General features: G+C 43.1%; 2 protein-coding genes and 1 non-coding gene across 7 annotated transcripts; 1 reads left to right on the top strand and 2 right to left on the bottom strand.

Moving 5' to 3' along the window:
- Positions 1 to 2,773: 2,773 nt before the first annotated feature.
- TBATA (thymus, brain and testes associated) lies at positions 2,774 to 15,018 on the bottom strand. Of its 2 annotated transcripts, XM_061163016.1 has the most exons (10): positions 14,972 to 15,018; positions 13,432 to 13,667; positions 11,088 to 11,243; positions 10,192 to 10,271; positions 9,250 to 9,258; positions 8,648 to 8,821; positions 6,643 to 6,724; positions 5,693 to 5,837; positions 3,884 to 3,936; positions 2,774 to 2,853 (listed from the first exon to the last, which is right to left on the bottom strand). In XM_061163016.1, exons 1-10 carry the CDS (start codon positions 15,016 to 15,018, stop codon positions 2,774 to 2,776), a joined length of 1,062 nt encoding a protein of 353 aa, XP_061018999.1. The 2 variants fall into 2 exon arrangements, with proteins under 2 accessions (XP_061018999.1, XP_061018998.1); XM_061163015.1 differs by lacking the exon at positions 9,250 to 9,258 and having other exon boundaries at positions 10,186 to 10,271.
- Positions 15,019 to 36,073: 21,055 nt separating this feature from the next.
- TRNAF-GAA (transfer RNA phenylalanine (anticodon GAA)) lies at positions 36,074 to 36,146 on the bottom strand. Its single transcript has one exon. It is a non-coding gene; the product is annotated as a tRNA-Phe (tRNA).
- Positions 36,147 to 37,689: 1,543 nt separating this feature from the next.
- Positions 37,690 to 94,421, top strand: SGPL1 (sphingosine-1-phosphate lyase 1). 4 transcript variants are annotated; one of them, XM_061161734.1, is made up of 15 exons: positions 37,690 to 37,750; positions 38,653 to 38,714; positions 61,559 to 61,724; positions 68,336 to 68,403; positions 71,728 to 71,875; positions 74,247 to 74,323; positions 75,743 to 75,871; positions 82,709 to 82,797; positions 84,325 to 84,430; positions 86,046 to 86,144; positions 86,790 to 86,939; positions 87,988 to 88,226; positions 89,242 to 89,388; positions 90,298 to 90,418; positions 90,924 to 94,421. In XM_061161734.1, the coding sequence occupies exons 2-15, from the start codon at positions 38,688 to 38,690 to the stop codon at positions 91,062 to 91,064; spliced, it is 1,707 nt and encodes a 568-aa protein (XP_061017717.1). In that variant the 5' UTR covers positions 37,690 to 37,750; positions 38,653 to 38,687; the 3' UTR covers positions 91,065 to 94,421. The 4 variants fall into 4 exon arrangements, with proteins under 4 accessions (XP_061017717.1, XP_061017716.1, XP_061017718.1 ...); XM_061161733.1 differs by having other exon boundaries at positions 37,701 to 37,849; XM_061161735.1 differs by lacking the exon at positions 37,690 to 37,750 and adding an exon at positions 38,229 to 38,324.
- Positions 94,422 to 144,179: the final 49,758 nt, after the last annotated feature.

The following is a 144,179-nucleotide window of genomic DNA, read 5'->3' on the forward strand; positions in this document are numbered from 1 at the left end:
CTCTGATTGCTGTGGCCAAAACTTCCAACACTATGTTGAATAGTAGTGGTGAGAGTGGACACCCTTGTCTTGTTCCTGATTTCAGGGGAAATGCTTTCAATTTTTCACCATTGAGGGTGATGCTTGCTGTGGGTTTGTCATATATAGCTTTTATTATGTTGAGGTATGTTCCTTCTATTCCTGCTTTTTGGAGAGTTTTAATCATAAATGAGTGTTGAATTTTGTCAAAGGCTTTCTCTGCATCTATTGAGATAATCATATGGTTTTTATCTTTCAATTTGTTAATGTGGTGTATTACATTGATTGATTTGCGGATATTAAAGAATCCTTGCATTCCTGGGATAAAGCCCACTTGGTCATGGTGTATGATTTTTTTAATATGTTGTTGGATTCTGTTTGCTAGAATTTTGTTAAGGATTTTTGCATCTATGTTCATCAGTGATATTGGCCTGTAGTTTTCTTTTTTTGTGGCATCTTTGTCTGGTTTTGGAATTAGGGTGATGGTGGCCTCATAGAATGAGTTTGGAAGCTTACCTTCATCTGCAATTTTCTGGAAGAGTTTGAGTAAGATAGGTGTTAGCTCTTCTCTTTAAATACAGTAACAGTGGGTGCAAAGCCAGGCAGTAACACAAGCATTCTGCAGGGAGTTGCGAAAGCAAACACAAGATGGAGAAAGCAAAATAAACAGATTCGAAGGATGGGCTAAGAAACTTAATTTTTTCTTTAGAGGCTATACCTTGAGATATTTTAAAATAGCAAGTGTCTCCATTATATAGTTGTGTATTTAAAAATTACACATGTATTTTCAATTATATATATTTTTTAATTTGGCTGCACCAGGTCTTAGTTGTGGCATGAGGGGTCTTTGATCTTCCTTGTGGCATGTGAACTCTTAGTTGCAGCATGCAGGATCTAGTTCCCTGACCAGGGATTGGACCCAGGACCCCCACATTGGGAGTGAGGAATCTTAGCCACTGGACCACCTGGGAAGTCCCCTAAGAAACTTAAAAGGGGAGGTACCCCTTTTAAGAGAATAAGAAAATTATGATACTCCCCCTGCAGGGACAGATGTATGATTCTACTAATACTAATACGGTGTATCTAGAGTAGTCAGACTCAGAGACAGAAAGGAGAGTGCCAGGTCTTGGGAAAAAGGGGGAAGTGGGGAGTTATTAATGGGTTTCAAAATTTCAGCCTTGCAAGATGTAAAGAGTTCTGGTGATGGCTGATAGTGATAGTTGCATGTGGTGTGAATATAATTAAAAACACTGAACTGTACACTTCAAAATGGTTTAAATGGTTCATTTTATGTTATGTATATTTTATATGAAAAAAAATTGGAAAATTTTTGTGGGCTTTCTGGGGGCAAACTGGTGGCAGGGTTGAGGACAGAGCAGGAGGAAGTCAGCGAGATGGCATAGTTTTTGGTTTTGTCTGTATGTTTTGTTTTTGGCTGTGCCACTTGGCATATGGGATCTTAGTTCCCCGACAAGGGATCGAACCTGTGCCCTCTGCAGTGGAAACATGGAGTTCTAACCACTGGACTGCCAGGGAGGTCCCAGGGCATAGTTGTTATAGATGAGGCTGCCACCAGGGAAACATCCCTAGTAGCCAAGGACCTTTTAAAAACAGGACAGTTTTATACTGACCATGAAGCTTTTTGCTGGATTCACAGCAAATCCCCACCCAGTCCCTGTTCTTGATTGAAGCCTGCTGAGCAAAAGTTTTGTGTGAAAGGGGTTCCCTGAATTGACATTGGAAGAATGGCAGTGGTGCTGGAAGTGTAGAATGGAGCCACAACCTGTGGACGGAACCAAGTCAGTAGAAGCAGGAGCTCAGAGCCATAGTGACCATGACATTGTAAATACTCAATGCCCATCCCCCCAGCCACAACCAAGAAGTCTGCAGAAATCTCAAGGAAGACATTGGCTTCCCAGAGAGTCAGGGCCATCTTCTCTATATCTTAAAGGATAGAGATACCCCAGCTGCATCTGGGTCATATTTATGTAATTTCCCTTTCCTTTTTGATTTTGTCAACCACCATGGTGCTAACTCTATGCTTGTCCTGAATGTAAGCCCAACTTTTGGTGCGGGTTACTGTTCACAGGCAGCAGAGTCCAGCAGATAGAAGCACGATTCTAGAAGCAGATGTGTTGTGTTTGGATCCTGGGTTCTCACTTTATTATGTGGCCTTGGGCAAGCTGATTCACCTTTCTGACAGTCACTCAGGTTATTCATCTAGAAAATGAGAGTGATTCTCTACCTCCTAGGGTTTTGGGTGAGCATCAGATACAGTACCACATATAAAGTACGTACAATGATACAGAGTGTTCATCAGTAGCTAGTACTTTAGTCCTGCCCCAATGTCTGGTAGGAATTCAGTCGTTGCTATGGATGAGTCTTCTAAAGTGGCCTGTGAGTTCCCCACCTCTTTGCCAATCTGCCCAGAGCCCTGTGAGTCCTGGCCCAGGGGTGAGCACAGCCCTGTCCACCCCTTGACCTTTGATTCTCTGGAAGCAAACAGAAGCAGGGAAGCCCCACACAGGGAGGCTCTCTCCAAGGGAGTCGGGATGGTTTGGTTCATCTCATCCCCTTTCCTGGAGCAAACTACATAAGCACAGACCGCCTGCTGATGGGAGAGTGGAACTGTCCTCTTAAGGGGAAGACAGTAGTTTAATGGGCTCCATGTGGTAGGAAAACCAGTACTGCTGTTGAGAACTTAGGGACGGAGTCTTCGAACTCAGGGGCTTTTCTTGAGGGAGGCGCAAACTCCTCAGCTCTCTGCCTTTGCTGCCTTCTCTTCTGGGTTCTGGCTGGAGTGCACGCGAAGAACTTGAGCTTTTCCAATGTTCTCTGGGATGGGGAGGGGGGACACAGCAGGCAGGAGAGTGTGAGGGAGCTGCCCAGGAGAGCTGGGGAGACCCCCTGCTCCCCTCTTCAGGCCCCAGTGCCCAGGTCAGGCTTCTGCTCAGGCTCCCTGGTCACCTGGGAGGGACTGACTGCCTTCCCCCAGCCTCACCTCCACCCTCTTCTACGTCTGGGTGTCACTACTACATCCAGGTCACAGATGTCTGCACAGTACCTACTCTGTCAGACACCGCCCTGGCACACAGGACCCCTTACAGTCCGGGGCGGAGAGCAGTGTACGTCAAGAATGCCTGTCTTCGCTCCCTGCAAGCTTCCTCCCTTCACTCTCCTGCCCTGGTCTAAGGCACCCCTTTCCTCCCTTGTCCCCCTCATCCCCGCTGGACCTCCACAGTCCATTCTCCACACGGCTGCCTGAGAGGCATGCCCCAATAACCCTCCTGTGGACCCCGGCCCCTGCATGAGACCACACACCTGACCTTCCCTGGGGGCTGGCCCTGCCCACCTGTCTCACTTCTTACCACTGTTCCCAGCCCACTAGGGTCCAGCCACCCTGGCCTGCCTGCCTGCTCTTTCACCCTCACACCTGGCAGTGGAAGCCTTGTCACAGGCTTTCCCTGGACCCACAGAGGGTTGGATCCTTTCTGCCTCTTGACTCAAGGGATCTTCTCCATGCCCCCGCCACCCCCCACTCACAGGCCTTCTGACTCTCCTATTGCCCTGTTATTTCCCGTATGGCACCGTCTCCCTCAGGTGTCTTTGTGGTCTGCACGTCTCTCCCTAGGATGTAAGCTCTAAGGCAGTGGAACCCATCTCTGAATTCTCCCCCAGTGATCTCCAGAGGCTAGCACCTGGGTACTAACTAAGGATCTGCTGAGTGGATGGATGGATGGATGGATAAAATGAGCAGCGCCTTTGGGCAGGGGCCCATCTCTAGAGGGGTCCTTGAATCCCCCAAGGGATCTAGCCGTGGTGGGCTTCAGTGAGCCCCCCAGTGCCCTGCTGTGGGGACTCTTACCTGGTTGTTCGCTTTTTGATAGAGGTGGTGTCTTCATCTTCTTCGGGGATTGGCTAAAACCAACACAAGGAGAGCTAGGAAGGTCAGGCTGGAGCCAGATAGCCAGCTGAGTGACAGGGCAGGCGGGGAGGTGGGGAAGGTGGCCCTGGGAAAGGCAGAAGAGCCAGCAGGCATCTGTCCAGGGACGGCCCCACCCTGAGCAGGACCCCCAACAACTGTGGCACCGTCGCTCACTGTGGCCACAAGGAACCCAGGCCCTTCTCTAGGGAGATGCGAGAAAGGCCACTGCACTGGCCCTCCCTTGGCCTGCTGCTTTCCTGTAGGTGGGAACCCTAGCGAGCCCTAGTGAATTACTGACGAGCATGGATAACGCTCCTTTCCTGTATAGGCTCTGCACTTCAGCAAGCCTTTTGATGCACCCGATGTAGTGTTTCTTCTCTATGACTTTAGGAGAGGGGGTTTTTGAAAGAGTGAAACTGAGGCTCACAGATGGGAGGTGGCTTGCCCAAGATCACTGTGAAGTTGCCTTACCACTGGTCTCAAGGTAAACAAGAAATCCAAGTTTGGGGCCAGAGCAAGCACCTATACCCTCAACACATTCAAGCCAGCACTGCATCCCACCTCTTTCTTCCCAGTCTGCCCAGTCTCCAGCCACTCCCAAATTTCACATTCCCTATCGCTTCGAATTCCTGGCTTTCCCAGCCCTTCTTACTCCTGACTTGCCCTACTCTTGCATTTGCTTGTTCAAGATACACATCTCCAAAAAAAAAAAAAGATACACATCTCCATGTTCACCCCGACTCTACTATGTGGCAATCTCTGGGCATCTGCCTCTCCAACCAGCTCCTCGGTGACTCTGAGTGCTGTTGGGCTGGGAAGTTGGATAAGCCTGAGTCTGCATGCATGCTAAGTCGCGTCAGTCTTGTCTGACTCTTTGTGACCCCATGGACTATGGCCTGCCATGCTCGTCTGTCCATGGAATTCTCCAGGCAAGACTACTGGAGTGGGTTGCCATTTCCTTCTCCAGGGGATCTTCCCAACGTAGGGATCGAACCCTTGTTTCTTATGTCTCCTGCATTGGCAGGTGCGTTCTTTACCACTAGCGCCACCTGAGAAGCCCATGGCTGAATATGAGTCCCAGCTTTTCTGCTGCCCACCTGGGTGACTTTGGGCTGTCATTCAACTGTCCTGAGCCTCAGTCTTTTCATCTGTAAAATGGGAAGCCATACTGCCTCCATGGGAGGCTGCATGGGCTAGAAATATGTTAAACCTCCAGCCAGGTCAGGTACACACAGTGGACACAGGATCGCTGGTCCCATGGCTGACACTCAGGCCCTGCTGCCCTGCTGTGTGTAGCCTCCCCTCATCTTCCCCTTGCCCAGTTTGTCATTAATCCTTTTTTCAGCCATCTGGAGGACTTAGTACCAGCACAAAGTTACTTCTGCCTGTCTTATGTTACCCTTTCTTCTCTGCTTGTGTCTTCCCAAGGCCCAGGAGCTCCTGGAGAGCTTGATGTGTGTGGCTTATCCAGCTCTGTTTTGCTACAAGTGACACAGGTCACTGCCCCCTCTCCCCATATCCTCCACAGCAGGCCTCTGGAGTCTGGACTGCCAGAGAAAGCCTCTGAGCCATCAGGTGGCACCAGGGGTCCCAGGGAGAGCAGGGCCTCTTCCTCTAGTGCAGGCACAGGCAGCCCAGGCTCTGGCCTCCTTCCCCGGGCCTCCTCAGGCCACACCTGGGAAGACAGGTGGCTGAATATGAGGGAGCAGTTCCGGGAACAGAGGGGCAGGTGAGGGGTATGACACCCACCTGTAGGGTAGCTGAGGCCTCTCTTGAAGTGAGTCTTGAACTTCCAGGAGCTGGTTCAGGAGTTTTTCTTCTGGGATGGACACTGGGGGTTGGGGAAGGAGCTGAGCCACCGCGGTCTGCAGGAGCCCTAGTGCCATGTCTTTCTCTGTAAGCACAGCCAAGGTTGGGGGGAGGATGCTCAGGGGCAAGACCTCGGCCCCCAGCCTGCTGCTGGATGGGGTGGGCAGGAGCAGGGCCTCCAGCTCTTCTGCCCCACAGGAGTCCATGGGGAGGGCCATGCATCTCTCTGGCCCCTATGTGTGCAGCATGCCTCAGCCTTCCACACCTTTACACACCTGCTCACGTGTACCTTATTCTTGGTTTACCTGCCATCACACCCCCTGGCCCTCTGGAAAGCCTGCTGGGTACCCGCCTTCCTCCCCTTCCTCCTCCCCTTCCTCCTCCCCTCTGGTCCAATCAGCTCTCTGGCTCTCGTTCTTCACTCCTCTACTTAGATACACTCTCCACTCACCATCCCAGTGTGTATGTGTACGTCTATTCACATGTACACATGTGTGTGCTCCTATATGTGTGTATTTGCATGAATGTGTATGTCCATTCATGTGTACACATACGTGTGTGCATTTGCATCTCTGTGCATGTGCGTTTCCCACAGTGGTGGATTAAGGTCTGTCTGTCTCCCTCCCAGGGGGTGAATCCTATGGTCAGAATGGAGGAGGGTTCGCTCTAAGGAGCAGTGTCGTGGAAACCCTGTGGAGGAATGCGGAGGAGAGGGCAGTGATGTTGTCTAGCTGGAAAAGGTTAGTTAGTGGCTCCAAAAAGGAGGAGCAGCCCCCGTGTAAGGCCATGGGACGGGAGACAAGTGACATCTGAGTCCTGCAGAACCAGAGGACACGGCCGTCAGCAGCCTCCACTCAGATGAGGACCTGGGCCCAGGACGGTGTCCTCACCCTTGGCGGGCGCGTAGAGTAGCCAGAACTGGATAGAATTCAAGGAGTCTGTCTGCAGAATTTGCGAAAGCAGTTCCAGGATCTGTGGGCAGGAGGACAGGCCTGGGTCAGTGTGGCCGAACAGCATGTTCTAGCTGGCAGCACAGCCCCTCCCCATAAAGTGTTCTCTCCCCACATCCTTGGCTAGACTGACCCCCACAATGGTCCCTGCCTATCCTCTGCATGGACTTTACACTTTGTAGAAAGCTTTCTCTGCCAACAGCCCTGGAGGCAGGTTCTTCACCCCCTTCCTGGACAGACGAGGGATCTGAGGAGGACACCTGGCAGAGATGCTGTGGCAGAACGAAGCCTCTGAGTCAGTTTCTCGGACCCCCCATCCCTGAGCCCTGTGTGGTTGTATCCCAAGGTCCCTCACTGGGAAGGCGAGGTCAGAGCTGGCCGTCAGCTCCTCAGAGACGCACCGAGTCCAGATTGCCTGGGTCCTTGGTGTGGGAATTTCAGGGACCTCACGGGCCTCCCCTCCCTGAAGCACCCGAGCTCAGAGTCTGGAGATGTTAGCAAAGAAGTGGGCTGGTCCCTGTGGATGGCTTCAGGGCTGTAGCCAGCTAGTTCTGTGCACCACTTAGTTGGCAGTCCCTTCCCGCCCAGGGCTGGGCTGTCTTCGCTCCCAGGGGCCTCCTCAGCCCACTCAACCCCCCACATCTTTGCTACTTCAGGGCCCTTCCCCCACTGCGTCCTCCAGTAAAGGGTCCGCGGCAGGAGATCCAGGCCTGTCTGAGGAGGGCTACGGGGGCTCCCTAGGCTGGGCTGCTGCTGGCGGTGGCGGCGGCCACGTAGAGCCGGGGCCTGCAGTGGGTGGTGGAGCTCCTGGAGTCCTAGGAAAGTGGGGTCCCCTCAGTGTTTGGCGGCCAGTCTCCCCAGGTCTGCCACATCTGTGGCAGAGTGGAAACTGGGCCAGGCCTTGCCCCAGGCGTCCGCCTGCTAGGCTGCCCACTCTCTCCCCCAGGGAACCCGCCTGCTGAGGCGACCCCCACCCCCCATTGGCCTGGGGCTCTCCTCCGTTCTCCGCATCCAACTTACCTGCCCTGTGCCCCCTCCCCACAGGACCCGAGAACCTACTTCCAGGCAAGGTGAGGCCGCCCTATGGTGGAGAAAGCACTGTGTTTGAGCCCCTGCTAGGCCGCTCCTTCTCTAGGGACCTGGGCCATGGGCCATCACCCGGCAGGGCCTCAGCCTCCTCATCTGTGGGGTGGGAATCCCTGCCCTGTCTGCTCTGTCTGTTCCCTGAGCTGTCGTAAGGCTCCAAGGGGGCCGCGTGCTGTAAAGCGCTGGTCACCGGCAGGTGTCAAGATGCCGCCGCAGTCTGGCCCCTCCTGGAGAACACGTGCACCTCTGGACAGAGACTCGCACTGCCTTGCCCGGTGGCATGAGTCCTGCATGCCTCGCAGGCCCTAACGGGAAACTCGAACACAGAGGAGGGGTCTTTATGCTTCGCTGCAGCACAGACCAGACCCCTCCAGAGTGTGGGGACCTGGCTGGGACCAGCCTTGCAGGCTGCGGGGGCAACCCACTGGGTGTGGTGAGGAGGCACCGGGCAGGGCCTTCACCTCCATGCTTCTCATTCCACCGCTGTGGCTCCCTTCCTTAACTCATCAAGTACCACCGCGGGGCCAGACCTTGTGGTAATGCATCTGTTCTTCCAGTTTGACTAAATGATAGAACTAAGGTCCCTAGAACGGAAAGGACTTAAAGATGGAAAGGCTCACACAGAAATCTAGAGGCAGCTGGGGATTGGAATCCAGGCTCTTGACTCCCAGAGCTGGGGTTTTTGAGTCTTAGGGTCTCAGGGACAAGACCTTCTCCCTGGGGGAAGCAATACTTGAAAGCACTTTGCAAGGGTCCTAGTTGGATCCCCATGAGCCTGGGTGCAGGTTCCACCAAGTTCTCTGCCCTCAGATGAGGGCCTCCATAGGGTCCACAGCCCCCAGCCTTCCCAGAACCTCACCAGCAGCTCCTGATCCTGTAGGAGGAAGGTCTGGTCTCCTCCATCTCTGCTTGCAGGCTGGTTTCGGCCCTGGTGGGAGTGGCGGCGGGCCATGGCCCGGGTAGAAGCAGGGATGAGCCTGCCAGTCTCTGCTGAGTACTTTGCCCCCTGTTCCCGCTGAGGCTCCTCCTTCTGCTAGGGAAAAATGTGGCCAGAGACACCAGGCAGAGAGGGAGAAAGAAGAAAAAGCAGAGGGGGAAAAGGTGAAAAGAAGAGGAGGCGGCCAGGGACCCAGGATGTCAACCAGGCCGGCCTCAACCTGTCTTAGACCCCCACTCACCAGTGCGGGCAGCCCTTCCTTTATAGCCATTGCTCTTCCTCCTGGAATATTACTGAAGGTTGGCTGCCCCCACCCCCATGGTCCTCGGTCCTGCCTGAGTAGGCCCTCCTTCAGGTCCCTCCCCTCAGCCCATCAGAGATTTAAAAATAGTATCCTGTACCAAGACCCCCACTACCTTCCTTAATTCTTAGCTCATCTGCCCCCAAACCTGTCCCCCACAGCTCAGCATCCTTTCTTTGCCCTGGAACACCTTCCTGAGCCAGGTGGGCACGAGGCCTGGGACCTCCTGCCCCTGGAACTCCAGTTAAGACTGGTAGTATCCTTCTCCCCATTTTATTTATTTTTAATATTTATTTATTTGGCTGTGCTCGGTCTCAGTTCTGGCATGGGGAATCTTTTAGTTGTGGCTTGCGAACTCTTTAACTGGGATCTTCCTGGACCAGGGATCGAACCCATGTCTCCTGCACTGGCAGGTGAATTTTTAACCACTGGACCACCCATTTTAAAGATAAGAAAACTGAGGCCCAGAGAGCTTAGCTGACTTACCCTGAGTGTTACAGCGAGTTAGCTGTGGAACGAGAATGAGAACTCTGCTGCCCAAGACAAGGGTAGGACCAGTCTCAGCCAACAGGGGCCAGGCCTGTCCTAGGACCAGTTCCAACTACCTTCATGCTGCCTCCTACTTGTCTTTACTAGTTTATCAGCAAATAGCACTCAGGCTACTCCCAACCTCTCTGAAATCCTTCAGTGATTCTCCACCCCTTTGTCAGGTAAAACACGAAACTAAGTTCAGAAAAGAGAAGCAAGCTGATCTTGCCCACATCCAAAGTCGGCCCCCCTCCGACAACTATCTCACTGCTGCCCACTTATCTCCTGTACTTTTAAATCCTCTGTTTTCTAAGACGATGTCCTGGATTTTCTAGCTTGCGAATGAACATCTGTGCCAGATGCCTCCACCAGGAACGCCTCCCCCTGTCCTCTTCTAAACTATGAACCCTTCATGGATTTCTCCACCAGGGACGTTGTGTCCTCTGAACCCTCACTGTGACCCTGTCTCTTGGGTTATATTCAAGGACCCCTCCCCTCTGCCAACAGCAGTGCCTCCCGCCCTCCTGAGAAGGTTTGCTCTGTGCTGGTGTGGTTGGAACCAGGTGGGAGCGATTTAGTTACAAAGGAGTGGGCCCATTTCATTTCTTCTTGGACAGCTCCTTTGTTCTGCACCCACCTCCTCGCTCTTCAGCTCACTCTCCTTGGTGAAGATGGCCACCCGGGAAGCCAGGTCCTTCAACTCCTTCTTCCAGGCCTCTGGGAGGAGGGGGCAAGATCTGGCCAACTGATCCCCAGGGTCTCCCCGTGCACCCTCCCGTTGTGCTGAGTGTGGAAAGGGGATAGGTGGAAGAGCCTCCTCTCCTCCCTGCCCTCCCACCCAGCATCTTAAAGGGAAGGGCATTTTCACAGGGCAGGTGGTGCCCTTGTGGGAAGGAGCTGGAATCACACTATTGGTGGATGGGTGGGTGTGCTTGCTGCTGACATTTGTGTCCCAGCCTGTGTGTTAACTGGGAAATGCTGGAGAATGTTTGGCTATGTGTACCAAGATGTTTGTGATTTAGACTAGCTTTGCCTCTTTTAGGAAAATGAAGCCAGGGCACAGATTCGGTCGATAGGCTGTGCCAGTTGCTACAACGCTGAGCGGCTCCAGGCCAGGTTGGTAAAGGGCACTGCAGGAAGTCTTCTGGGCCCCTCTGCCCCTTCTCCAGGATCCTCCCTGCTCTTCAGGGAAAGAGAGAGGCTTGGCCCAAGTGGAGGCCTCTGAAATGCTGCCCCAGCACTCTCTGTGGCTAACTCTCCTGACTGGCTGGTGCCTGAGCACACAGGTTACAAAATTCAATATTTCCAATACTGTTCCTGGCTAGAGCTGGAAGTCACATGTCTGTTGCCCAGATCTGTTTGTCCTCTGCTTGTTCTGACTCCTCAGACACTTCAGATCCAAGCAGGGGTGCATTCCTGAGTACTGAGGACCCCCACCCAAGAGCCATGGCCTTTTCCTTCTCAGGCACCTGCCCAAGCCAGGCAGCCCTTGGGGACAGGTATAGCCCCAAGGTAGAGGGCCCCAGTACCCACCAGAATAAAGTCGGGGGTCCCGATTGGACTGCGGGTCTCCAACAGGCACTGAGATGGTGGGCATCCTGATCAGGTAGCCGGGTAAGAGTGTGGCTTGAGGGGAGGTGGCCAAAGAGAGCTCGTCCCTGACGACACAGACAGGCTTCCTGGTGAGATCTGTTAAGGGTTGGAGGCAGTGGGAAAGGGGACCTGGTTGGACCCCAAGAACTCCAAGAAAATGGGAGAAGGCTGGTGGGCAGGGAAGCACTCAGCCCTACTTCTTCCAGTAAACACAACCCCAGAGGTGGCTAGGGCTGGGAGGGCCTCTCAACCGCCCTGACCTTACCCCTGGGGACACTGGCAGCGAAAGGATGGGCTCAGGGTCACATAGTGAGACTGCCCGAGAGGAGGTGAGAACCCGGGCTACCTGGGACCCTCATCTGGGGGTCCTGCTGGTTTTCTGTGACAGGGTAACGAAGTGCAGGTGTGAGCGCACAGACTGTGTGGAGCACACAGAGGCAGGAGCTTCAAGAAGAGGAGTGGGAGCAGGGCATTAAGCCACAGTCTGTGGCGAGAAGGGCCTGGGCTCAAACCACAGGGGCCAAGACCTTCTGGATAAAACTTCATGTAATCGGTCAGCCTTGCAGGTCTGAGTGCATGGCAGCCTGGGGGTGGTGAGAGACAGTTTACATGTGAGGAACCTCCAGGCTAAGGTCTCTGTGGGACTACAGCATCATTGGCTTCCTGGGAGGCACTAGTAGTAAAGAATCCGCCTGCCGATGCAGGAGACGAAAGGGATGTGGGTTTGATCCCTGGGGTCAGGAAGATCCCCTGGAGGAGGGCATGGCACTCCAGTATTGCCTGGAGAGTCCCTTGGACAGAAGCTCCTGGTCGGCTACAGTCCATGGGGTCGCAAAGTGACTGAAGTGACTTAGCATGTATGCAATGGCATCGTTAGATGGTTAAGCTTTGGGGAGCAGCACGGTTAGGACTTAACTGCAGTGTCTCACTCTCTCCTCCCAGAACACTTTCTTTTGGTGCCAGGACCCCTCTCTCTCCCAGGTCCTCCTAGCGCACCAGTCACTGTTCTGCTGCTTCCTCTTCATCTCCCCAACCCCTTAACCTTGAGGTCCCCAGATTCATGCCAGGTTCTCCTCCCTGGCCTCTCCAGGGTCCTGTGATGACCCCCATCCAGCACACCTCTTCAAACACCACTCCCATTTGAGTAGCTCTCACATTTGCATCTCTGCCTGAAACTGACGCAACTGCCTACTTGGCACCTCCCCTCAGGCTTCCCCACCCCATCTCCCCTTGGACTTCTAAGAGGTATCTCACGTGCTGCATTTCCCAGCCTCTCAGACCAAACCCCGAACCTTCCCATCCTCCACTGGCCCTGTCTATAGGCTCCTCTATCTTAGTCAGCGCAAACCCAATTTTCCAGTTTCTCAGACCAAACACCTGGGAGTCAGCTTGACTCTTCTCTCCGTCTCATACTCCATTTTTATTCCATCAGCCAAGTCTGTTGGCCTCTCCTTCTGTATCTCTCTAGAGCAGGGCCACTAACTCCTCCACTGCTATCTCTCTGGTCTAAGCCACTGTCCATTCAGAAGCCAGCAGAGCCCTTCTCTTACTTCTTTGCTCTCAACTCTCTGATGGTTGCCGTCTGACTCAGTGAGATGGCTTAAGGATGACCACGGTGAGCTCCAAGGCCCACCCAATGTGGGCCCCAATGCCTCTAATGCGTCTCACTTCTCCTCCTTCTTCTTCTCCTGCTTCAGCCACAGCCATGTCCTCACTATTCTCCAACAGTTGGCTCTTGCCTGGGGGCCATTGTCCCGGCTCTTCTGTCTGCCTGGGACATCTTCCCCCTGAGATCCACATGGGTCATGCCCTGTCTTCCTTTAGTCTTTGCTCGAGTATCATGCTGTTGGTCAGGCCTTGGCTCTGTATATGGCCTTGGCACTTTCGATCTCTGACACCTTATCTGTTTCCTATTCTTCCCCACTAAAGGTCAGCTCTGTGAGACCAGGGACTGTCTGTCTTGCTTGGTCATAATGCCAGGACCTAAAACGTGCCTGACTCATAGTTCACACTCATTAGATCTTTGATGAACAAATAGCTGAGTGGATGAAATGGCCTGAGTCAGAGAAGAGAGCACAGCTCTGGAGCAGAATATTCATCCCTTTCTCTGATTTGTAAGGTGGGGGAATCGGCAGTGATGTAAATCCTGCAGGGCTCTGCAGTCTGCCCTTGGAATCCCCACCCTGCCCCAGGTGGGTCTTGGCTTGGCCAAGAGTGGCTGGATCCTCCCTTTCTAGCGGCCCCCCGACCCCCACCGTCAGGCCCTGGTCTACCCCAGCCCTACCTTGGATGTGGGTCACGTGCTGGGGCTGGGGGTGGTGCCTGGAGAAGAAGGAGTGGTGGCTGAGGCGACCGAAGCGGTAGGCACTGGGGGTTTGGGGCTTGGATGTCCTCACTGCCTCTCGGATCAGCTCGAAATCCACAACCCCTGGGACCATCAGTTCTTTCTGTGGCCCGCTGTCCCCGTGGCTCCTTGGCTGGCACTCCGACTTCTTTTCCAGTTTCGGCTCAGCCTTTGGGCTAAAGGAGAGGACAGGGAGAAGCAAATGGAGCCCAAGGCAGCGGTTCCCACCTGAGCTTATGGGAGTCCATTCCTGAGATACTCTGAAAACTGCTTAACAGATTCCACCACCACCCCCATGGCGCTAGAGCCGGGCCTCCCCCAGGGTCCTTTCGCAGCCATGCCATCCGGCCCTGAGGAACTTTCTGTCTTCCTATGATGCCTGAGTAGAGAGTCAGGATCCATCTGAGAGAACTCAGATGGAATCTCCCAGCACCCCAGTTTTCTCTCAGAGACCATTTCCGAAGCCAGAAGGAGAAGCCATAGACCCACCTCCTCATCCAGATACCTGCATTGGAGCAAAGGTACATTATGTACACCTCGAGGGCCAGGGGGCTGACCCTAGCATGGGCCTCTCCCCAAGCCGAACAGTTGGCGGCCCAGGAGAAGCCAGCTATAGGCTGTCACCCGACCCCCCCCCCGCCACTTGCCCTCACGGGCAGTTTTGGCCCAGACTCAGCATCCAGGAGCTGATGCCAAAGCTAGACTAGGCCAGCCAGTCCTCTTCCTGTGGGGGGCCCCCCTGGGAGCTGCAGAACTGTTGGGCTGGCTATCTGGGCTGCGTCGCTGTGGAGAAGCTTCAAGCTCTTGCTTCGCTTCGCTTCGCTTCACTGGAGACAAGCGTCTCAGGTTCTCCGTCCTCCACCTGCACCCCTTCCCTCTCCTGAGGATGCTGCGCCTCTCCCCAGAGGAATAGGTGGAGTCGGTCCAGCAAGGATCCAGGGGTGGGCTGCTCTCCTCCAGGGACCTGATTGGGACCACCTGCCTGCTCGCGGTCTGCTTCCCCTTCTGGCGGCCCTGGCTGAAGGGAGGCCCTCTGGAGGTGTGTAGATGGACTCTGGATATGCTAAGCAAGGCATTTTGCCTTGGCGCCCTCTGAGGATTTCGCTGACCAGGCCCCTGAGTTTCCTGTTCCATCCTCAATTTGCTTCTAGGGGATCTGGGACTTAAAGAAATAAAGTAAACCTTCCCTGAATGTCACTGTTAGTTGATTTCCCCTGCCCCCAACTAACAGTGGAAGTCACCCCCTGAAACCCCTGAAATGTTTATGCTTCTGCCCCAAGCCACCACACCCTCTCCCGACCCAGGAGGGGCCCTGCCTGTGATGTGTTAACTCATGCCTGAGAACCCACTGCGCACCTGACTGATAGCAGAGAGAAGGCGACCTCCACTTGGACCCTCGGTCTGTTGAGTTCTTTTGTATTCTACCCTCCCCAGCTCCCTCCACCTCCTCCCTCAGCAGGGAAGGCATTGGGGACCTTACCTTGGCAGTGAATGCTCTGCCAATTGGGCCCTCACTTCTGTAGCCATTGGGGGGCCTCTAACAGAGTAAAGACTGGTGCTGTTAATACGAGTGTTGAAGATGCATAACAGGAACAGACACTTTAGGGGAAAAATTGGCAATATCTTTTAAAATTGAACATTTGCATGCCACGTCCCAGTATAACCCAGCGATTGCATGTGTGTGCTTGCTAAGTCACTTCATTCGTGTCTGACTCTTTGCGACCCATGGACCATAGGCTACCAGGCTTTTCTGTCCGTGGGATTCTCCAGGTAAGAATAGTGGAGTGGGTTGCCATGCCCTCTTCCAGGGGATCTGCCCAACCCAGGGACTGAACCAGAATCTCATGTCTCCTGCATTGGGAGACAGGTTCTTTACCACTAGTGTCACCTGGGAAGCCCTAAAATTGAATATTGGCATGCATATCCCAGCATAACCCAACAATTACTGTTCCAGAAATATACCCCAGAGGAACTCTTGCAGATGTGTAAGAATATTCAAACCAACATTGTTCAAATTAGCAAAAACCTGTTGACAGTTTACATGTCCAATGCAGAAGAGTGGATAAATATGCCATGGTCCATTCAGACAATTGAACACTGTATTGCAGTGAAAATGAATGAACCACAGCTACATGCTACAACATAGATGAATCTTACAAATGTAATGAATAGTCAGGGAAAGCAAATTGCAGAAGACCATATAGCCTGAGATCCTGTTTAAAAATAAAATTCAAAAGCAAACAGAATTATCATAAAGGTAATAAAACAAAAGCAATGAAACTCTGCAAAATTCATGTAGTGGCTATTTCTGAGGACAGATAAAGAGCAGGGGGAGGAGAGGAGCACATAGGATGTCTTGGTGGTGGTATTCTAGTTCTTGGTTTGAGAGGTGCTTTTATTAGCATTCATCATGTTACTAAATAAGCTAGATGACATGAATGAAAGATCAATGTCAAAGCCAAATTGACACTTCAAGGTGATTATGAATCTATAAGTGGAGTGCTGGGGTTGCAGGTGCCGAGGATGGGTTGAGCAATCAGTACATTCTGAAAATTAACCCTCTGAGTCATAGAATCTGCAGAGATTCCCCCAGGGCCAGGCTCCCATCAGGTTAGGGTGGAGGGGAGCAGACAGCACTGCCTGAGATTGGGGAAGGGGAGAGACTTTGAGATCAAGGAGCCAGGCATCCTGACTCAATCTCCTAATCTTTCCCTAAAGACAAAACCAGGTGGTAGGGCATCCTTTGAAGGTAGATTGGACATCCTTGATGAAGAGGCTAGGCTCTGGAGCAGTGGTTCCCAACCTTTTTGTTACCAGTGACTGGTTTCGTGGAACACAATTTTTCCACAGATCGGGGAGTCAGGGGGAATGGTTTCAGGATGAGTCAAGCACATTACATTTATTGCGCACTTTATTTCTTTTATTACATCAGCTCCACCTCACATCATCAGGGATTAGATCCCAGAGATGGGGGACCCTTGCTCTAGAGCACTTCGATGCTGCAGGGCTGAGAACAGGGCATTGACAAGCCCCATACCCACCTGCCTACAGGAAAAGGAATCAATACAATAGAGACTTTTAAAAATACTTTTGACTGTGACCATGGTAAGAAACTCATTTTTATATCGTAACCCAATTCACACACACACACACACACACACACACGTGTGCATGTACTTATGTGTGTACGTGAAACTGAAGCAGTTCTTGTCCTTGTTGTATATGACACATACTGATAGTTTCATCCTACTTTTTGTCTTCATTTAGTCATTATCAAATTCAAACTATTACATTGATTTTATAAGCTACTGTGGGTTATATCACACAGCTGCTGGGAAGAGGTCAACAGGGCCTCTAGTGGGCCCGGCCTGCCTTTGCCAGAGTGGGCCAGGCCGGGCCCCATTGCATCTGTCCTTGACCTTCCTTCCCTCTCCCCCAGGTCCCCAGTTGGCCAGGCACAAGGGCCCTGAAGGCTGATACCAATTTAGAAACAGAACTTCTATTTCCCCTTCTGTGCCCCACCCCAGGCTGACCCCTGAACTCACCAAGGAAAGTGGCCGCTATCCTATGCGGGTGAGTAGCCCTTGCTGCCCAGGCAGGAAAGAGCCAAAGGTCATGACAGCGGGAAGCCTTGTCAGTTCTGTGGGTAAGCCTGTCGCTTTGTGACTGCATCAGCCAGTGGTTGCTAGGTTACCCCTGCCCTACAACTCCAGAACCACTCCCTAGCACCCCTCTCCTCACCCCCAGCCAGCTCCTCTTACCCTTCCTGGAGGGGCAGAAGGGCTCACCGAGCACCCCCTGCTTGCCTGCCCTCCAGGCTCCTTCTCTCTCTCCCATTCAGCACTTTCAATGGGGCCCAAGGGAGAAAATGAGAATCAGGGGCTGGTTGCAGCCAGTGTGCAGCAGGCAGAGAGAGAAAAACTGGCAAAAAGATTTGGTTGGGCTGGGTGCCAGCTCTGTCGGCAATGACCGGGCTGTCTGCCACTGTGGAGGAGTCTGTCCTCCTGCGCCCTATTTCTAGGGGTTGATTCTCAGAGAGCTGTCTCTTAGATGGAGAGGAGGTGGCCGCCAACTGGATCCAAAGTCTTCCTGCGGCCCTACTCCAGGCAGGAGAGCTGGGTGGAAGGGCCCTGGGCTGTCAGTGGCAGGGGTCTCAATGGGATTCTGACCTGCCCTAGGTGTGCTGCCAGAGGTGTGGGACAGTGGCAAGAATACTTGGTTCTAATTCCAGCTCTACTTCCTAGCTATGTGGCCTCAGATAATTTACCTGATGTCTCTGAGCCTCAGTTCTCATGTCTCTGAAATGGGAGATAATCCTCGCGCTCATTCTCATGGGATTTTTGAGATTGCCTAATGTAAAGCCTTTGACTGTGTGGATCCCAACAAACTGGAAAATTCTTAAAGAGATGGGAATACCAGACCACCTGACCTGCCTCCTGAGATATCTGTGTGAAGTTCAAGAAGCAACAGTTAGAACTGGACATGAAACAACAGACTGGTCCCAAACTGGGAAAGGGGTACATCAAGGCTGTATATTGTCACCTTGCTTATTTAACTTATATGCAGAGTACATCATGAGAAATGCTGGACTGGATGAAGCACAAGATAGAATCAAGATTGCCAGGAGAAATATCAATAACTCAGATATGCAGATGACACCACCCTTATGGCAGAAAGCAAAGAATAACTAAAGAGCCTCTTGATGAAAGTGAAAGAGGAGAGTGAAAGTGTTGGCTTAAAACTCAACATTCAGAAAACTAAGATCATGGCATCTGGTCCCATCACTTCATGGCAAATAGATGGGGAAACAGTGGAAACAGTGACAGACTTTATTTTTCTGGGCTCCAAAATCATTGCAGATGGTGACTGCAGCCATGAAATTAAAAGACACTTGCTCCTTGGAAGAGAAGTTATGACCAACCTAGACAGCATATTAAAAAGCAGAGACATTGCCTTCCCGACAAAGGTCCGTCTAGTCAAAGCTATGGTTTTCCCAGTAGTCATGTATGGATGTGAGAGTTGGACTATAAAGAAAGCTTAGCGCTGAAGAATTGATGCTTTTGAACGGTGGTGTTGGAGAAGACTCTTGAGAGTCCCTTGGACTGCAAGGAGATCCAGCCAGTCCATCCTAAAGGAAATCAGTCCTGAGTATTCATTGGAAGGACTGATGCTGAAGCTGAAACTCCAATACTTTGGTCACCTGATGTGAAGAACCAACCCATTTGAAAAGCCCCTGATGCTGGGAAAGATTGAAGGCAGGAGGAGAAGGGGATGACAGAGAATGAGATCGTTGAATGGTATCACCGACTCAATGGACATAAGCTCCGGAAGTTGGTGATGGACAGGGAAGCCTGGAGTGCTGCAGTCCATGGAGTCGCAGATTTGGACACAACTGAGCGACAGAACTGACCTGAATGTAATGCACATGGAAGTGTTTAGAGTAGTCCCTGGCACCAGATGTGATCTCCTACATTATTACCCTCTTGGAGCCTGTAAAATGGGGTGTCCTCACCTAATTCTCAGGTCATTCTGAAGGACAAATGAGCTGATAGAAGCGAAGCACCTCATCAGATGCCTGGCGCACAAGAGATGCTCACAAATGGTAATAATACTAATCACTACTGTTATTGGTATATATATATATTTTAATTGATCTATTACTGGTATCTTGATGGAGGGGGATTGGATGGGTCCTGAGCCTGAGAACTACTGTGGCTAGTTTACTTTTTTTCTTTGAGACTCAGCTGAAAAAGGGGCTCAGGATAATCGTTTGTCCACAGGACTGAGGTGAGATCAGAGGCCGTGAGGGGTGTAAACAGGCTCTGTAAATGGAAGAGTCTGCAGACGGCACTTGGTGCTGTCCAAGGAGTGAGGCTGCTGGCCCTCAAAATGGATGGGTGTGGGCCTGTTGGAGGGTCTTTCTTCTCAGCCTCCCTGGCTTCTTATCAGTGGCCCGAGGCTTCTAGACTCTGTGTCCTCTGCTGGGGAGAAGAGCAGGAAAGGGGAAAGCTAGTGGCAAACACAAGTCCTTCAAAAGTTCTGCCCATCCCCTCTGGGGGGTGGTGACTCAAGCCACTGCAGTGACCCATTTTGGGGTGGCCTCTGAACTTGACCTTGCCTCTAGGGCTTTTAGGCTCTGGCTTCTCCTGGGCTTGTCTCTGCAAGAATGAGGTGACTCCTTTGAAACCATTCTGAAAGCCCCCTCTTGCATGCTTCTGGGAATCCTGGTGGCTACAAGGATAAATGAAACTGTATTTGAAAGAAGAGAGGGCTTCTTCCCTCCTGCCAGCCCCTCCATGCTGTTTTCAGCTCACCTGGGGGATTTCCCACAATGTGGCCTGACTCAGTCAAGAATAAAACCCACTCATCCTCCCGTTGCACTTCTTCCCCCTACCACTGTGCTGTTTAAAACTGGACCCCAGGTCTCCGTGCAGATTGCAGCTTTGGGACTGAAGGGGTACCTTATAGATGTCCTCGACACTGTTCTGTAAGATTTATGAGAGAATTCAGGGGAAACCCTTCTGCCTGCTCTTTGTGTCCAGTCACTCGGCCATGCCCCGACTCTTTGCGACCCCATGGATTGTAGCCCACAGGATCATCTGTCCATGGGATTTCCCAGGCAAGAATACTGGAGTGGGTTGCCATTTCCTTCTCCAGGGGATCTTTCTAATCCAGGGATCAAGGCTGTGTCTCCTGCATTGGCAGGTGGATTCTTTACTACTGAGCCACCTCTTTATTGAGCGTCAAAAAGAGGAGGGAGATTCTTGTCTGCCTGGAAATGGTTTGAAGTGCAATCATTCTGCCTCAGTCATAAGAGAAGCAATATAAAATTTTATGGAATACCTCTTATGTGGCAGGCATTGAGCTAATCCTTGTAAGCATACTATCTCATTTAACTCTACAAATGAGGAAGTTGATGGTCAGAGAAATCCTTTCATACATAAAAGAAAAGTATATTCTCCCCTCATGGCTTACTCTTCTGTCTCCAAATGCAGTCTTTTGATGGAGAGAAGTTCCTAACTTTAATTTAACCAGATTGGCTAATTTTGTCCTTAGTGATGAATGGTGTTTTCATCCTGTTTAAGAGATCTTTGCCTCTCCAAAGTTATGAAGGTATTTTTTTTTTCCATATTATTTTTGGAAAGTTTCCTATTGTACCTTTCACATTTAGATCTATGTTTAATCTGGAATTGGTTTTTGTGTATTGTGTAAGTTAGAGGTTAAGAGCCATATTGTTTCCCCTACAAATACCTCTTTGTAGGTATTTGTAGCACCATTTCCCCCCCTATTATTTGGCCACACTGCGGCATGCAGGATCTTAGTTCCCTGGCCAGCAAGGAAGCATGGTGCCCTAACCACTGGACCTCCGGGGAAGTCCCTGATCAGCACTGGTTTAAAAAACACTGTCCTTGACTTGCTTCTCTGTGGTATCATCTTTGTCAAAATTCAATTGTCCAAATATGTGTGGGTCTATATCTGGATTCTTCCTTTTGAATGCTTTATGAATCTACCATTCCACCAATACTGTGTGTTTAGTTGCTCAGTCGTGTCTGACTCTTTGCAACCTCATGGACTGTGGCCTGTCAGACTCCTCTGTCCATGGGGATTCTCCAGGCAATAATACTGGAGTGGGTCGCCATGCCCTCCTCCAGGGGATCTTCCCAAACCAGGGATCGAACCCAGGTCTCCCGCATGGCAGGTGGATTCTTTACTGTCTGAGACACCAGGGACACTCTCTTAATAACTGCAGTTTTAAGTACATCTTGACATCTAGCGATGTGGAACTTCAAGGAAAACTCTATTTTTCTCCTCCACTGTCAGTATTTCTGAAACTGGATGTATAGGGGTTTCTCCACACCATACCTTTCTCCATGTCAGCAGGCACCAACCGGGTGTCCTACAGCTCTAACTTAATTCTGATGCTCTCTGCTGGGGGTGGCATTGGACTCCACATGTTAAGGGCTCATTCTTTCAAGGCTGCCCCTCTTCAGACTCTGAAACTGAGTCCCACTAAAACCCAGTTCCCTTACTAAGTCAATGATTGATCTCTCTATCCAAAACTTAATTCCCTTTCTTGTCCCCTCTGACCTCAGTCCTGTGCCAACTGAATCCTCACCAACCAGAGTCAGACGACTAAAATTGCTGTTGTTGATAACATTGTTAATGTCCTAAGGTTGCTACCGTAGATATGTCATTAAGGTCTAAGTCATGCTGTTTCTCCAGGGCAAAGTGAGCTAACAGGCCTCGAGCCATGGACAACCTGGCCAAAGAATCCTAAACTAGAGACCTTCTGAATCCCAAAACTATAGTCACAGAAGTGTCACCTGATGATGATTAATCCCAGCCTCTCTGTTCTTCCCTTCAAAACACCCCTCACTCAGAGACCAAATGGAGAGGACTTGAGACTTGTCTCCTGCTTCCTTGCTGGGTGTGTGGCCATAAAACCCTTGCTTTGCTGCAAACACCCACTGTCAGAATTTGGCTTTCTGTGACCTCAGACACATGAGTCCATGCTTGTAACAACATCAGGCACAGGTCCAGGTTGTTATCTGTATTTCTGACTGGCCAGCATTAAATTGGGGTTCCCATGATCCCCTCCTTGGGTTTGAAAGGTTGCTAGAATGGCTGACAAAGCTCAGGTAAATATTTACCTATGTTTACCAATGTATAGTAAAGGGTATTATAAAGGATACAGATGAATAGTCAGATGAAGAGGTACATAGGACAAGGTCCTGTGTGTAGGAGCGTCTATCCGTGTGGAACTGGGAGTGCCACTCCCAACATGTGGACATCTCAATCCAGAAGCTCTTCAAACCCCCAGAACCTCTTCATCCTTTTGGGTTTTTATGGAGATTTCAGCTGGGGCTTCCTGAGTGGCTCAGATGGTAAAGAATCTGCCTGCAAAGAATTCCATTTTGATTTACCTATGGTGTTTTTCACCACCTTTTGGTGGTTGCTCTAGGCATTGCATTATATATACAAAACTTACCACAGTCTACTGGTATCATTGTTTTACCAGTTCAAGTGAAGGTTTTAAGTATAGACACCTTACTTCCTTTTATGTAATTTAGTCTCCCCTTTTATAATACAACTGTCTTAAATAATTTCCTCTATATACATTTAGAATCATATCAAGCAATGTTATATATAATTTTTGCTTCAACTGTCAAACATGTATTTAGAAAACTCATGAGAAGGAAAGCCTATTTACACATATTTTTTTACTTACTGTTTTCTTTCTTACTTCCTGATGTTCCATGGTTTCTTCTCTTATTGTTTCTTTTCTGTTTTGAGAACTTTATTCTCTTAGGGCATGACTGTTTGGTGACAAATCATCTTAGTTTTCCTCATCTGGAGAATGTTTTGATTTCCCCCTTCATTCCTATAGGATATTTTTGCTTAGATATAGGATTCTGGGTTTTCATTTCTTTTTTATATCATCTGAAAAATACTGTACCACTACATTCTGATCACCATGATTTGTGAGGATTCTTTCTTTTCCTTTACAGGTGAGGTGTTGTTTTCCTCTGGCTGCTTTTAAGATTTTTTTGTTGTTGTTCTTTAGTTTTCAGAAGGTTAATAATAATGTGTCTGCATGTGGATTTTTTTGGCTTTATTCTGTTTGATTTGTTTAGCTTCCTGAATCTCTAGGTTTGTCTTGCCAAATTTTGAAAGTTTTCAGCCATTATTTCTTTGAGTTCTTTTTCAGCTCTTCACTCTTGTTCTGGGACTTTGATAGAACAAATATTAGAGCCTTTGTTATAGTCCCAGAGGTCCCTACAGCTGTGTTCACTTTCACTTTTTGGGGGGGTCTAGTTTTTGTTTTCCAGACTGGGTAATTTCTATTGTTCTATCTTCCAGTTCACTGATTCTTTCTTCTTTCACTTCTATTATGATTTTGAGCCCATCCACTGAGATTTTAGTTCAATTATTATATTTTTCAGTTCTACAATTTTCCTTTGGTTCTTTATGTCTCCTACTTCTTTGCTAAGGCTTTCTATTTTTTTTCCCCCACTTATTTCAAGTGTATTCTTTATTGCTCATTGAAACATTTAAAAAATCACATCTGCTATAAAATCTTCATATTTATACATTGCATAATTCTAATACCTTTATGATTTTGCTGTTGGCATCTATTGCATTTTTCAAGGAATTTTTCTAAAGCATCTACCTTTTCAAGTTTATAGCATCAGCTCTGCCTTTGGATTATCTCTAGGAACTTCTCAGTGCTTCCCTGGTGGCCCAGACAGTAAAAAACCTGCCTCCATTGCAGGAAACCCAGGTTTGATCCCTGGGTCAGGAAGGTCCCCTGTAGAAGGGAATGGCTACCACTCCAGTATTCTTGCCTGGAGAATTCCATGAACAGAGAAGCCTGATGGGCTACAAGTCCATGGGGTCGCAAAAAGTCAGAAGTGACGAACACTTTTACTTTTTTTTTTTTTTACACTTTTACTTTTTTAGCTTTCACATGTCTTTGTACTTTCTCTAGGAACTACAGTTGATATAGTGATATCTTTTTCATTTCTGATATTGCACTGAATTTGCTCATTCTCTCTCTCTCATTCCTTGATCAGTCCTGCCAGGGTTATTATTCTTAGAAGTCTCCCCCACCCCCACCAAAAATTTTAGGTCTTGGGGTTCTCTTATTTTCTTTCTTTCACTTTCTTTGAGTTTAGTTCAGTTTTTGTAATCTATTAACATGGATACTTAAGTCATTTGCTTTCAATTTCCTTCTTTTCAAATATATTGTACATTTAAGGTCACAATAGCTGCATTCCACAAAATTTTCCAGTTTATAGGAGATGATGTTACCTTGCAAAGTGAAAGTGTTAGTTGCTCTGTCTTGTCTGAGTCTTTGTGACCCAATGCCCTGGGGCCTGCCTGACTCCTCTGTCCATGGAATTTCCCAGGCAATAATCCTGGAGTGGGTAGCCATTCCCTTCTCCAGGGGATCTCCACGACCCAGGGATCAAACCTGGGTCTCCTACATTGCAGTCAGATTCTTTACCATCTGAGCCAAAAAGTTTAGTTTTAATTTGCAGTTCTTTAATCAGTGGAGTTGAGCATCTTTTCATATGCTTAAGTGATATTTGTATATATTTCCTGCGATCTCAATTCATGTCCTTTGTCCAGTTTTCTGTGGGTTTGTTAGTCCTTATATGGATATATGTTAGATTATTTATTTGTAATATGAGTAATTAAAAAAATTTTTTCCCTAGCTCATTAATCTTCTGTTAACTCTATGTTGTGAATTTAGATTCCTCTCCTCCTAAACTGGTATTCTGCTGACGGCTTACTCACCTGCTTTTGGGATTCAGAAACCCCCTTCGCTTTGTTGGGCTTTCATTCATCCCCATGAAAAGTCCTCAGAACAGAGGCTCTGGAGATACTCAGACCTGCCATTCTCTAGCTGTGCAGTCTTAGATAAGTTTTGACACCTCTAGGCCTCAATTTCCTCATCTGTAAAATAAAGATAATAATTCTGCCAACTTATAGGGCTGTTTGATGCATAAGTGAGATAATGCATATAATCACCCAGCACAGTGCCTTGCCCCTCATGAAGGCTTAATGCATGTTATTTTTTTCTTACTATTTGAAGTCAAGCAAACATTTCATGAATGACTGCTGTGTCATCCTGGTGCTATTTCCCATCAGTGCACAGGAGAAAATCCTGTGATGACGCGCCCTTTATCTCACCTGTCCTGTCTTTTCTGCTTCATACATGGGATTCTGGGTTGTGGCCAGTATCACTAGGTGCTTTGATGAGACTTAACTGCTCTGAAAATTGAGTCTCTACCAGGCTCTTGGGTTTACCTACCATGGCATTACCTATCTTCTATTGTCCCAAAGTCTGTGTGACTAGCTCTTTGATGATATTTTAGAGAAGAAAGGAGGAAAGAAAGAGGCATGACTAATGACCCCACATGGCTCAGCCACCCCACCTGTCTCCCCTATGATGGTCAGTTACCTGGTAACCTGTCATCTGAGCAGGGCTCATGGCTCAGGAGTTGGCAGCTACAGACTGGTCTAAGTCAGCATTCAGGAAGTTTGACTTAGAAGAACAGACATCAGAGAAGAGAGAATAAGTCTGAGCTCTCCAGAAAGATCTAAGTTCATGGAATCCAACAAGTTTCCTATCTCTTTTCAACTTAAATATCATTCTCTGCTTCCACCCCAAGATCTCCCCTCAAACTTTCTTTGAATACCCAATAATTCTTATAATTTCACATCTCTTTACTGTAAGCCTGTCAGTTCCAAGAGATTAGAGGATACCTCTATCTTGTTCGTCACCAAGCATATTGCCTTGCTCTGCATGATGGGTAGTTACGTGGGTCTGTTTGTGTTGTACTAATTCATCAAACACTTGGTACAATGCCTCATGCCCAATAAATATTCACTGAATGCATGAATAGATGAAGCAGAGTCTAAGGTAGTTGTTCTGGCCATTCACCGGTTACATATCTGAATCCTCACCTCTATAGAATTCCTACCCACTATATGCTAATATTTGTCAACAAAACAGCTCTAGTGACAGGGAGCTTTCTGCTGCCCAGGGTTGCCTGTTCCTTTTCTGTGTGATCCTGTTGGCTAGAAAGTTCTTCTTAATATTGTACTTAAATATATCTCCTTGAAGCTTCCAGTCAATATTCTTGATTTATTCATAAGAATAAATCAAGTCTAGGTCCTCTGTGTGATGACAACTCTGTACGCATTTGAACTTAGTTCTCATGCCCACCTCTTCTTCTCCAGGCTAGTCACAAAATCACTGATTAGACACATATTTGTTGAGTACCTGCAACATGGAATACACTAGAGAACACAAAGATGGAAAGAAATAATATCTTCAAGAGGTTACTGGTCTTCAATGTGGGGCATTGATGTGGGGCATCAATAAAAATGAAGATCAAATGTAATAAGGACAGCAGAGACTCCAAGTTCATCTGTGAGTTTTGGGGAAGGCTCTACAGAGGAGTGGGCTGTAGAAGGTGCTCTCACTGGACATGGGAGAAGCAGATGTTCCAAGAAGTGAGAGTATATGCAGAAGTCTGGAGATATAGGAGCCCATGGCATGTTATGGGAACTCTAAGTAATTCCACATGGCTAGGGAAACCAGAAATCCCAGATGGCACAGACAGTCCAATATTTTTCTGCTCTCCCAGAAAACTTACTAATATGTCCTCAGCCTCAGAAGTGTCCCAAATTGGATGATTAATTACATGGTTGCTCTAACTATGCCGGGGGCATAAAGTCTGAGAGGTGGGTAGAGACGTGGGAGCTGAAGGTAGAGAGACAGCAGGGGCTGATCCCCAGGGGCCTTGTGGGCCAAGTTCAAGAAGAACATTCAGTTAACTGGGCCTTGTATGGTACCTTCCCTCAGAGGTCATCCTCTCCAGGTATATAATTTAATTCACAGACAGATCAGTACATCTACTGATAGATGTTTATTGCTGTGGATTACCATCTTTTTCATGAATTTTTTTGATGTGGACTGCTTTTAAAGTCTTTATTGAATTTGTTATAATATTGCTTCTGTTTTATGTTTCTTGGATTTTTGGCCATGTGGCATGTGGGATTGTCGTTCCCCAACCAGGGATTGAAACTGCATCCCCTACACTGGAAGGCCAAGTCTTAACCACTGACCCGCCAGGGAAGCCCCCTATGGATTACAATTTATGGGAGACTTATCAGGTAAGCATTTTCCAAATAGTCTGGGTATGGCCCAGGCAACCTCTGCTGACCCTTGTTCATGCATTTTCTGTAATGGATTCTCTGACACTTAGCCTCAGTTTTGACTTGTTGTGGTTGTGAGGTTGTGTCCAGAGACCGCACTGGGCAATGCCCTCTGGACCTCTTGCTCTCAACTAGAGACTTTGTAAGACTTCCCCGGGGGGATGTAGCGAGTGTCAGAAGCAGGCCTATAGCTATAAACAACTTGCTTTAAAGGACCAAAATGATTTGTATATTATAGGGATTTATAAGAATGTTTGAACGAAACAAGTTTTTAATTGGGTCTAAGATGATGCAATAATGAGGGATTGTTTCATTAGCTGTGGGCAGTCAGTGGAATGGTGTATACATTTGGAATGCTTGACTTATGTGAGAAGCGGATAGTCAGAGTGGGTATTTGAGATATGTCTGAATGAGTGGTTTCTACTGCAGTGACCCTTGTAACATCTGTCCCTAAGTGGCAGGTGATGGTTGGCACCTCAAAACTGAGTGTTGCAGTCCCCTCAAGCAGATCCACAAGGACTAGCTTCGGGTTGCTTGTGCCCACCAGGAGGCCAGTCGGCAGTGGACCCCAGGGTTTCTGGAGACTTCGGAACCCCTGTCACTGCTCTGACACTGGGACGCTCAGAGGGGATGTAAGGCAAGTAGGAATGGCTGTGTCATCCTGCCCTCCCCATGCGTCCGTTTTCAACCTACTGAAGCATGGGAGTCTAGGTGTATGAATTTGCTAGGACTGCTGTAACAAAGGATGATAAACAGCAGACATTTGTTGTCTTACTGTCCTGAAGACTAGAAACCTGAGATCCAAGTGTTGGCAGGACTGGTTCCTTCTGAGGGCAGTAGTAACAAAGAATGGGCCCCAAGCCTCTGCACTGGGCGGGCAGTTTTCTGGCAGTCCTTGGTGTTCTTTACCTTGTAAAAGCATTGTCCCCATCTCTACCTTTGTCTCTGTGTGGTGTTCTCTCTGTGTGCATGTCTGTGTCCACACTTCTCCTTTTTGTAAGTACACCAGTTATATTGGATGAGAGTTTCATCTTCCTCTAGTATGACCTCATCTTAACTAACTACATGTGCGGTGACCCCTTTTCCAAAGACTGTTCCATTCTGTGGTGCTGACAGTGAGGACTCCAACATATGAATTACTGGGGGGCACAATTCAGCGTACCACACGAGGGTAGATAGAAATAGCTGCAGCGTGAATGTAGCTACTCTATTTGTTACTGCTGAAACCCACTCTGTTTTGTGGGACATGATCAGATCAGAAAGAATCCTGTGGTTAAGGGGGAGGTACCCATCCTGGTCTGACAGGTTAAAGGTATAGCCCTCTAGACATGGGTTAGTTTGTCCTGAGCTATGAAATGACTTGTCCCCTGGGGCTGCTGGCCTGAGATCACACATGGCAGGCTGCTGGTCAGGGCACAGTGTGGACTGAAGTTCTGGGAAGTTCTTTTTAGTCTGTTTATCTCACTTTCCAAGAGTCCTAAGCTCGTGCCCTTGTTCTATCTTAGAACCAACTGTCTTTACTCTTTGCTGAGATAAATGCAAAAGCCTGGTGCCTAGTCTGCCATTTGGATCTTCTTCCAGCCAAGTGATCACTTGATGATCACTCTGCAACTACAAATTTCTCTTCTCTATCTTGGGAGAGAAAGATGGAATTAACAAAGAGACGTGATTCAGCAAGTGACATTATGGTCACAAGATAGATTTTGCAAATGACAACAGGAACACAATATGGTCCTACAATATTTTTGTGCTTTCTCTCGAGAAAATATGCTGGCTTGCTGTTTCCTATTGCTAGGTAAAGCAAAAGAGCCTTCGCAAGTTGCATTCACCTCGTATTCTACTTAAAACGGCAGCATCCATGACCACCTTCTCGTCCCCTACACTTTCTGTTTCCCATACTTGGCTTTACTTCTTTTTTCCATAGCCCTTGGCACCTTCTAACTTGCCATATAGTTAGTTACTCTGTTTGTCTCCTTCCACAAGAATGCAAGCTGCCTGTTGGCACAGATCTTTGTTTTGCTTAGTGATTCATCCCCCACTCAGGATATTGCAACATAACATTTAAATAGTTGAATGGATGAATGAATGAGCCTGAGGTCTGCTTCCCGAAGTAGTCACTCTCCCATTTACCTGCTTGGGACCCTGAAGGCATGTGTATTTGTATACCTGCCCTACACATCTGCCCCTACTGACCTGTACAGCCTCTCCCTCCCCTCCCCCTTACTCTGGCCACACTCGCTGGCCCTCCTACACTGGCCACTAGGCCTTGGCATGCACAGTTCCCTCAGCCAGAACACTCTTCTTGCATCACTCAGCCTGGTTAACTCCTGCTCATCCCGCCCTCTCAGCTCATGCTATCCTTGATCCCTCTGCCTGCGTCCATTCCCCTAAGCAAAGAACATGGAGAACTGCCCTTAGTTTAAGAACAAACACAGGGAAATTTCTTTGACCTTGTAAGACATAAAATGTTTTTCATCTGCTTGCAGAGATGGATGCCCTCTACTCCCACTCTGACCCTGGGCCCTGGATGCAGGTACTGCCCAGCTGTCCCAAGCCTACTCCTCTGAGTGAGTCAGCCCTGGAAACTGGTTCTACAGGGCCAGGCAAGGAGTAACCATGGGTCACTAATTACCCGCCTAGTCCTCTGTTTGCACAGGACTTGTATTACTCTTCATCACATCCCATCTGTGTCAACACTGAGAGGAGAGGGGGAGGGCGCCGGCATCCAGGCCACACCAGGCATCCCCAGCACAGGACCAGGGCAGACACCCTCTGCCTCCAAATACCTATGTGATCAGGGGTCCCTCCTGGGAACTGGAGCACAGAGAGGTGGAGTGGAATCTGGAAAGTGTAACCCACGTGGGGCAGAGAGAGTTCTAGACTGACAGAGTTGGAGAGCAGTGTCCCCTGTCTATACAATTTTGAGGTCAGGACATTGAGACCCAGAGAGGGTAAATGCTGCATCCAAAGCGACACCGTGTGTGAGTCTCAAAGCCATCGTGAGAACCTGTTTCATTACATTTTGTGGGCATGGGCTTCTGGAGCTGGAAGGTCAGGAATTCCAGGTTCGATTTCCACTAGCTATGAGACCAAGGCATAGACACTGATGAGAATGAATAGAATCCAGCAACTTTTATCTGGTGCTGGTTTAGTCGCTAAGTTGTGTCTGACTCTTACAACCCCACGGACTGTAGCCCGCCAGACTCCTCTGCCCATGGGATTTTCCAGGCAAGAATACTGGAGTGCATTGCCATTTCCTTCTCCAGGGGATCTTCCTGACCCAGGGATCAAACCCAGGTCTCCTGGATTGCAGGTGGATTCTTTATCTACTGAGCCACCAGGGAAGGGTGTTCAAAATATAGATGTTTGGATCCTATCCCTCATTCACCAGGGAATATAGGGAAGTCCTAACATGGGGATTCGGAAAAATTCCTTGGCAGTTCTGATGTGTAATGCTAGATGGCAAGGATGGGCTGGATGATGCTTGAGTCCCTTTAACTTGACAGACATTCAGCTGTAGATATGAAGATGAGGCTTGTCTTAGCATGCATTCCTGTCATCAGTCCTCAGTGCCCCCTCAGGGGGCACCTCAAAACTTTAAAAATTTCTGGTTGTCACAATGATTGGGGCAGTTTCTCTGGCATCGGTGACGGTGATGAATGTTAGGTGTCTTGTAATATGGACATTGCAAAGGTAGCCCCTCACAATGAAGAGGTGTCCTGAGCCCTACTCATTTTGTTTTTTTAACATAACATACAGCCAGCGCAATCATATAGGGGAAAAGCTGTGGTTCACAGTCACATGAGCCAAGAGCTCGATTTTACTTTCATACAAGAAAAAGTGGATTTCTTTAAAAACAAGGTTTTATTATACACTCTTCCTGGTAAACATCTACCATGCTGAATGTTGCACGTAGGTTATCCTTCATTTTGCTTGGAACTTTATCAACTCTTAATCTGTCATTTTGGAAAATCACATCACCCATGGCATTGCTGTTCACAGAGCGATAGAGTCACAGAGACAAGACCTCTGTTCTGCTTTTGTAGTTTTCCTGCTCTCAAAAGCTGTGTGTACTAATGTAAAGAACCTCATTTAGCCCTTATTTCAAAACAGCAAATATAAAGGGAAAAGTGACAAGAATATTCAATTAAATAGCACCTTCTCTTCAATGAATACTTATCCATTGTAAGTTCAGGCATCTGCTAACTTCATGGACAATTTTTTAAATGATGTCTTTCACTTTTAAAGTTAGGACACTATATTGCTATATAGGTGGGTACACACCCCTGTTTATGACATATATTTTGTAACCCCCATAAAAAGGGTGTTGGGGCTCGTTGGTTTGGGACTTACTGATCTAGAGACAACAGACAACAAAACCCGCAGGAATACTGTAGCTCTTGAGCAAGCCTGGGAAAGGCCTGCTGCTGCTGCTGCTACATCACTTCAGTTGTGTCCGACTCTGTGTGATCCCATAGACGGCAGCCCACCAGGCTCCGCCGTCCCTGGGATTCTCCAGGCAAGAACACTGGAGTGGGTTGCCATTTCCTTCTCCAATGTGTGAAAGTGAAAAGTGAAAGTGAAGTCGCTCAGTCGTGTCTGACTCTTAGCGACCCCATGGACTGCAGCCCTCCAGGCTCCTCCATCCGTGGGATTTTCCAGGCAAGAGTACTGGAGTGGGGTGCCATTGCCTTCTCTGAGGGCAAAAGGTCTAGGGTGCACCTAATGGGGCAAGTGGCACGTTGGTTGGAAAGACTAATCAACTGTCGTGATCAGGTCCTGATGGGGACTGAGCCAGACCAAGAGCAATGAGGTGAGAGGGCAAGGTTTGGTTTAGCCAGTCCCAGAGCCCAGACTGGCAGGTTATCTGAACTCCATCATGCACGTGCGGGAGGTTAGACTAATAGCTCTTGAATGCCTTCTGTGGGTTTGGCCCTACATTGGCTATACATATCCACCTGCCACCACAGTCCCAGGATGGATGCTATCAACCTTTGTTTTTCAACTGAGGAAGCCCAGGCTCAGTTAAACCCACTTGCCTGAGGCCACACAGTGATTTCTGGGTAGAGGCTTAGCCTGCCTTCAAAGCTGTTCTGTCATTGCAGGCCCAGGTGGTTTCCTTTTGCCCAAGGAAGTTGGTATTTATTTGGGTTTCGATAAGCAGTCACTCTCTGGTTTTGATGCTTTGCTAGGAGTGATTGTGCAGCCTGGACAGCAACAGGCGCTTCCTCAGGAAAGGTGGACTTTCTTGGGAAATCACTTGTTTCTCAAGATCAGACTTGGCCACTCTGACTTTTGGCTGAATTGGCGCCTGGGACGCGTAGCTTAGTGATCCACTTCTCCTTAGTCTCCATCCCACTGTGGCAACGTCTGGACACGTGCTTCCTGCCCAGGTGCTCCCACGTCGGGCCGGCTCTCAGCGCCCTTTTCCCAGTGTCCGGTCCGCTCATGATCGTTTCACAGCCTGCTGCCATTGAGCGGCCTACAGCCCCTCCTTGGGCAGGGCGTTTTCGGCTCCATGAGCAGATGTCCTGCGGTGCGGGGCTTTCTTGTGGGCTGTTCCTTCTCAAGAGTTCAGAAGCTGCAGCTTCCATGAGATTTGCTGGCAGTTCTGTCCTAGCCTAAACTCCCACAGAAAATCCCCGGTTGGGAGGACTGGGGCTGAGGGGAGGGGTGTCAGGGACAGGAGTGGAAGCATGATAGCATGTTCCTGCTTTTCAGAGTGGAGTGTGCTCATATCCGAAGGGAGGAGTGTCACCAACTTGGCCATGACCAGCTGCCATTTTAAGCAGAAACAGATTTGCTGGTATGAATTATTTTAAAAGAAGCCACGTGGGGGAAAAAAAAATCCCAGACCATCTTACTCCATACTCTCCTCCTACCATCCCCAACCCTCTGTCATCAGCAGTTATTTCAGCCCCTCTCTGTTCCCCCCACCCTCCCAGCCACCCTGCCTCTCCACCCCCTCCTCTCCCTCTCCCCCCACCACCCCAGGCCTTTCTAATCCCTCCCAGTCTTCTGTTATTCTGAAAGGCTCCATGATGGCACCAAAGGCCAACTTGGGGAGCATTAGTTCTCCTCTTTACCTCTATCCATTTTTTTTTTTTTTTTTGATCAGTCTCCTTAAACCATCCCAAACAAATGCACAGTCTTAACTGAAAAACACCGTGCTTTCTCTGCGGGCAAGGTGTTGAGAGAAGTGCTTCTCAAGTTTCACTGTGCATGTCATCATGTCCGGGGATCTTGGTAAAATGTAGATTGCAATTCAGTAGGTCTGGAGCCGGGTTCCAGGAACCTGCATTTCTAATCAGCTCCCTTGGGATGCCAGGGCTGTTCGCTGGGAGACCTCATTGCCAGTACGGGAGCCCCAGCACCCCACCTCTGCCCCTCCACCAGCCAGCTGAGCCCCTCATTTGTAGAACTTCTGAAGCCTCTAGCATGGGAGTGTCTAGGGGGTGGGGGAGGGAGGAGAGGGCATGTGGTCCCTTCCTTAACCACCACTCTTACTTTTGCACATCCTTCCTCTCTCTGAACTGTAATTCTGTCTTTTATTTATGTCCCCTTTACTCTCTGCTCTCTTCCTTTCTCCCCAGGGCCCACCAATATAGCTAGAACACGTGAACCTGATAGTCAGTGGGGACTTTGTTCTGTTTTGGTACATTGTGATTCTCCTGTAAAGGCTGAAGTTTTCTTTCTTAATCCTCACACATCTTTTATCTCTGGTCATTTTCTACTTGATGCTTCTCTTGCAACCCCTGATCATATGCTGCATCAGAGGGGGTGTGGGAAACAGGAATAGTGGGGCCTGAAACCTCACCCCCTGTCTGTCCCCTACAACAGGGCCCCTGGGCTCTGCCAGGAATTGCCAGGAGGCATATTCCTTTCTTGGCCTTGGTTTCTTCATGCATGTATTATGAGGCTGAACTGCAAATAGTTGAAGGGCCTCTAGCTCTCACATTCTTTGATTCAAATTCATTAACAAACATTTTTTAGGTACTTCCTACAAAATCTGAAGTCTTTCCTTCCCATTTGAACTCTACTCCATTCTCCTGCGTGTCTTTGGGATGACCATTTACCTTCTTTGGGCTTTAGTGTCCTTGTTTACAGGCTTCCCAGGTGGCTCAGTGGGTAAAGAATCTGCCTGCAGTGCAGGAGATGCAGTAGACACGGGTTCGATCCCTGGGTCTGGAAGATCCCATGGAGGAGGGCATGGCAACCGACTCTAGTATTCTTGCCTGGAGAATTCCATGGACAGAGAAACCTGGCGGGCTACAGTCCATAGGGCTGCAAAGAGTCTGATACAGCTGAAGCAACTGAGCACACACACATGTCCTTATTTACAAGTTGAAAGATGATGACAGTCAGCCCATCTGGGCAAGTTAGGACATAAATAGAGCTTTGGATGTAAAGGTGCCTAGCATAGTTCTATCTCAGTCAGCTTAGGCTGCTATAGCAGAGTACCACAGGCTGAATGACTTAAACAAGAGACATTGATTTATCACAGTTCTACAGGCTGGGAAGTCCAAGGTCAAGGTGCAGGCAACTTCAGTTTTTGGTGAGATCTTCTTCCTGGCTTGCAAATGTCTACCATTTCACTGTGTGCCTGCATGACTACTTTGTGCAGCGAGAAAGGGAGAGAGAGAAAGGGAGACAGAGAGGGGACGTGCTCTGTCTGGTCTTGTCGTCGTCTTCTTGTAAAGACTTGAATCCTATTATGGGGCTCCACCCTCACTACCTCACCTAAAGCTAACTGTTTCCCAGAGGCCCTGCCATTAGAGCTCAACATATTAATTTTGGGGGAGATCTTTCAGTCCATAACAATAAAGACTAGACAATATGGTTGAACTGATTCACTTGGGAAGAACGAACAGGCCGCCTGCTGTGCCTGTGACCAGTGAAGCTTACCACACTGGTGTAGGGGGAATCAGACATGGACCTTGCTCTTCAGTCAGCTGGCGCAGACATTCTAGATCAAAGGATGAGAGGTGACAGCTAAGAAGCAGGCCAGGGAAAGACGATCCTAGGATCTGAAGAAGAAATAAAGCAGAAGAGTAGGGGCTGAGGGCTAGGGAGGACATAACCTGGAATCCCCAAAGTGAAAATGAAAGTCTCTCAGTCATGTCTGACTCTTTGTGACCCCATGGACTGTATCAGTTCAGTTCAGTTCAGTCACTCAGTTGTGTCCAACTCTTTGCAACCCCAAGAACCGCAGCATGCCAGGCCTCCCTGTCCATCACCAACTGCCAGAGTCTACCCAAACCCATGTCCGTTGAGTCGGTGATGCCATCCAACCATCTCATCCTCTGTCGTCCCCTTCTCCTCCTGCCTTCAATCTTTCCCAGCCTCAGGGTCTTCTCAAATGAGTCAGCTCTTTGCATCGGGTGGAGTTTCTGCTTCAACATCAGTCCTTCCAATGAACACCCAGGACTGATCTCCTTTAGGATGGACTGGTTGGATCTCCTTGCAGTCCAAGGGACTCTCAAGAGTCTTCTCCAACACCACAGTTCAAGAGCACCAATTCAAAAAAAAAAAAGAGCACCAATTCTTTGGTGCTCAGCTTTCTTTATAGTCCAACTCTCACATCCATACATGACAACTGGAAAAACCATAGCCTTGACTAGATGGACCTTTGTTGACAAAGTAATGTCTCTGCTTTTTAATATGCTATCTAGGTTAGTCATAACTTAATTCTCCAGGCCAGAATACTAGAGTGGGTATCCTTTCCCTTCTCCATGGGATCTTCCCAACCCAGGGATTGAACCCAGGTCTCCCACATTGCAGGCGGATTCTTCACTAGCTGAGCCACAAGGGAAGCCCAAGAATACTGGAGTGGGTAGCTTCTCCAGGAGATCTTCCTGACCCAGGAATTGAACTGGGGTCTCCTGCATTTCAGGCAGATACTTTACCAACTGAGCTATCAGGGAAGCCCTAAAGTTACTCTTAGAGGTATTTTATTTATTTGTTTTTGGCTGCTCTGGGTCTTCACTGTTGCACAGGCTTTCTCTAGTTGTGGCAAGCAGAGTCTACTCTTTAGTTTCTGTGCACAGGCTTCTCATTTCGACGTCTTCTCTTGTTGTGAAGCGCAAGCTCTAGGTGTGCGTGGGCTTCAGTAGTTCTGGTGCGCAGGCTTAGTTGCTCCATGCCATGTGAGATCTCCCCAGACCAGGACAGCAAAGGTCACCCGTCATTTCTAAAAGCACTTGTATTGGCAGGTGGATTCCCAGCCACTGGACCACCAGGAAAGTCCCCCAAATTACTCTTGATGATTAGGCATTGACAGGAAGTCCCAGAACATTTTCTGACCCTTCAACACTGAGAGTTAATGTCTACTGGGGAACAGCAGCAAAAGGGCTAAGGGTATGGCATTATTAGTGCCTGATTCAGGAGCTCTGGATAGTAGAGATGTCAGGGACTTCTGATGGGTGGAGGTGAGGCTGGGGAAGCCCAGAGAGAACTTATTTTACTCTTTAAGAATTTTGACCATTCTAGCTGGGAAACTGGGAAGTGCAAAAGGGGCTGTGCAGAGAAGGGCAGGTGTGATAACAAGGAATTCCATTCTTAAAAACACTAGATGAGGGTAACGACAGAAGTAATGACCCCCCTCCCCAATTAGTGTCGTGACAACATTTTGCAAGAGGATGGAATTCGGTATCCTCCTTAAGTGTCATTTTTTATTAAGATGTCAAGATTCCACATAGGTGTCATTTAAATAATTTGTTGAAAAAATACTGTATGCAGATCACTGATCAGTTACAAGTGACTACCCTGTCTTCTGCTTCTGCCGAATTAGTGTCGTGACAGCACAGACAAGTCATGAAACTGACTTCAGAGTTAGTGCTTTTAGAAATGACGGGTGACCTTTGCTATCCCAGTGAGTACTTTCACCACCATTGCTAATGAAAATAAAGTAGTATTGGTAGAATGTTTGCCCAACACCTATAGTCACTGTTCTCCCTTTTTGTGGGTAGAGGGAAGGATGGGGATGACATTTCCAATAAGGGGCCTTTTCCTGTCGCTTTTCTTCACGCATTGTTGACCTCAATAGGAATCTCCAGAAAAGAGACAAGGAGTAAATCTCTGAGTCACTCATTGAAATCCCAGAAGCCTCTCTAGAGACACATCTTGAATCTACGTTCTGGATCAGTTTGTACAGTGCTCTGCAGGCTGACTCTCTCAGGGGCTTCAAGTCACCAAAAGTGACCAGTAAGTTGGCTTTAAACAGGAGACTGACGAAGCTGGGTACCTTATGGGGAGGGCTGGTTCCACCTTCCCAGGAGGGCTTTGGTGCCGCCCCCGCCAGGCCAGTAGGAGGCGCGCGCGCCCCCTGGGGCTTGGAGGGGACGCGGGCCCGGCGCCCGAGTCCCCGCGTGCGCGTGATCGGCGGCGGGGCCGCGCACGCCAGAGCTGGGGAACGGGGCGGGGGGCAACGCGGGGCCATTTCCGGGCGGGGCGGGGAGGGGCGGGGCCGCCGGCGGCCGGATCTTTAATCTCGGCGGCGGCCGGCGAGTCGGTCTCACTGTGAAGAGAGGCAAGGCCGGCTAGAGAGTGTCGGGAGGGAAGGAGCGCGGGAGCTGGCTCCCGGCTGAGAAGATTTACTGGGCCCCCGCTGACCCGAGGAAGAAGAGGGGTCCGCGCTGGGGAGGAGGGCTTTGGTTTGGGTTTGGAGAGAGTCGGGACTGAATGGGAGGCGGGTCCTTGGCCGGGGCGGAGGAGGCGTGTCGGGACGGCGGGGGGTCCTGATGCGGAGGGGGTGCGGACAGCTGGAAGGGCCGGGCCGGACCGAGGGGCCAGCACCTCGGGGCGGGCTTGGGTTCGGGCTGAGGGGAGGGGCGTAGGCCACCCGAGGTCTTGAGTTGAATGCCAGGTTCGCGCGTGGGTGGGGGAGGCGCCAGGGCCGAGACGGAGCGGGATATGAAACTCTACTCGCGGGCGCGGTAGGAGTGGTCTCGCGGCGGGAAGGTTTGCCGATCCTTCCCCGGCGAGGAAAGGGTTGTGTGGAGGGAGGGATGAAGTCTAGAACGAGGCCAGCTTGTTTCTGAAGAGCGGCCAGTGGAGGCTGGACCCTGGGGCTGGGCTGCCTGGAGCGGCCGCTGGTCCGCCGGGTTAGTTTGAAGTGGGCGGGGCTCCGGGCCTCGAGGCCTCGGTCCGCTGCGGGCTGGGCGTTTCCTTCGTATCTACCTGGGAGGGAATTGCTTTTGTAGAGGGGCTGGCTCTGGTGGCGTTTGGTCAGCAGCGGGAGGGAAGCAGAGTGCCAGCAGGATTCTTAATTCGCTGGGTTGGGGTGCTGGGCTGTAGTGTGAAAGCGCGGAGTGAAAGCTGAGCTCTCCAAGGAGGGAAAAGAACCATTTCTCTGCAGCTCTGGCGAATATAGGCGGGCCAACGGGACAGTTTGTATCGTTAGAAGTAAACAAACCTGGTTCCCTTTTGCAGAGAGGAGACACTGAAAGGACGTCTGGGAGAGGAAAATGCCCAGTACAGACCTAATGTCGTTGGTGAGTCCTTTTCCAAATATCTTTCTTGTTGTAAGGCACTTGTCCAGTATGTTTTATTTTTAGTCCAAAGGATGAGTGTGTAGATTTCATCTCTGATGCTTGCCTTTGGTAGCTGAGAATTTCTGCCTCCTTTTATTTTGGATTTAATGATTAGATGGGTGTAAGTGACTGAAATAAATGTATGAATATATATATTTAATGAATATGAAGAATATTTTGCAAAAATCTTGCAGTTGATTTTAATCTCTCCCTTCGTATACTACCAGAACCGTTTAAAAACTTCAATGAAATTTTGTCTGGATCTGCCATATATTAGTTTATAAGTGTTAGTTTCCCAGACTAGAGTTATTCCCTGGAAGGCAGATATCTTGTCTTATTTGTTTAGAGGTGATAAACACCTGTCATGGTGCTCTGTATATAATAAGTTGCTAATTGCGGAATTGAGCTAGTTTGAATTTACTTTCTTCTGTTGTGGTGAGATGTTTGGCCTGTTTTGGTAGAGGCTGTTTTTTTCCCTCTCCTCTTGAGATCTTTCTGGGCTGGTTTTTTTTTTTTTTTCCCAGTGAGCAGGGAAAATAGAATTGCCAAATGAGTGTTTACCAAAATGACGTTTTATTCTTGGGACATTTGTGGATTCCATAGAAGTTTTTTATTGACTTTTATTTTTTTCATAGAGGGTGTTAGTGAGAGAATTGTGAGGAACCCATGATTTTCAAATAGCAGTGTGTTTAGTTTTTAATAAGTTACGTCTTTGAATCTGATGTCTCTTTGTACAAAGAGACATTGATTTGAAAACATTTCCTTTCCCTCTCTTGATGTCACTATCCCAGAGGGTTGATAGCTGTCACTGGGAAGTTGGCAAAAACTAGTAGTGAGGTTTTTTTTTTTTTAATATCCATGGCTGATGTCCTGTAGTGTCAAAATCTCTAAGGTCTGCAGGAGATGTTGAAAGATAACCAAGTTGTGGGGAGCAAGGATGACTCTGGAGACATAGACAAGTACTTGGTTTATCCAAGATTCAGATGAAGGGTTCTCCTTAAATAGGTTTTTGTGGGTTTTTTTTTTTGCCTCAAATTTTATACATTGTTAGTAGATAATAACTTTTGTTTTGTAATATTAAACTCTTATTACAAGAGCAGTTATGTTAGAAGAATTGGAAGCTGTTAATAAAAGGAAGCAGTCCCCAATAATTCTGCTATTCAGAAATAGCCACTGTTAGCACCTTGCAGAATGATCTGCAATAATTGGCAATTTCTTTCTCTTTTATAAATCAGTATGTATATGTAAATTAAGATTCCTATATGTTAGTAGGATATAACTCCATGCCCAGAGATGTGTGTATTACTTCCTGGGCCTGTAGGCTCCCTTTAGCAGTCCGAGCAGTGAGTGCTTTTATTTAGAATATTAACTTTGGAATCAGTTTTGTTTTGAAGTATTTCTCTGGCTATCGCTACTGCTTTTCATTTCCTCGTTTGAAAATCTAGATCTTTATGGGTGTTGCTTTGCTCATTGGTGTAAGGAATTAGATCATATGGATAACAGCTGGCCCTTGAGAATCATCACTCCCTGAAGACACTGTACATGTTGCTTGAGGTGCTCTTGATGGGAGAATTGTCCTTCTTTCTTTGACTGTACTGTGCTAAATTTTAAAGAACCAGTGACCAGGGCTGGGTTTTCAATGAGGATGCTATAAATGTTTGGTCGAGATCTGAATTCAAGGTGTTTCTCTGTAGTTGCTTTGTATTGTGTGATGCATTACACATGTTCTTGGCCCTCTAACTGGAAAGAAAGGACTCTAGTTAATAGAAGATAACCTCAGCATAGGGCAGCATATGGTAGAATTTCAGAATTAGAAACAACCTTGCAAGTTGTATGATGCAACTTCTTACTTTTATTGTACATGCATCCTTTTTAGAGTATCTCTGCTAAATGAATATCTAGTCATCCATCTTTTCTCCTGGGGGAATCAGACAGGCATAAGCTAAGATACAGTAAGAGATGGATTCAGGAGTAATAATGTAAGTCTGATAGCTAACATTTATTAAGCACATATTATGCATTAGGTGCAGAAATAGATATTCTACATACTCATTTAATTTTCCTAAAATTCCTTGAAAAATATGCTGGCATTCTTCTTTTATAGATGAAAAACTAGACTTAGCATATCATAGCAATGAAGTGGTGGAGCTTTATTTTAACCACAGTTGGTCTGTCTTAAAAACCCTCTTTCTTCAGCCATTAAAAAGAATTCATTTGAATCAGTTCTAATGAGATGGATGAAACTGGAGCCTATTATACAGAGTGAAGTAAGCCAGAAAGAAAAACACCAATATAGTATACTAACACATATATATGGAATTTAAAAAGATGGCAATGATAACCCTATATGCAAAACAGAAAAAGAGACACAGATGTACAGAACAGACTTTTAGACTCTGTGGGAGAAGGCGAGGGTGGGATGTTCTGAGAGAACAGCATTGAAACAAGTATACTATCAAGGGTGAAACAGATCACCAGCCCAGGTTGGATGCATGAGACAAGTGCTCAGGGCTGGTGCACTGGGAAGACCCAGAGGGATGGGATGGAGAGGGAGGCAGGAGGGGGGATCGGGATGGGGAACACATGTAAATCCATGGCTGATTCATGTCAGTGTATGGCAAAAACCACTACAATATTGTAAAGTAATTAGCCTCCAACTAATGAAAATAAATGGAAAAAAAAAAAAACCCTCTTTCTTGTCTACTTTGTGAAGCTACCTCTAAGTTGTCTTCATGGAAAGGCACAGAAGTTACTGAACTTTGTGGCTGTTGAGAGCAGGTTTGTGTGGAGGAGGAGTGAAATAGTTTTGCCCTTTAAGGGGGCACTTTGGAAGAGTGGGGGACGGTGCTTTTGGCTTCTGATCTAGTCTTGTCTGAACATACATGTTTTATTATACAGATCTTCATGTTTGTTTTCTCTTACATTGCAGTTGGGGCATTATCTTGAAATTTTTAAAAGTTATGTCTCTAGATATAATGTTATATTCTTTGAATTTCATTTCATAATAAAGGGCATTATGAAATATAGAAAAGGGCATTGGGTCTGATACGGTTGAAAACTACTGTGTGGAGGGCGGTAAAACTCGAAGGTGAACTGGAATCCATGTGTAACAAACCTAGGATTCCAGATGAAAACTCCTGGGCTGTCAGCCCTCATTGGTTTCCTGCCCTTGATTTTGTCCTCATTTGATTAAGGTGATATGCCTGCCTTTTTTCCATTTGCTCATTTATGCCATGGACTGTAATACTTTCCACTTATGTCTCAGAGAGAATAAAATGAATGAGTGGATTCATTCATCTGAGAATTGCAGTGCTTTCAGAGGGAATTCAAGTCTGGAAATCTTTTAGCAATCTCTCTCCACTTTAGCAACCATTCTTTTTATCCATATTTTCCTCCTTCCTAGTGCTCAGGGGCTAGATCACTTTGAGATTTGCAAAATACTCCGAGATTTTAAGAAAAAAATACTTTGTAAAGCTAAGTCTACCTTTTAGACCTGTCTAAAGGGGTGGTGCAGTGTTACTGTATGAACTGTGGTAGGCTGGGTGGGGTTTGAGTGATAGGTGTTTATCTAGGGTTGAGGTTCTCAACCAGGAGCAGTTTTTGCTCCCTTCCCCGCCATGACCCATGGACATTTGGCAATGTCTAGAGACATTTTTAAGGGCTTCCCTGCTGGCTCAGCGGTTAAGTATCCACCTGCAATGCAGGAGTTGCAGGTTCAACCCTTGGGTCAGAAATATCTCCTGGAGTAGGAAATGGCAACCTGTTCAGTATTCTTGCCTAAAGAATCCCATGGACAGAGGGGCCTGGAGGGCTACAGGCCATAGGGTTGCAGAGAGCCGGACACGACTAAGGTGAGTGAGCATAAGCACAGTGATAGTTGGGTTATTTTGCCCATGTGTCAAGCTCTACTACTTTGGAATATACATTGGAGAGCTTAATTTTCTGAAGCATGGTAAAATTTCTAAGAAATGCTGTCTTTTACTACATTTCTGCAACACTGTTTTCTTGATTTGGAAGCAGTAAACCTGTCTCAGTTTTGTTTTTCAGGTTCAAAAATCAAATCTTACCAGATCTTAGAGCTTTATCTTTGACCCTTGAATCCTTTTCAGGGATGCTTTCTTAATGACTCTCTAATGGAGTTTAAGCAATAAACTGAAAGATGGACATTAAAAGCTCATTTCTGTTATTTGAGTCTGATGTCTTATTTGTAGGCTTGTCTAGACGAGAGGGAGGACAGGCAGGACACTAGAAATTTTGTTGACAGTTTGAGTGGCCATTATAGGATGAGCACTGGTTTTGGTGTTGTTCTAATTTTGTAAATAAAGCAAAATATAATAACAAGTATGATAATTTCTCCAGTTTTTGGTGTGAAGGATGAGCCATTGTAGGATGAGCACTGGTTTTGGCGTTGTTCTAATTTTGTAAATAAAGGAAAATATAGTAACAAGTATGATAATTTCTCCAGGTTTTGGTGTGAAGGAAAGGGAAGTTATAAATAGATAATCCCTAAATCTTTGGCTTGACTTTGCAGTCTGTGTGTCAGGAATTTTTAGTAATATATAGCTTCCTAATTAGGTTTTGCACAATCTAGTGTTACATGCAGTTTGTTCACATTGGTGGCAGAAATGGGAATCAGCTTGGGATTGAGACCTTTCCATAGGGAACTGATTTGCAGTGAATCAGTCCACATGTGGAAACACACAGAAAGCAGTTACTGAGGAAAAACCATGTTAAGGGGTAAGGGGAGAGAAAGGAGCCATTCAATGGGGGGAAGATGGAACAGTGCAGGCTGAAAATAATTTGTTGGGTCTGTCAGTTATCTCCTGGTGCCCTCCAACAGTGTGAGTGCCCAGAGTTAGGGAACACCCAGCGGGGTTGGTGTTAAGAGCCATTAGCTGTCTTAGGCCTGAAAGGGCAAGAGAGGGACTTGAAAGAGAGAGTAAGCTGTGGGAATGCAGCCGTTTCCGACCAGTGGCCTAGCAGGAGGGGATCCAGGAAAATAAACACCTCAGATGTTCTGCTGGAGGTTTTCATCATCAAACCCAACTGGCACCCAGAGGACATGGGGACCTGGGTGATTGAATTGAGAGAATAGCCCCATGAGGCACGTAACATAGTTGGCAAAGGTTGGGTAGAGGATCAGGATACCCAGTATGCGGAAATCAAGGTCAAGTTAGTTTTTGTTTTTTTTCCCCTTAATTTATTTTTGTCTGTGCTGGGTCTTCGTTGCTCTAGTTGGGGCAGCCAGGGGCTGCTCTCTGGTTGTGGTGCTCAAGCCTCTCATTGCAGTGGCTTCTCTTGTCGTGGAGCATGGGCTCTAGGGCATGTGGTATGCAGGCTTAGTTGCTCCGGGCATGTGGGATCTTCCTGGATCAGGGGTCAAACCCGTGTCTCCTGCATTGGCAAGTGGATTCTCTACCACTGAGCCACCAGGGAAACCCTCAGGTTAGTTTTGAAAGGTACAGTGAGAAGACAGTGTTTGAGCAGAGTCTTGAGGAACGCAGGTCAGGGAACATTATAGAAAAGAAATGTTCTTCTTTATAACAGAAGCATAGATTCAGAAGCATAGTTTGTTTTCATAGTAGCCTTAGAATCTTAATTGCCAGAGGGCCTTTAGAAGTCCTTCATTGCCACTTACCTTGCCATGTGGGAAGCCCTTCTAGGATGCCTGGCCAGGAGAAGGTGCAGAAGACTTTCTCAGGGAGTCCTTTCCATTGTCAGACAGCTTTAATTGTTAGAAAGTTTTTTATTTGTCCAAATCACAGAATGTATCAGGGTTAGGTTTGGCTGAATATAAGAGAAAAATCTAAAGTATCAGAGATTTTTAAATAGAAGTAAATTTTTCTAGAGTAAGAGAAATTCCAAGTAGACAGTTGATGACTATAACCATCATTCCTAATTCTTTGAGGAAGTTCCACTGATCAGAATGCCTCCCTTTTGGGTCAGAACAGCTGCTTTGAGCTTGAGCTGTCAGGTTCGCGTTTCATTTGGCAGGAAGAGGAAAGGGAAGGAGAAGAGCTTGCCTGCATTCTTAATTTATTATACAAACAAACTTGTATAAAGCCTGTGAAAGTATTAGCCACTCAGTTGTGTTCTACTCTTTTGCGACCCTGTGGACTGTAGCTCTCTAGGCTCCTCTTTCCATAGGATTCTCCTGGCAAGAATACTGGAGTGGGTTGCCATCTCTTCCTCCAGGGGAGTCTTCTTGATCCAGGGATCAAACCTGGATCCTCCTGCATTGCAGGCAGATTCTTTACCGTCTGAGCGACCAGGGAAGCCCCAATAAAGCACTTATCCTCATTTTAAGGAATAATAATAAAGGAAACAATCATGTATCTACCACCTGGGTTAAGAAATAGAATATTTACCCCCAACCCCATGTTCCCCAACCTGGTAACATCTCCTTCCCTTTCTTCTAGGGATACTACTCTACTATCCTGATTTTGGAGAATAGTTATTCCCTTGCTGTTTAAGAAAAAAAATTGTGTTACCACCTATCTGTGCATCCCTAATTTTAGTTTTACTTTTAACTTGCTACAAATGGATTTATGTGTATTTTTTTAACCATTAAAAAAAATTGAAGTATAGTTAATTTACAATATTGTGTGTGTTTCTGGTGTATAGCAAAGTGATTCAGTTACATATATATACATTTTTATAGAGAGAGAGATTGGAGAAGGAAATGCCAACCTACTCCAGTGTTCTTGCCTGGAGAATCCCAGGGATGGGGGAGCCTGGTGGGCTGCCATCTGTGGGGTTGCACAGAGTCGGACACAACTGAAGTGACTTAGCAGCAGCAGCATATATACACAGAGATATGCACATCCATTTATATTTCAGATTCTTGTCAATTATCGGCTATTACAAGATATTGAATTTATTTCCTTGTGCTACACAGTAGGTCTTGGTTATTTATTTTATACACAGTATTGTGTATATGTTAATCCCAAACTTCTAATTTATCCTTCCTGTCCCCAGTGTCCCCTTTGGTACCCATTAGTTTGTTTTCTATGTCTGTGCGTCTTATTTCTGTTTTGTAAATAAGTTCATTTGAATCATTTTTTAGATTCCACTTACAAGTGATGTCAGATGATATTTGTCTTTGTCTTACTTCATTTAATATGATAATCTCTAGGTCCCTCCATGATGCTGCAAATGGCATTATTGCATTCTTTTTTTATGGCCGAGTAGTATTCCATTATATGTATGTACCACATTTTCTTTAGTCATTCATCTGTTCATGGATGTTTAGGTTGCTTCCATGTTTTGGCTGTTGTAAATAGTGCTGTGATGAACACTGAGGCGAATGTATCTTTTTGAATTAGAATTTTTCTCCAGATGTATGTCCAGGAGTGTGATTGCAGGATCACCTGGTAACTGTATTTTTAGTTTTTAAGACATTTCCCTAGTATTCTCTGTAGTGGATGCACCAATTTACATTCCCACCAACAGTGTACAAGGGTTCTCTTTTCTCTACACTCTCTCCAGCATTTATTATTTGTAGACTTTTTAATGTTAATCTTTCTGACTGGTAGATGCCTCATTGTAATTTTGATTTGCGTTTTTCTAATAATTAGAAATAATGAGCATCTTTTTGTGTGCTTGTTGGCCATCTGTTTATGGTTGATTGATTTTTATTGTTGTATAGCATTTCATTATAGTATAATCAATATATGATTACCACAATTTATCATACCACTGCAGATAAATATTTGGACTGTTTCCAATCTGGGACTTTTTTTGAAGATTACTGTTACGAACATTCTTGTATATGTGTTTTTTGGAAAAATGTCTGTTTAGATCTTCAGCCCATTTTTTGATTGAGTGGTTTGGGTTTTTTTGATATTTAAGCTGCATGAGCTGTTTGTGTATTTTGGAAACTAATCCCTTGTTGAGTAGCGTCATTTACAAATATTTTCTTCCAGTCCATAGGTTATCTTTTTGTTTTGTTTATGGTTTCTTTTGCTGTGCAAAAGCTTTTAAGTTTAATTAGGCCCCATTTGTTTGTTTTTGTATCTGTTTTTCTAGGGGACAGGTCCAAAAAAATAATGCTGCATTTTATGTCAAAGAGTGTTCTGCCTGTGTTTTCCTCTAAGAGTTTTATAGTATCTGGTCTTACATTTAGGTTTTTAATCCATTTAGAGTTTATTTTTGTGTGTGATGTTAGGGAGTTTCCTAATTTCATTCTTTTGCATGTTGCTGTCCTGTTTTCCCAGCACTGCTTACTGAAGAGACTGTCTTTTCTTCATCGTGTGTTCTTCCCTCCTTTGTCGTAGATTATTTGGCCATAAGTGTGTGGGTTTATTTCTGGGCTTTCTGTTATGTTCCATTGATCTGTATGTCTCTTTTTGTGCCAGCACCAAACTGTTTTGATTATTACTGTAGCTTTATAGTATAATCTGAAGTCAGGGAGTGTGATTCTCCCAGTTTATTCTTCTTTCTCAAGAATGTTTTGGCTATTCGGGGTCTTTTATGTTTCCATACAAGCTAAAATTTTTTTGTCCTAGTTCTGTGAAAAGTACCACTGATAATTTGATAAGGGATTGCATTGAATGATTTATATGTATTTTTGATGGTCTTCCTATATTACTTAGTATTTGTGAGATTCATCCATGTTCTTGCATGTAGGTCATAGTTTAGTTCATTCATTTTCATTGTTGTATAGCATTTCATTATAGCATAATCAATGCATGACTATCACAATTTATTTACCGTACCACTGAAGATAGATATTTGGACTGTTTCCAATTTGGGAGTTTTTTGAAGATTACTGTTACAAACATTCTTGTATATGACAGATGATCACAAGTGTTAAAGAGTTTTTCTGGGATTTATTCCTATTAGTGAAATTGGTGTATTCTGAAGAGTGTATATCCTTAACTTTCCTAGATAATGCCAAACTTTGCCAAAGAGGTTGATAACAGTTTATAACTCCTATCAACATTATATGCAAGTTCTTGTTTCTACAGAGCTTGACAAACTTGATATTTAAAAGGCTTTTAATTTATTTACCAATCCAGTAGGGTTGAAATCTAATTGCTTTCCTTGCACATTTCCCTGATTACTAATGATATTGTGTCCTTTAAATGTTTATTGACTATTTGGATTTCCTGTTTTGTGGATGCCTCTTTGGATCTTACGCCTTATTATTTATCTGTTTCCTCTTGTAGTTCTGTTAGATTTTGTTGTACATAATTTGATGTTTTCTTGCTAGGTACATATAGATTTAAAATTGTTACATCTTACCTAGTGAGCTACGATTTTTATCTAACAATGCTTTTTGACTTAATATAACATAGCCACACAAGCTTTTTGTTATGAAGTAGGCAAACTATACATTTTTGGTGGATGAATGACTACCTATTGTAGAGGCAGAACCTTCAGAGCACTCTGCCCAGTCTGTTCTCCTGGCACAATGTAATTTATGTGTCCTGTTATCCTATGAAGTAAACAAAGCACTTAAAAAACAAAAGGCAATAGAGTTTTCTTTTTGGGAGGTACAACTTGTATACAGTAAAGGGCCCCAGTCTTAATTACACGGGCATGTGGATGCACATCCTCACTGCCCAGATCAAGATGTGAGACATGTCGAGCATCCCAGCAAGCGCCTCATTTCCCTCCCACCTGATGCCTGCCGAAGGTGGTCACTCTTCTCACGATAGGTGGTTTTGAAGATTTTTCAACTTTGTGTAAATGGAAACATATGTTATCTTTCATGAATGTCTTTTTCCCTCCAGTGTTGATTGTATCTGTGAATTTCATCCATGGTCCTATGTAGCAAGATTTTTAAAAATTATTACTGTGCAGTTTTACAGTGTATGAAATACCACAAGTTATTCATCCTATAATTGATAAACATTTATGTCTCTATTTTTTTGACTTGTTATCAATGACATTGAGCATTTTTGAACATGTCCTTTAGTAACCATAAACACAGTTTGTTGGATATGGTTGTTGGGTCATGAGGTATACTGCCAAACAGGTTTCTAAAGTGGTTGTACCAGTTGCTGCTACTCTGTTTTCCCAATATGTAACTTCTGGATTTAGCTTTGGGCAAAAAGTCTTCACTTTTTGTTACCCGCATACTAGACAGTGGAGAGAGCTTTGAGAACTTTCCTGAAGTAATGCAGGTACTTTTAAAATGTGATTACACCCTTTCTTTTCTTTGCATTCTTGTCTACTCTATAAATATTAATAAACATTTGATGGGAAAAACAAGCAAACTTGGTCTTTTTTGAATATTAAAAGTTTAGATTTGTAAAACACCATTTGTAGCAGTTAATTCCAAGGCTAAAATCATAATCCTTTGGAACTCTTTGGAACCGAAGTAGGAGTTGTGGAGTATTTGCACTTCATGCTTGGTAGTGAGAAGACCTCTCTCTTTGGAGACTTTTACCACAAGGCATTTGAATTCAGCCCTTTGAATTGCATTTTGGCTGATGAGTCTAAAAAGGAATGCATTGATCCTATCTTGAGTTCTTGTCTTAATGGTGCTGAGTCTTTGAGAGAGCTGAGGCAAATTGATATGTGTTTCAAATTTTAATGGGACGGAATTGAGGACAAATATGAGAATGCGTTTGTGGTCCTGCTCATGGTTGAGTTGTATCACAGCCAGGATGAAAGAAAGCCTAGGATTACATTACCCAGCCCTTCTTTTTGATAAGGTTGCAGATGTTTTCCCATGTATCATGATTGCAGCAGTCAACAGCGTCTGTCTGGATGACTGAAATCAGGTTTATGATATGTAAACGTAATTATTAATAGGTAACTGGTTTAATCTGGTTTTCTTAGAATGGAAGGGGACATTTGCAACCTTCTGATTGAATTCAATTGATGAAGGCAATAAGATGACTTAACATCTGTCCTGCAAAACCGAGGAGCAGCTTACTATTTACCTGCATTTATTAGCATCATCTGTAAGAAAATACAGCATAGGCATGGGAATCAAACTACGTAAAGCCTCTCAAAGCTTTGCCTCTGTGGCTTTGCTTGGAACCTTGCAAGGGTCACTTTTCCTTGCTGCTTATGAAAAGGAAAGGAAAATGTTTATCACCAGAGAATTCATTCATCAGATGCTTAGTTAAGTGTGTATTATTGGAAGGTGTTTGCTCATTACCTTACTGCATTTAAGATTCACAGCAACCCTTGAATTATTATTTTTCTTGTGAATTTTTTTGTTGAATTATAACAATGGCATCCGTTTTTGCAGATGAGGAAAATCCAGTTGCATAGAGGTTCAGTAACTACCAAAGGTCACACAGCTTCTACGTTAGAGCCAAGATTAGAGTAGAAACCTTTGAACACTATCCAGACTTTCTAGGATACAACAGTGGCCTGTGAAACACTATTAACACAACTCTCAGAGTCCACAGGAGTCGTGATGAGTTATAAGTTCAGGACAGTACTCAGAGGTCGGTGTCCTTTTCAGATATCCTGGATAGTGGCTGGAGTATGTGTTCATAAAAAACACACAAAAGATGTTTTTTAAAAGTTTCATCGTTTTAGCAGTTAGTAATTCTGTTTATGAACTCTCAAAATGATACCTTTAAACAGTAGTGACCCTTTTTGTCTAGTTTATACATAATTACTCTACAAATTTCTTCGTTTTTAGACGCTTACGGATGCTTTCATTTGGAGCCCAAAGCTTTAATCTCTGTTTTTGAAATTGCAAAGCTTCTGCTATCTTTGGTCACGTGGAAACTTTTTTTCAGAAGCACTTTTTTTTTTGAAGTCTGTGAATACAAACAATTTAGGTGGTTGGTCTTAGCTGAGAGAGCATTTGGTGAACATAAATGGAATTGCTGAGTCATAATGCTTTTTTTTCTTTTAAAGTATACAATCCAGTGGTTTTTAGTGTATTTACAGAGTTTGTGAAACCATCACCACAATTTTAGAACATTTTTAGAAGAAACCCCTTACTCTTTAGTAGTAACGCTCTCCCAGTCTCCTAGACTTGGACAAACACCAGACTACGTTTTGTTGATAGATCTTGTTCAGAACGTTTCTTATAAATGGAATCATATACTATGTGGTGTTTTATAATTAGCTTTTTTCACTTAGCATGATGTTTTCAAGATTGATCCATGTTGTGGCTTGGATCAGAAAGTCATTCCTTTTTATTTATAGGTGTGAGACTTTTCCTGAAGAATTTTAAGTAATGGATATTCAGTGTTTCTCTTTTGTTCTCACCTACAGGGAACATGGGAGTCTTGGGTTTGCTTTATACAACAGGATAGTTTGTCGTATTAGAGGAGTTATTAACCTGAGGAATATGACCCCAGTGACTGGCCTTTAGGATGCCCTGAACCCTTTGTAATTATCTGCGAGATTTTATATTCCTAAGCATTTTTTGATGGGGGAACATAGGGGACTGAGAACATTTAGGTTTTGTTAAAAGATAATTTCCCCCCGGAGGTAATGTTGTGAAACTCATACAGGTATGAAATGAATACACACTTTATTTTACTTACAGTGTTCAAAAGAGAAGTCCAACGAACCAATACATTTGTAGATCAGGAGTATTAAAATGAATATGCAAATGGAGTCAAAACAGTTTCTTCCATAATGGAGAGGGACATCATTGAACCTTTACTGGTCATGCAGATGTAGATTAAGATCAGTCTGCATTGCTGTCAGCTTGTACATGTCCGACTCTTTGTAACCCTATGGCCTGTTAGCCCACCAGGCTCCTCTGTCCTTGGGATTCTTCAGGCAAGGATACTAGAGTGTGTTGCCATGACCTCCTCCAAGGAATCTTCCTGACTCAGGGATCACACCTGCATCTCTTTACCACTGAGCCACCTGCCAAGCCCAAACCTGTAAAACAACTTACATATAATCAGAATCCAATAACCCAGAGGGGTGTCCTTGACAGTATATACTTTTCCATTGGAAGCACACATTTTCTCCTACACTATCCAAAAAGTCTGAAAGTATTGACTTTTTGAAAGTAAAGTCTGAAAGTAATGAATACTTCCAAGTATTCATTTTAAATTTAGAGTCTTCAGTTTTAAAAAGTAGCTCCTTCATGACTCGATTTTGAAAGCAGACATTCTAAAAGTGTTTGTATCAGTTGAGGATCAGTCAGAGACCCAGGGATAGGTCTCTAGTTTATTTTTTTGAACAGGGTTACTTGTTAGAAAGTTCCAGAGAAGTAGCCCTTGCGGTTTACTTAGGTTACACTTTTGGGCATGTATTCAGTATTTCTCATCTCTAATAGCTGCGTGACTGTTACTGAAGGGAGGGGATTTCTGTAACTAGTTATAATTTGGAAAGTCTAGCTATCTTAACTCTGACAAAGGTAAATGGATAATCCTATTAGTAAAAGAAGAATGGGAAGGGAGAAACCTAGATGACTTACTTCTTCCCCGGTTTCTCAGGGAAGTCAAGAATTCTCATTTTTGTGTGAAGAATGCGGGATTATTCCCACTTGACTTTGCTTATTATCCAAGGGGTCCTTTCCAGTATTACAAGGATGATGAACTTCTTTTGTACTTTGATAGGTAACTTCGTGTACATGTGCACAGTAAGTCATTTAGCTACTGACTGTGAGAGACTCTGGGAGTTCATTGCAGATTTGGTAACGTTATGTGCTCAAATTTGCAGAGTGCAATTTCCCCCCACATCTGCCCTATTTCCCTCAGCCTGAGGTTGTGTTTACCAAGAAAACACAGGTGGCTCAGTGGTAAGAATCTGCTTGCAAATACAGAAGACATGGGAGATGCCAGTTCAATTCCTGGGTCAGGAAGATCCTCTGGAGTAGGAAATGACAACCTGCTCCGGTATTCTTGCCTGGAAAATCCCATGGACAGAGGAGCCTGGAGGACTACAGTCCATGGGGTTGAGAAGAGTTAGACATGCCTAAGTGACTGAGCGTGCATGTATCCCTCAGTCTGTTCCTTTTGCTTGTTGGACTTAGTTTTGTGTATTTCAGTATTCTCTGCTAGGTTGAAGCTCCCCATAATGTCTTTTTTGATATATTTCAGAAGAGCGGTGCTCAGAGTTGACAGTTGACAGAATCAGCATCTGTCTTCACCGGATGCCTGCTCTTGACCACAAGTAAATGAATAAAAAGTTTTCAACGGCCGTTTGGTAGTCTTTGGGGCTGCCAGCTTTTAGGAGCTTGAATTTTCTGTGAATACACTCTTAACAACTGTGTTACATTGCATGGCTGTCTCCTCTCTGAGGCCAAGATTGTGTCCCAGTGATGGTTGAGGTGCTTTGCCCAAATAACTCAGTGTAAAGTGTAGAGCAGTCAGTCTTGTCAGGCCTGTGAACTAGGACTAAGAATGTCTCTCTGACTGTCCAGGCCTGACTGGAAGGGAAAATATGGACAGTTAAGCGTTTTGAGATGAACTTCTCAGATACTGGATCATTTGCCTTACATAGCGGAATTTTGGGGGAAGTATATGGTTTGCTCTTTACCTCCTAAGAAATGACGACTCATTCCCTTCAAACATTTCTGTATCACACAGTCACGCCTGGTTGGTTGGAATGGCCGTTTGGTTTATTGCTCAATTTCTTTAATGACTCAAGGGAGTTTTCCCTTTGGGCTTGTGATCTGTTTTTGCTGATAAACTTTAATGCCTTTTGAGGCTCTAAAGACAATAGTGTTTTTCTTACCTGTTTACTTTGTACTTTGAAGTTCTGCAGAATGTAATCTGAAGGAGAATCAGATTCTATTAACTTTTTTTCTCCTATTTTTAGAGTAGAAGTAAAGTAATAATAAGCTCTTAACTCTTTGGCTTTCTTCTCTATTTTAATTTCACGGCCTTACTGCAGTCTCTGTCATTAGAGTATGATTTGTTTTTGAGACGTTAAGACAGTGGGTGGACTGGGTAAAACAGGTTTTTCTTTTCCTCAACAGCCCATTCCTGCTTTAAAGCTCGGACCTCTTCTGGCTCTTGTGGAAAAACTATTGAGTGTTGAGTTGTGTGCTTTTATTAGAGGATTTTGATTATTAGTATCTAATAATTAGATTAGATCATTAGTATCTCACCAAAGAATAAATATTAGCCATGAGCAGTGAATTGATGTGGCTGGGCCCCAGCTTTAACACTTCCAGTTCAGCTTGGTGGATGTCTTTTACGCCCATCTGGTAATATGTTCTGGAGAAGGAAATGGCAACCCACTCCAGTATTCTTGCCTGGAGAACCCCATGGACAGAGGAGCCTGGTGGGCTACAGTCCGTGGGGTTGCCAAGAGTCGGACACAACTGAGCGACTCAGCACAGTAATATGTTAACTCAATTGCTGAGTATTTCTTTTATCAAAGTAGGGGATGGGGAGAGAAGGGACCATGTTATGGTGTAGAGAAAGGGTTCCTAACCAAGTGAGGATGTCACCATCACCTGGGGGACATTTTCCAAAATATATATTTCTGGGCTCCACTCTGTATGTACAGTCCTCTAGGACGGATTGTTCTGAGAAAAGCTCCTTGGATAATTTTGGTGCCTTCTGCTGGTTAGAAGTAATAATAACAATCCTTTCCCCGTAATGGAAAGGATTGTTGTTATTAAGGAAAGAAGCGTCATCCCTTGCGGGTCTGGAAATACCTTCTTTGAGTGATAGTCGTTTTTAGAATGCTTCTTCTGGTCTAAGTTGTTATTTAAGAAATTTAATGGGGAAAAAATATCACTGCATATTTGGGAAGTTAATTAAGTGCAGTACTGTTTCTCAAAGAAGTTTTTGCTGGGGGAGAGGGGGAAAGAAGATGTGGATGGTGCCATTATACAAAGTTTGCTTAGACAGTCATGTTCTCTTGAAGGGATTCAAGGACTGAAAATGGTTAATATCACTGGGGAGATCTGTAGGTCAGTGCTGATAGGAAAGTAATTTGTGATGGAAGAATTCTGAGTCTCCTGGACTTAGATGGACTCTGTCACATCATAGTCTTGGCCTCGTGAAAATGTTAAGAAAATAAACCCTAAGTATAAAAAGCATTGAGATTGTGTTGAGTGGAACCTTAGTGTTAATTCCTGTGCTGTTACACAACTACATTCTAAATTTAAGGAAGCCAGGAGGGAAATCACTCTAAGACACTGGTTTTAAACCTGAAGGTCATGATCCATTTAGAGGGATGCAGAATCAATTCAGTGCCAAGCCTTTAAAAAGAAGGAAGAAATAGAAAAGAAATGTAAGTCTGTCACTAGTACCTAAAGTATTTTGGAAATTTTTGTTTTGTTCTTATATCTTCTGTTGCTATATATGCTAGTTTGTGTTGTAAAATACATTTCTGTGGAACTGCATTGGGAAAGTTTGAAACTCATTCCAAAAAGTAACAGGCCCCAAAGTTACTAGATTTGTAGACCGCTACTATCGTGTTCACGAAAGTGTCTTGCTCCCTTGAAATGACATGGGAGGTGAAAGAGTTCAGTATTAGAATGCTACCAAGCTCCCAGACACTTCAGCAGTTGCCTTTTGTTTAATAATGATTAGGATTATTGAATAAACCTTTAGATTGGAAATGGGATAAAGAAAAAGAGGAAGTCTGGTTGCTCTATCATTATTTGACAGCTTCTTTTTTTTTTTTTTTTAATTTGATAATTTAATCCATTCCCATTTAAAGTAATTTTTTATTGGTAAGGACTTACTATTGCCATTTTGTTATTTGTGCTTTTTTTTTGTGGATCGATTGTTTCTTATTTCTTGTCCTGCGGTCTCTCTTCCTGTGTGTTTTAGTATCCTTTGTTTCAGTATGATTTAAATTCTTTTTTTTGTTTGTTTGTTTTTTTTTTTTTTCTTTTTTTTATTATTATTATTATTTTTTTTTCCAGTGGGTTTTGTCATACATTGATATGAATCAGCCATGGATTTACATGTATTCCCAATCCCGATCCCCCCTCCCACCTCCCTCTCCACCCGATTCCTCTGGGTCTTCCCAGTGCACCAGGCCGGAGCACTTGTCTCGTGCATCCCACCTGGGCTGGTGATCTGTTTCACCATAGATAGTATACATGCTGTTCTTTTGAAATATCCCACCCTCACATTCTCCCACAAAGTTCAAAAGTCTGTTCTGTATTTCTGTGTCTCTTTTTCTGTTCTGCATATAGGGTTATCGTTATCACCTTTCTAAATTCCATATACATGTATCAGTATGCTGTAATGTTCTTTATCTTTCTGGCTTACTTCACTCTGTATAATGGGCTCCAGCTTCATCCATCTCATTAGGACTGGTTCAAATGAATTCTTTTTAATGGCTGAGTAATATTCCATGGTGTATATGTACCACAGCTTCCTTATCCATTCATCTGCTGATGGGCATCTAGGTTGCTTCCAAGTCCTGGCTATTATAAACAGTGCTGCGATGAACATTGGGGTGCACGTGTCTCTTTCAGATCTGGTTTCCTCAGTGTGTATGCCCAGAAGTGGGATTGCTGGGTCATATGGCAGTTCTATTTGCAGTTTTTTAAGGAATCTCCACACTGTTTTCCATAGCGGCTGTACTAGTTTGCATTCCCACCAACAGTGTAAGAGGGTTCCCTTTTCTCCACACCCTCTCCAGCATTTATTGCTTGTAGACTTTTGGATAGCAGCCATCCTGACTGGCGTGTAATGGTACCTCATTGTGGTTTTGATTTGCATTTCTCTAATAATGAGTGATGTTGAGCATCTTTTCATGTGTTTGTTAGCCATCTGTATGTCTTCTTTGGAGAAATGTCTGTTTAGTTCTTTGGCCCATTTTTTGATTGGGTCATTTATTTTTCTGGAATTGAGCTGCAGGAGTTGCTTGTATATTTTTGAGGTTAATCCTTTGTCTGTTTCTTCATTTGCTATTATTTTCTCCCAATCTGAGGGCTGTCTTTTCACCTTACTTATAGTTTCCTTTGTAGTGCAAAAGCTTTTAAGTTTCATTAGGTCCCATTTGTTTAGTTTTGCTTTTATTTCCAATATTCTGGGAGGTGGGTCATAGAGGATCTTGCTGTGATTTATGTCGGAGAGTGTTTTGCCTATGTTCTCCTCTAGGAGTTTTATAGTTTCTGGTCTTAGATTTAGATCTTTAATCCATTTTGAGTTTATTTTTGTGTATGGTGTTAGAAAGTGTTCTAGTTTCATTCTTTTACAAGTGGTTGACCAGTTTTCCCAGCACCACTTGTTAAAGAGGTTGTCTTTTTTCCATTGTATATCCTTGCCTCCTTTGTCTATTTGACAGCTTCTTAAAGTGCTTAATGTTTGAATCTTCACACTAAAGTTGATCTTTTTTCCTTTAATATTATACTTTTAAAAGATTTATGGTATCCTTTAGTATCATTTTATATACACTCATTGGGCAAAGTGTTTTGGTTTTTTCATCTACAAGAATACATTTCCAGTTTTCTAACAAAGTGTGAAGGAGAGAATGCTTTTTTGGTGAAAGTTTCACCAGTACCAAGAAGATCCTTGCTTAATAGATCACACCCACACTCACCCACAGACGCATACACATAGACGCTATTTAGTGAATATTCTGTGTCCCTTCTAGATAAAGAAATAGAGTCACAGACAGGTGAAATAATTTTCCTGGAGTTGTACAATAAGCTAGTGGCCTTCGTAGATGATCATTCATAGCTCTTGTATTTCCAGAGACGCAGTGTAGAGATTAAGCTCTACAGAAGCCTCTGTAGTTGTGTGTTTCCATATATCCAAGGTGTATTCTACCCAGAGCATAAATTGTGGAAAGAAAATCCTTGGAGTGGCACTGGATTGTGATGTGTTTAGTCCTCCTCTGCCTGTGACGCTAAGGATGAAGAATTGAAAGAGGACTGGTTTCCTAGCCTCTGCTGTAACTCAAGCCCATCCGGATGAGCTTAGGTACCCCGTTTCACTTCAGAGCATCTATAAAATGAAAACATGGGTTTGGTCTCTAAAGTTCTCTTCAGCGTTTAGATTGCGTACTTCCCCAGGGCTGGTTTATTGCATCAGAATCCAGCCTGGGGTTGGTGCTGTTCGCAAGGTTCCGAGGAACTGCCTCCTCCTTTTTTCCAAGGAGATGGCAAACATTACCCCCACAGAGCCCTTTCAGGCAGCGAGCTGTCAGTGTTGTGATGGGCTTCTTCATTGAGGACTGAGCCTAGGTTGTTTGTGGTGACCTAAAAGGACCTTGGAGTGAGGCCAGGAGGTGTAATTTCTGTGAGCAACTAGTTACCTATTCAGAAAACTTGCTAGGACCCGTCCAAGTGCAGTAGCATTCTATCATTGGAATAAGAGAATATAGAAATACATCTCCTTAAGAGGTGTTTCTCTGTGCTTAAGGAGATGTAGTCAGAGACTTCAAATTCATGGATTCCCATTATCTTCTCAGAGCAATTACAAAGAAAATATACTTCTGCTGATTATAGTTTTGTAAATGTTAGCAAGGAATGCCTTTGTATTTTAATAGGCTTTTAACGATGGAATTATTAATAGTCTGCATTTGTTGATCCTTTGCTCTTTCCCTAATACTAGTTATGTTACTTTTTTGTTCAGTCAGTGCTGTGATAACATCCACAGTTACCGTCTGACATTGGTAAACTCTTATTTTATGGGTGAACTAGGAACTAGAATCACCAGAGGAAAAAGTGATCTGAAAAGCTGGAATGATGGTTCTCCTGTCGTCCCATTCATACACACTATTTAACCATTTGGCTTTATCACAGCTCTAACACCAGAAGATGCTCTGTAATAATCGAAACTGTGACATACCTTCGATGATGGTAGACTCCTCTGATCTTTCTCAGGTCTCAGCCAGCACCGCCACTGCTGTGTGGGGTTGATTGTTGATAGCAACAGTGGGCTCTAGGGAATGGCTACCAGGAACTGTGGGGAGGGGGCTGCAGATAAGCTGTGTTTCTATGGATAGCCCTCTGGGGACCCAGGACTTGCCCAGTGCTAATTACTGTATACCATAGCCTAATTGCTAAGGGCATAAATGTTTTCAGCAAACATTAGTTGAACTGCGCATCTTCCTTCTAAGCTTTCATGCTACTGCTATAACATCGCATGTAGATTGCCAACAGGAATGTAAGCCAGCAGCATTGTCTTTTTCTCACAATCTCCTCCACCATCTTCAGCTCCCCTCCCTCTTGTCTACCACAGTTAATGCTGTCACTGCTTACCCAGTCTCTCAAACATGAATTTGAGAAGCTGGAATTATCTCTGTACTTCCTGTGTCTAATAAGTCACCTAACCCTGTTTGTTCTGCCTCTAAAATTATTTTTCAAATTGTGCTGTTTTTTTGACCCCGATATATAGCTCTTAAGGTCAAACCCAGTTTATTTCTGTTTTGGACTATTTCAGCAGTCCTCTTAACTAAAATTTTTTGTCTCTAATCTCTGTCCTGTTTCTATTCCTTTCCCATGAAGTTATCTTAAAAAAAATCGCTCTCTTGATTAGTAACCCATGCATTTTGTTTTGTTTTTATTTGTTCTTCAGTTTGTTTTTTCCTTAAACTCTACACCGTGTTCTGGAAAATTTTCATTGTGGTTCATTTAAATCTGTCTTCTTTTTAATGCTGCTAAGAATGGGTATATAAAATGTATATATTATAATTTATTTAACCATTTCTCTATCAGTAGATGTTTATGTTTATTTATATTTTTTCTTTTGCTGTCACAAAGTGTATGTTCTTGAAAATGCACATAGATACAAACTGGTAGATACCAAAAATTGGAATTACTGAGTCAAAATGAATGTACATTTAAAATGTTAATAGATACTGACAAATCACTTACAAAAATACCTGTCAATTTATACTTCCAGTCTCTGTGCTTTTTTTTTTTAAAGACCAATTTAAATCTGGACCTAGTGTACTTCTCCTAGCCTCGGTTCTCTTGTAACTTGATGTGCTCCCTCATTCACTTGGTCTCTGTCAGCCACTATCCAAGCCTTTGTTCAGTACAGACTGTCTGCCGGGCACCATGCTATGTGTTGAGGATGAATTCTGGAGAAGACGGAATACAGTCTCTGCCCTCATCTTGTGTGTGCTGTTACTGCACAGAGCTTTCTGCCATTCCCAGACTCCTTTATGCATTTGCAGCTGTTATTCTCTCTTCTGGGTATGAGTTGTGTTTTGTTTTTTTTTTTTCCTGCCTAAAGACTTTTCTTTGGTCATTCTCTAGATTTTATCCTCTGTCTTGTCTTCCTCATCTCCCCACAGGTAGAGGTAGGTAGGCCTTTTTTAGTGATCTCTCTCAGCATCCTTTTTATAGTGTTATCCTGAATAGTTCTGATTACTCACTTATATATGTGTGTGCCCATGTGTGTCTGCGTGTGTACGTATGGGCCTCTCTCATTAGATTGTAAGCTCAGTAAGGGCAAGAACTTACACCATTTACCTTGATGTTCCCCCAGCTTAATGCCTTAAACACTGGAGAACCTTCATAAATGTTGAGAAAGGGAATGAATGGGAAACTAAAGATGAACTTATTTTGTCTGGGGCACTCGGGGGGCTTGTGAATGTGACTGGGATCTGGTCAGTCTTCCGGGACCCAACCGTGCAGGGAGATGAGGGTCTCGAGGCGACTGCGCTGCACATTGTCATAAGCTCTGTGTTGAGGCACAACTGAATGCTTGACAAGAGATTTGCTGTCATGAGTTGGGTATTATGGTGACTTTTCAGAGGAGAGGGTTTTTTCCTTGCTTGTGCTAGCTATTTTGAGTGATTCACATCGTAAGATACAGTTCCTTGCCTTAAGAGTTTTTGTCAAATGGGGCCTTAGAGCAGAGATGGATGGACTATGGTCCATGGGCCAAACCTTGCCTGCTGCCTGTTTTTGTATAGCCTTTGAGCTAAGAATGATGCTTTAATTTTGCAATTGTTTTTATAAAAAGACTATTTTGTGATTGTGAAATTACATGAAATTCAAGTTTTAGCATCTGGAATTAAATTTTGTTGGAACACGGCTCCCTTCAAGTCTTCATCCTCTGTTTTGTGGCTGCGTTTGCTGCGGCCGCAGAGCTGAATAGTTGTGACACAGACTGTTTGGCCCGTAGTACCTAAAATATTTACCCTGTGGCCTTTTACAGAAATAGTCTGCTGCCTTTTGGGTTGTGTTGTTGTTCAGTTGCCCAGTCGTGTCTGACTCTTTGTGACGCCATGGACTGCAGCATGTCAGGCCTTCCTGTCCTTCACCATCTCCCGGAGTTTGCCCAGGTTCATGTTCATTTCATCAGTGATGCCATCCAGCCGTCTCATCCTCTGATGTCCTCTTCTCTTTCTGCCCTCAATCTTTCCCAGCATCGGGGACTTTTCCAATAAGTTGTCTGTTTGCCTTTTGGGTTAAAGATTGGGAAAGATTCAGATAAAGAAGAGAAGAAGAAAAAGACATATTGAGAGGATTAGTTTGAGTTAAGATAATGGGATGGGTACTTCCCTGGTGGTCCAGTGGTTAAGAATCCACCTTCCTATGCAGGGAATGTGGATTCGATCCCTGGTCAGGGAACTAAGATACCACATGCCGTGGGGCAATTAAGACCATGTGCCACAACTGGAGAAAGCCTGTGCCACTGCAGCGACCCGGTGCAGCCAACAAAGAAGATAGTAGGACAGTAAATCCTGCAGTCTTCTAGAAGTTTTAGAGCTGAAATGATGACCCAGCTTAACCTTTTATTTTACAGACAGAGGATCAAAAACTTTGTCAAAGTCCACATGTCTGTTAAGGGGCAGTGTCCGCTGCAGTTCCTGGAGCAGAAGCTTTGCGGACTTCAGAGGATGATAAGATTACTGCTGGGGTAGGGCCACATCATGAATGGCCTTGCCCTTGAAAAAATAAGGGCTGAAGAACAAACTAAGAACAGACTTCCTTTCCCTCTCTGAAAGTAATATATATATTTTTTCTTTTGTGTTTCTAGAAGGCCTTTGAGCCCTACTTCGAGATTTTGGAAGTATATTCCACAAAGGCCAAGAATTACGTGAACGGGCACTGCACCCAGTACGAGCCCTGGCAGCTGATTGCATGGAGTGTCGCGTGGACTCTGCTGATAGTCTGGGTGTATGAGTTTGTCTTCCAGCCAGAGAGTAAGTATGCTGCCCCGCTCTGTAAAGGTACAGTGGCGTTAACACCAGCTTTGGAACTCGGGGCTAATGGATTGGGCTGACTTCTTGCCTGGTTGGTTTGGTTCTGATTTTTAAAATCTGTTTAGATAGAAAGGGCATTGCCTTCTGACTAGTAAAGTTTTAATAGGACTCTTGTGTGACTGTAACTGTTTATGTTGATTTTTCTGGATTGGCAGCTTACATTAAAACCCCTGAGAGATTAGTTAGTTATCGTAAGGATTCACAGAGTGTGGCTCAGACCCTCTTCACTTTTACTTTCTTGCCTAAAACATAATTGTGTCACCTGGCGTTCTCCAAGCATGGATTTATTGCTTTCACTGTAGGCTGTCTTTTCGGTAAAGATTATGTGAAATTGGAACAGCACCCATGCAGTGACCATTGGAACGTCTGCTGTGTGTTAGGCACTGCCATGCTCTAGAGATATCTGTACAGTACAAGTAATACAGGGTCCCTGTCCTCTTGGAATTGAACCTCTGCTGTCAGGAGACAGCACACTTTGAGCTTCCTGGGTAGGGACTCCAGGAGCCAGACTGATGGGAAGAGAAGGCCACTCCTCAGGGAGTGTGGAAACTGAGAGGTTTTTTAGTGATCAGTTTGTCCATCTTCCATCCTTCCTAAGACCCTGCTCATGTCCCCTGCACCCCCACCCTCACCCCCACCACCTGGTTGTGTGTTACCTGCTTACAAATTCTTCCCCTGTGGGCTGTGTTGGGTAAGTCAATGGTAGGAGAGGTGCTGGGTGTTCTGTACATGCCCCTGCACCCCTTCCTCACCTATAGTAGGGTATCTGAGTTAGTAACATTGATGAGACTTGCTTATCATTTCTCATCTGTTTAAAATTTCTGTTAACTATTTGCTTCCCTGATAACATCTTTTTGAAGGGGCTCTTCAACTGATATTTTCTTGTTCTTTTTTTCTTATTCCCCTAGGGAAGTCAGCTTAGAGGCCAGATTCTGTTTTATCCCTTTACCATGAAGATTAGCCAGCCATCCGGTAACACTCTGCCACATTGCCAAGTTATAGCAGAGTTAACATTGCACTTAGTTAAAGTAGAGATGAAATGTCCTCAGTTTCTGCTCCTAGTGCTTGCAAGACTTTCTCATAAATTCATGACAGATTGGACAGACTAACCCTTGTGCTTCATTTGCTCCATGGTTTGGAAACAGACTCAGCCCTTGTCCTTCTGCTCAGGCTTATTCCTTTCCTGGGAAGCATTTGATTCAGTGCCGCCCACCATCCTGTCTGATTCCAGAGGGTTCTAAGGAGTAGCAGTTCTTGTTTTTTTTTATTGTGATGAAATATACAGAACATAAAATGTATCATTTTACCCATTTTTAAGTGGAAAGTTGTGACATTAAGAAAATTCACATTGTTATGGAGCCATCACCACCATCCATCTCTAGACCTTTCTCATAATTGTAGGCTCTGTGCCCATGAAACTTGAACTTCCCACTACTTTCTCTCCTCAGCTCCTGGCATTCACTCTTCTGTGTGCTTTTTCCTTTTAAAGTGGCACATTCGTAAATCTGAACTATGGTCAGAGACCTTGAGGCTTATATTTCCTCGATATGCTGGGTATTAGCTTTAGGTATTTACTTGTATTTCCCATTGTTCAGCCCACGGTGCCTGTGTCCGTTTTGTTTAACCCATAGTAGAAGCTCAGCCATCTGAGATCCTGGTACTTAACTTACCTGCCTTTAGTGTTCAGAAATATGTGCTAGCTCTGAGTACGCCATGAGAAAACTAATACTAGCAGTGTGTTAATGGTATGTGCCATCTAAATCTTCATGAACTCCAAACCATTGCATGGTTTTAGTAACATTTTTTCTTACTATAAAAGCAGTACATTTTCATTGTATAAAATCAGGCAATATGGTAAACCATAAGAATAAAATTAAAATCTTGTTACCTAGAGATAACCACTGTTTATGTATCTGTGTGTCTGTCTGTGGCTTCCCAGGTGGCTCAGTGGTAAAGAATCTGCCTGCCAATACAGAAGACACAGGAGATGTGGGTTCGATCCCTGGGTTGGGAAGATCCTCTGGAGTAGGAAATGGCAGCCTGCTCCAGTATTCTTGCCTGGAAAATTCCATGGACAGAAAAGCCTGCAGGCTCCAGTCCATGGGGTTGCCAATAGTTGGACACGACTGAGCAACTGATCATGCACGCACCCATCTCTTTCTATATCTGAATCATACAAAATTAATTTTGTAGTTTGAAAATTGCTGAATATTGGCAATTTCTTTTTTTTTTTTTAATTTTTTTAATTTTTAATTTTTTGGCAATTTCATACTGCTTAAATACACAACACACTTTTTATTTTATAACTTCCAACCTGAACTTTATTTATTTATTTATTTATTTTTATTTTATTTATTTTTTTTTTTATTTTTTTTTTAATTTTTATTATTATTATTTTTTTTTTTCCAGTGGGTTTTGTCATACATTGATATGAATCAGCCATGGATTTACATGTATTCCCAATCCCGATCCCCCCTCCCACCTCCCTCTCCACCCGATTCCTCTGGGTCTTCCCAGTACACCAGGCCGGAGCACTTGTCTCGTGCATCCCACCTGGGCTGGTGATCTGTTTCACCATAGATAGTATACATGCTGTTCTTTTGAAATATCCCACCCTCACATTCTCCCACAAAGTTCAAAAGTCTGTTCTGTATTTCTGTGTCTCTTTTTCTGTTCTGCATATAGGGTTATCGTTATCACCTTTCTAAATTCCATATACATGTGTCAGTATGCTGTAATGTTCTTTATCTTTCTGGCTTACTTCACTCTGTATAATGGGCTCCAGCTTCATCCATCTCATTAGGACTGGTTCGAATGAATTCTTTTTTAATGGCTGAGTAATATTCCATGGTGTATATGTACCACAGCTTCCTTATCCATTCATCTGCTGATGGGCATCTAGGTTGCTTCCATGTCCTGGCTATTATAAACAGTGCTGCGATGAACATTGGGGTGCACGTGTCTCTTTCAGATCTGGTTTCCTCAGTGTGTATGTCCAGAAGTGGGATTGCTGGGTCATATGGCAGTTCTATGTCCAGTTTTTTAAGAAATCTCCACACTGTTTTCCATAGCGGCTGTACTAGTTTGCATTCCCACCAACAGTGTAAGAGGGTTCCCTTTTCTCCACACCCTCTCCAGCATTTATTGCTTGTAGACTTTTGGATAGCGGCCATCCTGACTGGCGTGTAATGGTACCTCATTGTGGTTTTGATTTGCATTTCTCTAATAATGAGTGATGTTGAGCATCTTTTCATGTGTTTGTTAGCCATCTGTATGTCTTCTTTGGAGAAATGTCTGTTTAGTTCTTTGGCCCATTTTTTGATTGGGTCATTTATTTTTCTGGAATTGAGCTGCAGGAGTTGCTTGTATATTTTTGAGATTAATCCTTTGTCTGTTTCTTCATTTGCTATTATTTTCTCCCAATCTGAGGGCTGTCTTTTCACCTTACTTATAGTTTCCTTTGTAGTGCAAAAGCTTTTAAGTTTCATTAGGTCCCATTTGTTTAGTTTTGCTTTTATTTCCAGTATTCTGGGAGGTGGGTCATAGAGGATCTTGCTTTGATTTATGTCGGAGAGTGTTTTGCCTATGTTCTCCTCTAGGAGTTTTATAGTTTCTGGTCTTACATTTAGATCTTTAATCCATTTTGAGTTTATTTTTGTGTATGGTGTTAGAAAGTGTTCTAGTTTCATTCTTTTACAAGTGGTTGACCAGTTATCCCAGCACCACTTGTTAAAGAGCCAACCTGAACTTTAGACACAGAAATGTCTTCCCTCCAGAGATCAGGCATTTGATAGAATTTCCAATTTTTTCAGCACCTTGCTCACGTAGAAGTATTCTGTATATTAGTGAGCATCGAGTTCCTTTTGGTATATTGCCCTAGAGGAGTCTAAAGTCCGACTAGTGATAAATTTTGCTGATCTTCAAATTCTGGGTACCCTTCTGAGGGAGAGAGGGTAATTGTGGAACACAGGATGGACACAGGTAGATAAGAACTGGACTCGGCAGGAGCGTAGGGCAGGGTTGGCAGTCTTCTAAGGCGTGATCTATTTTTTACTTCTCCTCTGTGATTTTCAGCTTACATCCTTCCTCATTGATGTTGGTTTTACCTGTGGGATTGTCTGTAGTTCATCAGTAGAAATCAGAGTTCTGTGGTGGGAGGAGGTTTCTAGCCATGGCACCTTGGGCAGTGCCCTTGAACCTGTTAGGGTTTCCTCGCAGTGAAATGGGCACACTCATACTGCTTTACCCAGTCAGAGAGTGCTGTGAGGCTTGAGTGGCATCACTGGTGTGAAAGGGATTTGTAAACTAAAAAGAGGCGTGCATTGTTGTTCTTACACTGGCATTTCCTATTTTATTACCTTAGAACTTTCTCGTTACTTTTCTTTCTGCACCTCTGGGGACTTCTACTTTTTAAAGAAATCAACTCATCGCAGTGTGGTTGCTTTACAATGTTGTGTCACTTGCCGCTGCCCAGCAAAGTGAATCAGCTGTCCGTGTACACGCTTGTTTTGATCTCCTTCCCATTCAGGTCACACAGAGCACTGTGTTGGAGTTCCCTGAGCTACACAGTCGGTTCTCATTAGTTACCTGTTCTGTACATGGTAGTGTACCTTCTGTTAGTCCCACTCCCCCAATTCTTGACTTTTACTTTGGAGATAATCTTTTTAGGTCTTGACCACATGGTCTTTTCATTCTTAATTTCCCTGTCTCTGGTCTGTATTCTGTTCTTTTTACTCTGTACCCTGTTATCTCACAGATTTCACAAAATTATGTGTTCTTCTCCACCCAGTCACATTAATGTACTTTCAGACACCTGATTCAGCTTGCTGATTTTTAGATTTCTTTCTACCTCATTAATTAATTGTTTTATCCATTAAAATAGGGAATAGTGTTGAATCTTTACAGCTTTAACACTGTTAGAAATAATCAAATAACAAGCAGCTGAACCATCTAACACTAAATGCTGCTCGTTTGATGGCTTGTTGTGGTGACATTTAAAAATACACTTTGGAAGAATTTTTAATAATGTAGAAATACTGTAAATGAGAAGAGAATACAATATTCTGTGTACCGTGAGATTTCAGGACTGAAAGGAAATACTCTAAGCAAAAAGTAACTGATTTCAGCCATTTGTCTTAGTCAGCCTGTGTCTTAGATACCTGGTTTTGTCCCAGACATTTACAGAGTGTTAACCTCAGTGCTAGGCCCTTAGGGATGCAACCTAGGCAAAAACTACTAGTAAAGATGCATAGCATCATTTAATAAATACCCGTAGATGGTGAAGACACCTTCTTTGGCTGTTGAAAGCTACTTCTGGGCAAGGAAATTGGAATACCCAGATCTCCTAGGACAGCGGCAAAGTTCATTCAGTTCATGACTTACAGAAAGCTTAGGTCTAGATTCCTTTGAAACTCATTTGGGGTAACTGAAAATTCTGTTGTGCATGTGAAGCAGTATACAGTCCTGGGAGTCTAGGACGAGAAAAACAGATTTCAGTTAAATCCTTGCCCCATCACTGATATGATCCTTGGTCTTGAGCAAGTTATTAATGCTTTGATCCTCAGCTGCCCTTGGATAGTAGGTAGTGCCTTCTATGCTGGCCTCAAAATCTTGCTGTTGGAGTCAGTTGAGATACTGAATGTGAATTCATTAAAAGGCATGACTGTGTGTTTAGATGCCATGTATTTATAATAATTGTAATTTACAGGATCAGAATTTGAGATTTGTCCTATGTACTGCCCAACAGAATGTCTGATTTGTGTCCATGATATCTGAAAGCCTTTTTAGGTCCAGAAAATGTTGTTGGGATATGTGTTGAATGAGAGACTAGAGCACAGATTCTGAGAAGATGCGTGGGTTGGTCATTTGTTTTGAGGCAGGGGAGAGAAATGTTGGGCACCTAGAAACCTTGGGAAGGTGAGGAACTCCGCAGTACACTTGGGCCAGCAGTTCTGTTTCTGGGAACTTACCTGTAGGTACGTTCTCATTATGCAGTACAGCATGTGTTACAAGGCTAAGCATTTCAGCGTGGTTTGTAACAGACATCAGAAACAACCTAAGTTTCCATCAGGAAAGGGCAGGTTAAATAAACCAAGGTACGTCCGTCTAATGGAATACTCTACAGTTGTAAGAATGCATTAGGGAGCACTGGTCTTTAAAAGACTGCTGCTGAGTAGAACAGGTCTAGTGCAGTGCTGGAGTGTGCTACCCATTGTGTAAAAGAGACAGACAAGAACGTGTCTTCACTCTTGCTTGTGTATGCATACAGAAACTCTAGAAGGGTATCTAGAAACTAGTGGTAGTAGTATTAACCTGGGGGTAGGATGAGGGTCTGGGGGATAGATGAGAGTGTGTGTGTGTGTTTATTTTTTTGAACCATGTTGTAATATATTACTTGTTCAAAAATTAAAAGTTTTTTTTAAAGAAACTACCTTTGTAATCTGAAGGCAAGTGTGATTACAGAGAACATGCTGAATATTGAATAGTTCATACATTATGACTGTCAGGTCATAATCCATGGGAATTTCAACAGAACCATTTGTTTCTTTTAGGTTTATGGTCAAGGTTTAAGAAGAGATGTTTTAAGCTTATCCGGAAGATGCCTATCATTGGTCGTCAGGTAGGCAGAGTCATTTCACTTTTCCCTACTGCTTCCCTCTCCCATGATCATCACACCTCTTTCTTTCTAATTACTAAAGCTAGGAGTTCAAGGGGGATGGGTGCGTTTTGTCCCCCACCTCCAAGAAACGTTTGACCATGTCTGGAGATATTTTTGGATATCAGAAGAGGAGGTGGGTGCTCTGGGCATTGAATGGACGGGGTGAGGGATGCTGCTAAACATCCTCCAGGGTGCAGGGCAGGCCACGCAGTGGAGACCTGTCAGACTCAGAACGCCAGAAGTGCCATGACTGAGAAGCGAGACATCACTCTTTCTCCACCATATTTGACCAGAGGAGAAAGGAGATGTCTGTTCAGGAAAAATTTGAAATTAGACAACCTGACAGAAGTGACAGGAAACTTTGGAAAAATATTTGGTGGTGGCGGTTTAGGCGCTGAGTCGTGTCCAACTTTTGCGATGCCATGGACTGTATAGCCTGCCAGGCTCCTCTGTCCATGGGGATTCTTTAGGCAAGAATGCTGGAGTGGGTTGCCAGTTCCTTCTCCAGGGGATCTTCCCGACCCAGGAATCGAACCCGGGTCTCCTGCACTGCAGGCAGATGCTTTACCAACTGAGCTGCGAGGGAAGCGGAGCAATATTTGGCTGAGCTGAATTTAGATTCTTAGCAGGGATTGAGTGCTTACATGGTTCAGGGTTGGCAGGCTTTCTCTGTAACGGGCTGGATGTGAAGCATTTTCAGCTCTGTCCCTGTGGAGGGAAAGCAGCAATAGAACAGTGGGTGGAGGAGTGGGCCTGTGTTGCAGCAAGAATCTCTTCATAGCCACAGTCCACACTCGGCCTGTAGTTTGATTAGGCCTGTAGTTTGCTGATCCCAGGTTCAGAAACCTAGAGGGCAGAGCTGTTCTCTTGCTCTTTGTTCATATCTATAGTCTAGTCCGTTCCCTTCACTGGCTCCTCTCTGACCTCACCCACGCTCAGGATGAGCCAGTCGCTTCTACCTTCCCCCCGGTTCTTTATCACAGGTGAAGACAAACAGGGCAGGCCCCACTGCGGGCTCTAACGAGGGCACAGGCCCTGATGGCTTCACCTCCCCTGCTTCCCACCCTCCCCCTCAGCTTTCCTGCAAGCTTTCTTTCATTTTTGGCTTTCAGTTCCTTTCCCCCTTTCCTGGCCAAATCAGAAAAGATGGCAGTTACTTCCAGCCTTTGACTGATGTCCGTTCAGACCACTGTGTGAACTCTCCCAGAACTTTGTATTTTTAGGTTCATTTCCTGTGGGAAAGTGGAAGTAATAACGGCTGGTGAAGGAGAGAAATGAGGGCTTTTATTTGACCCTTAATCATATTAAGCCCTAAAATTAGTCTACTGTAGTCCTTAGAGAACAAAGAGCAGGGGAGAGGAAGGATACCGAGGATAGGCTGATTACAAGGGATAAGAGTGTTTCCCCTTATCATTTCCTGTATTTTTTCCCTGCCCTTATTCATTACACTTTGCTCCTTCCATTTCTAATTTTGATAACAAATGAATGTTGGGGTTCCAGAACCCATTAAATTTATACATCAGCATTGGAAGATACTATTCAATTATATTATTCGGTAAATACAACAGCATTGGAGGGTACTTAGAAAATGTATAATCACCTTTCACCTTTCAGATGCAGAGTTTGAGGTGCAGATTCGAAAGTTACTTGTTCTGAGCGAGTGTGTGTGTCCCTCCCTCATGCGTTAGGTACCATTCCGGGTGCTGGGGACATAGTGCAGGACCACTTGGGAGGCCACGCCCTTCCCACATGGAATCTACATTTCAGTACTAAGGAAAGACAGAAAATGAATAAGGAAGCAAACACATATGAATTTCCCTTTGAGATAAATGCTGTGAAGAAATTAAAATGCAGTGGAGCTTCTGAGGCAAGAATTGATGAGGTGATGTGAGGAAGTGCTTGCTGTGCTTTCTGATATGTCTCTGATGGTCATTTTTGTCTGTTTTATTACAGTAGCATCATCTGTGCATGGAAGCCCAGCTTTCATAGTTCTGGTTACACTTGTGCAGCACAGTTCTTTATTTAAATCTAAAAAATAGCTTCATGTCCATCACATGCTGCCCTGGCATTGTCCAGGAGTGTGCCCTGTTCTTCCTGCTAGTGCCTGCCTGATAGACTGTTGCAGACATGTTCTAAAGGAGTGGCTTTCCCTGTGGTTTTATTGAGGGCCACATCTAAGAAGACCATCTTGGATTCTAATCATCCACTGCTAGAGATGAGACAACCTAAATGTTTGGAATAAGACATAAAACTTTAACAGACATATTGCTGAAACCATGTCACTGTAACACACAAATCATAATGTATAGCCACTCTTCCCTAAATCTACAAACCAAGACTGTCTCATTACAAATAGCAGCCTCTGCTGTATTCTTCCTGTCTGCTCTGTTCCTCCCCTCGCCCCTAACCCTAGCACTTTTCATGACCTTTATTTTCTGACTGTGATGCTTAAAGATAAGCTTCAGGACAGGACTTAGTCCCACCCCACCTAAGCTGTGTACTGCCTAAGTTTGTTTTTCCCCTGTGTATCCCTGTTGCATAGTTCAACAAGTGTTTACTAAGTGAAGGAATGAAAGAACATGTCTGAAGAGGATGGAAGTGAAATAACCATAGTTGATAAGTTATGTGGCAGAAAGGACCTTAGCGCCTCCTAGCACTGGAGAGTGGGCAGGGCGAGCTGTCAGCCTGAGGAGACAGGGGCAGCCTCCCTGGCTCTTCCCGGTGTGTCTTCCTTACTCTTCTGGGTGGGGATTCTTGCAGGGCCTCCAGTTCCTGGTGGGTCCTTGGGCGTGCCTGGTGAGGGAGCCCATCACTTGCTTGAGCACGGGAATCTGTTTCACTGCTGCTTGGTCTGCTTTCTGGCTGCCGTCTGTGGTTCTGCCTTGGCTTCTTCGGTGCGTACATTGTAGCTGCTGCCAAGGCACGAACAAGGTCCGACTGGTGCCCAGAGAAGTGCTGACTTCAGCAGATGCACACCAAGCAAAGCGTTGGTGATCACAACATGACAAGGGAAAGGGATGGGGTGGGGTGGGGAACTGAGTGTATCTCTGACCTTTGGAGAGAAAATTGACTTTTCAGACTTCTAAGAGACTGCTGCCCAGGTGAGGTAACAGCTGAAGGGTCGAAATGTCAGCATATCTCTTTAAGAAAAAGTACCGTCCTTGCTCTCAAGCACTTGTGCAGTGCCCGGCATCAAGCAGTTGGTTTGGTGATGTAACTGGTTCTTCATTCTCAGTACTGTATTCTCCTGTCTCCCTGTTAACTTTGTCTTCCTTACCTTTGGAGATCCAAGATAAGTTGAACAAGACCAAGGAAGATATTAGCAAGAACATGTCATTCCTGAAGGTGGACCAAGATTACGTGAAAGCCCTGCCCTCTCAAGGTCTGAGCCCGGCTGCAGTTCTAGAGAAGCTCAAAGAATACAGCTCTAAGGGTACGATTCTCAGCAAAGACATGCTCCCTACTGCCTTAATGTGGCTGGTCACTTGCTCATCATTGGATGTTTATAGAGGTTAAGTAGAGTTCATCCCTGGTGCTTCTGTGATCAGGAGGGCCCACCTCCTGTCTCAAAGGCTGAATTTCATCTTTTAAAAATTATATTTAGATTCACTCTTCACCTTATAAAGCAAGCAGATCTCAGAGAAGATGGAACTTGGTTCCATTTTCTTTTCTAAGCCTGAATAAAATAGATTTGTCTTTTGGAAAGACAAAATATGTGATAAGACTGAAATAGAGATTCATTTTAGAAATTATGGAATCTGTCTAGAGGCACAGAAGAAATAACAAGTCAGTGTAATTTCATCCTCAAAAGACAAACACAGATGAGATATATATATATATATATATATCTCAAAATGTTAATGGTATTTTGTGTAATAAGCCCATACATGTACATGTATGCATGTAGGACGGATAAATGCACTTAGCAGCCTAGTGTTAAGAGTACAGCCCATGGACTCAGCCCTGACTCACATCTGGTTCAGCCACTTAACAGAATGACCTCAGGTAAGTTACTTCACTTCTCTATGCCTCTGTATCTGTCTCTCTACAATGAGGATAATAATAGTAGTACTTATCTGAAAGGATAATTGTAGAGATTAAATGAGATCATACATATAAGCATATAGCACCAGGCTTATAATAGGTACTCAATAAATGTCAATAAATGTTAACTACTATTAATGCAAACATGTTTGTTACAAATTAGGATTATATTACAAATAACTTAAACATAGGCTTTTTCATTTGGCATAATTTTTTAGATTTATAGAAAGTTTGCAAAGATAATACAGAGATTTCCCACAAACCCCTCATTCAGCTTCTCCTGATGTTAACATCTAAAATAAGCTGGGTACATTTGTTAAAACTAAAAGAAAATTAACATTGGTACAGTGCTGTTACCTAAACCACAGATTCTATTCCTATTTCACCAGGGTTTCTATAATGTCCTTTCTCCTGTTCTAGGATCCAGGGTACCATACTGTATTTTAAAAGTTCTAATTGACATGTGTTGAATTTTTGATGATATTTTTGATCAGATGATACAAAACTAGATACAGTCCAGGATTTATACTTGATATAAAACAGGGATTAGCATTCTGAGACCTGTAGATTAACGATCTCTATGATTATGAGTGCTGGGTTGGCTGCCTCATATCTGCTTCCCTTCCATGTCTAAGTCGCTGTCCATCGCCATTGCTCTGCAGCTCCAGTAAAAGAACAGGAAATGAAAGCACACACCCTGCTTTTGAAATGAAGGTGACCTCTGGTCTGAAGACGTGCCTGTCACAGACCAGTCTCTCTGAGGACAAAGTCAGCTTGGCCACACGCCAGAGCTGGCAGGTCACGTGAGAATGAGGGTTTGTCTGGATAGTCACTGCTCAGTCTTCTGCTCTCACTGGAGCCGCAGACCTTGGCTTTGTTAGAAGCACGGCAGCAGTTTTCAGTTTGAGTGCTTCTGTAATTCTCACTAGCCACTTTCAACAGGGCACAGGCATGTTGTCTTAAAGGACCCGAGACCCCCACATGAATGGATTTGTTGGTATTGTGGAGTGTCTCTGGGGGAGCACCTCAGAGAAAAGTGGAAGGTCGTACCTTACATCCTGGTCAGGAACCTTTCCTCTGATCCTTCTCCCAGTGTTGGTGGTGTTCCTGACGCTGAGTGTGGAGGCAGATGTTGCTGGAAGCAGGTGGCTAACTCTGTATGGGTTTCCAGGTTTGTCTGAGGACGATGCTCATGGCTCACATCTCACCATGGTTTGTTCAGTCAGAGATTCAGTTCCCTGACTCTGGCTCTGGTGATAATTGTGCTGAAATTTTGCATTTTGCCTTACTCTTTTCTGCTAACTCTGCTCATAGCAGTTTCCACACTTCGTTTGACTGGCTAGAAAGGGAGAGAAGGTGGAAGCCACTGCAGAAAAATGTCAAGCGGAGCCATACAGAGAACAGAAAACAAGTGCAGATAGAGGAGGTGGTTCTGCTGTTAGAAGCCAGCCGGGGATGATGACATTACTAGTGGACTCTCTTTATTGTACCTAGATGCTATTGCTACCTTTTTCACACTGTTGTTGATGGTAGTGGTTGACCTTTCATCTTTATTTTGCTGTGACACTCTACTGAAGCTCTTTTTCTTGATTTAATGTAAGGATGCCTTGGAGTTTCCACTCCAACTCTTTTGTACGCAGAAGAGTTTCTCCCTGTTTCTTCTTCTTCTTTTTGTTTTTTTTTTTTCCTGTTTCTTCTTTAGAACCTGTCTCCCCAGAGGCTCCTGCTTACTGATCCAGTGGTTTGCCCTTTCTTTGCAGATGTCTTGTGGCAAGAGGGGAAAGCCTCCGGAGCAGTGTATAGCGGCGAGGAGGAGCTCACCAACCTCCTCGTGAAGGTGAGCAAGTGCCTAGTCCTTGAAAGGAGTGTGCGGCTCTGCTGGTTTAGATGATCACATCTTTTTCTCTTTATTCTTGTAATTAAAAAAAAATTACTTAAGGAAAGTTTATTGTTAAAACTAAAGAGGTTCAGTGTCTCTTACCCAAACATAGACAAATATGCATAACATTGTCCAAGACATCTTCAGTCTTTAAAAGAGTAAGATGTTACTTATGTCTCCAGGCTTAATAGACACCTTGTGTAGAAAGCAGATTGCTAGGGAAGGTAGTCTGTCATTTGCCATTATTAATGATAAGATATATTTTATTGGATCAGAAGAGATAAGGGATGGAAACTTGGTCATGATTTCCTGTACCCCTTGAGTCTCAAATCACAGAATCTGAAAATGAGCAGTGGTCTCAGTTATAATTCATATAATTCTCATATTTTTTTGTTGACTTTAGAATTGCTTTAGCTTCTTCCATTTCTAATCAGATTTATTTTTTCAATCTCACTTTGTCATACAAAATTGGCATTGGACTGTTGCTTTCTAAGGTCTTTGTGTTTGATTATTAGAACTATGAAACTGTGCATACCTTACTACATACTACATGTTTTACTCAGCTGTATTTTGACATAATACCCTGACCATACTTCTGTGCTTAACAATCTTTCAGTGACTTCCCATTGTCTACAGAGCAAATCCTAAGCTGCTTACGCAACCAAAAATACCAGTCCCTTCGTGAGCCAGATCCCACCAATTTTTTTCAACCATTCCTGTTATTTTCCCACATGAACACTAACTCCTGCTTTTTCTGTTTACTGAGTACCTTCTCCTTTGTTGTTTTCCTTTCCCTCGTTCTTGCTACCTGTTCTTAATGATGAATTCCTATTCACTGCTCAAGGTTCCACTCAACAGACACCACCAGACCACTCAGAATGTTCGCTACTCCCTCTTTGAGGCCCCTTACCTTCATGTACACATATGCATCTGGTATCACACTGAAAATAGTTGTGCCACACACTTGACTAAGTGCTTTGCATGTGTTCTCTTACTTATGGCTAGGACCCCATCAGCTGTGTACTGTGATTATCCTCTTTAACATATGGGGAAACAGCCTCAGTGAGGTTATTTACCTAAGATTACACAGCTAGAAGTAACAGATAAAGCTAAGATTTCAAACTGGGTCTGTTGGGTGTTTTAGTCAGTGCTTTTAACCACATTTTTTTTTTTTTTTTAACCACATTTATACTTCCTCTGTTACCCCTTTGTAAAATAATTTTTATGCCTGTCTCTTCCACTACAACATTTTGGTCTTCTTTAGACTGGAGGACATATCTTCTATTTTCCAAGTTCCTGTTGTATCTAACATGGTTTGCCTGATTCTTTGTCCTGTATGATGTAAGCATCTCCACATGTGCTTGCATTTCTCCATAGGCTTATGGAGATTTTGCATGGAGTAATCCACTGCATCCAGATATCTTCCCCGGACTCCGGAAGATAGAGGCAGAGATTGTGAGGATGGCTTGTTCCCTATTCAGTGGGGGACCAGATTCCTGTGGATGTGTAAGTATATGCAAATGACATTCTATAATATGACTTTTTTTTAGCATAAAATGAAGTTTATTAAATACATAAGTAACACATGATTATTGTAGGAAGATCCAGCTGAACAGAAATTTTTAAAGATTACTTGCAATTTTGTAATTAGTGTCTCATCAGCATTTTAGTAAATACCTTCTAGATTTTTTTTCTCTTCAGTTTTTTATTTTGAAAACCTTTAAACTTGTATCATCAGGATAGTTCTCCTGTCTCTTCTTTCTCTCCCTCCGTCTCTTTCTTCCACCCACATACCTAACCACTTTGTTGTTCAGACGCTCAGTCATGTCTGGCTCTTTGTGACCCCATGGACTGCAGCATACCAGGCTTCCCTGTCCTTCACCAACTCCCAGAGCTTGCTCAAACTCATGTCCATTGAGTCGGTGATGCCATCCAACCATGTCATCCCCTATTGTCCCCTTCTCTCGCCCTTAATTTTTCCTAGCATAAGGGTCTTTTCCAATGAGTCGGCTCTTCGCATCAGGTGGCCAAAATATTGGAGCTTCAGCATCAGTCCTTCCAATGAATATTCAGGGTTGATTTCCTTTAGGATTGATTGGTTGGATCTCCTTGCTGTATAATTTTGTCAAAACATCTCATCATTTTTTGATATACTTGTTTTGCTTGAGCTGGATATTGTTTTGCCATAAATCAAATCTTAGTTGGTTTAGGATTAAAGAGAGTGTCATTGTATTTAAAGATACACATGAGGATTCCTTCTCTCAACTAGTAGATGTTTGTTAGTTTTCCTAAACTGTGATTGATGAACTTCTATTGAGATTTGTTACTACAGACTGGTGTTGCCTTCTCTAGAAAAAACTAAATTTCAGCTTATGCAAGATAGAGTTAACCCAGGGTACTATAATGGTAACCTCTAGGTGCTGATCCTGTCATAACTTCTGTAATCATCATAAAGTCTGCAAATTAAATTACTAAAGGGCCCATCCCAAGACGAGAACATTTTATAGTTACCTTTCCCCCCCCAATAAGCAGCATTGGGTTTTACTTTTAAGTTGGCACCATGAAAAGTCAACATGTTCAGATATTCAGTAGCTTATAAAAGTGGTATTCCAGACACTCATTTTTCCAAAAAAAAAAAAAAAAATCTTAAATTGTTAAAAACTGAATCAACCATAATCTAGCAGTGGGTTCCCTTATGGCATTTAGATGGATGGGGTGACACAGATGCTAGTATTCTTACAGTACCTGGGTATTCTGTGCCATTAGACTCTTCATGAACTTTTAAGAGAGTACAGGTTAAACAACCACAAAACCAGTTTGTGGTTTATCTAGTAAAGTTGAAAATATCAGTATTTTATGACCCTGAAATTCCACTTCTCGGGATATATTCTAGGGAAACTAGTACATTTGTATATCAGGATAGATGTATATTCATAGCAACGTTGTTCATGATAGTTAAATACTGGAAATAATTCAAATATCTGTCAGTGGTGGGGTGGATAAATTGTAGGAGACTGTGTATGCTTCAATCTGCTATAGCTGTCACTCAGATTGATGCTCACATTACTCCAGTTTTTGCCAGTGGGAGCTTCTTAATTTTGACTCCTGTATCTTTTTGCATGACTCAAAGTAGTTTCTGGAAGCTTCCTTTCTCTCCTCCCCTTTTTTTTTTTGGACAAAATATTTTTATTTGGTGAAAATATCTTTTACATTTCGTGCTCCAGATCCAGAATCAGCCCTAGTTCAAGGAACCCTAGTTCATTTATAACCATGTAAAATATTTTCATTGGAAGGACTGATGCTGAAGCTGAAACTCCAGTACTTTGGCCACCTCATGCGAAGAGTTGACTAATTAGAAAAGACCCTGATGCTGGGAGGGATTGGGGGCAGGAGCAGAAGGGGGGACGACAGAGGAGGAGATGGCTGGATGGCATCACCGACTCGATGGGCATGAGCTTGCGTGAACTCCGGGAGTTGGTGATGGATAGGGAGGCCTGGCCTGCTGCGATTCATGGGGTCACAGAGTTGGACACGACTGAGCGACTGAACTGAACTGAACTGAACTGACTGAAAATATTTTCCTGGTTCCTAAAAGTAAAATTTATGGAACAAAGACAGTTAACCAGAATAAAACCCAGAGAGATGAATAGAAAGTTAAGAGACATGAAAGATAGAGTGAGAAAGGCTAACACACCTCTGTTCATATTGAAAAGCAGTCCCCGAAACATAACCTGTGAGGGTGTAACTATTAGAACAACCGATATCCTCGATAGCAACAATGGCTGGGGCAGTTGCTGGTAGAGGAAGATGGGCTGTGAGTTAAGAAATGTTGGAGCTGGGTGATACATGCAGGGGAGTTATTAATTCCCTCTTTAACTGTTCTACTCATTAGTTCTTCCATTGGGTTTCTAATTTCATTTACTGTGTTTTGCATTCTTGAGAATTCTGTTGTTTTTTTTTTTTTTTAATTTGTTTGGTTCTTTGTAGTCCCTTTCCTTGGCTTATGTTTTATTTAAATATATTGCACATAATTATTTTATATTCTATGTCTGATAATTCCATGAGCCTTACTTGTATGTTTCTGTTCTGGTTTTACTTATGTTGTCTTGTATCCTTATATCTTTGATTTTTTTTTCCCTATGAGTTCGGGTTTTCCTGGAAACTTAACTTTGATGGTTGAAGTTAAATTCTTTCAGAGATTTGTGTTTACTTTTGCCAGTTACTGGGGAATTGCTGGGAAGTACTGCCACATTGGAACCAGTGTAAGTCCGATTTTCAGCCCATAGTTTTGTACTGTGGAAGTAGTCTGAACTCAGACCACATACTCAAATACAAGCTATTTTGGCGTACATTCCTGAGAGATCCTTATTTTTCTTTACCCTGAGTATCTGGGTTGAGAAAAGCAATTTTTCTTGCTGTCCTCTTCTGTACCAGCAGGGTTTATTTCTCTCACTGCTAAGAGTGTGGGTGAAGTCAGTGTTTTCAGCCATGCCCTCTTACATGCCTTACCTTGAACAGGCCCCAAACTTGTTTCCTGTTTATTTTTCAAAGTGAAAGTCTGAAGTCTGATCTAGGAGTTGGCAGTAACCTTCAGAGTTAAAACCAGCTTTGACACTTTGCTTACATGATTCTTGACTTTGTTTTGTTGGAGGGTTCAGTGTGTTCCTTTGTATTAGCTTAGTCCTGGATGGATGTAAAAATACTTTTTAATGTTTTAGCAGACTTTTTTAGCTGTTTCATAGAGGAGGGTGGCCCAAGATGTATAATGTATGTTGCTGGAAACAGAAGTTCCATGATTATTTTTTTTCTACATGGGAGACCGTTATATACTTGAAAGCGTCTTTACCCCGAATCCTCTCTTCACCATGGTTTTCCTAGGATACTCAGCTTTCTAAGAGAATATGATCTCACAGATTTCCACCCGTGCCCAGCCTTCCTCTCAGTGTTTTTTGGCTGTGTATGACTAGCACATGGACACAGTTCTCCAAAGCACTGGATTTTCAGTCTCTGCCTTCTCTGGATTCACTAAATTTACCTAAAATCTTTCCTATAATCAGTATAGTGGTTCTCAGCTTCTCAGCAGTGTTTAATATGTTCCTTGCTGTTCCTAATGTATATAGTAATTCTGCAGTCATGCTTTTTGATACTTTGTGTTTTTTTAGGTCTGCAGTCTCATTCTGTTATTTCAGTGTTCACTCTTTCAGCTCTTGTTTTCTTGAATTCCTGTTCTTATTATATTGTCCTACAGTGAGAAACAGGAGGAATTTCCTTCTGTTCCTTAGGTTGTTACCTTCTGAGTTGGCCTTTATTTTGCAGGCTACCTTCTTTTCTTTTTCTGTGTTTGTATAGTTACCATGCCATCTTCTTTCATCTTGGCTCCTGTTTTGGTGACTGTCTGTAGACATTCTGTTTGTTCTGATGCATGGCGGGTCTGGTCTTGTCTGAGAGGCAAGGCTTGGGTAAAGCTTTGTTCCACCTGTATTAGAATATCTCTGCCATTTCATTCAAAGTCACCTACCAGAGTTCACCCTGCCTAGCTGGAAGAGAATACTCTTTTTTGGGCTTTGATTATTCCTTTAGCTCGTCCTGTGTCCCTGGAGTCGTCACTTTAAAGAGCAGGTCCTGGTGTTCCCTCTCCTGGGCTGCTTGCTTCTTCCCAGCCACCATGTCTCTCTCACCCACTCATCTGACAATAAGGAAACCCCCGCCACTTGCTTCTCTGAAGACTTGGGGAATATTAATGACAATTCTCAGCATTTTGCTGTTTCACCTGGACAATTTCCACATCTTGGAGGAGGGATTTGGAACTGTGTTTGACTCTTTGCCATGATTCAGAAACTTGTTTTGTTTTCTCATCACTAGTATTTGAAGTTTATTGTGTTAGATTATCTCCTTGTTGGGTGGTGGTTATTGCAGGGTTTTACTGCTTTTTCCTTCATTCTTGCATGTACTGAGGGAGAGAAAATCTGTGAAGTAGTTTCAGTCTTCCATCTTAATACCACAGTCCAACTCTGTTTTCTTGTATTGCTACAATTAAACTGTGCCTCTCTGATTAGGACCTTTTTTTAGTGCTGTGTCGGGGGTCAGGAGAAGGACAGATAGAATCTCAGATCCCCAGCCTCTTCAGATACTTAGACTTTTATGAGAACTAATTACCTCGGATTATGTGAGTTTCTCAAGTTCTCTCTTAAGTCTCTGCCTTTCTGTGTATCTGTCTCTGTCTCTCTCTTGATGATCTCCTTTTGGTGAGGAAAGTTCAGAGGTAGGAAACAAGAAGACAAAGCCAGCTGACTGAGCAGTCTGGAACGTGTTCCCAGCTAAGGTCTTAAGCTCTTCTCATTCTTTATTCTTCACCTGAAACTGTCTTTCCTTTTTGTAGCTTCATTTGTCTCAGGTAGAATGAGTGAGAGGTGACTTTATATACTGAAAGAAATTTGGTTGCTGCAGTAAAGTCTTGACTTGTACAAATGCCATCAGGTCCAAAGAGTATCTAAAAGAAAAATTTCCCAGAAAACTCTTGTTTTCTGACATAGCATATACAGGGTGAGAGTTTTTGAAAGTGTTGAAATATGTTGACTAACGTGTCAAGTAGTTACTGAGGCTTCTGTCTTCTTACTTTAGAATTAGATTTCCATTTTGGGGCATGGTACAGGGGGGTAGAGGAAATAGAGCAGCAGCAAAATCTGAACACAGAATGTGGGTCAGAAATGAAAATCAGAAGCAGAATTTCGGTGTTCCTGCTTTTACAGTCCAAAGTACACCATTGTTTGCCTAACAGATGATGATACTGATTGGATTTGTTACTTGACTGAAAATAGGACATGTAAAGTGAATGACTAGGCATTTGGAAATATTTCTGCTTAGGTCATTGCTGAACCTTAGTGAGAGAACAGTGCACTGAGAACTTGGTCCTGTGCTGACTTCCTTCACAGCTGTCTTGGTTCCTCATGTGATGTTCTGAGGTTTTCTGCTGGACCACAGGACACAGTGCGATCTGCAGCACTGACCTCAGCTGTAAGCAGAGAAATGCAGGAGCCTACAAGCAAGGGTCTTGTGCTCCAGTTCAGCGCCTTACTGTGTGGATGATAGCCACGTGTTTCCTGCAGGCTTCCTCAATTACAGAATGACTGACTTTTTAATCTGCCACATAACTCCTGACCACTTGGATTTTGTAGCCTATGGTATTTTTGTCTTATATGTGGATATTACTTTAGGAAATTACAGCCATCATCCACTCTCATTTCATCTCATCAGGTTACACTAAATATGAAAATATAGAAAGTTTTACTTTTTATCAAAAGATGGATGGCTTCGGGTGAACCAGTCTCTCAGGGATCAGTTATCTTAACCTATAAAATGGAGAAGTTTTCTAAGATTGTGTGAATCTTTGGAGATGATAGATCTAAGGAAATATTCACCTAGCTCAGTGCTATGGCTCTATTTTTATGTGTTTGTTTTGAAATGATTTCATTCCTAGAAGTTCCCAAAAGATAGCCAGATGGGTATGACGTACCTGTATTGGTTGTGGTTTACTGAGAGTCAAATCAGGCATTAGGAAATGTTAACTGATGGTCTGATAGGTTTCAGCTTTACTGGCTGGGTATCAGGAATATTGTCATGAACAGACTGGTTGCCACCTTCATGAGGTTGTAGTTCAGTGAGGAAAACAGGATGAATGAAATGACCTCGAGTATTTTTGTATCAACTCAGTAAAATTTGCCTGTTATCAGAGGGGCTAGGTAGGCCTAGCTTCAGAAAGACATTTTTCTTCCTTTAAAAACATTAGGATTTTTGTTTTGATTTTAGATAAGTAAGTTAATAAACTTCTAAGCAGAGGCTTCTGCTTTTCTTTCAAACTTGTCAAAATCACAAGTTTACTCTGGAATGTCTGAGTGTCTCTTCTTGGTCTTCTAATGTATCACGTAGTTGACTAGAGCTATAACTTCCCAGTTTCACATTCTTTCAGTTCACATTCTTTAATGGGCATTAAAAATTTAAATCAGTCAGTAACCCTGATGCTTCTGGAAGGGGATAAAATGCCCTGTCCTGTCTGCAGTTCGATGAACAATAGAAATGTAAGTGAACTATGCACGGGTAGTCTGGGCAGATATGCATTTATTTGTTCATACATACAGTGTGGAGCTTCTGATCATTCAGTAGTTTTATTCTTCTCCTGAGCCAAGATTGGGCTCAGCCAATAAAGTCAAACTTTCCTTCTGAAAGACAGCAGCATGTGCTCTAAAGTGTGCATCCCAGAGCTTATCTGTCTCTGCATCAGGTACCCGCAAGATCAAGGCAGGAAGTGCATGCTGATAGCTACCCCGACTCTCTTTTTTATTACAGGTGACCTCTGGGGGCACAGAAAGTATTTTGATGGCCTGCAAAGCTTATCGGGAACTGGCCTTCGAGAATGGGATCAAAACTCCAGAAATGTAGGTACAGTTGTTCTTAGTATCCATGGAGCATTGGTTCCAGGACCCCAGTGGATACCAAATCCTCCATGCTCAGGCCCCTTATGTAAAGTGGTATAGTATTTGCACATGACCTTCACACATCCTCCCTATAGTCTTAAATCATCTCTGGGTTACTTACAATACTTAACATGTAAATACTATATATAAACAGTTGCTGGTGGGCAGCAAATTCAGGTTTTGCTTTTTGGAACTTTTTTCCCCTTTTCCCCCTAATATTTTATGTGTAGCTGACTTTTTTTCCCCATTTAGGTTTTTCTGTGTGAAACAGCCTGACCATTTGCTGCTTCTCCTGGCAATTCCAGTCCTCTTCCATCCTATCCTGTGCCCTTGACCATTACCCTTCACATTCAGCAAAATCCTGAGTGCATTTGCTAGTTAATATTCCCTTTCCTACACCCCGCCCCCCACGAATTTATACATGGTGTATACTGCAAGAACAAGATTCTTTTTCTAAAAGTAACAGTTATAGGACTGTATCTTTGAGTTCTGTGATACTTCCTGTAAGTTTATCTGGAACCTAAGGAAAACTCTCTAACTTATCTTAGTTCAATGAAACTTACTTAGACTGCTTCAGGGTGCTCCCTAAGAAAATTTCAGCCTGCTAGCTGTGTTCTGGGAAGGAAAATGTTAAAAATCCAGAGATGACCATAATTTTATTTGGTTGCTTTAATTTTATTCGGTTGCTTTACTTTTTTCTCTTGGCCCTCTCCCTTGTACCGTGTGCTCACACCACAGCTTTTGGGTTAATGGTTTCCCACAAGTGTCAGTGACTAAGGGTTTTGTTGCATGTGATCTCATGCTATAATTCACGCCAAGCGTAAGAGAGGAAGTCAGGCTACCATCTTTCTTCACACATACATCTTTGGTACTTGGTACTTAGTCAGTGATGGCAATTTTTTTCCTTCAAAGGGAACAGATTAATTTTAAGAGTGGAGTAATTGAGGAAAGTCTGAAAGCAAATGAGGTATTTCCTTTTTCAATACTGTCTGAAATGCTGTTCCCAAGTGTGTAGGACAAAGGGGAATTTTAATTTTCCACAGGATCATGGTCTTCCAGAGATGAAGACGACCATCGATGTGATGCTTTAACATCCCTGCCAGGCAGTCTTATGTTTTCTGCCTGAGCATGTTTTGTGCCAGGAAGCTTGCTCCTCATTGGGGTGCCCTTCTTTCGATAGACAACCACCAGAAAGCACACCCTCACGTTGATCTGATCCAAATTCTCTGTCACCTTTTACTTATCTGCCCTGATTTAAGCTTGGGATTCCTCCATGTGGCATTACTTCCAAGTTCTTCCTGTTACCAAAGTGATTTTTTAAATAGTAGGGAGGTTTCTCTAGAAAATCATTTGACCTCTTTGTGTTTAAAAAGAAAAGTAAAATAACATAAACACTTTAAAAAAAGTTTATTCCTGGTGATTGCAATGAGGTGCTAGCCATGGTATCTCTTGAACCTGGTTTGATTGAATTTCATTATTTTCCTTTAGCGTAGCCCCCCAGAGTGCCCACGCTGCATTTGACAAAGCCGCCAGTTACTTTGGGATGAAGATTATACGGGTTCCCCTGAACAAAATGATGGAGGTGGATGTTCGGGTGAGTTTCTCTGAAGGGCTGTTGTCTGTCTTGGGCTGGGAGAAGCAGGAAGTGCACCTGATCACTAGCTTTTCTCAGGGTCACATGGATAGGCTTGAAGCGCCTTTGATTGTAGCATCAGGACTTGCAAAATCTGCCACTGGCAGTGGTGAGGCATTGCAGCATCGGTCTTCTCACAGTACATGAACTCTTAATAGGAAGCTGAGACTAACTTGGTGCTTTAAAGACCTGGGTTCTGCTTTAGCACCATCACTTTCTCTTCTCTTTGTAAAATGAGCCTGGACTAACTTGCCCCAAGACTCTCATTGTTGTTTTCAATTGGCCTGAATTAGTACCATTGCCCTTATAATGCTAAGTATTTTTTAGAAGTAAACTGTCCAATTTATTACCACTAATGTTATCCCCGCACCTTAATTGAGGTGTTAACTAATTGACAAGTAAAAAACAATTGTGTATATTTAAGGTATGCAATTTGGTGTTTTGATATATGGATATATTGTGAAATAATCATCACAATTAAGGTATTTAATATCTCCATCACCTCACGTAATTTTGTTTTTCTTTTTTCATGGTTAGAATACTTAAAACTACCCTCTAGGTCTATAAGCAGATTTCAGCTATACAGTGCAGTATTGTTCAGTATAGTCATGACTTTATATTAGATCTCCAGAACTTACTCATCTTAATAACTGGAACTTGGCACCCCTTGACCAACATCTCCCCATTTCCCTCATTTTCCAGCTCCTAGCAACCACCGTTCTATTCTTTGCTTCTATGAGTTTGACTGTTTTCAATTCCCCATATAACTGAAATCATGCAGTATTTGTCCTTTTGTGTCTGGCTTATTTAATTTAGGGCTTCCCTGGTGGCTCAGAGGGTAAAGCTAGTCTGCCTGCAATGTGGGAGACCTCAGTTCGATCCCTGGGTCAGGAAGATCCCATGGAGAAGGAAATGGCAACCCACTCCAGTATTCTTGCCTGGAGAATCCCATGGACGGAGGAGCCTGGTAGGATACAGTCCACGGGGCTGCAAAGAGTCAGACACGACTGAGGGACTTCACTTCACTTATTTAACTTAGCATAGTGACCTCCAAGTTCATCTACATGGTCTCAAATGGCAGGCTTTCTTTTTTAAGCAGGAATAATAAGCCTATAGTAATTATTTTTGTCCCTTGCATTTATGTAGAGGAACTTCCTAGTTTGAGCCACATTTGAGCCTCACGATAACCTGGGGAGATCATAGAAGTAGTTAGTGTTATTGCATCTCATAGATGAGGAAACATACTGACTGAAGTTAAGTAGTTTCCTCAAGCTTTGACTGCTAACATGTGGGGCCAGAACTCACGTTTGGCTCTCTTTCCTCTTAGCCCAATATTATTCTTTACCATCACAATGATTTTGCTGTTTTGTATTATGCTCTCAGACTGTTTTCCCCAAGTGTTTGTATTTGGCCACCATCAGGGGACAGTGGTCTTCCTCTGGGCTGGAGAGGTGAAGGGGGTGTGCTGCTAGTGGAGCTGAACCTTTAGGTTGGTAGCCTAGGCTGCTCTTGGCAGCATAAGAGCAGAGTAATTGTGATGTGACTTCTCATTTTCCTTTCAACTTTATCCCCTCAGGCAATGCGCAGAGCCATCTCTAGGAATACGGCCATGCTCGTCTGTTCTGCCCCACAGTTCCCTCATGGTGTGATAGACCCCATCCCTGAAGTGGCCAAGGTATGCGGGGGAAAGGACTACTGGGCAGGCAGACAGAGCATTTAGAGCAGAGTCTAGTGGTGCGTTATAGGAAAAAAGAACGTGATTTTGAGTTTAGATTGTAGCCCAGTGGTGGTGAATACCTCTCATCCACCCTGTGGTAAGCTGCATAGCTCTCTGGAACCCTCTGAAGGTGACTAGCTCGGGCTGTGGGGGAGGGATAACACACATTTAAACTGCACATTCTGCAGTAGTACTGACATTTTGATTCAGATCAGGAAATAATCTGCATTTAGGGGCATGCTGACCAGAGGGTGGTCTTCACCCACTGTGCTGCCCCAGAGCACCCCTCCCTCCCCACCCTGCAGTTACTAGAGTAGGACACCACACACCTCCAAGCCTTAATCAGAGTTCTACTCATTTCTTGCATGATTTTGCAGCGAGTTGGAGGCCCTGCATATTTAAAATAGAAATCACATTTCAGGTGAATTATTTTAAAGGTTAACTACACTTGAAAGATGAGCTTTATTAAGAATGTCAAACATAGCCAGGATTTTAAAACATAGTACATAATGCTGTGGTTATATCCCAGCTTTCCACCCATGTCTTGCAAAGCCTTTGTTATAACGGGCCATAACTGATATTCTTTATGGCCTTTGGAACTAGCTGGCTGTCAAATACAAAATACCTCTTCACGTGGACGCTTGTCTGGGGGGCTTCCTCATCGTCTTTATGGAGAAAGCGGGATACCCGCTGGAGCAGCCATTTGATTTCCGGGTGAAAGGCGTGACCAGCATTTCAGCTGATACTCATAAGGTGAGTGAGGAAAGAGACCACATGTTAATCAAAGTTGACAGTTGATGGCTGTGACAAGGTAAAGTGATATGACGGGATATAGAGCTGCAGGTGACGAGCAGTAGTGAAAAGGAACCTATTATCTTTGTGTCGTGTGGCTAAGAGAATTTCTGTATCCAGTGGCTATACGTAACCAGGATGTACTAGTGTGGTGGCTCTTACACAAAGGTTCCTGGACCCTTAAGAGTTTAGGGGTTGGGAAAGAGGTAAGGTTGATACCAGAATTTCTAAGAGGAGGTATATTAATGTTGCAGCCCCCATGCTCCTGGGGCTCCTGCACTTGAGTGACTGGAATTTATCAACAGAAGAGGCCTCCCGGAAAAGCGATGAACTTACGAGCTCAGGAATATTCGGCTTGTGATGTTTGAAATGTCCATGCCTGCTATCCCCAGTGACCTGAGGCAAAGTCTACATAAGAGAGCCCCATGCCCTTTTCTTACCATCTGTCCTTGTGTGGCGCAGGGAGTAAAACGAGTTCCATCTTAGCTTCAGTGAGAGTTAACTAGGAGGGCACATTAGTCAAGTGCATAGTTTATTTTAAAGCTGGATTAAGGAGCTTCTAGATTTTGAGCACCATGGTATTCTGAGGAGGAAAGTATACTAAGCAAAAAAGATGGAAAGTAAGTCAAATCATGATTTTAGTTGCTCCAAGTGACCTGAATTTCTTTCTTTCCTGGCTTCCAGTGGAAATTTACTTTTGTTTCCATCCTGACATACGGCCCTGAGGTCCTGTTTTAAATAAGGAAAACTACATGGTGAATGAGAGAGGAGGCAAACCTATTAAAACTAGATAAGAGATTGTTTTTCCTAGGCCTCAGATTCCTCAGTCCTAAAATAGAGAATTTGAAACCCCATCCCTTTGGTTTCCTCTATTCTAAAGTTCTAAGTTGGAAATCCTAATCTGAGATGAAACTGTCAGAGACACTGGCAGGTGAAGGGGAAATGCCTAGAGTTCTGGGGCGGGGCTGCCATGTGAACCACTCACTCACCTGTCTGCTTCTCCCTGCAGTATGGCTATGCCCCCAAGGGCTCTTCAGTGGTCTTATACTCTGACAAGAAGTACAGGCGCTATCAGTTCTTCGTTGCCACAGACTGGCAGGGCGGCATCTACGCTTCCCCAACCATTGCGGGCTCACGGCCTGGTGGCATTAGCGCAGCCTGTTGGGCCTCCTTGATGTACTTCGGTGAGAACGGCTACGTTGAAGCTACCAAACAGATCATCAAAACCACTCGCTTCCTCAAGTCAGAGTACGTGTGCAAGATTGGCATTCTGCCTTGTCTCTTGTGTTGTATGCACATAGGCACAAGGCATCTGCCTGACCAAGCACCACAGCTCCAGCACCTGTCGTCCCCTGAAGCTTAGGAGTGTGGTGCCGGCCGAGGAGCATAAGCTCCCTTCCTGTGCTGTGCCTTGGGGTCACAGCCAGGCTTCCTCTGGAGGCCATTGTGTCTCCAAGGATGTCTTACCAGCTGGCGGCTCTTAGCAAGTGCTTAATGGTTAAGACAGTAGTTTTCAAGCTTGAGGCTGAATCCTAATCACCTGGAGGGCTTGTTAAAATGCAGATCACCAGGCCCCACTCCTAGTATTCTGACGCAGTAGGTCTGGAACAGGAATGTGAGGATTTGCATTTCTGAAAATGCCCAGTAGACACTAATGCTGCAGGTCTAAGAATCACACTTGTAGAATCACTAGAATAAGAAAAGAATTGGAAGGGGTGGGGGAAGAAGGGGTGCTGAAATCTGGGTTGTTAAGGCAAAATCATGCTGCATGCTTTGTCTAATGTCTCTTTTTCATGTGTTACCTGCTTGGTTCTCTGTGTTAACGAGGTTGGGGAGGTCTCTTCAGGATCTTGAGGTTGAATGAAAGCGGCCACTAGGCCTGGCTCATTAGACCAAGGCCTGTATGTGGTCCTGATACACCCATCTGCTGAGAACTGGTGTACCATCTCCTGCTTCAGGGATTACATGGATGACTTTTTAAGGAGAGATGGAGGGATCGTTTTTCTAGGATTAAAAAAAAGTTCATTGCTTATTCCTCAGATACTCCTGTCGGGGGGGTGGGGGTGATACATAATTTAGGAGTCAAAGGTATTAGATCTAGAGGGGTTTGGGCCTTTAAATGTTTGTAATATTTAGGAACTACTGATCTTAGTCTAGCTACCTTATTAGGAAACTTAAGTCCCCAAAGCTTAGATTGTTATAAGGGTGACATGAGATGATGGCCAGAAGAATGTGACTGAATTTCCTTTCTCTTCTCTTTAAGACTAGAAAATATCAAAGGCATCTTTGTCTTTGGGAATCCTCAGTTGTCAGTCATCGCTCTGGGCTCTCGTGATTTTGATATCTATCGACTATTCAACCTGATGAATGCCAAGGGCTGGAACTTGAATCAGTTGCAGTTCCCACCCAGGTGAGCTTGAAGATGCTTCCTTTGGTCTATGGCTGCTGAAGAACTTGGGCAGCAAGGTGACCTCAAGGAGAGACGGGGACTGCTAGAGCCCAGCACTTTGATGGCAGCTGTAGTATCTGTAGGTCGTTTGTCTTGCCATTAGGAGTTACTCAGTTTCAAGAATAAGACTGTTAGCTTTAAACTGTGGCAAATGAGGTGGCAGCCTCTTGAGACAGTAAGATTGTTACCCCCAGCCCTGCTCTGGGCTCTGTTCTCTCTTTCCTCTGATTACCTGAGTAACAGTGAGCTTAGAACCTTCCAGAGGGCCTCTAATCAAGGGCCTGATACTGTCACCTTTCATATGCATTTCTAATCTTCCATGATGCCTTTAAATAAGCACTCTGCTCCAAGAGTAGGTCTCTCAGCGTCCTCCATGCAGCCCCATTTTTTCACGTGTTGGTGCCACTGCCAGTCCCAACTGGACTCCGTGTTCTCTTCACAGTCTTTGTACACAGTCTCCCTCCAAAGGGAGGCAAGAGTTTCTCTGCCCTGGAGTCCTTCAAGACCCCAGCCATATGGCCCTGTCACCATGAGGTTTACCACCTAAGATAAACGTGTCGTCCTGTGGTTGAAGGAACAGCAGTGGACGGTTTGAGGGGAGGGGTGGCACAGAACACCCTGCTGTATTCGACTTACCAGGGTCGTTCTTGATCATGCTCAGGGCATGATACCCTTATGCCAGCCTACAGTCAACAGTCTGGGTATTTGAGAGCCCTGATGCCTAGGACTGGGAGCAACTTGACTATGCTTGTCATGAATAACAACATGAATAAGCAACCAGTAAATTCCTGCATTTGGAGCTGCTTGATTTCAGAATGTTTTTCCCTCTTTTTCCCAGATTCATCTCACTTTGTCTTTCTTTTCCCGTAGCCTTCATTTCTGCATCACACTGGTACACACCCGCAAGCGGGTAGCCATACAGTTCCTTAAGGATATCCGGGAATCCGTCACTCAAATCATGAAGAATCCAAAAGCAAAGACCACAGGAATGGTAGGGACACTTGCGGTTTTTTCTTCCTGTGGAAGCGTAGGTGTTGGTGGTGGGTTTGAAAGAATCAGATGACCTCTAGTCTGTTCCTGCCTCTGCCCCTTATCCACAAACCTCGTTCTTTATTAATCAGAACTGATGATCTCTGCTTACCCATTCCCAGGGATTTTTGGTCTCAAATAAGGTATCTATAGATAAAATAATAGAGAGTGTTAACATGAAGGTAGGCACTGGTAGTGTTCCTTTGAAAAGAAAATCTTTACACAGGAAAGGAAGGCACTAAGCCAGTTTCCTCTGAAATTTTCTACACCAGATCCCACAGGCTAGTTCTTTAGGCAGAAACATAGACTGGCAAATGCCTGTGACAAACATCTTATGCCAGCTATCTTTCTGGTGGAACTGCACCTGGGCTGGGAGTGGGAAGATGGCGGGGAGGAGTGCATGACCACAGCTTTCTATTTCCTTCAAACCCCTCATCACTGATGACATTCTTTGACTGGATTTCTAGGGTGCGATCTATGGCATGGCCCAGGCTACCGTCGACAGGAACCTGGTGGCGGAGTTGTCCTCCGTCTTCTTGGACAGCCTTTTCAGTACAGACACTGTAACTCAGGGCAGCCAAATGAATGGCTCTCCGAAACCCCGCTGAGCTTAGACCCTCTGTAACCCCGAGGGACGTCTGGCCTTCAGAAGGTTCTCGGGGTGTGGGACAGGCCACGTGGTTTCAGCATTTGGTCTTGCTCCGTCGAGCACGACACAGACCACGAGACAGCTTGATCCTCAGGATTCTCATCCTTTGGTGGTTTTTAACGTGAAGACCTCAAAGTACCCCATGACGTAATTATTTTGTCCTTGTTCTAAATGTTCCCCTGGGAATTGTTTTAACCATTTTCTTCTCTAACCTCTCTTGCTGTCAACTTCATTTAATCACCGTGTGGCATCTCTGGCCTGTCCTGACTCCTTAGGGAAGCTGGGCTCCAGTTTATGATAGGAAAAGGTGTACTTTGTTAGCTCAGGCAGTGGGCTAGTCAGACAGGAATCCTGTTCTGTACCTGGTGTTCCCCTAGGTGGGGGTGAGGTCTGCTCAAGCAGGAGGCTTTCCCAGCCCTAGTGTGCTGTCTTTGAAGGACACAGGTTGGCCAGCCACCATTCTGCTCTGCAGGGCCAGCAGGGTCAGGCAAATCTGCTCAGTCCTCCAAGGCAGGTCTGGAGTGGTTGATGGTCCCTGTCTGTGCTTGCAGTCCCCATGTGGTACTTGGTTGCCATCATCTTCCATTTCCAGTGGTTTGTTCCTATTTCCATGGAGTAGGAAGAGAATGGTGTGGGTTCCAGAGATGTTAGGACCTTCTGGCCCTGGTGCTGCCTCTTGGAGCTGGCAGTGTCAGAGCACACCTGAGCCCTCTCCTGGGACCCTGAAGATGGGAACCAGGCCTTTTTCTAGACTTCCCTGAGTATCAGTGTAGGATGAGCACCCAGACTCCAGGGTGTGTCACCAGAGTTAGCAGCAGTCCTCCCCACCCTGCTGCTCTAGCCATCATGGCACATTTGTTTTTTGTTTGCCTGAAGGAACAGCTCAAAGCACCTTCACAAGTTGCCTTGACTTACCCAAGGAGGGTATGAGAGAGCCCCCAAGGCAAGGAAAATCTCTGTTAGTGTGTTCTTCCTGCCTCTTCCCCCTTCATTCAACTCCCAAAGGTACGACGGCAGTCAAGCCTCAGGTACTGGATGCTCCTTGGCCCTGGCTAGGATCAGAGGAACTTTCTGGAATAGGGAGACATCAAGTGTCACTTGAGGCCTAGGGCCTGGGATTCCTTTGTGAAGACTTGTTGCTCAGGGTGGCGCAGGAACAGGACCCAGCCCTGCGCCCACTTCCTACCCTCTGCCCCCCACACAGGGCCCTAATCTCGGTTGAGCCACTGTCCTACCCACACGACAACACACGATGTGCCTTCTTTCTCAGCAGTGAGCAGTGACGGGCTACTCCTGACCCAGGCCCGGAGGGAACTGGATCAGTCTTTGAGTTTTTTACCTGGGTAGGGGTAAGTTGGGAGACACTTTTCTCTGTCCCACCACCCTTCTCAGGGACTCCTGAATCCCCGGCCTCCTCAGGCTGGTGTCCTCTAGCCTTCTTCACTGGGAGAGCTGGCCCGGAGAGCCACGGCTTCCCCCAGACTCCCTGGCACATTCGTCTGAGTGTTCTTTAGCGCTGTACTTCCTCCACAATAACTGACTGGCTGGCTGCGTCATTGCAGGGCTGGTGTGTGGTTTCATTCTGTCCTTGTGGGCTCCAGGAATGTGGGTATGTTTGTGTTAGAAGCAGAGATCCTTTGGATAGGGGAGTCACATTCCCCCCCGGTTAATGAACTGATGGGCACTTCCTGAGAGAGAAACTGTGTGAACCATCCCTGGATCTCCAGTGCATTCATCATGTTGGAGGAATTCCAGGGACCCAGAACCACTCAGCAGGCACCACTGTGGTTTGTCAGCTGCTAAAAACGAAGAAGCACAAACCTGCAGAGTGTCCTGTTGCTTCCTGTGTCTCCCCAGGACCTTCTTCTGTGGGCTATGGTGTTTTCAAAGGGACCTGCTGTCGCCACTTTACTATCATGAGTGTTAGACTTAACACTTGTGGGCTTTCTGTTCTGTACCTACCTGTGTGCGTAAGTAGCATCTAGTCTGCAGAGGTAGATGGAATGTCTTCATGATATCATGTTGCTTGCAGATGTCTCATTGGCCTCTGCAAAAACTGTACTCTTGTTTCTGGATTAGAGTTAAGTAGTTGCATGAATATACTGCCATGTCACTTTTAATATGACCAGTTTTATACTTGGAAAATGGTACTTGCCTCTTTTAGATCTTTTCTGTCTTTAACCTCCCCCCTTTCCATCTCAAGGCTCCCTTCCTAATTGTAGCAATAATCTCTTAAGAAGCAACTAAGTAATAAAATGTCCCAAATCTTAATCATTGTGGATGGATGACTGCATTCATTTGTTTATTTAGGCATACAGGGGAGATACCTGCTGGGCTGGTGGTTGCTGTAAACTGGCTGAGGTGAGAAAGGGCTCCTTTGTGGTGAGGTGGTTGTGCATGTCTCTGATACTAGAACCAGGTCACAGCCGTGGACAAGTGGCAGCTCTGCTCAGTTCCAAGCACTATGCTTGGAGTAGTGCTACACCACCAGGAGTGGTGGTCACACTTGTTTAAAGGGAAGTCGGGAACTCACATCTCGAGTTCCTCAGAGCAGTGTCCTGCCGTATGTTTTCAGTTGTCATCATCCGTATCTGCACACATCTTAATGATGGACTGGACTGTCTCGGGTGGTCCCCAGCTAGCTGGGCCGTGCGGTTCCATCTTACGAAAGGACACTGATTTCAAACCCTGCATTTGGTTTGGGAGCTGACAGAACCCTTCAGATATCTGCAGAGGTAACCACTGGGCCTCTTGCTCCATTATGAACAGGAAGTGAGAAGTCTTTCTGAAGGATTATTTGGATTAGTTCTGTCCATCAGGTACCCTAGCTTTGCATTCTGGCTCTCAGCCCACTTGTACTTTGCCAGAATCAAGCCAAGGAATGCCACCTTTGCTATATAGTTTTCTGCTGAATGACTTGGTTCCTTGAGGACCTACTTGTTATGGGGTAAACTCTAGAGAAAGAAGGCCCAGGATATGATTAGAGGGAGGCATGGTACACCCAAGAGGTGGTGTTTTGATGCTTCTACCTGCTCCTTACAGCTCTGAGCTCCTTTGCCTTCTCTGTGGGTCTTAATAGCAACAACCTGCTTTTAGCTAGATCCAGTAGTGACAGAAGTAATGACAGAGGCCTGACTTGGTAGCCACCAGCTACAGCCTGTAAAAAATCAGGTGTTTGAGAGCCTTGTGAATTGTCTGTTGTAATAGCCTTACTTTATTTGTGCTTGCTTTTTTTTCATAATCTCTCCTTAACATCCTCTTTTATAATTTTAATTATTTGCATTAATTTTAGAATAAACATATTTATTTCTTAAAAGTGTTTATGTCTCTGTACCACATAAAAGTGCTTCATATAACTGTAGTGCCCTCCAGGTTCGTGTTTTTCAGCCTTTGATGCACGAGAGTAAGCAGAGACAGGAAGGTGACGTAACTCCTCATACCTCCATGACTAGTGACTTGTGCCCTGATCCATAGTCATCAGGTCAAAGCACGTTTAGAAGAGTTCAAGTCAGAAGTGATGTAGGACCACTGTCTGCACTTCGTTGGTTTGATAATAGCACTCTGCTGAATACCCAAGAGCTCACTGAACAAATCAAAGAGGAAATAAAAAATAGAAACAAGTGAATGAAAACATGATGACCCAAAGCCAATGGGACACAGCAAAAGCAGTTCTAAGAGGGAAGCTTATAGCAATTCAGTCTCATCTCAAGAAACAAGAAAAATCTCAAACAGTATAACCTTATACCTAAAGGAACCAGAGAACTGCAACAACAGAGTTAGAAGGAATCATAAAGATCCAGCAGAAATAAACAAAGTAGATACAAAGAAAACAGTTGCAAAGATCAGTAAAAGTTGGTTCTCTGAGAAGATAAACAAAATTGATAAACCTTTAGCCAGAATCAAGGAAAAAAGGGATGGCAAATAAGCACATGAAAAGTTGCTCAACATCACTTAATAGAGAAATCAAAACTACAATGAGGTATCACCTCACACCAGTCAGAATGGCCATAATCCATAATCCAAAATCTACAAGCCTTAAATTGCTGGAGAGGACATGGAGAAAAGAACCCCCTGACACTGTTGGTGGGAATGGAAACTGATAGAGCCATTATGGAGATTCCTTAACTAGGAATAAATCTACCACATGACCCAGCACTTACACTTCTGGGTATATATCCTGAGAAAGCCACAATTCTAAGACACATGTACCCTAATGTTCACTGCAGCACTATTTACAATAGCCAGGGCATGGAAGCAATGAAGATGTGGTACATATATACAATGGAATATTACTCAGCCACAAAAAAGAACAAATTTGAGTCAGTTCTACTGAGGTGGATGAACCTAGCTCCTGTTTATATAGAGTGAAGTAAGAAAGAGAAAAATATATATATATATATTAATACACATATATGGAATCTAGAAAAAAATGGTTTTGATGAACCTATTTGCAGGAAGGAATGGAGATGTACACAAAGAAAATGGACATATGGACACAGTGGGGAAGGAGAGGGTAGGATGAATTTGAGAAAGTAATATCAACATATATATACCATCATGTGTAAAACAGATAACTGGGGGAAGTTGCTGTATAACACAGCTCAGCCTGGTGCTCTGTGATGACCTAGATGGATGGGATGAGGGGAGAGAGACCCAAGAGGAAGGGGATTCATGTATAATTATGGCTGACTCACACTGTTGTGGAGAAGGCAATGGCACCCCGCTCCAGTACTGTCGCCTGGAAAATCCCACGGAGGGAGGAGCCTGGTAGGCTACAGTCCATGGGGTCGAGAAGAGCCGGACACGACTGAATGACTTCACTTTCACTTTTCAGTTTCATATATTGGAAAAGGAAATGGCAGCCCAGTCCAGTGTTCTTGCCTGGAGAATCCCAGGGACGGAGGAGCCTGGTGGGCTGCCGACTGTGGGGTCGCACAGAGTCGGACACGACTGAGGTGACTTGGCAGCAGCAGCAGCCACAGCACACTGTTGTATGGCAGAAACCAATACAATACTGTAAAGCAATTTTTATCCAGCTAAAATTTTCTTTTTAAAAAGGGAGAGGACTCAAATCAATAAAATTAGAAATAAATTACAGCTAACACTGCAGAAGTACAGAGGATCATAAGAGACTACTACTACTGTAAGCAATTATATGACAATAAAACGGACCACCTGGTCTTCAACCTGGACAACAAATTCTTGGAAAGGCACAACTTCCCAAAACTCAACCAGAAAGAATTAAAATATATAGAGAAACCAATCACAAGTGATGAAATTGAATCTGCAGTGAAAAATCTTCCAGCAAACACAAGTCCAGGACCAGACAGATGGCTTCACAGGTGAATTCTATCAAACATTCAGAGAACCTATCCTCCTCAAACTCTTCCAAAAAACTGCAGAGAGAGGAACACTCCCAAACACACTATGAGGCCACCATCACAGATAGCAAAACCAAATATATCACACACAAAACAGAAAATTACAGACCATTTTCACTGGTGAACATAGATGCAAAACTCCTCAAAATGGTAGCAAACAGAATCCAACAATACATTTAAATGATCATACATCAAGTGGGATTTATCCCAGGGATGAAAGGATTCTTCAACATATACAAAATCAATGTGATACACTATACTAACAAATATAAGAGTAAAAACCACACAATCACCTCAATAGATACAAAAAAAGGCTTTTGACAAAATTCAATACCCATTGACGATTACAAAAAATAAGCTCCAGAAAAGGGCATACAGAGAACCTATCTCAATATAATAAAGGCCATATATGACAGACCCACAGCAAACATCATTCTCAATGGTGAAAAACTGAAAGCATTTCCTTTTAAAAGGTCAGGAACAAGACAAAGATGTCCATTGTCACCACTATTATTCAACCTAATTTTAGAAGTCCCAGCCATGGTAATCAAGGAAAAAAAAGTCAGAAAAGAAGTAAAGCTGTCACTGTTTGCAGATGACATGATACTATTTATATACAAAATCCTACAGATGCCACCAGAAAACTACTAGAGCTCATCAATGAGTTTGGTAAAGTTGCAGGATACAAAATTCACCGAAATCTCCTGTATTCCTATACACTGCTCCTGCTGCTAAGTCACATCAGTCGTGTCTGACTCTGTGCGACCCCATAGACAGCAGCCCACCAGGCTCCGCTGTCCCTGGGATTCTCCAGGCAAGAACACTGCAGTGGGTTGCCATTTCCTTCAGTGCATGAAAGTGAAAAGTGAAAGTGAAGTTGCTCAGTCATGTCTGACTCTTAGCCACCTCATGGACTGCAGCCTACCAGGCTCCTCTGTCTATGGGATTTTCCAGGCAAGAGTACTGGGGTGGGGTGCCATTGCCTTCTCTGTCCTACACTAACAACAAACAAAAGATCAGAAAAAAATTAAGGAAACACTCCCATCTGCCATCACAACAAAAAGAATGAAATACCTAGGAATAAACCTACCCAAGGAGGCAAAAAAACCTGTACTCAGAAAACTAAAAAACTGATGAAAGATGACACAAACAGATGGAGAGATACAACCATGTTCTTGAATGGGAAGACTCAATATTGTGAAAATGCCTATACCACCCAAAGCAATCTACACATTCAATACAACCCTATCAAATTACCAACAGCATTTTTCACAGAATGAGAACAAAAAATTTTACAGTTTGTATGGAAACACAAAATATCCCAAATAGCCAAAGCAATCTTGAGAAAGAAAAACAGAGGAATCAGGCTCCCTGACCAGACTACTACAAAGCTACAGGAACCAAGACAGTATTGTATTGGCACAAATACCATACAGATCAGTATGAAATACAGATCAATGGTACAGGACAGATAAACCCATGTATCATGGTCATCTAATCCATGATAAAGGAGGAAAGAACATACAACAGAGAAAAGACCATCTTTTCTGTAAGTGGTACTGGGAAAACTGGACAGCTATATGTAAAACAAAATAGAACACTACCTAACACCATACACAAAAATAAAGTCAAAATGGATTGAAGACCTAAATGTAAGACCAGACACTATAAAGTGTCAGAGGACGTTTAACAGGAGGATTCCTGTGTGCTGTTTTCTGTCTCTCATAAATCCTCTTTTCCTTATCAGTTCCTGGTAACAGGAACGAGTGGAACAACACCCTGCTCCCAGGACTGAGGTCATAGGATGACACACATGCATGGATTTCCTTCAGTAAACATTCTCCTTACAACAAAACTGCTTAGTCACGACCCTCTTTCTTGATATATGGATTGTCTTCTGACCATATGACCATTGTTAATTCCTTGTTCCCTTGATAATGGTTGCTGTACGTTTGGTTTTCTGATCTTTATCAATGTCGAAAGAAATTCCTTGTACAACAGCCTATATATACTCACAAAAAGATCATTAAAGCACCCTTACTCCACCAGAGACTTGGGTCCCCGTGTCTCTCTCTCTCTCTCTCTCTCTCTCTCTCTCTCTTTCCTTCCAATTAATTCTCTGGAGCATGGAAACCTGCCAAGCTCACTCTCCTGCCTGGGCTTTCAAGACCTCTTCGAGAGGGCGTCCTGTGCCTCCGTGAGTGATACAAGCCCTGTCTTAGGGCTTTATTGGTTCTCTGCATAACCCAGGGAATATTAGCTTCTTTCTCTTTCACTTTCTTATCGTTGACTCTGGACCACCAAGTTCTGGTCCAATAAAGTTCTTACAGGAAAATACAGGAAAAATACTCTGATATAAACCAATCACTTTTTTGGATCCACCTCCCAGAGTAATGAAAATAAAAACAAAAACAAATGGGACCTAATTAAACTCCAAAGTTGTTGCACAGCAAGACAAAATGACAGCCCTCAGAATGGAAGAACATATTTGCAAATGAAGCAGTAAAGGATTAATCTCCAAAATACACAAGAAGCTCATGCAGCTCAATATCAAAAAAACAACCCAATTAAAAAAAAAGGATAAAGACCTAAACAGACATTTCTCCAAAGAAGACATACAGATGGCCAAGAGGCACATGAAAAGACGCTCAACACATCACTAATTAGAGAAATACAAATCAAAATTATAATGAGGTACCATCTCATGCCAATCAGAATGGCCATGATCAAAAAAAATACACAAGTAGTAAGTGCTGGAGAGGGTGTGGAGAAAAGGGAACCCTCTTGCACTGTTGGTGGGAATGTAAATTGAGCAGCCACTATGGAGAATTAATACGTAGGTTCCTTAGCAAATTAAAAATAGAACTACTCTATGACCCAGCAATCCCACTAGTGGGTATATAACCTGAGAAAACCATAATGTAAAAAGACACATGTACCTCAGTGTTCACTGCAGCACTATCTACTATAGCCAGGACATGGAAGCAACCTAAATGTCCATCCTAAATATCCATGAATGGATAAAAAAGATATGGTACATATATACAATGGAATATTACTCAGCCATAAAAAGGAAAGAAATTGGATCATTTGTAGAGATGTGAATGGACGTAGAGTCTGTCACACAGAAAAAAGTCAGAGAAAAACAAATATACATTAATGCATGTATGTGGAATCTAAAAAAATGGTACAGATGAACCTAGTTTCAGGGCAGGGATAGAGATGCAGACAGAAAAGACGTGTGGACATGAGAGAAAAGGGAGAGGGTGGGATGAATTGGGAGACTAGGTTTGACATAAATACACTACCATGTGTAAAACTTACATGCAGTGTACATCATGTGAAATGCCAGGCTGGATGAAGCACAGGCTGGAGTCAAGATTGCTGGGAGAAATATCAATAACCTCAGATATGCAGATTACACCACCCTTATGGCAGAAAGTGAAGAAGAACTAAAGAGCCTCTTGATGAAAGTGAAAGAGGAGAGTAAAAAGCTGACTTAAAACTCAGCATTCAAAAAACAAAGATCATGGCATCTGGTCCCATCACTTCAAGGCAAACAGATGGGGAAACAATAGAAACAGTAACAGACTTTATTTTCTTGGGTTTAATATCACTGCAGATGGTGACTGCAGCCATGAAATTAAAAGATGCTTGCTCCTTGGAAGAAAAGTTATGACAAACTTACACAGCATATTAAAAAATAAAGACAGTACTTTGCTGGCAAAGGTCTGTCTAGTCAAAGCAATGGTTTTTCCAGTAGTCATGTCTAGATGTGAGAGTTGGACGATAAAGAAAGCTGAGCACCGAAGAATTGATGCTTGAACTGTGGTGTTAGAGAAGACTCTTAAGAGTCCCTTGGAGTGCAAGGAGATCAAACCAGTTAATCCTAAAGGAAATCAGTCCTGAATATTCATTGGAAGGACAGATGCTAAAGCTCCAATACTTTGGCCACCTGATGTGAAGAACTGACTCATTTGAAAAGACCCTGACAGTGTGAAAGATTGAAGGCAGGAGGAGAAGAGGGTTGGCATCACCGACATGATGGACATGAGTTTGAGTAAGCTCCGGGAGTTGGTGATAGACAAGGAAACCTGGCATGCCGCAGTCCATGGGGTCGCAAAGAGTTGGACACGACTGAGCAACTGAACTGATGTATAAAACAGAGTGGGATCCTGTGGTGTTAGCCAGGGAGTTCAGCTTGGTGCTCTGTGATGGGTTAGATGGGGTTGGGGAGGTGGAAGAGAGGCTCATGAGGGAGGAGTTGTATGTATACATATAGCTGATTCCCTTTGCTATACAGTAGAAACTAACACAACATTATAAATAAATTATATTCCAATAAAAAATAGGCATCAGAGAGATAGATCAAGAGACAGATAGATATTTGATAGATATTCTGATATTCTATCAAACAATGATATGGAGTTCACCTTCTCCCATAAATACATCAAAAATACATCTACATGTGGCATAATTCTCACAGATTACCTACTGAATGCTGGCAGAAAATCTCATACAACAAAGTTGCAGGAAAGATCACCATGTAACTGGGTAGGATGAAACAGGAAATAAATAAGAACCAGGATGGAACTGTCAGGGGAGTGTAATCTCGGTTCTGTCTCATCTCAACAAAGTTTGAAGTGACGGACGTTAAAGCCCTTGGCACGTCACAGCTCTCAGACAGTGTTATAGCTCCCTCAGTTTTATTTAGAAAATAAAGAAAATACATCCTAGAGGTGTGAGGGCATGCCGATCCAAAAGATGAAGGGAGAGAGACACACAGAGTGCATGCGTGGGAGAGAAAGGACCCCCCCCGCCCCAAGCCATTTGGCTCCTCTTTTTATGTTTTTTTCCTCCCCCTGGGCTTGCTCTATGTAAACTGGGCTAGCCAGGAGTGCTGTTTGTCCCACCTGAGATCCTCACTCTGGTCCTCGGACCTTCCTTTGTTTTATTTTCACAGGCTTTCCCCTTCCTTGTCTTTTAGCTACCGCCATTCTGGACTCCTGTTTCCTATTCTAACTACCTAACAGAACCTTCACCCCTTGGAGGGAGCTGTGAAAGAGGAAAGGTTCCCTCACCCTGGGCACCCCCTTCATCAGCTGGGTGATGAGCCAGGACAGGGAGCTTCAGAAACTCAGAGGCGTGTGCAGCAGTTGGCTTGCTGCAGGCAGAAGAGAGACCAGCACACTTGGTCCTGGCCACCTTGCTGCATTCTGCAGCCCAAGATACATATCTCCTGGAGTGTGTGGGGACTGGTGCTGAAAACCTGGGCTTCCACAGACAGACCTGGGGAGAGGACTGAGGCTGGGTGCACAGAGAGCCCGAAGAGGCTGGAGTGTGGTCCAGGCTGCAATGGGACGTGTGCAGGACAGAGTCCAGGTCGTCACAGAAGCCCCACTGTTAATGTGCACACCACAGGAGTGGTGGGGTCCTGCCATAGCAGCCGCATTCTGTGAAGTGCTTAGAGTGGGCATGGCACTACCTCTACGAGTGTGCAAGTGCTGGTGGGTTGCCCACATGCGGAGGCAGGGCTGAAATCTCAGCCATGTGACTTAAGTAGATTTACACTGCTTGCAGGTGGCTTTGTAACCTCACTGCCTCTGGGGCCCCTGAGCAGGTATCTAGTGTTCCTACAGCTAATGTGGGTCCAGCATTAATAGCTGCAGGCTCAGTGGGCCCCACATGTGTGGCTGCAGGGCCAGGGCCTGATCTAACTAGCTCCCATGATGGGTCCAGGTGTGTGACCACCACAGTGCCCTTAAGTGACTCTGGAGAATCTGCATTAGTGGCTTTGTGAGCACAGGGCCTCAGGTACATCTTGCAGGTTGCTTGCATTCTCACAGCTGACATGGGGCTGAGGGCAGTTCCAACAATATTGTACTGTGTGGGCCTGCACAACACCTGGCAGGGAATGCCATGGAGCACCTCCCACTGGACAGCTCCTTGGAGGAGTACTCAGTGGCTCTTCTTTTGGCGGGAGAACTCCAGTCCCACCTACCTCACATCACAGCTCAGAAATGGATCTGGGGCTTTTACTCCAACAACTGGGGAGGGGACTCACCCCTGAGAGGGCGGTAACAACCACAGAGGCAAGAGAAGGCCCTGCTGAAGATGCAGTACAGGGTCTGGTCACCATAATACCAATCACACCACCTACCAAGGGGATGTCGTTCAGCACACATTGAGAAATATGTGGCAGGCATCCATACTAAAGACAGTCCTCGCACCAGAAATATTAGGACTGAGGCTACATAGGGACACTCCCACATAGAAGTAGCCCTTCAACACCACAGTAGATAAATTTCTCTTCATATCAGAGTCGGAGAATTTTAAGTGAAATGAAAAAGCAGAGGAACTACTCCCATTATTGACTGGGGGATTTTTGCAGAAACAAATACCTTTGGCCAGGTATGTGTTATGTAAGTGAACACTGAAACATCTCCAGTCAATAATGATCAGGCACCAAAAGACATTAATACATCTCTGGTCAATAATGTGTTAAAATAACAAGAAAATTCCCTGAAAGAACAATAAAACAGAACGCTCTGGTCCACTAGACTCTGAGTTCAAGAAGGAGGTAATAAAAAAGACTGAAGGAATTAAGAAAGGCTATTGATCAAAATACAAATCAGTGTAAAAGAACCTAGAAACCATAAAGAGGAGCCAATTATAAAACTCATTTTCCAAGATGAAAGTCAAGATAAAGACAACAAATAGCAAACTAAATAATGCATAAGAATGAATAAGTGATCTGGAAGATAGAATAATGCAAATCACCCAATCAGAACAACAGATAGAAAAAATTTTTAAAGAATATATGAGACCTATGGGATAGTATAAAGCATGTCAATCTATGCACAACAGGAATCCTAGTAGAAGGGAAAAGGCAAAGGGGGATTTAAAAAATGTACTGAAGAAATTCTGGCTGAAAACTTCCCAATCCTAAAGAAACAGATATCCAGGTAGAGGAAATGTGGATGGTCCAAAATAAGATAAAGAGACCTACACCAAGATGTATTATAATTTAAATGGCAAAAGTTAAAGAGACCATTCTAAAGTCAGCAAGAGAAAGAGTTAATTACAAGGCAACCACCATAAGGCTACAGCTGAGTTCAAAACAGAAACACTGCAGACCAGAGGTGAGTGCAGGAAAAACCTGAAACCTAGGATATTCTAAGCAGCAAGATCATCATTTAGAATGGAAAGAGAAAGAAAGAATGTGTCAGAGAAGAATAAAAGAATACAGTAAAACTAAAACTTACACTAAAGTATTGAAAGATACTAAAGTAGAATCTATAGGAAAGAGAAAACACAATTGGAAAGTAAATCACTTAAATAAACCAGTACAGAAATTAAAAAAATAATCAAAAGTTTTTCTGTATGTCATGATAATTTCAAGGAACAAGAAAAGCATAAAAGAGGACACCAAAATCTTAAAATGTGGAGGAAGAAAGACAATGTAGATTATTTTTCAGAATATGCTTGAGCCTATATGACTGCCAGTTAAAAGCAAGTAGATAGAATAATGGGTTAACATACTTAAAAACAGGGTAGCCACAAAACAAAAACATAAAATATACACACACACACAAAAAAAAAAAAAACAAGAGCATAATACAAAAAAGAACCATCAAATCACAAAAAAGAAAAAGAGGACTTCCCTGGTGGTAAGTGGATAAGAATCCATCTGCCAATGCAGGGACAACGGGTTTGATCCCTGGTCAGAGGAAGATTCCACATGCTCTGGAGCAACTAAAGCTCATGTGTCACAACTACTGAGCCCACACTCTAGAGCCTGGGAACCTCAACTACTGAACACACACATACTCTAGAGTCTGCAAGCTGCAATTACTGAGCCCGCATGCTACAACCACTGAAGCCCATGTGCCTAAAGCCTGTGCTCTGCAACAAGAGAAACCGCCACAATGTGAAGCCCCTGCTCCGCAATGAAGACTAGCCCCCGCTCGCTGCAACTAGAGAAAGTTCACACAGCAACAAAGGTCCACACAACCAAAAACACATAATTTTAAGAAAAGGAACAAAGAAGAAATGAGAAATCAATGGGGAAATAAGGTTTAAAATGACAATAAAGATGTCTTTCAGTAATTACCTTAAATGTCAGTAGACTAAATGCTCCTATCAAAAGACATAGACTGGCAGACTGGATAATAAAACAAGAGCCAACAGTATGCTGGCTACCTTAGACCCACTTCAGGGCAAAGGACATGCGGATTGAAATTGAGGGGATGGAAAACAATATTTCTTGCAAATGGAAATGACAATAATGCGGGAGGGGGGATCAACACTCATATCAAACAACACAGACTTAAAAACCAAGGACATAAAGAAACACACACACAATATAATGATAAAAGGATCAATAGAAGTGGATACTACATTCATTAACACATTGCACCTATTATAAGAGGACTTAACTACGTAAAACAAATACTAACAGACATAAAGGGAGAAACTGATAAGAATATAATAACAGTAAGAAATTTGTACACCCTACTGACATTAATAGACAGTCCTCTAGACCAAAAATCAGTAAGGCACAAGAGATCATAAATGACACAATAGAACAGTTAAATTGATATTTTTAGGATATTACGTGGAAAAAGCTAGAATACACATTCTATTCAACTGCACATAGAGCACTGTCTAAGATAAGCCACATATTAGATCACAAAAGAAGCCTAAATGAATTAAAAAGGATAGAAATTATTTGAAGAATCTTTTCTGACCCAGTGGCATGAAACCAGAACTCAACTACAGAGACACAAAAGAGAAGAAAAGGCTTACATGGAGACTATACAACATGCTACTAAGAAACCAATGGGTGAATGATGACATCAAAGAGGGAATTTTTAAAAATTGTGAGACAGACAACAAAGAAAAATCAACGTGGGCTTCCCTGGTGGTTCAGCGGTAAAGAATCCACCTGCAAATGCCGGAGACAAAGGTTTAATTCCTGGCTGGGAAGATCCCACAGGTTGGAGAGCGACTAATCCTGTGCACCACAACTACTGAGCCTGTGCTCCAGAGCCCAGGATGGCAACTGCTAAAGCCTGCACCTCCTAAAGTCCGTGCTCTGCAACAAGAGAAGCCACTGCAATGAGAAGCCTGTGCACTGCAGTTACAGAATTCTTCCCACTTGCTGCAACTAGAGAAAAGCCCATGCAGCAGTGAAGATGCAGCAGAGTAAAAAAAAAAAAAGTCAACCATGCCAAATCTCTGGGCTGATGCAAAAGCAGTCCTAAGAAGGAAGTACAGTCTTCCTAAAATACAAGTCTCCCTAAAAAATACAAGTCTCCCTAAAATAAAATAAATATAACTCTTCCTAAAAAATGAGAAAAATCTCAAATAAACAACCTAACCTACTACCTAAGAAAATTAGAAAAAAAACAGGTAAAGGTAATGAAATAAACAATAAAGATCAGAGAGAAAATAAAACAAGATGAAACAATAATTAAAGATTTCAAAACAACTAAGAGCTGTTTTTCTCAAAGAGTAGTAAACAAAATCAACAAACCTGGGCAGGACACAAAGAAGAATAAACAGAAAACCTAAATTAAAAAATTAAGATATGAAAGAGGAGATATAACAACTGATATTGGAAAAATACCAAAAAACCCCCACAAGCCTGTGAACTGCACATATCCCAAATCCCCCAGAACTGCACTACCTAGAAGAAATGAGAAAGTTTGTAGAAAAGAACATTCCACCATAATTCATCAGAAACAAACTGATTATATATTTATAAATAAATATATAACTAAAACAAACTGATCACAAAAAGTGACAAATGATAATTTTTAAAAAATATACCACAAACAAAAAACCAATCTAAGATGGCTTCACTGGGAAATTACAAGAAACATACAAAGAACTTACATGGATCCTTCTGAAACTCTTAAAAGACTGAAGAGGATGAACACAGAGAAGTCATTTGGTGAAGGGAAAGTTACCCCAATATAAAAAAACAGAGAAAAACACTAGCAAAAAGAAATTAAAGGTAAATATCCCTATGGAATGTAAGTGGAATAATTCTCAACAGAATATTAGCAAAAAGAAACCAACAACACAGAAGAAAGATGAAATACCAAGTTAAAGTTGGATTTACCCCAGGCTTTTAAGGATGGCTGGACAACAACAAATCAACAACCCAGAACACCAAACACAGGAAAGGGGGAAAAAACAACAATACATAAATCACTTCATAGATGCAGAAAAGCATTTAATAAGATTCAACATACATTCACCATAAAAACTCTGTCCTAGGTAGGTATGGAGGGAACATATCTCAACATAATATAAGCCACTTACAACCAACATACAGCCAGCATAATTCTCAATGGTGACAAACTGATAGTCATCCCACTAAAATCTGAAACAAGTCAAGGATGCCCACTCACATCCCTTCTATTCAACATGGGATTAGAAGTCCTACTGAAAACAATCAGACAAGAAACAGAAAGAAAAGGTCTCCAGATGGAAGCAAAGATGTATGATTTTCATGGTATGGAGAGGACGTGATACTATACACAGAATACCTAAGGATCCACACATCAGCTACTAGCACTGATACACAGGTTCAGCAAGGCAGCAGGATACAAGACTGACAAACAGAAATCTATTGCATTTTTTCATGTTAAAAAAAAAAAGGTAAAGCAAACACAAAATTCCATTTAAAACCATATCAAAAAACAATATGCATAAAAATAAACCTGACCAAGGAGGTGAGAGAATTTTATGTAGAAAACAATAAAACAGTGATAAAGGCAAATGAAGACTCAAAGAAGTGGACAGCTACTGCTGTTCATGATCTTGGAATGAAGTATTAGGGTTATTTAAAGGGCTCTACTACCCAAAGCAAACTACAGATTTCAAGCCATCCCCATCAGAGTATCTGTGACATTTTTCAACAGAACTAGAACAAAGAATCCTAATACATATATGGAAACATAAAAGACCCAGAACTACCAAAGCAACCCTGTGCAAAATAGAACAAAGCTGCCCAGACTTCAAACAACACCACCAAGTTAAAATAGCATGGAACTGGCACTAAGAACAAAGCCATATGGATCAAGGAAACAGTACAGAGACACCAGAGATAAACTCAGACATGTATGGTCAATTAATCTTCAACACAGAAGGCAAGAATATACATAAGAGAAAAGTCCCTTCAACAAGTGTTCTTGGGGAAGCTGGACATCCACATGTTGGAACACTCATTCATACAACACACAAAAATAAACTCAAGGTTGCTTAATGACTTAAATACAAGGCATGACATCAAAAGACTGCTGAAGAGAATATCAGGCAAAACATTTTCTGACATAAATCCTAGTAATGTTTTTCTTAGGTCGGTCTTCCAAGGCAATAGAAACAAAATCAAAACTAAACAAAGAGGACCTCATCACACTTATCATCTTTTACATGGCACAGGGCACCATAAACAAGATCAAAACACAACCTACAGACTGGGAAAATAAATATATACAAACAGGGTGACCAACAACGTCTTTGTTTCCAAATTATAACAACAGCTCAAACAATTCAGTATCAAAAGTACAAACAACCCAACTTTAAAATTGGGCATGGAATTGCCTGGTGGTCTAGTGGTTGGGAGTTCGCCTTCCAATGCAGTGGACACAGGTTGGACCCTTGTCCAGGAATATCCTCATGCCACAGAGCAATTAAGTCAGTGCACCAGTACTGCAGCTTGTGCATGTTCTATAGAGTCCAATGTGCAGGAAACACTGAGCCTGTATGCTACAACAATTGAAGTTTGCACACCTAGAGCCTGTGCTCTGCAACAAGAAACAACTGCAATGAGAAGTCTCAACACCACAATGAAGAGCAGCCCCTCTTCACTGCAGCTAGTGAAAGCCCATGCAGAGCAATGAAGGCCTGGTGCAGCCAAATTAAAAGCTGAATCAATGAATGGATGAATAAATGAATACATAAAATTGGGCAGAAAACTTCAGCAGACAGTTCTCCAGGAATATATACCCATGGGTAATAGACACCCTTAATTATTAGAAATGTTCAAGTTAAAATTCAAATGAGTTGTCATATCACACTGGTCAGAAAGCCATCATCAAAAGGGCTACAGTAATAAATGTGGGAGAGGATATGGATAAAAAGGAACTCCCTTACTCTCCGGTGGCCATGAATATTGGTGTAGTCACTCTGGAGAGCAGTATGGAGGTTCCTTAAAAACTTAAGATAGAGCTACCATATGAGCAGCAGTCACACTCCTGGGCTTATACCAGGAGAAAACTAATTCCAGAAGACACATTTCATCCCAAGGGTCACAGCAGCATTGTTTACGATAGCTAAGACATGTAAGCCACCTAAGTGTCCATCCACAAATGAATACATAAACAAGATGTACTCTCTACAGATATACAGATATCTCTATATAGAAACACTGAAATACTACTCAGCCATCAAAAGAGGATGACATAATGGCATTTGTAGCAACGTGGAGGGAACGAGATGATATAATGAAATGAAGTCAAAGACAAATATATGGTATCACTTATATGAGGAATCTGAAATATAATACCAATGAATAAGAAACAGACTCACACACATAGAAACCAACATGGATACCACAGCTGAAAGGGTGGCAGAGGGATAAACTAGGAGTTTGGAATAAGCATATTCAGACTACTGTACACAATACAGAGGGGATTTCCCTGGGGGTCCAGTGGTTGGGAGTCAGCCTTCCAATGCAGGGGATGTGGTTTCGCTCTCTGGTTGGGGAAGTACCATCCCACATGCTGCAGGGCAACTAAGCCCACGTGCTCTAGAGCCCACATGCCACAACTAGAGAAAGCATCAACAAAGACCCCAATGGGCCACAACTAACATGCAATCCAGCTAAATAAATATTTTTAAAAATATGTAACACAGACAAAGTCCTCTCATATAGCAGAGGGGACTATATTCAATGTCTTATAGGAACCATAATCTTAAACAATATGACAAAAAACAGGTATTGTTGCTGTTCAATCACTCAGTTGTGTCTGACTCTTTGTGATCCCATGGACTGCAGCACACCAGCCTTCCCTGTCCTTCACTATTTCCTGGAGTTTGCTCAAACTCATGTCCAAAGTCAGTGATGCCACCCAACCATCTCATCCTCTGTTGCTCCCTTCTCCTCCTGCCCTCATTCTTTCCCAGAATCAGGGTCCTTTCCAATGAGTCAGCTTTTCACATCACGTGGCCAAAGTATTGGCGCTTTAGCATCAGTCCTTCCAATAAATATTCAGGGTTCATTTCCTTTAGGATTGACTGGCTTGATCTCCTTGCTGTCCAAGGGACTCTCAAGAGTCTTCTCCAACACCACAATTCAAAAGCATCAATTTTTCAGTGCTCAGTCTTATTTATGGTACAACTCTCATATCCATGCAGGACTACAGGAAGAACCATAGCTCTGACTATATGGACCTTTGTTGGCAACGTGATGTCTCTGCTTTTTAATATGCTGTCTAGATCTGTCATAACTTTTCTTCCAAGGGGCAAATGTCTTTTAATTTCATGGCTGCAGTCATCATCTGCAGTGATTTTGGAGCCCAAGAAAATAGTCTGCCACTGTTTCCATTTTTTCCCCCATCTATTGGCCATGAAGTGATGGGACCAGATGCCATGATCTTTGTTTTTTGAAATGTTGAGTTTTAAGCCAGATTTTCCACTCTCCCTTTTCACTTTCATCAAGAGGCTCTTTAGTTCCTCTTCACTTTCTGCCATTAGAGTGGTGTCATCTGCATATCTGAGGTAATTGATATTTCTCCTGGCAATCTCAATTCCACCTTGAGCTCCACTCAGCCTGGCATACTGCATGATGTACTCTGCGTAAAGTTAAATAAGCAGGGTGACAACATACAGCCTTGACATACTCCTTTCCCAATTTGGAACCAGTCCATTGATTGTTCCTTTTCTGGTTCTAACTGTTGCTTCTTGACCTGTATACAGGTTTCTCAAGAAACAGGTAAGATGGTCACATATTCCCATCTCTTTAAGAATTTTCCACAGTTTGTTGTGATCCACACAGTCAAAGGCTTTAGCGTAGTCAATGAAGCAGAAGTAAATGTTTTTCTGGAATTCCGTTGATTTTTATATGATCCATTGAATGTTGGCAATTTGATTTCTGGTTCCTCTGCCTTTTCTAAATCCAGTTTATACATCTGGAAGTTCTCAGTTCGTGTACTAGTTGAAACCTCTACTGTGCTATAAGTCACTTTAGTCATGTCCAACTCTGCAACCCTGTGAACCACAGCCCACCAGGATCCTTTGTCCATGGGATTCTCCAGGCAAGAATACTGGAGTGGGCCGACATTTCTTTCTCCAGTGGATCGTCCCAACCCAGGGATTGAACCCATGTCTCTTATGTCCCCTCACTGGCAGGTGAGTTCCACTAGTGCCACATGAGAAGCCCCCACTGTGGAAGCCTAGCTTGAAGGGCTTTGAGGATTACCTTGCTAGCATGTGAAATGAGTGCAACTGTGTGGTAGTTTGACCATTCTTTGGCACTGGAATCAAAACTGACCTTTTTCAGTCCTGTGGCCACTGCTGAGTTTTCCAAATTTGTTGGCATACTGAGTGTAGCACTTTAACAGCATCATCTTTTAGGATTTGAAACAGCTCGTCTGGAATTCCATCACCTCCACTAGCTTTATTCATAGTAATGCTTCCTAATGCCCACTTGCCTTCACACTCCATGATGTGTGGCTCTAGGTGAGTGATCACACTATCACAGTATCCAGGTAATTAAGATCTTTTTTGTATAGTTCCTCTGTGTGTTCTTGCCACCTCTTCTTAATATGTTTACTGAGTTCACGTCTCATATATGTTTACTGAGTCCCTCGTCTATAAACCAGGAACTATCAAAACACTGTAAATTAATGATACTAAAATAAAAAAATATGGGGGATCATATACCATGGTCAAGTTGGATTCATCTCAAGTTCACAGGGATGCTTCAAAAATGAAAATTAATTAACGTGACCCAGCACATCAGCAAAGGAAAGAGACAAAAAAAAAAAAAAAAAACAAAAAAAAAAAACCCACATGATCATCTCCATAGACACAGGGAAAGTATTTCATACAATTCAACATCCATTCATCATAAACGTTCTTCCCAAAATGGGTATGGAGGGAACATATCTCAACATAATAAAAGCTACACAGGACCAACCCACAGCAAACATAATAGTCAACAGTGACACGCTGATAGCATTCCTGCTAAAATGTGGAAGAAAAAAGGGACTACTTGCACCCCTTCTATTCAACATGGGACTGGAAGTCCTACCTACAACAATCAGACAAGAACCAGAAATGAAAGGCATCCAGACTGGAAGCAATAGGTATGACTGTCATGGAATGCAGATAACATGATACTATACTGACAATCCCCTAAAGATGCCACACATCAACTCCAGGTACTGGTAAACAAATTCAGGAAGGTAGCTGGATGCAAGATTGCCATTCAGAAATCAGTTGCATTTCTTCACTCTAACAACAGAATATCAGAAAGGGAAAATAATGCAAAGAAAGCAAAGCAAACCCATTTAAAATCATATTGAAAAACAAAATATGTAAAATAAACCTGACCTAGGAGGTGACAGTTGTATGATGACAACTAAAACACACTGACAAAGGCAACTGAAGATGATTCAAAGAAGTGGACAGCTACCCCATTCTCCTGGAATGGAAATATTAGTATTATTTAAAAGCGCTCCTAACCAAATCAAACTACAGATTTTATGCCATCCCTATCAAAGTATCCATGGCATTTTTCACACAACTAGAACAAATAATCCTAACACCTATATGGGATCACAAAAGACAAAAGACCTAGAATTACCAAAGCAATCTTGTGCAAAAAAACAAAGGTGCCCAGACTTCGGACAATTCTGCCAAGCTACAGTAAACAAACAGCATGAAACTGGCACAAAAACAGACCAATCAAGGCAACAAGACAGTGACACCAGAATTAAACTCACATGCCTATGGTCAATTAATCTTTGACACAGGAGGCAAGAATATATTAGAAAAGACAGTCCTTTCAGCAAGTGGTATTGGGGAAGCTGGACATCCATATGTCTATCAATGAAGTTAGAACACTCCTTCATACCACACACAAAAATAAACTCAAGTTTGCTTAATGACTTCAATATAAGGCATGATACCCAAGACTGCTAGAAGAGAATATTAGGCAAAACATTTTCTGACATAACTCCTAGTGTTTTTCTTAGGTCGGTCTTCCAAGGCAATAGAAACAAAATCAAAACTAAACAAAGGGGACCTCATCAAACTTATCATCTTTTACATGGCACCGGGCACCATAAACAAGATCAAAACACATCCTACAGACTAAGAAAAATATATATGCAAACAAGGTGTGTGTGTGTATAAATACACACACACACATATCTGCATGTATATGTGTGTATATGTATATATATATATATATATATATATATGCAAACAGACAATTCAATATCAAAAGTACACACAGTCCAACTATAAAAATTGGGCATGGAATTGCCTGGTGGTCCAGTGGCTGGGAGTTCACTTCCCAATGCAATGGACACAGGTTTGACCCTTGTCCAGGAAGATCCCTCATGCCACAGAGCAACTAAGCAGGCACCCCACAACTACTTCAGTCCACTCATGCTCTATAGAGCTACACGCTGCAAATACTGAGGCTGTATGCCACAACAACTGAAGCTCACACACCTAGAGCCTGTGCTCTGCAACAAGAGAAACCACCACAATGAGAAGCTGTAACACTGCAACGAAGAGCAGCCCCTGCTCGCCACAACTGGAGAAAGCCCATGCATAGCAATGAAGACATGGGGCAGCCCAAAATAAAAAATGATCAATGAATGGAGGAATAGTAAGTAAAAATAAATTTAAATAAATTTAAAAAACTACACAACCTCAACAGACAGTTGTCCAAGGAAGATATACCTGTGGGTAATAGACAAGTGAAAAGATGGACAACATCCCTAATTATTAGAGAAGTTCAATTTAAAACTCCAATGAGTTGTCACCTTGCACTGGTCAGAAGGTCATCATCAAAAAGGCTACATATTATGAATGCAAGAGAGGGTGTGGAGAAAAAGGAACCTGCTTTACCCTTTAGTGGCCGTGAAAAGGCACGGTCACCCTGGAGAAGAGTATGGAGGTTCCTTCAAAAACTAAACACAGAGCTACCATATGACTAACAGTCACATTCTGGGCTTATTTCTGAAGAAAACTCTTAATTCCAAAAAATATGAGCAGCCCAAGGGTCATAGGAACACTGTTTAAAATAGCCAAGACATGGAAGCCACCTAAATGTCCATTAACAGATGAATGAATAAACAAGATGTACTCTGTACAGATATATAGATATCTCCATATAAACACACTGAAATGCTACTCAGCCATCAAAAAAGAATGACATAATGGTATCTGCAGCAATGTGGAGGGGCAGAGAGATGATCTTATGAAGTGAAGTCAGAGAAAGACAAATATTCTATGGTATCACTTATATGAAGAATCTGAAATACGATACCAATGAATTTATTTGTAAACGAGAAACAGACTCACACACATAGAAACTAAACTCTTGGATACCACAGAGGAAAGGGTGGGGGAGGGATAAATTGGGAGTTTGGAATTAGCAGATTCAGACTACTACACTTAATACAGAGGGGACTTCCCTGATGGTTCAGTGGTTGGGAGTCCACCTTCCAATGCAGGGGACGTGGGTTTGACCCCTGGCAGGGGATCTAACATCCCCCATGCTGCACAGCAACTAAGCTCACAAGCTCTAGAGCCCACAGGCTGCAACTAGAGAAAGCCTCAACAAAAGATTCCACAGGCCACAACTAAGACCCGATCCAGCTAAATAAATTAAAAAAATACTTATATATAAAACAGATGGGGAATTCCCTGGTGGTCCAGTATATAAAACTCTGTGCTCCCAATGCAGAGGGCTGGGGTTCGATTTCTGTTCAGAGAACTAGATCCCACATGCCACAACTAAGAGTTTGCACGCCACACATAAAAGGTCCCACATGCTGCAACTAAGACCTGCACAGCCAAATAAAGAAATACTGGAATATATATATAAACCAGAGGGACAAGGTCCTCCTGTATAGCACTGGGGACTCTGTTCAGTATCTTCTAGGAGTTATAACTGTAAACAATATGACAAAAAACAGTTATGTGTGTGCATACATAAATATATACATGCAAAAATATATATGTGTGTGTATATGTGTATGTTTAGGGTTTCTCAGGTGATCCTAGTGATAAAGAACCCACCTGCCAATGCAGGAGACATAAGAGACTTGGGTTCCATCTCTGACTCAGAAAGATCTGATGGAGGAGGGCATGGCAACCCACTCCACTGTTCTTGCCTGGAGAATCCCTTGGACAGAGGAGCCTGGTGAGCCAAAGTCCACATGGTCGCAAAGAGTCGGACATGACTGAAGCAACTTAGCTTCACACACACATTATATATTTAACTGAGTCCCTTGTCTATATACTTGCTTGGAGAATCCCACTGACAGAGGAACATGGCGGGCTACAGTCCATGGGGTCATAAAGAGTGGGACATGACTGATATGACTTAGCACACATGCATACACCACGATAAAGTTGGATGCATCTCAGATTCACAAGGATGCTTCAAACAAATGCAAATTAATGAACATGACTCAGCACATCAACAAAGGAAAAGACAAAAACCACATGATCATCTCCACAAACGCATTTCATACAATTCAATATCCATTCATCATAAACACTATTCCCAAAGCAGGTATGGAGGGAACATATCTCAACATAATAAAAGCTACACAGGACCAACCCACAGTAAACATAATACTCAATGGTGACAAGCTGATAGCTTTCCAACTAAAATCCAGAAGAAGAAAGGGAGCCTTCTTGCACCCATTTTATTCAACATGGGACTGGAAGTCCTCCTTACAATAGTCAGACAAGAAACAGAAATGAAAGGCATCCAGATTGGAAGCAAAGAGGTACAACTGTCATGGCATCCAGGTAACCTGATACTATACAGACAACACCCTAAAGATGCCACACATCAACTACAGGCAACAGTAAAATTCATCAAGGTAACAGGATATAAGATTGACATACAGAAATCAGCTGCATTTCTTCACACTAACAACCAAATATTAGAAAGGGAAAATAAAGCAAAGCAAATAATCAATCTGTTTAAAATCATACCAAAAAACAAAATAAAATATGTGAAACTAAACCTGACCTAGGAGTGACAGACTTACATGCTTACAACTATAATACACTGATGAAGGCAACTGAAGATGATTCAAAGAAATGGACAGCTACCCCATGCTCTTGGAATGAAGTATCATATTATTTAAAAGTCTACTATCCAAAGCAAACTACAGATTTCATGCCATCACTATCAAAGTATCCACGACATTTTTCATAGAACAAGAAGAAAAAAATCCTAATACATATATGGAACCATAAAAGACCCAGAATTACCAAAGCAATCCTGTGCCAAAAGAACAAAAGTGCCCCCCCACCAGGCCAAGCTCTCCCCTCTTCAGGACCACCTCATCCTCCTGGCCCCATCTACTCACCAGGGCTCCCACCAGACCCCCGCTGCTCTCTGCCTTGCAGATTCTTCCTCCCTCTGGGGTTGTGTCCCCTGGAAACCCTTCATCCCTCCAGGGACTCGCATCTGCCCTCTGGACTGGGCTCTCTGCCCCTGGGTGTTCTCCTCTGACCTCTGGGCCCTCCCTTTACCTCCAGAGCCCTCTCTTCCCTTCCAGGCCCTCTCACCCTTCTAGGCCGAGCCCACCACCATCCAGGAGCCTCCCTCCACTCTCCAGTTTCCTTCTCCCTCCAGGGTCTCCATCCTCCATGTGCCCCCTCACTCCCCAAGGGCCCTGTCTGACCTCTGGGCCTGGTTCTCTGCCATACGGGACCCCCTACCCTCCGGTTCCGTTCTTCTGGGGGCACCCTCTGTCCTCCAGGCCGAGCCCTTCGTGGCCCCCCTCTGTCCTCTAGAGACACCTCAGAGGACACCCTCTGCCCACATAGGTCCTGCAGGTGAAGGAGGGCAGGGAAATGGAGCAGGGCTGGTCAGGAAGAGGTCCCTCTGGATGTGGAGGAGAGGGGAATCCATCTGGTGTTCCCCCACCCACAGCCCTGGCGAGCCTCCTGGGGGCTTAGGCCTTATCCTCTGCACCCCGAAGGTGGAGGCACTGCAGAGGTCCCCTTGGCTGGGTGGAGCCTGGGCTACCCCCTCACCCAGGACCTTTTCTGAAGGCTTGAGCCCTGAATCAGAATTCCACCCTGGCCTAAACCTACCACCTCCACCTAAACACCTTCACTGCCTAAACCTTTCTATCCCTAAGCCCTGCCTTTCACAGCAAAGGTTTTTTCTACTTTTTTGTTCTGTGTTTCTACTATTTGCCAGTGGAGTTTGGTTTTACCCTCTAGTGGTTGTTTCATATATATTCTTTTCTATTTCTGCTAGGTTTTAAACTTACTCCATTATTTTTTAATCTTCAATATTGTTCTGCTAGATTTTATTTTTTATTTTCTTTATATATATACACACACACACATATACATACACATTTCTTGTTGTTTTTTTTTTCTTCTCTCTCTTTGCTATTGGCATCTGGTTTTACCCTTCATGGGTTGTGCTAGGCTTCAACAGTACATGAACCGAGAATTTCCAGACATACAAGCTATATTTAGAAAAGGCAGAGGAACCAGAGATCAAATTTCCAACATCTGCTGGATCATAGAAAAGCCAAGGGAACTCCACTTCAGAAAAACATCTACTTCTGCTTCATTGACTACACTGAAGCCTTTGACTGTGTGGATCACAACAAACTGTGGAAAATTCTTAAAGAGATGGGAATACCAGATCATCTTACCTGCCTCCTGAAAAACCTGTATGCAGGTCAAGAGGCAACAGTCATAACCGGACAAGGAAAAATGGACTGGTTCAAAACGGGGAAAGGAATACATCAAGGCTGTATACTGTCACTCTGCTTATTTAACTTATATGCAGAGTACATCATGGAAAATGCTGGGTTGGATGAAGCTCAAGTTGGAATCAACACTACCAGGAGAAATATCAATAACTTCAGATAGGCAGATGATAATACCACCCAATGGCAGAAACCGAAGAGGAACTAAAGTGCCTCTTGATGAAGGTGTAAGAGGAGAGAAAATGCTGGCTTAAACCTCAACATTCAAAACACGAAGATCACGGCATCTGGCCCCATCACTTCATGGCAAACAGATGGGGAAACAATAGAAACAGTGACAGACTTTATTTTCTTGGGCTCCAAAATCAAAATCACTGCAGTCGGTGACTGCAGCCATGAAATTAAGACACTTGATCCTTGAAGAAGAAAGGCAATGCCAAAGAATGCTCAAACTACTGCACAATTGCTCTCATCTCACACACTAGTAAAGTAATGCTCAAAATTCTCCAAGCCAGGCTTCAACCATACATGAACCGTGAACTACCAGAGGTTCAAGCAGGTTTTAGAAAAGGCAGAGGAACCAGAGATCAAATTGCCAACATCTGCTGGATCATCGAAAACGCAAAAGAGTTCCAGGAAAACATCTATTTCTGCTTTAATGACTATGCCAAAGCCTTTGACTGTGTGGATCAAAACAAACTGTGGAGAATTCCGAAAGAGATGGGAATATCAGACCACCTGACCTGCCTCCTGAGAAATCTGCATGCAGGTCAGAAGCAACAGTTAGAACTGGACAAGCAACAAGAGACCGGTTCCAAATAAGAAAAGGAGTACGACAAGTCTGTATATTGTCACCCTGCTTATTTAACTTATATGCAGAGTACTTCATGAGAAATGCTGGGCTGGATGAAGCACATGCTGGAATCAAGATTGCCGGGAGAAATATCAATAACCTCAGATATGCAGATGACACCACCCTTATGGCAGAAAGTGAAGAAGAACTAAAGAGCCTCTTGATGAAAGTGAAAGAGGAGAGTGAAAAAGTTAACTTAAAGCTCAACATTGAGAAAACTAATATCATGGCATCCGGTCCCATCACTTCATGGCAAATAGAAGGGGAAACAGTGGAAACAGTGGCAGACTTTATTTTCTTGGGCTCCAAAATCACTGCAGATAGTGACTGCAGCCATGAAATTAAAAGATGCTTGCTCCTTGGAAGAATAGTTATGACCAACCTAGACAGCATATTAAAAAGCAGAGACATTACTTTACCCACAAAGGTTCATCTAATTGGTTTTTCCAGTAGTCATGTATGGATGTGACAGCTGGACTATAAAGAAAGCTGAGCACCAAAGAATGGATGATTTTGAACTGTGGTGTTGGAGAAGACTCTTGAGAGTCCCTTGGACTGCAAGGAGATCCAACCAGTCCATCCTGAAGGAGATCAGTCCTGAATAGTCATTTTTGGAAGGACTGACGCTAAAGCTGAAACTCCAATACTTTGGCCAGCTGATGCGAAGAACTGACTCATTTGAAAAGCCCCTGATACTGGGAAAGACTGAAGGTGGGAAGAGAAGGGGACGACAGAGGATGAGATGGTTGGATGGCATCACTGACTCAATGAACATGAGTTTGAGTAAACTCCAGGAGTTGGTGATGGACAGGGAGGCCTGGTGTGCTGTAGTCCATGGGGTTGCAAGGAGCTGGACACGACTGAGTGACTGAACTGACCCTTGAAAGAAAAGCTATGACAAACCTAGACATCATATTAAAAAGCAGAAATGATACTTTGCCAATAAAGGTCTGTATAGTCAAAGTGATGTTTTTTCCAGCAGTCATGTATGGATGTGAGAGCTGGACCAAAAAGAAGACTGAGCACTGAAGAATTGATGCTTTTGATTTGTGGTGTTGTAGAAGATTCAGGAGAGTTCCTTGGACTGAAAGGAGATCAAACCAGTCAATACTAAAGGAAATCAACCCTGAATATTCATTGGAAGGACTGATGCTGAAGCTGAAGCTCCAATACTTTGGCCATCTGATGTGAAGAGCTGACTCACTAGAAAAGACGCTGATGCTGGGAAAGACTGAGGGCAGGAGAAGGGGGTGACAGAGGATGAAATGGTTGGATAGTATCATCAACTCAATATACATGAGTTTGAGCAAACTCTGGGAGATAGTAAAGGACAGGGAAGCCTGGTGTTGCAGTCCATGGAGTTGCAAAGAGTTACATGACTGAGCGACTGAATAACAACAACTCTTTGTTATTATTCTGCTTTTTTCTCTTTTTCCCATACCCCATGGCTTGTGGGATCCGGATTCTCAGGCCAGTGACCAGGCTTGAACCAGGTGGGAGGTCAGAGTCTGAACTGCTGGAGTATAGAGAACCCCAGGCCTCAAGAAATAGTCACTGGAGTGAGGTATCCCAGAGGTTCACATCTCAGCACCAAGACCTGGCTCTACCCAACTGCCCACAAACTCCACTGCTGGAAACCTCAGGCCAGACAACTAGTAAGACAGGAACACAGTCACACCCATCAAACAAACAAACAAACAAAAAGAAATGACAAAAAGATAGGTTAAAAATTAAGGAGAAGGTAAAAAACTACAAGATCTAGTAAATGAAGAGGAAATACGGAGCCCATCTGAAAAAGAATTTAAAGTAATGATAGTAATAAGTTTCAAAATATTGAAAAGGGAATAGAGAAAATGCAAAAAACATTTAACACATTTAACAAAGTCCTAGAAGAAATAAAGAACAAATAAACAGTGACTGACAACACAATCACTGAAATTAAAAATTCTCTACAAGGAATGAACAGCAGAATAACAGAGGCAGAAGAATGGATAAGTGAGTTGGAAGACAGAATGACAGAAATGAATGCTGAGTAGTGGAATCAAGGAAAAAAGAAGAAAAGAATTGAGGACAATCTCAGAGACCCTTGGGACAATATTAAACATAACTACATTTGAATTATAGGGGTCACAGAAAGAAGAACAGAAAAAGAAAGGATATGAGAAAATATTTGAGGAGACAACTTCCTGAACATGGAAAAGGAAATAGACACCCAATCCAGAAAGCTCAGAGATTCCCATAGAGGATAAACCCAAAGAGAAATATACCAAGACACATATTAATCAAACTAACAAAAATTAAACACAAAGAAAAAATATTGAAAGTTGCAAGGAAAAAGCAAAAAAAAAAAAAAAAAAACACACAAAGGAATCCCCATAAGGCTTTTTTTTCAACAGAAACTCAGTAGGCCAGAAGGAAGTGGCAGGATATATTTAAAGTGATGAAACAGAAAAACCTAAAGCCAAGATTACTCCACCCAGCAAGGATTTCATTCAGATTTGACAGTGAAATCAAAGGCTTTATAGAAAAACAGAAGCTATGAGAATTCAGCACCACCACACCAGCTTTACAACAAATGCTAAAGGAACTTCTCTAGCAAGAAATACAAAAGAAAAAGACCCATAAAAACAAACCCTAAACGATTAAGAAGATGGCAATAGGAACATATATTTCAGTAACAACCTTAAATGTAAATGGATTAAATGCCTCAACCAAAAGACACAGATTGGCTGAACGGATACAGAAACAAGACCAATGTATAAGAGACTCACTTCAGACCTAAGGACACATACAGACTGAAAGTCAGGGGATGGAAAAAGATAATTCTTGCAACTGGGAATCAAAAGAAAGCAGCAGTAGCAATACTCATATCAGACAAAATAAAAACTATTACAAGAAATATGGAAGGACACTACATAATGATCAAGGGATCAATCCAAGAAGAAAATATAACAGTTATAAATACTGATGCACATTACACAGGAGCACCTCAATACAGAAAACAAATGCTAACAACCATAAAAGGGGAAATTAACATAATAACAATAGGGGACTTTAACACTTCACTTACACCAATGGACAGATCATCTGGACAGAAAATTAATAAGGAAACATAAGCCTTAAATGATACATTAGACCAACCGACCTAGCTGGTATCTTCAGAACATTCCATCCCCAAACAGCAGAATATACTTTCAATTCAAGTGCACATGGAACATTCTCCAGGATAGAGCACATCTTGGGTCACAAATCAGGCCTCAGTATACTTAAGAAAACTGAAACTATATCAAACATTCTTTCTGACCAGAATGCTGTGAGACTACAGGGAAAAAACTGTAAAAAAAACACAAACACATGGAGGTTAAACAACACACTTCTAAATAACCAATAGGTCACTGAAGACATTAAAAAGGAAATTTAAAAAACACCTAGAAACAAATGACAATGAAAACATGACCACTCAAAACCTATAGGATGAAGCAAAAGCAGTTGATAGAGGGAAGTTTACAGTAATACAAGTCCACCTCAAGAAAGAGAAAAACATCAAATAAACAACCTAACCTACATCTAAAGCAATTAGAAAAAGAAGAACAAAAACCCCCAGAAGTTAGTAGAAGGAAAGAAATTGTAATGATCAGAGCAGAAATGAAGGAGACAATAGCAAATATTGATAAAACTAAAAGTTGGTTCTTTGAGAAGATATACAAAATTGACAAACCCCTAGGAAGACTCCTCAAGAGGAAAAAAAAGGGAGAAGACTCAAATCAATAAAATTAGAAACAAAAAAAAAGTCACAACAGGCAACATAGAAACACACAGGACCATAAGAGACTACTATAAGCAACTATATGCCAATATATTGGACAACCTGGAAGAAATGGACAAGTTCTTAGACAAATACAACTTTCCAAGACTGAAACAGGAAGAAACAGAAAGCATGAACAGACCAACCATAAGCACCAAAATTGAAACTGTAATAAAAAATCTTCTAACAAACAAAAGCCCAGGGCCAGACGGCCTCACCGGTGAATTCTACCAAAAGTTTAATGTTTGCTGTGGGTTTGTTGTATATGGCCTTATTATAAGGTAGTTTCCTTCTATGCCTACTTTCTGGAGAGTTTTTATCATAAATGGGTGTTGAATTTTGAATTGCAGAAGAGCTAACACCTGTCCAGAAAAACTCTTCCAGAAAACTGCAGAGGAAAGAAAACTCCCAAATTCCAAGAAGCTACCATCACGCTGATACCAAAACCAGACAGAGATATCACAAAAAAAGAAAATTATAGGCCGATATCACCAATGAACATAGACGTAAAAATCATGCACAAAATTCTAGCAAACAGAATTCAGCAATACATTAAAAGGATCATACACTATGATCAAGTGGGATTTATCTCAAGGATGAAAGGATTCTTCAGTATATGCAAATCAATGTGATACACCATATCAACAAACTTGAAAGATAAAAACCATATGGTCATCTCAATAGATGCAGAAAAAGTTTTTGACAAAATTCAACACCCATTTATGATAAAAACTCTTCAGAAAGTAGGCATAGAAGGAAACTACCTCATAATAAGGCCATATACAACAAACCCACAGCAAACATTATTCTCACTGGTGAAAAACTGAAAGCATTTCCTCAAAGATCAGAAAGAAGACAGGGTGCCCTCTCTCGCCACTATTATTTAACACAGTTTTGGAAGTCTAGCCACAGCAATCAGAGAAGAAACAAAAGGAATCATATTGGATCAAGGGAATGGAGACATCAGAAGTAAACTCACACACCTACTGTCAATCTTCAACAAAGGAGGCAAGCATAATACAAGAGAGAAAAGACATCTATTCAGCTAGTGGTATTGGGGAAGCTGGACAGCTCTCTATCAATCAATGAAGTTGGAATGCTCCCTCATACCACACACAAAAATAAACTCAAATGGCTCAATGACTTAAATAGAAAACATGACACCAAAAGACTGCCAAAAGAGAACATTAGGCAAAACATTCTTGACATAAATCTTAGTAATGTTTTTCTTAGGTCATTCTTCCAAGGCAATAGAAACAAAAGCAAAACTAAACAAATGGGGCCTCATCAAACTTATCTTTTGCACAGCAAAAAGAACCATACCCAAAACCAAATGACAACCTATGGACTGGGAGAAAATATCTGCAGAGAGGGTGACCAACAAAGGCTTCATTTCCAAAATATACAAAGAGCTCTTACACTTCAATACCACATCAGTAAACAACCCAATTATAATACTGGGCAGAACCTCAACAGACAGTTCTCCAGAAAGGACCTACCTGTGATCAAGAGAACATGACGTGATGGCCAACATCAATAATTACTAGAGAAGTGCAAGTCAAAATTCCAATGCGTTGTCACTCACACTGGTCTGAAGGCCACCATCAAAATGGCTACAAATAAAATACATACTGGAGAGGATGTGCAGTTAAAGGAGCCCTCACATCCTGTTGATACCCATGTTTTTAGGTGCAGCCACTATGGAGAAGAGTATGAAGGTTCCTTAAAAAACTACAAATAGAGCTACTCTATGATTCCCACTCCTGCGCATACATCTGGAGAATACCCTACTTCAAAAAGATATATGCTCTCCAATGGTCACAGCAGCACTGTTTACAACAGCCACTAATGAAAGCCATCTAAATGTCCATCAACATAACTGATGAGTGCATAAGGATGTACTCTATATCGATATAGGTATATCTTTATATATACACACAGAAATACTCCTCAGCCAACAAAGAAGAATGACATAATGGCATTTGCAGTGACATGAAGGAAAGAAGAGATGATTATACGAGGGAAGTCAGACACAGAAAAACAAACATTATATGGTATCACTTACATGTGGAATTTGAAATATGAAACAAATGAGCTTACATACCAACCAGAAACAGACTCACACACAGAAAACAAACTCATGGATACCACAGGGTGAGGAGGAATAAATCAGGAGTTTGCATTAGCAGATAAAAACTAGTAGATAAACAATCCTGGTCCTACCTTATAGCACAGGAAACTCTATTCAATGTTTTATGAAGAAGTATCATGGAAAACAAGATGACAAAGTATAGATATAAATATATGTTTAACTGAACTACTTGTCTGTGCACCAAAAACTATCATTGAAAAATAATAATACTTCAATAAAAAAATAAAAAGATTAGACAACAGTTAGGCTGGACTCATCTCAGGCTCACATGTGTGGATCAACACAAGCTAATCAATCAACGAGACTAAGCACATCAACAAAGGAAATTCAAAAACAACATGATCATCTCCATAGACGCAGGAAAAGTATTTCATTTAGTTCAACATCCATTCATCATAAAAACTATTCCCAGAGTGTATATAAAGAGAACATAGCTCAACCTAATGAAAATTACTTAGGACCAACCCACAGCAAACCTAATTCTCCATGTGACAAGCTGATAGACTTCCCACTAAAAATATGGAACATGGCAAAGATACCTGCTCGCACACCTTGTATTAATATTCAACATGGAACTGGAAGGCCCATCCACAACCATCAGACAAGAAACACAAAAATGGGATCTAGATGGGACAGAAAAAGGAATGATTGTCTTGGTAAACACATGATGTGATTATATATATATATGTATATGTGTATATATATATGTGTGTATATATATATGTGTGTGTATATATATATATATATATATATATAGAGAGAGAGAGAGAGAGAGAGAACACCCTAAAGATGCCACACATCAATTACTAGTATTGGTAAACAAATTCAGTAAGGCAGCAGGATATAAGATTGACATACAGAAACCTGTTGCATTTCCTCATGCTAACAATGAAATTTCAGAAAAAAGAGTAAAACAAAACAATCCCATTTGAAATCATATTGAAAAACAAAATAAAATATATAGGAATAAGCCTGACCAAGGAGGTGAGAGACTTATATGCTGACCACTACAAAACACTGATAAAGTGTTTGAAGATGATTCAAACAAGTGGACAGCTACCTCTGCACTTGGAACGGAAGTATTAGTATTATTTAAATGCTCTACTACCCAAAGCAAACTACAGATTTCATGCCATCCATATCAAAGCATCCATGACATTTTTTCACAAAACCAAAACAAGTAATCCTAAAATGTATATGGAAGCATGAAAGACCTAGAATAATAAAAGCAATCTTGTGCAAAAAGAACAAAGCTTCTCAGACTTCAGACAATACTACCAAGATACAGTAATCTCTTGATCAGGGTGAAACAGGGGAGCGAAAAGCTGGCTTAAAACTCAACTAAGTGAAAAAACTTAGTGAAAAAACTAAGATCATGGCATCTGGTCTTATCACTTCATGGCAAGCAGATGGGGATAAAGTGGAAACAGTGGCAGATTTTATTTTCCTGGGCTCCAAAATCACTGTGGACGGAAACTGCATCCATGAAATTAAAATGCGCTTGCTCCTTGGAAGAAAAGCTATGACAAATCTAGACAGCATATTCAAAAGCATAGACATCACTTTGTTGACAAAGATCTGTATGGTCAAAGCTATGGTTTTCTAGTAGTCATGTATGGATGTGAGAACTGGACCATAAAGAAGGTTAGGTAATGAAGAATTGATAATTTTGAATTGTGGTGCTGGAGAAGACTATTGAGAGTCCCTGGACAGCAAAGAGATCAAACCAGTCAATCCTAAAGGAAATCACCCTGAATATTCATTGGAAGGACTGATGCTGAAGCTGAAGCTCCAAAACTTTTGCCACCTGATGTGAAGAGCTGACTCATTGGGAAAAGACCCTGATGCTGGGAAAGATTGAGGGCAGGAGGAAAAGGGGGTGACAGAGGATGAGATGGTTGGATGGCCTCACTGACTCAGTGGACACGAGGCTGAGCAAACTCCAGGAGACAGTGAAGGACAGTGAAGCCTGGCATGCTGCAGTCCATGGGGTTGCAAAGAGTTGGACATGACTTAGCGACTGAACAACAACAGTAACCAAAACAGCATGGAATTGGCACAAAAGCAGACCGAGGCACAAAAACACTAACCAAGGGAACAGGGCAGAGACAACAGAAGTAAACTCATACACCTCGGGCCGTTAATCTTTGACACAGGAGACAATAATATACAATGGAGAAAAGACAGTCCCTTCAGGATTGGGGAAGCTGAAGAGTTGCATGTAAATGATGGAACACTCCCTCATACCACATGTGAATATAAACTCAAAATGGCTTAACAACTTATATAGAGGACATGACTCTGCAAGATTTCTCAAAGAGCACATTAAGTAAAACATTCTCTGACATAAATTCTAGTAATGTTTTTCTTAGGTCAGTCGCCCAAGGCAATGGAAACAATAGCAAATCTAAACAAAATGGGACTTCATCAAACTTCTCTTTTGCATAGCAAAGGGAACCATTCACAAAACCAAATGGCAACCTATGGATTGGGAGAAAACATGTAAACAGGGTGACCAGCAAGGGCTTCATTTCGTAAAACTATGAAATGGTTCACACAACTTCATACCCAAATCACCAACAACCCAATTTTGTAAACTGGGCAGAGACCTCAACAGACAGTTCTCCACAGATGACGTGGCAGCAGCCATGTGAGAAAGATGGCTAACATCGATAATTATTAAGTGCAAGGCAAAACTTCAATGAGTTGTCACTTCATACTAGTCAGAAGGTCATCATCAAAAAAGCTACAAATAACAAATACTGGATAGGATGTGTATAAAAAGGAACCCACCCTACCCTCTGGTGGCCATAAAAAATGGAGCAGCCACTCCAGAGAAAAGTATGGAGGTTCTTAAAAAGCTAAAAATTGAGCCACCATATGACCAGCAGTCACATTCCAGGACTTAAATCTGGAGAAAACTCTAATTAGAAAATATACATGCACCTCAAGGGTCACAGCAGCACTGTTTGCAATAGCCAAGACATGGAAGAGCCACCCAAATGTCCATCAATGTATGCACACATAAAGATGTGCTCAGTATAGATATATGAATATTTATATATGTATACACACACACACACACACCAAAACACTACTCAAAAAAGAATGACAAAATGCCATTTGCAGCAACATGGATGGGCCAAAAGATGATCGTACAAAGTGAAATCACACACAGAAAGACAATATTCTGTGATGTCACCTATATGTGGGATCTGAAATCTGATACACATGAACTCATTTGCAAACCAGAAACAGACTCCCACACATAGAAAACAAACTCACGGAGACCACAGGAGAAAGGGTTGGGGAGTGACAAACTGGGAGCTTGGGATTAGCAGATACAGACTACTACATATAAAATAGATAAAGAAAAACAAAGTCCTGCTGTATCATATAGGCAACACCACTCAATATCTTACAGGGAATCATATTGGAAAATAAGACAATAGATATACATACTGTTTATCTGAAACTGTCTGTACACCAGAAACTATCACAATATTGATATTTAATGGTATTTCAATTAAAAAAAATAGTGGACTTCCGTGGTGGTCCAGCAGTTAAGAATCCAACTAACAACACAGGGGACATGGATTCAACCCTTGTTGGGGAATATTTCACATGCAGTGCGGCGACTAAGCGCACACACAACTACTGAGCCTGCGTGCCCTAGAGCCCCTGCTCCACCACAAAGGAGTTTCCACAATGAGAAGCCTGACCACGACAACGAGAGAGCAGACCCTGCTTGCCGCAACTAGAGAAAGCCCGAGCTCGGCAACAAAGAACCAACACAGCCAAACATAAACGAATGAATAAAATTTTTAAAAGGAGGTCACATACCATGATCAAGTTGGATTCATCCCGGGCTCACAAGGATGTTTCAACAAATGCGAATTAATGAACGTGACCCAGCACATCAACAAAGGAAAAGACAAAAACCACACGATCATCTCCACAGACGTAGGAAAAGTATTTTCATACAGTTCAACATCCATTCATCATAAACAAAGTGGGTTTGGAGTGAACATATCTCAACATAATAAAAGCTACTTAGGACCAACCCACAGCAAACATAATACTCAAGTGTGACAAACTGATAGCATTCCAACTGAAATCTGGAAGAAGAAAGGGAGCCCACTGGCATCCCTTCTATTCAACATGGAACTGGAAGTCCTACCCACAACAATCAGACAAGAAACAATACTGAAAGGTATCCAGATTGGTAGGAAGAAGGTAGGACATTCACGGTATTCAGGTGACGTGATACTATGCAGACAACACCCTAAAGACGCCACACACCAACTACTAGCACTGGTGAACAAATTCATCATGGCAGCAGGATACAATATTGACATAAGGAAATCATTTCCATTTCTTCATGCTAACAATGAAATTTCAGAAACAAAGGAAACAAAACAATCCCATTTAAGCAAACAAAACAATCCCATTTAAAATTGTTTCAAAAAACAAAATACGTTATGAATAAACATGACCAAGGAGGTGAGAGACTTACTTGCTGACAACTTAAAAACATTGATAAATGCAACTTTGAAGATGACTCAAAGAAGTGGACACTCATCCCACACTCTTGGAGTAGAAAAAGTTATGGCTTTTAATTGACCATAATACTCAAAGCAAACTGCAGATTTCACGTGATACCTATCAAACTAACCATGATATTTTTCACAAAACTAGAATAAATAATCCTAAAATGTATATGGAACATAAAAGGCCTAGAATAACCAAAGCAATCCTGTGCAGAAAGAAAAGAGCTGCCCAGAATTCAGACAATACTACCAAATTGCAGTAATCAAAACTTCATGGAACTAGCACAAAACATTTATATGGATCAAAGGCACAGGTCAGTTGTTGCTGTTCAGTGGTATGTCATGTCCGACTCTCTGTGACCCCACGGACTGCAGCATGCCAGGCTTCTCTGTCCTTCACTATCTCCCCAGAGTTTATTCAGACTCATGTCCATTGAGTCAGTGATGCCATCCAACCATCTCATCTTCTGTCACTCCCTTCTCCTCCTGCCCTCAATCTTCCCAGCACAGGTCAGAGAGCCCAGTAATAAACCCACACACCTACAGTCAATTAGTCTTTCAGACAGGAAATAGGAACATACAGTAAAGAAAAGATAGTCTTTCAAATAGTGGTGCTTGAAGACCTGAACAGCCACATGTCAATGAATTAAGTTGAAAGACTCTCTCACACCACACACAAAAATAAACTCAAAATGGCTTAAGTACAACACAATACACCACAAGACTCCTTGAAAAGAACAATATATTTTCTTACATAAATCAAAGTAATGTTTTTCTATCATCATTCTTCCAAGGCAACTGAAACAAAAGCAAAACTAAACAAATAGGACCTCATCAAACTTACCATATTTTACACAGCAGTGGGAACCACAAACAAGATCAAAACACAACCAACACAACAACCGACTGGAAGAAAATATCTACAGAGTGACTGACAAGGGCTTCATTTCCAAAATACACCAACAGCTCATACAACTCCATACCAAAACCACACACAACCCAGTTTTAAAACTGGGCAGAAGATCTCAGACACTTCACCAAGAAGACTACCCCTAGGCAAAGGCACATGAAAAGATGGTCAACATCCACAATTATTAAAGTGCAAGTCAGAACTCCAAAGAGTTGTCACTCACACTTCAGATGGCCATCATCAAAAGGGCTGCAAATAATCACTGCTAGAGAGGGTGTGAAGAAAACGGAGCCATGCTACTCTTTGGTGGCCTTGAAAATTGGTGCAGCTACTATGGAGAAGTGTATGGAGGTTCCTTAAAAACTAAAAACACAGTTACCACATGATCCAGGAATCCCTTTCCTGGCTTATATTCGCAGAAAACTCTTAATTCAAAAAGGTATATGCACTCCAAGGGTCATAGCAGCACTATCCACAATAGCCAAGACATGGAAGGCACCTAAATGTTCATCAACAGACGAATGCATAAAAGAAGTTGTGCTCTATAGAGATATATGGATATGTGTAAATATACACATGGATATACTACTCAGCCATCAACAAAAAAATGACATAATGCAATTTGCAGCAACGTGGACAGACTGAGGTGGCTCAAAGGTAAAGAATCTGCCTGCAGTGGAGGAGATGCAGGAGACATGAGTTTCATCCCTGAGTGAGGAAGATGCCCTGGGGGAGGAAATGGCAACCCATTCCAGCATTCTTGCCAGGAACATCTTATGGACAGAGGAGCCCCTGGGGTCACAAAGAGTCGGACACAACTGGGCAACTGAACACATAGTACTCAGCCATCAAGAAAGAAAGACGTAATTATGGCATTTGCAGTAACATGGCATGAGAGACTGAGAGTTGATCATACGAAGTGAAGTCAGATGGAAAAAGACAATTATCCTATGAGATCACTTATATGTGGAATCTGAAATATGATATAAATAAACTTATTTGCAAACCCAAAACAGACTCATACACAGAAAAAAAAAAAACTCATGGTCACTACAGGGGAAAGGGTGAGGGAGTGATAAATTAGGAGTTTGGGATTAGCAGATGTGTACTACTATATATAAAACAGATAAACAAGGTCCTACTGTATAGCACAGGGAAGTCCATTCAATGTTTTATAAAGAACTATAAAAGAAACATTATAACAAGGAATAGATAGATATACATATGTTTAACTGAGCTGATTTTCTATATACAAACTATTACAACATGCTACTCTGGTAGCTCAGCTGGTAAAGAATCTGCCTGCAATGCAGGAGACCCACGTTCAATTCCTGGGTCGGGAAGTTCCCCTCAAGAAGGGTTAGGCTACCCACTCCAGATTCTTGGAATTCCCTGATGGCTCAGACCCTAAAGAATTCACCTGCAATGCAGGAGACCTGGGTTTGATCCCTGGGTTGGGAAGATCCCCTGGAGGAGGGCATGACAACCCACTCCAATATTCCTGCTTGGAAAATCCCCATGGACAGAGGAGCCTGGTAGGCTACAGTCCACGGGGTTGCAGAGAGTTGGACATGACTGAGTGACTAAGCGCACACACACACACAAAGATCATACAGCATATTCAAGTTGGATTCATTTCAGGATAAGAAGGATGGGTCAACAGAACACAAAAAAATCAACGTGAGCCAGCACATCAACAAAGGAAAACACAAAACCACATGATCATCTCCACAGACACAGGAAAAGTATTTCATACAGCTCAACATCCATTCATCATAAACCCTCTTCCCAAAGCAGGTAAGGAGGGAACATATCTCAATATAATAGTTATGCAGGACCAACCACAGTAAACATAACACTCACCCATGACAATCTGATAGCCTTCCAACTAAAATCTAGAAGAAAAGGAAGCGCGCTCGCATGCCTTCTCTTCAACATGGGACTGGAAGTCCCACCCACAACAGTCAGCTAAGAAACAGAAATAAAAGGCATCTAGGTAGGAATCAAAGAGGTATGACTGTCATGGTATGCAGGTAATGTGACACTATAGAGATAACATCCTAAAAATGCCACACATCAACTACAGGCACCAGTAAACAAATCCAGCAAGATAGCAGAATACAAGACTGATGTGCAGAGATCAGCTGCATTTTCTTCACACTAACAACAGAATATCAGAATGGAAAAGTAAAGCTAAGAAAACAAGCAATCCTGTTTAAAACCATTGAAAAACAAAGTAAAATACCTAAAATTAAACCTGACCAAGGAGGTGAGAAACTTATATGCTGACAACTATAACACACTGATAAAGGCAACTGAAGATGATTCAAAGAAGTGGAAAGCTACCCCATGCTCTTGGGATGGAAGTATTAGGGCTTTTGAAAAAGTCTTATACCACCCAAAGGAAACTACAGATTTCATGCCATCCCTGTCAAAGTATCCATGATGATTTTCACAGAACTAGAATAATCCAAGGATGTACATGGAAGCATAAAAACCCAGAATTACCAAACCAATCCTGTGCAAAAAGAACAAAGCTGCCCAGATTTTAGACAATACTTCCAAGCTACAGTAACAAAACAGCATGGAACTTGCACAAAAGCAGATAGATTGATCAAGGGAAAGGACAGAGACACCAGAAATAAACTCACACACCTATGGTCAATTAATCTTCAATACAGGAGGCAAGAATATACAAGAGAGAAAAGACAGTCCCTTCAGCAAGTGGGATTGAGGAAGCTGGACATACACGTATCAGTGAAGTTGGAACACTCCCTCATCCAACAGACACAAACTCCAAAAGGCTTAATGACTTAAATAGAGAACATGACACCAAAAGACTACTAGTAGAGAACATAAGGCGAAACATTCTCTGCCATAAATCCTAGTTATGTTTTTCTTAAGTCAGTCTTCCAAGGCAATAGAAGCAAAATCATAATTAAACAAAGAGGACCCCATCAAACTTATCTTTTACACCTCAGAGGGAACCATAAACATCAAAATGCAACCAACAGACTGGAAGAAAACATCTACAAACAGGGTGACTAACTAGGGCTTCTTTTCCAAAATATACCAACAGTTTAAACAACAATATCAAAACCAGAAACAGTCCAACTTTAAAATTGGGCATGGAATTCCCTAGTGGTCCAGTGGCTGGGAGTCTGCCATCCAATGCGGGGAACGCAGGTGTGATCCCTGGTCACTGCAACTACAGAAAGCCCATGTAAGCAATGAAGACATGGGGCAGCCATATATAAAAAATGAATGAATGACTGGATGAATAACTGAATAAGTACATAAATAAATAAAATAAAATTAGACAGAAGACCTCAACAGAGAGTTCTCCAAAGAAGATATAGCTGTGGGCAAAACGCACAGGAAAAGATGGCCAGCATCCCTAAATATTTGAGAGCGTGCTCCGTCACTCAGTCGTGTCTGACTCTTTGGACTGTAGCACACCAGGTTCCTCTGTCCATGGGGCTTTTAAGGGAAGAATACTGGAGTGGTTTGCCATTTCCTCCTCCACAGGATCTTCCTGACCCAGGGATTGAACCCAGGTCTCCTGCACAGCAGGTGGATTCTTTACTGCTGAGTCACTGGGGAAGCCCAATTATTAGAGAAACGCAAGTCAAAACTCCAGTGAGTCGTCACCTCACACTGGTCAGAAGGCCATCATCTAAAGGGGTACAAATAATAAGTAAATGCTGGAGAGGATGTGGAGGAAAAGGAACCCCCCTACCCTTTGGTGGTCATGAGAATTGGCACATCCACTCTGGAGAAGACTATGGAGGTTTCTTAAAAAACTAAAAATAGAGCTACCATATGAGCAGCAGTCACACTCCTGGGCTTAAACCAGGAGAAAACTCTTAATTCCAAAAGATATACCTATCCCAAGGGTCACAATAGCACCGTTTACAATAGCCAAGACCTGGAAGCCACCTGAATGTCTATCAACAAATGAAAGCATAAACAAGATGTACTCTGTACAGATATACAGGTATCTTTGTATATACCACTGAGATATTACTCAGACATCAAAAATAATGACATAATGGCATTTGCAGCAACGTGAAGGAATTGAGAGATGATCGTACGAAGTGAAGTCGGACAGAAAAAGACAAATATGATGGTATAACTTACATGAGGACTCTAAAATATGATACCAATGAACTTATTTATAGACCAGAAACAGACTCACACATACAGTAAACAAACGCATGGATACCACAGGGGAAAGCGTGGGGGGAGGGATAAATTGGGAGTTTGAAATTAGCAGGTTCAGACTACTATACTTTAACAGATAGGACTTCCCTGGGGGTCCAGTGGTTGGGACTCCACCTTCCAATGCTGGGGACATGGGTTCGATCCACGGCTGGGGAACCAACATCTCACATGCTGTAGGGCAACTAAGCCCACATGCTCTAGAGCCCACACACCACAACCAGAGAAAGTCTCAACAAAAGATCCCACGGGCCGCAAATAAGACCCGACAGAGGTAAATAGACATTTTTTAAAACATATAAAACAGAGAAACAGGGTCCTCCTGTATAGCCAGAAGATTATATTCAATGTCTTTAGGAACTATAATCATAAGCAATATGACAAAAAAATGGGTATACATGTATATTTAACTGAGTTGCTATACACCAGGAACTAAAGTAAATTAATACTTTAATCAAAAAAATAAGGGAGAATCACACACCACACCAGGCGCTTCCAAGGTGGTGCTAGTGGTATAAGAACTTGCCTGCCAACTCAGGATACATAAGAAATGCATGTATGATCCCTGAGTCGGAAAGATCCCCTGAAAAGAGCACGGAAAGACGCTCCAGTATTCTTGCCTGGAGAATCCCATGAAGAGAGGAGCCTGGAAATCTACAATCCACAGGGTTGCAAAGAGTTGGACTTGAATGCAGTGATGTAATACACACACATATACCGCAATCAAGTTGGATTCATCTCAGGTTCACCAGGATGCTTCAACAAATGCAAATTAATGAACATGACCCAGAACATCATCAAAGGAAAAGACAAAAACCACATGGTCATCCCCACAGGCACAGGAAAAGCATTTCATATAATTCAACATCCATTCATCACAATCTTCCCAAAGCGGGTATGGGGGCAATATGTTAGTGTATTAGTTGCTGAATCATGTCCAGCTCTTTATGACTCTATGGATTGTAGCCCGCCAGCTCCTTTGTCCATTTGCCTTTCATTTCTGGAAAGAATTCTGCACAAGAATTCTGGAGTGGGCTGCCATTCCATTCTCCATGGGGGGAACATATCTCAACATAACAAAAGCTACGAAGGACAACCCACAGCAAACATAATGCTCAACAGTGACAAGCTGATAGTCTTCCAACTAAAATCTGGAAGAAGAAAGGGAGCCCAAATGCATTCCTTCTATCCAACATGGGGCTGGATATCCTACCTGCCACAATCAGATAAGACACAGAAATAAAAGGCATCGAGACTGGAAGTAAAGAGGTATGACTGTCATGGTATGCAGGTAATGTGATACTATACAGACAACACCCTAAAGATGCCACACATCAACTACTAGCACTAGTAAACAAATTTGGCAAGGTAACAGGACATAAGGTTGACATACAGAAATTGGCTGCATTTCTTCACACTAATAACAGAAAATCAGGAAGAGAAAGCAAAGCAAAGCAAACAAAGCGATCCCATTTAAAATCATACTGAAAAACGAAATAAAGTACGTAATGCTAAACCTGACCAAGGAGGTGACAGACTTATATGCTGACAACTATAATACACTTATAAAGGTAATTGAAAATGATTCAAACAAGTGGAGAACTATCCCATGCTCTTGGAATGGATGTATTAATATCATCTAAAAGACTCTACTACTCAAAGCAAACTACAAATTTCATTCTATCCCTATCAAAGTATCCATGACATTTTTCACAGAACTAGAACAAATAACCCAAATATGCACATGGGAACCAGAGATGACCCACAATTACCAAAGCAATCCTGTGCACAAAGAACACAGCTTCTCAGACTTCAGACAACACTACCAAGCTAGAGTAACCAAAACAGCACAGAAGTGACACAAAGACAGATTAATCAAGGGAACAGGACAGAGACGCCAGAGACTGACACACCTACAATCAATTAATCTTTGACACAGGAGGCAAGAACATACGAGAGAGAAGACAGTCCCTTCAACAAGTGGTATTAGGGAAGCTGGACAGCCACATGTCAATCAATGAAGTTGGAACACTCCCTCATACCACACACAAAAATAAACTCAAAAAGGATAATGATTTAAGTAGAAAACATGACACCAAAAGACTGCCAGAAGAGAACATCAGGCAAAACATTCTCTGACATAAATCCTAGTAATGTTTTCCGCAGGTCATTCTTCCAAGGCAATAGAAACAAAACAAAACTAAACAAGTAAGACTTCATCAAACATATTATCTTTTAACACAGCAAAGGGAACCATATACAAGATTAAAGTACAACATATGGACTAGTAGAAAACATGTGCAAATGGGGTGACTGACAGGGGCTTCATTTACAAAATATACTAACAGCTCAATCAACTGCACACCAAAACAACAAACAATCCAACTTTAAAAGTGGGCAGAAGGCCTCTACAGTCTGTCTCCAAAGATAACATCCACATGTGCAGTAGACACATGAAAAGATGGCCAACACTGGTAATTGTTAGAGTAGTGCAAGTCAAAACTCCAATGAGTTGTCATCACCTCACACTGGTCAGAAAGCCATCATCAAAAAGGTTATAAAGATTAAATGCTAGAGAGAATGTGGAGAAAAAGGAATCCCCACCCCGCCTCCCACCCTGCCGGTGGCTGTGTTTTTTTGTTCAGCCACTATGGAGGTTCTTTAAAAAACTAAAAATAGAGCTACCATAATATCCAGCAATCCCACTCCTGGGAATGCATCTGGAGAAAACTAATTAGAAAACATACATGCACCTGCATGGTCACAGAAGCACTGTTTACAACACTCATATCTTATATGGAAGCCACCTAAATGTTCCATTAACAGATAAAAGCATAAAGAAGATGTACTCTATTTAGATATATGTTCCCTGGTGGCTGAGATGATAAAGCATCTGCCTACAGTGAGGGAGACCGGGGTTCAATCCCTGGGTTGGGAAGATCTCCTGGAGAGGGAAATGGCAATCCACTCCGGTATTCTTGCCTGGAAAATCCCATGGATGGAGGAGCCTGGGAGGCTGCAGTCCATGGGGTCACAAAGAGTCAGACACGACTGAGCGACTTCACTTTAAATCTCTATACATACACATGAAATACTACTCAGTCATCAAAAAAGAAATGACATAATGCCATTTGCAGCAATGTGGATGGACCGAGAGATGGTCCTTTGAAGTCAGACACAGAAAGATAAATATTCTATGGTATCACTTAATGTGAAATCTATAACTTGATATCAGTTCAGTTCAGTCACTCAGTTGTGTCTGACTCTTTGCAACCCCATGAACTGCAGCACGCCAGGTCTCCCTGTCCATCACTAACTCCCGGAATCTACCCAAACTCATATCCATTGAGTCGGTGACGCCATCCAACCATCTCATCCTCTGTCATCCCCTTCTCCTCCCGCTTTCAACCTTTCCCAGCATCAGGGTCTTTCCAAATGAGTCAGCTCTTTGCATCAGGTGGCCAAAGTACTGGAGTTTCAGCTTCAACATCAGTCCTTCCAATGAATATTCAGGACTGATTTCCTTTAGGATCAACTGGTTGGATATACCCAAACATATTTTCAAGCCAGAAACAGACTCATACACATTAAAAAAAAAAGAAAGAAAGAAAAACTCATAGTTACCACAGCGTAAAGGGTAGGGGAGGGACGAATTAGGAGTTTGCGCTTAAGAGATACAAACTACTATATATAAATCAGATAAAAAAACAAAGCCCATCTGTACAGCATAGAGAATTCTACTGTCTTAGGAACTGTAATTTAACAATATGACAATGAACAGATATATATTTAATTGAACCTCTCATCTGTACACCAGAAGCTATCACAACATTGAAAATTAATGGCAATTCAATTTAAAAAAAAGTTGGGACTTCTCTGGTGGTCCAGTGGTTAAGAATCAACCTCCCAAAGGAGAGGACACAAGTTCAAAACCTAGTCTGGGAAGATTCCACATGCAGCAGCTCATCTAATCCCACATGCTGGAACTACTGAACCCCCATGCCCTAGAGTCCAAACTCTGCAACAAGAGTGTCCCCACAATAAGAAACCTGCCTACTGCAAATATAGAAAGCTTGCACTCAGCACCAAAAACTCAGGGAAGTAAAAAATGAATGAATAAAAAAAAATTTTTTTAAAGGGCATACACCACAATCAAGTTGGATTTATCCCAGTCTCACAAGAATGATTCAACATACACATATCAATCAACGTGACCGAGCACATCAACAAAGGAAAAGACAAAAACCAAATCATCATCTCCATAGACACAGGAAAAGCATTTCATAAAAGTCAGCATCCATTCATCATGAAAACTCTTCCCAAACTGGGCATGGGGGGAACACATCTCAACATAATAAAAGCTACTTAGAACCAGGCCAGGAGAAGGCAATGGCAACCCACTCTTTCCTGGAAAATCCCATGGACAGAGGAGCCTGGTAGGCTGCAGTCCATGGGGTCACAAAGAGTCGGACATGACTGAGCGACTTCACTTTCACTTTTCACTTTCATGCACTGGAGAAGGAAATGGCAACCCACTCCAGTGTTCTTGCCTGGAGAATCCCAGGGATGGCGAAGCCTGGTGGGCTGCCTTCTATGGGGTCACACAGAGTTGGACACGACTGAAGAGACTTAGCAACAGCAGCAGAACCAGCCCACAGCCACCATAATGCTCAATAATGTAAAGCTGATAGCCTTCCCACTAAAATCTGGAACAAGTCAACAATCAGACAAGAAACAGTAATGAAAGGCATTCAGATTGGAAGCAAAGAGGTATGACAGTCATGTTATGCAGGTGATGTGATATTATACAGATAACACCCTAAAGACGCCACACATCAACTATTAGCTCTAGTCAACAAATTCAGCAAGGTAGCAGGATACAAGATTGACATACAGAAATGTTAAACTTCTTCATGCTAACAATTAAATTTCAGAAAAAAAGTTAAGCAAACAAAACAATCCCACTTAAGATGGTTTCAAAAAACAAAATACATAGGAATAAACATGACCAAGGAGGTGAGAGACGTCTTTGCTGACAACTTTGAAACACTGATAAAGGCAATTAAAAATGATTCAAAGAAGTGGACATTCATCCCACACTCTTGGAGTGGAAAAATTATGGTTATTTAATTGGCTCTACTACTCAATGCAAGCTACAGATCTCATGTGATACATATCAAACTAACCATGATATTTTTCACAAAACTAGAATAATCCTAAGATGTATATGGAACCATAAAAGACCTACAAAAAACAAAGAAATCCTGTGCAAAAAGAAAAAGCTGCCCAGAATTCAGACACTACTGTTAAGCTGCAGTAACCAAAATATTCATGGAACTAGCACAAAAACATTCATATGAATCAGGGGCACAGGTCAGTTGTTCAGTGGCTAAGTCATGTCCGACTCTTTATGACCCCATGAACTGCAGCACTCCAGGCTTCCCTGTCCTTCATTATCTCCGAGAGTTTGTTCAAACTCATGTCCGTTGAGTCGGTGATGCCATCCAACCATCTTATCCTCTGTGGCTGTTTCTCCTCCTGCCCTCAATCTTCCCAGCACAGGTCCAAGATCCCAGAAATAAACACACACACCTACAGTCAATTAAGCTCTGAGAGAGGAAAAAAGAACATACAATAAAGAAAAAAAATGGGACAGTCACATGTCAAAGAATTTCAAAGACTCTCTCACACCACACACAAAAATAAACTCAAAATGGCTTAAATACAACACAATACACCACAAGACTCCTTGAAGAGAACATTAGGCAAAACATTCTTTTACATAAATCGTAGTAATGTTTCTCTATGGTCATTCTTCCAAGGCAACTGAAACAAAAGCAAAACTAAGCAAATAGGACCTCATCAAACTTATCATATTTTACACAGCAACGGGAACAATAAACAAGATGAAAACACAACAGACTAGAAGAAAATATCTGCAGAGTGACCGACAAAGGTTTCATTTCTAAAATACACCAGCAGCTCATACAGCTCTACACAAATAACCCAATTTTAAAACTGGACACAACCCAATTTTTTGGATTCTCCAAGAAGATATGTGGGTGCATACATGCTAAGTCACTTCAGTCATATCCGACTCTTCGTGACCTCATGGACTATAGCCTGCCAGGCTCCTCTGTCCATGGGATTCTTCAGACAAGAATACTGAAGTGGGTTGCCATGCTCTCCTCCAGGGTATCTTCCCAACCCAGGGAGTGAACCCAAATCTCTTATGTCTCCTGCATTGGCAGGGAAGTTCCTTACCACTGAGCACCAGGGGAGCTCTCCAACACATGCCTGTGGGCAAAGGCATGTGAAAAGATGGCCAAACCCCTAATTATTAAAGTCCAAGTCAGAACTCCAATGAATCGTCACTTCACACTCATTAGAAGGCCATCATCAAAAGAGCTACAAATAATAAATGCCAGAGAGGATGTGGAGAATAAAGAAGCCCAATACCCTTTGGTGGCCTTGAAACTGTGCAGCTGCTATGGAGAAGTGTATGGAGGTTCCTTAAAAACTAAAGACACAGTTACCACATGATCCAGCAATCCCATTCCTGGTTTCTGTTTGGAGAAAACTCTAATTCAAAAAGATACACATCCTCCAAGGGTCATAGCAGCACTGTTCACAATAGCCAAGACATGGAAGCCACCTGAATGACCATGAACAGATGAATGCAAAAAGTTGTGCTCTACAGACACATGAATAACTCTACATATACGCATGAATACACTACTCAGTCTTCAATAAAGGAGGACAGAATGCCACGTGCAGTGATGTGGACAGACTGAGAGATGAGCATACAAAGTGAAGTCAGAGAAAGACAAACATTCTATGAGGTCACTTATATGTGAAATCTGAAATATGATATAAATGAACTTATTTGCAAATTAGAAACAGACTCATATACAGAAAACAAACTCATGGTCAGCACAGGGGAAAGGGTGGGGGAGGGATAAATGAGGGGTTGTGGATTAGCAGATGCAGACTACTATCTATAGAACTAAAAAACAAGGTCCTACTATATAGCACAGGGAACTCCATTCAATGTCTTATAAGGAGCTATAATGAAAACATTATGACAAGGAATAAAGAGATATACATATATTTAACTGAGCCACTTCTCTCTACACCACAAATTATCACAACATTTTAATCATAAAAAAGGATCATACACCACGATCAAGTTGGATTCATCTCAGGCTCACAAGGATGGTTCAACATACATCAGTCAATCAATGTGACCCAGCACATCAACAAAGGAAAAGACAAAAATCACATGATCATCTCCACAGACGCAGGAAAAGCATTTCATACAATTCAACATCCGTTCATCATAAACACTCTTCCCAAAGCAGGGACGGGAAGAGGCAATGTAGGACCAACCCATAGCCAACATAATGCTCACTAGTGACAAGCTGATTGCCTTCCCACTGAAATCTGGAACAAATCAAGATGCCCACTAGCTCCACTTCTATCCAACATGATATTAGAAATCCTAGCCACAACAATCAGAAAAAAATAACACAAGTAAAAGGTGTCCAAATTGGAAAGAAAGAGGGGATATTGTTATGCCATGCAGATGATGTGACAGTATACACAGAACACCCTAAGGATGTCACACATCAACAACTAGCACTGGTAAACAAATTCAGCAATGTAGCAGAATACAAAACCAATATACAGAAATCATCTGCATTTCTTCATGCTAACAGAATGGGAAAGTAAAGCAAACAGTCTCATTTAAAATCATATCAAAAAGCAAAATAAAATACATAGGATAAACCTGACCTAGGTGGTGAGAGGCTTATCTGCTGACAACTATAAAACACAGATAAAGGCAACTGAAGATGATTCAAAATTTGACAGCTACCCTGTTCTCTGGGGTGTGGGGGGCCGGGGCTTCCCTGGTAGCTCAGTGGTAAAGAATTTGCCTGCAGTGCAGAGGCCATGGGTTCAATCCTTGTGTCAGGAAGATCCCCTGGAGGAGGGCATGGCAACCCACTCCAGTATTCTTGCCTGGAGAACACAATGGACATAGCCTGGCCCTATAGTACATAGGGTCACAAAGAACACGACAGAAGCAACTTAGCATGCATGTGTGTACTACCCAAAGCAAATTACAGATTTCATATGATTGAAATCAAACTATCTATGACATTGTTCACAGGACTAAAATAAATAGTCCTAAAATGTATATGGAACCAGAAAAACCCAGAATGCCCAAGCAATCCTGTGTACAAAATGAAAGCTCTCAGACTTCAGGCCATATTACCCAGCTACAGTAAGCAAAGCAGCATGGTACTGGCACAAAAACATCCATATGGATCGAGGGAACATGACCAAGAGCCTAGAAATAGACTCACACACCTATGGTCAATTAATCTTTGACAAAGGAGGCAAGAAAATATACAATGGGGAAAAGACAGTCCCTTCAGCAACTGGTATTGTGGAAGCTGGACAGCTACATGTGACTCAATGAAGCTGGAACACTCCCTCATACAACACACAAAATAAGCTTAAAATGCCTTACCGACTTAAAACCCAAGACATGATACCACAGGACTCCTAGAAGAGAACATTAGACAATACATTCTCTGACATAAATCCTAGTAATGTTTTCTTAGGTCAGTCTCCCAAGGCTACAGAGACAAAAAGCAAAACTAAAGAAACGGGACTTCAATCAACCTTACCATCTTTTATACAACAGAGGGAAGCATACACAAAACCAAGAGACAAGCTATGGACTGAGAGAAAATATCTGCAAAGAGTGAATAACAAGGGCTTCATTTCCAAAATATACCAGCAGCTCATACAACCAATACCAAACTATTAACAACCCAACTTTAAAATCTGGCAGAAGACCTCAAGAGACAGTTCTCCAAAGACAACATACACACGGGCAACAGGCACATGAAAAGACAGACAACATTGCTAATTATCAGAGAGATTCAAGTGAAAACTTCAATGAGTTGTCATCTCACACTGGTCTGAGTCTTGGCCATCATCAGAAAGGCTACAAATAATAAATGCTGGAGAGGAAGTGGAGAAAAAGCAATCCCTCTACCCTGTTGCTGGCCATGTGAACTTGTGCAGCCTCAACAGTAAAGAGGATGGTGATTCTTTAAAAATCTAACAATAGAGCTATCATATAATCCAGGAATCCCACTACTGGGAATATACCCTCCAAAAAACTCTAATTAAAAAATACACATGCTACACACTATTAAATTTAAAATGGATAACCAAAAAGGACGTACTATGCAGCGTGTTCTGTACGTCCTCAGGGCCACATGGTAACCTGGATGGGTGGGGAGTTTGGGGGAGAATGGATACAGGTGTATGTAAGGCTGAGTCCCTTCATGCTCACCTGAAACTACCAAGGCATTGTATGTTAATCGGCTATACCCCAATATAAAATAAAAACCTAAAAAACATTTCCAGCAACTAGTATAAATGCAAAAATAAAAATGCATTTAGGGAAATATAAGCTCTTTGTTTCTTTCTCTAATTGCTTTTCATGAAAAAAAATGATAGATCCACATTGGGGAAAAAATTCATGCACCCCAATATGTAAGTAGTAGTATTTATAATCACCAAATCATTGAAGGAACCCTAGTCCCCATCAACATAAGGAAGATACAGTTTATATCAGTGGTTCCTAACCTTTTTGACAGCAGGGACTGGTTTTTTGGAAGACAATTTTTCCACAGATGGAGTAGGGAAGGTTCAGGTGGTAATGCCAGCAATGATGAACAGCAGATGGAGCTTCACTCACTTGCCTAACCACTCACCTTCTGCTGAGTGGCCTATTTCCCAATAGGCCATGGACCAGTACCAGTCCTCAGCTGGAGGGTTGAGGACCCCTGGTATATATATTTGTACACACACGTATGTTTGAGTGTGCATACACGCAGACACACACACACACAGACACACACACATATACAATGGAGTATTACTCAGGCATAAAAAAGAAATAATGCTGTTTGCAAAAATGTGGATGAGCCTAGAGATGATCATACTACATGCAATCAGTCAAAGATAGACATATGATATTATATGTGGAATATAAAAAATTAACTAATTAGAGAACAGAAACATAGCAATAGAAAACAAATTCATGGCTATCAAAGGGGAAGGTGGGGGAGGGATAAATTAGGAGTACAAAATTAATAGCTATAC

This window comes from Dama dama, chromosome 15, assembly GCF_033118175.1.
Source record: "Dama dama isolate Ldn47 chromosome 15, ASM3311817v1, whole genome shotgun sequence".
Lineage (NCBI taxonomy): Eukaryota > Metazoa > Chordata > Mammalia > Artiodactyla > Cervidae > Dama > Dama dama.

Excerpts from the sequence above, each read along its gene's own strand:
- TBATA (XM_061163016.1), bottom strand. The coding sequence starts at position 15,018 with ATGGCTACAGAAGTGAGGGCCCAATTGGCAGAGCATTCACTGCCAAG. Across the intron at positions 5,838-6,642 it reads ACTCTACGCGCCCGCCAAGG|AGAAAGACATGGCACTAGGG; the intron begins GTGAGGACACCG and ends CTGTGCTTACAG. Across the intron at positions 2,854-3,883 it reads ATCAAAAAGCGAACAACCAG|AGAACATTGGAAAAGCTCAA; the intron begins GTAAGAGTCCCC and ends TCCCCATCCCAG.
- SGPL1 (XM_061161734.1), top strand. The coding sequence starts at position 38,688 with ATGCCCAGTACAGACCTAATGTCGTTG. Across the intron at positions 88,227-89,241 it reads ACTCGCTTCCTCAAGTCAGA|ACTAGAAAATATCAAAGGCA; the intron begins GTACGTGTGCAA and ends CTTCTCTTTAAG. Across the intron at positions 89,389-90,297 it reads CAGTTGCAGTTCCCACCCAG|CCTTCATTTCTGCATCACAC; the intron begins GTGAGCTTGAAG and ends CTTTTCCCGTAG.